General features: G+C 50.3%; 5 protein-coding genes across 9 annotated transcripts in view; 2 read left to right on the top strand and 3 right to left on the bottom strand.

Annotated features, from left to right (window-relative positions):
* The first annotated feature begins 3,376 nt into the window (after positions 1-3,376).
* Positions 3,377-39,330, top strand: Prrx2 (paired related homeobox 2). The gene is made up of 4 exons (NM_001415156.1): positions 3,377-3,711; positions 36,417-36,604; positions 37,486-37,664; positions 38,868-39,330. Exons 1-4 carry the CDS (start codon positions 3,468-3,470, stop codon positions 39,001-39,003), a joined length of 747 nt encoding a protein of 248 aa, NP_001402085.1. The 5' UTR covers positions 3,377-3,467; the 3' UTR covers positions 39,004-39,330.
* Positions 39,331-48,688: 9,358 nt separating this feature from the next.
* Ptges (prostaglandin E synthase) lies at positions 48,689-60,033 on the bottom strand. The gene is given in 3 exon segments (NM_021583.3): positions 48,689-49,690; positions 57,508-57,590; positions 59,865-60,033. Coding segments are annotated over 3 exon segments (462 nt in total). The 5' UTR covers positions 59,994-60,033; the 3' UTR covers positions 48,689-49,440.
* Positions 60,034-113,974: 53,941 nt separating this feature from the next.
* Tor1b (torsin family 1, member B) lies at positions 113,975-120,069 on the top strand. 3 transcript variants are annotated; one of them, NM_001039197.1, is given in 5 exon segments: positions 114,044-114,256; positions 114,755-115,020; positions 116,944-117,119; positions 117,566-117,693; positions 117,930-120,069. In NM_001039197.1, coding segments are annotated over 5 exon segments (1,011 nt in total). In that variant the 5' UTR covers positions 114,044-114,057; the 3' UTR covers positions 118,172-120,069.
* A 1,397-nt stretch (positions 120,070-121,466) lies between these two features.
* Tor1a (torsin family 1, member A) lies at positions 121,467-128,499 on the bottom strand. 2 transcript variants are annotated; one of them, NM_153303.2, is made up of 5 exons: positions 128,245-128,463; positions 127,627-127,892; positions 124,624-124,799; positions 124,408-124,535; positions 121,467-122,053 (listed from the first exon to the last, which is right to left on the bottom strand). In NM_153303.2, the coding sequence occupies exons 1-5, from the start codon at positions 128,423-128,425 to the stop codon at positions 121,803-121,805; spliced, it is 1,002 nt and encodes a 333-aa protein (NP_695215.2). In that variant the 5' UTR covers positions 128,426-128,463; the 3' UTR covers positions 121,467-121,802. The 2 variants fall into 2 exon arrangements, with proteins under 2 accessions (NP_695215.2, XP_038960324.1); XM_039104396.2 differs by having other exon boundaries at positions 122,038-122,053; positions 124,408-124,527; positions 128,245-128,499.
* Positions 128,500-135,056: 6,557 nt separating this feature from the next.
* The window catches only part of C3h9orf78 (similar to human chromosome 9 open reading frame 78), an 8,272-nt gene continuing 2,208 nt past the window's right edge, over positions 135,057-141,120 (bottom strand). The window contains exons 5-9 of one of the 2 annotated variants that reach the window (NM_001399581.1): positions 140,016-140,093; positions 138,171-138,368; positions 136,034-136,170; positions 135,850-135,948; positions 135,057-135,525 (exon numbers count right to left, since the gene is read on the bottom strand). In NM_001399581.1, coding sequence (NP_001386510.1) covers positions 135,434-135,525; positions 135,850-135,948; positions 136,034-136,170; positions 138,171-138,368; positions 140,016-140,093 — 604 coding nt within the window. In that variant the 3' untranslated portion in view covers positions 135,057-135,433. Of the gene's footprint in view, positions 135,949-136,033; positions 136,171-138,170; positions 138,369-140,015; positions 140,094-141,120 lie in introns of both variants that reach the window. The other variant, XM_063283961.1, reaches the window with a different exon arrangement.

Raw genomic sequence — 141,120 nt, forward strand, 5'->3', positions numbered from 1 at the left:
CTCTTAATTTTACTTCAACTTTAAAACCCTCAGTAATGGGGCTAGTGAGACGGCCCAGCAGGTACAAGCACTTGCTGCCAAGTCTGAGGACATGAGCACCGTTCCTGTAATCCACACGTTGGAAGCAGAGAACCACACCCAGAATAAGTAATATAAGAACAATCAAATAAATAAAATGATTTAATTTTTATTAAAATGATAAAATCAAATCTCACCAACTTGGGGTCTCTCCTGAAGAGAGAAAAGACACATCTCTCCCTTGACATGGGAGCTTCTGGATGGGAGCCGAGCAGTGTTGTGCCTCAGGGTGAAATCCACAGCCCGGGTGCCAACAGAGCCATAGCTACCCACAGAACCCAATCTCCCAGTCCCACCCTCCAATCCCTGTGCAGCAGGACTCTCTGGCCCATTCTCTGTCCTCCCCAGTCCCAAGCATCCCGTGGTCCAGTGGACAGGTTGAGATCCTATTGTTTATTCACTGTGGACTCTGGGCTTAGCATCTAGGATTTCCTCAAATCACTCTAGGAACTCTTTTAGCCCATCCCTCTGGGAGGCAAGTCCCTGAGTTCTGCATTTCTTAGGTTAGGGTGTCCCTTTGTCTGTATTTCCAGGCAGAATCAAATCTGACTTCCTCCAGGACTGAGCTCTGGCTCAGCGGCTGACACTTCTTGTCCCTCTCTGCTACTTTGTACTTACTTCCCAGCCCTCATCCCGAGATTGGCAAGAATCTGACTATTTGGCTCCATCTGCTTCTTCATCAATTTTGCTGATGCTGGAGTGGGGACTACAGGAGGAGAAAAGAATGACTTAAGGCCATAGAACTGTGCAACAGCGCTGAGCTCAGCCAAACCCGAGCCTCCAAGCTCCAGGGTCCAAGATAACAAGATAACACCACCAGCTTGCCTGACTGCTCTGAGTAAGATGTTCCAAAAATAGCAATTGCCCGGCCAGTGAATCAGCTCAGAGGGGTCCCAGTTGCCTGCCACTTGCAAGTCCCGGAGTTCCATCCCAGAACTGCATGAAACACAGCAAAACAACAAAACCACCTTGGTTGTGGTGGCTCATGACTTGAAGGTTTGCATCCAGGAGGCAGAAGCGGGTGGGTCTCTGAGAGTTCGAGCCCACCCTGGTCTACAGAGCTAGTTCCAGGACAGCCAGGGCTACACAGAGAAGCCCTGTCTTGGACTCTTAGTGTAAATACTGTTAACCCTTACTAGGTGCCAGGTGTCATGCTTTTACTAACTTATTGTTTATTTGATTATCTAGCTATCTATTTATTTATAAACTATTTAACCTTACATGTGTGTGTGTGTGTGTGTGTGTGTGTGTGTGCGTGTGTACGCGCGCACATGCGTGCATGCCTGAGTCCCTGGAACTAGAGCTATAGATTATTATGAACTGCTGAGTGGGTGTGGGGAATTGAACCCAAGTCTTCTGCACTTTCTGCTCTTAACTGCTGAGCCATCTCTCCAGCTCCGTGAACTTAGTTCTAGAACTGATCTTCACGTGTGTATGTCACGTGTGTGCATCTGTGTGTGTGCATGCGCATGCTGGCACGTGTAGATCGGAGGAAAACCGTGGTGATTCTTTGCCTTCGACCTTATTTGAGGCAGGCAGGGTCTCTCTGCAGGAGTGTCCAACAGGCCAGCTGGCCCAAGAGCTTCTGATAGTTTCCTTCTCTGCTTTCCATTTTTAATTTTTAAAATCTTTTTAAAAATAAGAGTTAGAGGGTTGGGGATTTAGCTCAGTGGTAGAGCGCTTGCCTAGCAAGTGCAAGGCCCTGGGTTCGGTCCCCAGCTCCGGAAAAAAAAAAAAGAAAAAAGAAAAAAAAAAAGAGTTAGGTCATGTTTAAATACTCCCCGCCCCCACCTCTCTCTCATGCATTTGAGTGCTGGGGCCTGCAATCTGCCTGCAACTGGAATTACAAGTAGTTGTAAACTGCCCAGCATGGTTGTTGGGAACCACTCTGGTCCTCTGTAAGGGCAGCAAGCACTCTAACCATGGGGCCATCCTTCTCTCCTTCTCTGCCTCTTCTCTTGCCATAGGAGCCCTGGGATACAGGTTCCACTGCCATAGGCCTTGACTTGGGTTTTGAATCATGATGTTCGCCCAGCGAGCATTTCTGCTAACTGAGCCATCATCTGCCCAGCCCTTGTCTCTACTTCTTTACTCATCTCAATAATTTATTTGGCAATCAAGGAAACTAGGGCCTAAGATACTTGCTCAGGGTCCAAGCATGGTCTTGATTTGAACACGGGAGTCCACGTGGCCACAGCGTCCCCCAGACCCTACTGCGATGCATGTAGGCTCTGGACCTCACTTTGTGCAGCAAAAAACAGCTAGGACAGGGCCATGTCAGTGACTCCCCTGGCACTAAAAGGAGTTTTTAGCTTTTCCTGGAATGTCCTACAGTGGAACGGAAGCTAGACCATCTCCCAGCTGTCCTTGGGATGAGACCCAGGGTGTCACAGGGGTGGGTCAGAGTCTCCATGGAGTCCTTCAGGGTGGGTCTCAGAAGGGTTTCCTGCTGTCCGCCCCTGAGAACATGACGACCTCCTGGTGGAGTTCTTTTTGGTGCTATGACTTCATGCCTCTCTGGCAGTAGCAAGGGGACAGAAGGAAGGTTTGGGGTAAGACTTGGGGTATGGGTATTTGGAGTACTGAAGAGTCTCCATTCTTCTCACTCTGTACTTTTCCTCTGGGCTTCCTTGAAAAAGTTACATAAAAGATAGACCTCGTTTGTCTTTCCCTCCGCTGTTACTCATCTGTCACCCTTGCCGAACACCCCAGGAATCCGGAGACAAGCTCGCCCTTCCCAACTTGGTTTTCCTTAGGAGGACCGCTTCTGGAGACAGGCGCCTAAGTGTCTCCCACCACCATATGATAGAAAAGGCCCAGCGTCCATCCCAGAACCTTCCTTTCAGCATGGAGGGAACAGGGTGGTCCTCGAAAACGTCTGTTTCTTTCCAGCAGGGTGGGAACAATGAGGGAGAAGCTGGGAAGCGTTCAAGGCCGTTCTTGGCTCCGTAGCAAATTCGAGGCTAATCTTCAATATGTGAGACCCTGTCTAAGGAGGAGTGGACTGGGGGGGACAGAATCCGTCAACTTTTTTAGAGTGCCTTACTCCCGATATGCAACCTACAGAGGCGGATTCCCCACTCATCACCTACAGGGACTCTGGTTGGGGGATTTAAAGGCTCCCCCGCGGGATTTGGGCACCCCTAAACTGCATCTGGGAGTCCGAGGACCCCGTCGTGGCCCCGCCTCCTGCCGGACGGCGCAGGACGCGGGGAGGGGAGCCGGGGGCGAGGTCCGCCCCGACAAGGGGCGTGTGGCCTGGGCCGCTGGCTAGCGAGCGGCCCGCCCGTTGGGGAGGGCAGAAAGTTCGGGTCCCCGACCGACTGACTTGAGAGCCGGCGCGGCGAACAGCGGGAGGCGGCGGCGGCCGGCAGAGGCGCGCCCGGGGCATGGACAGCGCGGCCGCCGCCTTCGCCTTGGACCCGCCAGCGCCCGGCCCGGGGCCCCCGCCCGCACCCGGTGACTGCGCCCAGGCGCGCAAGAACTTCTCGGTGAGCCACCTCCTGGACCTGGAGGAGGTGGCGGCTGCCGGGCGCAGGGCTGCGGGGCCGGTGCCGGGGCCCGAGGCGCGGGAGGGAGCGGCGCGCGAACCGTCCGGGGGCAGCAGCGGCAGCGAGGCGGCGCCGCAGGACGGTGAGTGCGCGGCGTGGGAACCGGGCAGGGGCGGCGGGACTCCGGCTGCGGGACTCGGAGTTGAGAAATCCCTTCCTTAAGGAACTCGGACTGTGGGGTTCACTGGCTGCGGGATCGCTGGCTCTGGAACTCTTGGTGGAGTATTCGGCTTGTGAGACTGTGACTGTGGGACCTGTGGATACTGGGAACCCCACCAACACACACACACACACACACACACACACACACACACACACACACACACACACACACACACACACAGATGCAAGATCCCAGCTACAGAGACCCTCTGGATCCAGGCTGTGGGATCCCTGGACTGTGGGGTGGGACACAGAGTTTGTAAAACTGTGGCTGTGGACCTCAGCTACAGGAACCCCCTAACTGCAGGATCCCAGCTATGGGCACTGGAAGACTGGCTCGTTCACAGCCGGAGACACAATGCAAGAGACCACAGCCGGGGGTGAGCTGCTGTTGTTTCGAAAGCCCCTCCTACGGAGGAGACTCTACTTGAACCAGATCCACTTATAGGATGTGTGACTTGGGGAAAAGCTGGCTTCCCTTGCACTCCATACCCACCTACCCTCAGAAGCTGATGCCGTCACTGGTGGGGGAAGCTGAGGCTGTGGAGGGGCCAAGCCACTAAGCCGAACTTAGCTTAGGACTTTAGGTCTTCAGGGTTTGTGGAGGTGGAGGTGTCTGCACAACCACACCCTTCAGTCTGGGGCGGTGGGGCTCTCAGAGGACCTCAGCCAGGCCTGTTTCCCCTGCAGAGGTTAAAGGTCATCTGAAAGGGGCTTTAAACACAACCAATCCACCCAAATACATACCACCACCACCACCCACCCTCACAAGCATACACACACAGACAGACACACATACACACACACTACATACACACAGACACACAGACACAGACACACACAGACAGACACAGACACACACACAGGCACACAGACACAGACACACAGACACACATATACACATACCACACACACACAGAGAGAAACACACACACAGAGACACACATACACATACACATACATACACACACCATACACACACACCACACACAGACACACACAAACACAAACACACACAGACACACACACCACACACAGAGACACATACACACGTACACACACACACACACACAAACACACACAGGATTACAGAGTCCTCAGCTCAACTTTTCAAAGAGGGAGTTGGTGGGAAATAAGGATGTAGAGGTGGATCTAGGGGAGAAAAAGTCCCAGTTTGGAGAGTTTTGGTGAAGAGTGGGAGGGCCAGAGTTGCCAAAGATCACCCAGGTGCCTGGGAGGGGTGTCTGGGGCAAACACTTCAGTCCTTGCTCTGAGACTATACTGCCCTGCTGGCTATGCTGAGACACCTGACTGTCTATCTCCAAATAGTGTGTGAGAACTGACAGAACAGGGGTATTTCACCCATCTTCCCCCACCCTAAGGACTCCACTTTCTGTGGGGGTCAGGGTTAGAGGGTTGTTCAAGCAATCTGGGAGCTTGAAACGAAAGGGGATCCTGAGGAGCCAGAGATGACAGTGGCACTGTCTCGAAGCCAAGCTGTGAGCACATGTGTCCTGGGCCATCCACAGAGAACCTTCTGATAACCCCCATCTGCTGCCAGGCAGGCATTGTCCTCAGCCCCGTGGAGGCCCCTGCCTTCTGTGCTGGTGACCACTTCCCACCATTTGCAGGGGCCTGGCTGCTCTCTTCCCTCGGGTGTCGGGTGATGGATGATGACTGAGCTGACAGCCCTGGGAGTCAGCTTTTAGATCCTTGATGGAAAAGGAGAGGGAAGGGGGCCAGTTCCGGTCAGAGGTAGAGTGAGGTGCCATAGAGCTCCAAGTTCTCTGGTTTCACCTTGATGACTGAGGGTTGTGGGCAGGACAGAGGGAGGAATAAAATGGAGGTGACGGGAGAGAAGGAAGGGGTAGACCAAGGGAGCCAATGGAGAGATCGCTGGATTGATGGTGAGGGAGCAGACAGCACAAGTCTGACCTCTTTGTCATGTAGCTGGTCCCCAAATGGAACCCTCTCACCCCTCCCCCAGTAATCCTAGACAGCAAGTGTTAGTAGGGCAGTTAGTATCCAGATGGTGCCATTGACAGCCACTAGGAAGCTGGGTGGGTACTGGTGCCCCCTGGAGCCCCAGGATCTGGCTCCAGTCCCCGAAAGCCCATGAGAACTGCCAGGACTTTCCTGGGGTGCAGCTTCTTGTACCCCAGGGTGTTTGAGGACAGAAGGTTTGCTGGAAGTAGAGTCAAGTGGGAAATTCAAGGGCAGCTTGGAGAAATCCCTCACCCCCTTGCCCCTTGGCTTGGAAACTACATCCAGAGTTGCCCCTGGGGTAGGGTGGTTCAGTGGCACCACGCCAAGCTTCTCCCTAGATTGGAGTCTACAGGAGGAGGCTGAGGCAGCTTCCTGTTGATGCCTGTTGCCCCTTCTTACCGCCATGGATTGGTGGTTTCACAGTCTGGAGGAATTCCAAAGCAGGGGAGGAGGGACCTGTCTTTTCTACATCCTGGTGAGCCCAGAGCAAACTGCTGGAAAGAGGTACCCGCTGGGGGATGAGCTTAGAGGTCCACTGTGTACAAGGTCCTGGTTCTGTCCCCAACATAGGAAGGTGGGAGGAAGGGAGGGAGAATAGGAGGGAGGGAAGGAGGGAGAGAGGGAGGGAGGGAGGGAGGGAGGGAGGGAGGGAGGGAGGGAGGAAGGAAGGAAGGAAGGAAGGAAGGAAGGCAGGCAGGCAGGCAGGCAGGCAGGCAGGCAGGCAGGCAGGCAGGCAGACTATACCGTCAGCTCCCTAATCCTGAGCCCTCAGCACTTCCAGGGCACAGACGCTCTTGAAAACCAATCTTCCTGTGGCTTCTGCAGAGTTTTTTCCCCCCTAATAGATTATTACCCCCTAATAGAAAAATACTGGTTCCTGAGGAGACAAATGAATAAGAACTTTTGTTTTCATCCTGCTAATTAAAACAACAACACCACCAAAAGTCCAAGACCAATAGAACAACCATCACTACCACCACCAACAAACTAAATTTCTTTTGTTTGTGAAAGCCACCCATAGATCCAGCCCATGTCTGCCAATGACTTTCCAAGGCTTGGCTCCCCCTCCCTGCCCCAAGAACTGACTTTTTAAGCTGTGGCTTTGCTAGTGACTCAGAACAAACCAGGGTCTCGGGTTCCTTCTGAATCAAATGCTGAGCTATGCCAAGCACGTTAGGAAAATAAACCCTTGTTCGCTGCCTTTGCAATGGCATACAACAAAAGAAACCACATTAATAACCTCGAGTTTCTTTAAACCATTCCCTCCTGTGGGCAGGGCGGAAACCAGGCCAGGGACATGCTGGGAAAATAAACATGGTCCCAGGAGCTAGGCAAAGAGGCCTGAGTCAGGACAGGCTGGGCCCTGCTCAGAGTTGGTACCTGTTTGGAGAGCCACAGAAAGCTGGCTTCCCATGGAGACTAAGTGGATCTCAAGAGGATCCCTGTGTAGATTTTGGGTGCTGGGACACCTGGTATCCAAGGTCCCAGGGGAGCTAAGGCCCTTGCGAGCTGAGTGGCAGTTGGTGATTGTCGTGAGCCTAGGTTAGGTGGGAGGATCTGTCCTTTCCCTTTGCTAAACAGGACCGTAGGGCCACCTGGACATGCTGGGAAATCACTGGGTTTCAGAGCTTCAACCCATCTACCGTGTGGTCCTTCTGTATCTGGCTTATGTTCAGAAAGCATCTACGCTCATCCGTGTCTCATGCGTCCAAACGTTCCACTGGATGGATGCACCATATTTTGTCATTTCTTTCAGGAGCAGACATGGGTTATGGGTAGTGCTTCTGTGAACGTGGGTACAGGTTCCAAGGCTTTGAATTCTCTGAGGTTTGTTTTTCTGCGTGGAATTATTAGGTCGTGTGGCGTCAGGGGGAAGACCCAAGGGCAGGTTGGAGAAATCACTCACTCCTTGCCTCTTGCTTTGGAAATGACATCCAGGTTTGTTCCTGGGCTAGGGTGATTCAGTTGCACCAGGCCGAGCTACTCTTTAGATTGGAGTCTAAAGGAGGCTGAGGCAGCTTCCTGTTGGTCCCTTTGTTTGGTTGTCTCTTCCCATCTCCATGAATTGGTGGTTTTGCAGTCCCAAGGATCCCAAGGTAAGGGAGGAGGGACCTGTCTTTTCCACATCCTGGTGAGCCCAGCCCACATTGTTCCTTTCACTGTGGGTTCTAGAGACCAATATGGACATCAAACTGATCTGAACATCGAACTAAGGTTGTCAGGTTTACAAGTGAGCACTTTTACACGGTGAGCCATCTTGCCCACCTATCACCTGTAGAATGGGACCAAGGATCGTTCCTTATGGAGATGGGGCAAGTCCTAAACAGTTATGTGACACATAGTAGGTGCTCAATATAGAGTTTCCGGACAGCTCTGTGACATACTTAGGAGCTTATGGTTCTCATAATCTGAAGGCCCAGAGAGGTGGAGCAACTGCCCAAGATCTCACAGCTGGGAACGCCAGGTTGGCTTTGGGACTCCAAGGCCAGGCCTCTCTCCAGCACAGTATGTGGGTGAGACAAGCTAAGAGTAGGAGCTCCCTGGATGCTGGGGAGATGTTAGGGGGTGATGTTAGGGAGGACTTCTCCTGAGGAAGAGATACTGGGGGACTGGGGATGTAACTTAGTGGGTAGAGTGCTTGCTTAGCATGCACAAAACCCAGAATTAATTGCCACCCCCTCCCCGTGCATAGTCTGGAGTGGGGTGTACACCTCTAATCCTAGCACAGAGGAAGGAGATTCAAGCAGATGGAGACTTTAAGGTTGTTTTCAGCTACGTCTTGAGTTCAAAGTCAGCCTGGGCTGCATGAGACCCTGTATCCAAAAGGAGGCAGACTGTTGTTGCTGCTCTGTTGGGAGTAGGGCAGGCAGGATTGTGTGGAGATGGGGCTGAAGGCAGTGTGAGGCATGTAGGGAGAGTGGCTAGGAACCCAGAGGTACCTCAGCCGAGTGCTGTGTCTTCTCTCCAACCCTGTGACTGTGACCATGGGTCCTTTGACTATAACCCACTTTGTAGAGAGGGAAACTGACAAGGTAGCTCATACTAGTCCCACATGGGATTTCAACGTAGGTATGTCTTGTCCCAAGGCCCAAATGCTCTGTCCCAAGTCATCGGTGGAGCCTTGGAAATATGGAAGTGGCCTGATCAGGGCCGCCTCATACCCTCTGACAGGTGTGGCTGCACTCAGGGAGGGACCATGAGGTGGTCAGGAAAGGGACAGAGAACAGAAGGTATCCAGCCTTGTGCCACAGGCCTGGAGGAGAGTGGGGGGCACCCTGGGGGGGAGTTAGGGAGGAGAGTGTGAAGGTCCCCTGTCTCTGTCCTTCCCAAGACCTACCTCCAGCCACAGAAGTTATGTGACAGGGCCCCTCCCCCAGCTCCCACTTCCTATCCATCTAGTTGTCTGTCTGCCCACAACTCTAGTCCTTCAGTCTCCTGCCGACCTGCCCTGCTAACCCCTGTCAGGAGCTGGCATAGAGCAGATAGAGTATAGTTTGCCAACAATAGACAAGCTGCCTGTGGCTGTCCTCCCAAAGAGCCACCTTTCCATCTAGGAATGAGCCCTTTTCCTCACAGTAGAGAAGGTTTCCCAGCTAACAAAACCTCTCCGTTTTCCTCTCTGTCATGGTTTTGGGGTGAGAACGTTGTCACCTGCTAGCATTTGGGGACCACATGATGGGCTGGCTGTCCCGGATTCACAGTCAGAAAATGACACACAGATTTTGTGCACCTGGTGTGTACACCTGGCGTGTGCACGCTTACACACCCACTGTGGGGCTCCAGCGAGTTTAAATAGTCCTACCAGACTTTGGGAGGCTGGCTCAGGCCCCCAGACAGTGGCAGAGCAGACATACTTGACTCTATGAGCCAAGGGTTAAGTGCTCTTAGGAGGTGTTGAATAGGAGAGAGGCTTCCTGTTCAGAACGAGCTTGGGGGGAGGGCATGTCTCCATATGGTCTTGTGATGGTCAGGGGCACAGACTGGGTATCCTCAGCACACACTGAGCCATCAGGGAGGGGCAGGGCTTGTCAGGCTGAGAGGAGCTGAGCTATCTGCTGTCAAGTAAGAAGCCATAACCTCCATGGCTTACGGGTCTACCAAGCACAGCAGAGAAACCTGGAGGCCAAGAACATGGCTTCTCTAGTCATCCTGGAGATCAGAACGTTGATGTCCTGCTGGCCCTAAGCTTAGGTCCCTTCCACATCTGTTTGTTCCCTGACCGACTCTCAGGGGGCGGAGGGCTGGTGATGACAGGACACCATCCGCATGAAGCCCTTTATGGGTAATGATATTTTTTATTGTGCCCCTAAAAATAAAGCATGCTCTGGAAGAGATTAGCTTGGGGCTTTAAGATGGATTCTGCTTGCCTGTGTGTGGGATGGGCAGCCAGGACATGGCAGTCTTTGCTGGTAGGGCTGTGGGAGGGTCTAGGAGAGGGGGACCTGAAAGACTGAGCAGTGGCGGGGCCTGAACTGAAGTCTAGGAGGCTATCTTCAAAGCCTGGTGTAAGATAGCAGAGAACCATTAGGCAGGGACTAGGTGGCCTGGAAGCTTCCACAGAGGGACCCTGTTCCCTTCAGCCCTAGAGCAGAATAAACTCCTCAGTAGCTCCAGATGTGGCAGGTGTGAACATCCCATCTCTGTGGCATTGCTGCCCAAGAAGATGCTGCAGGAGATGTTTCTATTCAGGGTCAGAGCATCTGAGTTCCCGCTTGCGCTAACCCACCTGAAGCCCGCCCAGCCTCTGAGCCCAGGCTCTGCACCCTGAGGGTGGACTCACATGGCTGGACCACCTGTCTCTGGACATAGTCAATGAGATCCCAGGGCTCATCTGTGAAGCTGATAGAAATGTATTCCCAGACTCTGGGAAACCGGACTTCCTGATCCAGACCTGGGTACCTGGATATAAAAGTCCCCTCTCTGCAAGTTTTTGTGCTTGTTTAGTTTGATTTAGTTTTTAGAGCCAGGGATCTTGTGTAGCTCAGGCTGGACTGGAACTCATTATAAAACCAGGAATGACTTTGTCCTTACACACATCCTCCTGCATCCACAGCTGAAGTGCTAGGATTACAGAACTGCTGGGCAATGAGCTGGGGGACCCTGTGCAAAGCTCTAGGCAAAGCACTCACCAACTGAGCGACAGCCTCAGCCCCCAGGAGGATTTTATACCCTGCTAATGATCTTGCAGAGCCAATTGCACCCACTGCTGCCCCCTTTTACTCACTGAGAAACAGCCCTCTAGGTTACAGAGCAGTTCCGTAAGGTGCCATGGAAAGACAGAGTTAAAGGATCTGGAAGGTGTGACTGCTCCGCCAAGAGGGCCCCAAGGTCTAGACGGATAGCTACTTTCCTCTACCCACTGTGTTTAGCAATGTCCAAGCACCTGCCCTGGACCAGCCCAAGGCTGGTTGGGATGAACAGAGTCCTGCCTGAATCCTCTGTGTCCTGATCCCGCCCCTCCCCCTCCAGGTGTGGCGGCCAGGGTTCCCCTGGGGCTAGGAGCCTCATTACGGAGCTGGGTTCTTTCACCCTGGTTCCTATCATCCCAAGTCCCTCTTCTCTGCTACCCTTTCTTTTCCATCACACCTCCTGTGGCTCCCTTCAAGGGTGACTCCCCCTGGGCATGAGATCCACAGTCCCCAACGGGGTCGTCATTTCTTTCCAGATTCCGTTCATCAGTCCCACCTCCTTCCTGTCTCCCTGGCTTCCCCACCACCGACCCCCTCCTCCAGGACAGCCTCCCTTCTTGCCTTGGGTGAAGCCGTTTACATGCCAGGGATGGCGTTATTAAAAATGACATTTAACCAGGACTGGAATTACCGCGCGGATGGCTGCAAACCTCGGAATCAAAGCAGAGCCGCGGGGCGGGCGCGCCTGGCAGGGGCCTCGCAGCCTCCCCGCCGCCAGAGCTCTGAGAGAAGCCTTCCCACATAAAACCCCCACAGACCATCAAGGTCTTGAAAGCCAGCGCACCTCCTTTCATTAGACTAACAAATAACGAGTAACAGAAAACATCTGTTCACAGCAGCCCTAATGCTCTCAAGATGGGCTCCGGGTAGCTGGTCTAGCCAGTGGGCACCCAGTGTGTGCCCAGTGTCCAGGGTGCAGGTTAGGGCTGCTCCCTCCCCAGGCTGGCCTGCAGGCCTCATCGTACACCCCTGAGGCTAAGAGCTGCTTTTTTCTGTGTCTTTCAGGCTTGGCCATTCACTTTCCCTTCTCGCTGATAAGGATTTATAATCTGAGGGTCTGTATGCAAGGAGGTGGGGTTACTGGATGGCGGGCACCATAAACCCAACATTTAGGAGTGATAAGACTAGCAGTCAGAAACCCAGTTTTGAGTCTTGGCCAGGTCCTGGGTCAGCCGTGTGATAAGACTGTATTCCTCAGAAGGTTTCTTGCTATTCCCTACACACACACACACACACACACACACACACACACACACACACACGCACGCACACACACACGGTGAGTTTAGTCTTCAGAGTTAGAGGGACGGTGGCTCTCCTGCCCTTATAGAAGCTAGATGCCCTGTATAAACCCCTTTACTACAAATCCTGGTCTCCAGAAGCTGATGAGATCCATTGCCACACACATTATTGAAGGTTGGGGGCCAGAAGAAGAGTGAGTCTGAGCCCCACAGCTCAAATGTAGAGTATGGAAGGCCTGTTTCCTGCACCCAGGGGAGAGCTCAGGGCATCTCAGCGCTGACTTCATCCAGGCATCTCGCTTTACTTCCCTTCATGACCAAATCACACAAAGGATGCCAATGGTGGGAGACTAATTTCTTCCTCTCCTCAACAGCATCAGCTCTGCCTCCTCACTTAAGGAAGTTAGGTGGAACCACCTTATTTGGTCATTATTCATTAGGTACACAGGCACCTTGCTGGGATAGACCAGACTTTGTCCCTGAGGGCTTGGAGCCCAGCAGGAGAGCAGCATAGCCTTCTTGCTTCTCCTTTGCCTGCTGCACTCTACCCATGGCTAGGTTTGTCCCGACAACCCATGGTGAGGTGGAGCAGTGTCCCGTGTCCCAGCTCAGAAAGCCAGAGTGACTTCTACATGGTTGCCTGGGGAATGTTGCTGGGACTGCTGCAGCCTTGTTACTGGGCATAGCTGCAGATGGCCAGGTTGCTACCGAGTCCTCTTTCTGTAGGCTGCCCAGGTTGGATTTCTTTCTGCCTGCCCCTTCCCACCAAGAATCTGTTGTGAGAGACTCGCTAGGCCCCTGGCTGGGCCTGTCCCAGGCTGGGGTTGTGCCGTGCTGGAGGAGGGAAGCCCAGTAGCAGGTTTCTTAAAGACATCCTATTTCAATTGGTAGGGCCAGCCTCTCCTGCTGAGCTGTTTCTCAGGGTACCACAACTCAGGGAGGGGAGTGTCAGGACTCTCAGTGGGGAAATGACTGGAGACAAGAAGTAAAAACTGCTACTCTTGTTTCATCCGGAAGGAGAAAGAAAAGATCCAGATCTAATAGCAGCCGAAAGCAGGTTCAGTATTTAAAGAAAACTGTTGCTGGGGCTGCAGATTTGGATCTTGCAGGGGTAGGCGGTGGGGATCTTGAGGGCTCTAGTTTCTATTTCAAGGCATGGGAAGTGAGGGTGGGGTTCCTGTTAACCCTTCCCTTGCTCCTTGCTGGCCTGTTGAGGGTATCACACATGCCAAGCCCGGGCTGGGCTCTGGGGGTGGGGGGCTGCCTGGCTCCTCCCAGAGGGACAACTGAGGAGGGAGGAGGCAGAATCTCAGAAGGGACCTAAAGCTGGAGTGAGGTAGCTAGGGGTTGGGGTACTGGGGGCGCTGGGGAAGAAGAGAGAGAGAGAGAGAGAGAGAGAGAGAGAGAGAGAGAGAGAGAGAGAGAGAGAGATACAGAGGCTTCCAGTAGGAAAGGAAGCCTGTCTGTACCACAAGCAGGAGTGAGAGGCAGGAGATGGCCCAAGAGTGTTCTCTTCAAGATTACCATTACAGTTACCATTGTTGCTGGGCAGGGCGGTGCTCACCTCCAATCCCAACCCTCGAGAGGCAGAGGCAGGCAAATCTCCGAGTTTCGAAGCCAGCCTGGTCTACTGAGCAAGTTTCAGGACTGCCGGAGCCACTACACAGAGAAACCCTATCTCAAGAACAACAAAGACTGGATTAGCCATGATTAGAGCCATGCCTGGTGGCCCAGGCCTGTAGCGAAAGCTACTCAGGAGGCTGAGGCAAGAAGGTTTTGAGTTCAAGGTCTGTGTGGGCCATTTTATGAGAGCTTGTATCAAAAGAAAAATGCAGAAAAAGGGTTGGGGATATAGCTCAGTGGTAGAGCCCTTCCTAACACGAGGGAGGCTGAGGCCCCAAGTTCTACCTTCAGCCCTAAGAGACAGAAGAGATCTCCCATTTTTGTGTGTGTGCACAGGGGCTAATTCCCCACATTTGTGGGTATCTGGAGTGTGAGATGAACAGCTCCCCATCCATGGAGGTGGGGTTCTCACAATCACGGAAAGTCTGTGAGAATTGCTGCTGTCTCAGTTGCCCTGAGCCTTCTGGGCTACTCAGTCTCCAGAGGAGCTGCTCACCCTGCCCAGCCCTGGCTTCTGCTCTAAGATCGGAGCATGGCTGTCCCCACATTAGGAACGTTCCAGAGGAGCTCAGGAGACCTCTCGGTGGGGGCATGGGTGAGTCTGCAGGCGTGCAGAAACACACCAGCTTACAGTTTGGTTCCCCCTCTCTGACACTCTGAGGAGGGGCAGACACAGTGTAGTCTGATGGGGGTGGGGTTGAGCAAGGAAAGGTTTCCACGCCCCATGATCTGCCTGCTGGTACCTAACTACCCAGACCAGTGCTTCCCAACCCACGGGACAGTCCTTGGATCCCTGCCCAACGTGCCCTGTGGCCCAGATCCCCTCAGAAGGGACAGCACCATTGTGTTGAGACCCCTTGCTTCTCTGTGTGGCCCTTCTGGTTGCTCCCATGCAGACGGAGGCATGTTGCTTTCTTCTCTGTGGCATCCATGTAACCGTAGCTAATTTCATGACAAATCCCATCCCTAAAATACAGCGCAACTATTTTTATAATGTGGTGTTTGGGGTTAGAAATTCAAATTGGAGATTGATTGCTATTTCCAGATCTGTGGATAAGATGGCTTTGGATCGATGTATGTCCCTGGAGCTGCATGAGGTCCCCATCACGCGTAGAACATGCATGCCCCATACTTGGAACATGCATGCCCCACACTTAGAACATGCATGCCCCTACTTGGCCAGGCCTTGGCTGCTGGCAAATTGGTTGGATGTGGTATTTGCATTCATTCTGGCATTGATCGAAACTCTTACTGTCTTCTCTGCCCAGGGCCCAAAGGCCTAAGTGGTGACCAGAGCGGGCTCCCCTCTCCAGTGACATAGTAGCTCTAGAGTCTGGGGAGCAGGTGACAGGAGGAAGGAAATACATAGAATGGGAGCATCAAAGAAGGAAGGCTAAGGGCTGGGCGAGCCTCCTCTGCCCAGTGCTTTTACTCCCTTGTCTGCCTTCTTCCCAGCAGCCTCCAAATCAGAGCTGGATGTACGTCAGGCCCTGAGGGCAGGAAGGATGGTCGAGGTGGGAACTCTGCCTGGGAAGGAGGCACGCCAGGCCAGCCCTGTTCCCAAGACAGTGGATATGGAAAAGAAGGGTCTCCCTTTGTCACATTGGGGTTATCTCAGAGTCTCCCCACAAGGCTTCTGGGCTCTGAGAGCTCAGTGATAGCTCTCAGGTTTGGGGGCTACCCTGGGGACTGGAAGTGTTCCTCCCTCCACAGTCCCAATATCTAAAGATGGATGTGATATGAAGTCAGGTAACCAGATCTTTCCTGAGGGCTTGTTGCCATGGCGATTTCTGTATGAGTCTAAGCCCCCAGAGGAGGTCCAGGAAGGCCACCAAACCAGGCTGGTGTCACTTGGTTCCTTGGGGCAAGAGGCTTCCCTCTGTGGAACTCAGTGGCTTCACTGGGTAGGCAAGGCACTGGCAACAGCTACCAAAGAGGAGGGTTGTGAGGCAGGAAGCGATCATACCTGCCATTATTATTACTACTACTACTACTACTACTATCGTTATTAATTTCATTACTATTATTGGCAGCTCCCACATTGGAAAGAGAGAACTATTTGAGCATTGCAGACATTCCCCTGGCAGCTGCTAGTCCCAAAGGACCCTCATCTCCCCAGCCTAGGCCTGAGGGAGTGTCCCAATCCAAACTAACTCCATATTAAGGCAGGAAAAAAACCCTGTCCCTCCACCCCCAGCCCCCCCTGGCGCAGGACAGGAAGAGTAAGGTCTGGTTAGCTGGTGTTTTGCTGGCAGGTTGGGTGTCAAGATGGTGGTGTACAGTGCAGCTGTGACGCCACCCTCCCAGGAGAGCTCTGCCAGTTCCAGGGGACAGTTCCAGAGCCTCCAGCCCTGCCTTCAACCTTTGGTGCAGCAGACTGACTGGAAGCCTGGGCAGACAGCGTGGGCAGGGCTCCATCCTAGGGCTCCTGCTGCAGGTGCAGACAGACCTCAGGCCACTAGCTTTACGGTCCCCCTAACAGCCCCTGTGACTGCCAGTCTTCTCTGGGTGAAATCTGGGTCAGCAGGGAGTCTCATTGGCACCCTGCTTTGTGACAGTAGTTAATAGTCGCTGTCTCATGGGCCCCTGCTACCCATTAACACACTGTGCAGGCCTCCCTTTCTTTCTGGGAGGCTGTTTCGGCCTTGCTTCTCCAGCTTCTCCTGAGTGCAGCCAGGCATCCAATCGGCTTCTGCATAGCTATCCCCAGGCAGAGTGGAGATTCAGCTAGCATTCCCCCCCCCCCCCCAGCTGAGGCTGACTGGAGCTCAGGATAGGCTGTGAAGATCGGTGTCCCCTACATGTACCAGAGGGACTCACCAACTGTAGCACGTGGCAGGGACAGGACCGAGAGCCCCAGAGAAAGCATTCTCAATGTGGGTGCATCCGGCGTGGTTCTCCGTAGACTCAAGGTACAGAAGGTGTCCCAGTGGTGAGGGAATACTGTCCTCACTCTGCCAGGGTGGGGACAAGAGCCTAGGTATGATGGAGCTCTGGTGGTGTCATCTACAGGTGATAGAAATCTGTCTCAAGCTTTCAGAGCATGCAGAGGCCCTGGGCTCCACCCCAGCACCGCGTAAGCCAAATGTGTTGGTGCACAACTGTAAAGCCAGTACTTGGGAGGTGGGGGCAGGAGAATGACAAGCTCAGGGACACACTGGGGCGTGTGTGACCCATCTCTGTAGGAAAAGGCAGAGCCAGAGACAGGAAAAGCCCACGTCAGAAGTGTGGATCTAGCTGTGCCTAACACCCCACCCACATTTCCTAGTGACTTGCTCTGGTTTAGCCTAAGCTAGCCTGCTCAGATCTCCTCTTTCTCTTTCTGGCTGCAAACTTGCTATCCAACCGAGGCACGGCTCCAGATCAAGGAGAGGAGGAGGAGGAAGATACCCAGGTCCATGCTAGGAGGCTCATGGCTTGCTTTGGGGCTGTGCTAGGTCAACCTTAGGTCAACTGTGGCAGCCGGGCACTCTGTGGGAACCATGCCGTGCCAGGGCCTGCTGGGCAGAGTTCCTGCTCATCCAGAGTCTCAGAACCCCAGTGGCACCCAGCAGTCCCTACTCTATTTGGTTCCAGTCCCTTCCTCTCTGGGAAGATCCCAACATTGATTGTTGAAGAAGGGAGTCTGGGGGTTTCTTACGGAAAGAGGAGCTGGAATTATTAGAGGGTTCAGTTTAGGGGTCAGGCCCCTGAGAGGGCACATCGTGCAAATAAGCTTGATTGGGGACAGGCCCCAGACATTCCTCACATCCACACACACAGCAGCAGAGGGTTTGCTGGAAGGGGCTGAGATTTACCAGGGTTGCACATAGTCTAACCCCCACAGCTCCCCCTCCTAGGTGGGTGAGGGGCGCTGGCAGCCCTATGCAGGGCATTAGATGGCGGGGATTTGACACAGTGGAGGTTTCCCTAGGCTTTGGCTCCAAGTTCCCCTTTATGACATCAACTTGGGACCTGTCATGGTGGGAGACTTGGGGCTCCAGCAATTGAGCAATTCCTTCTAACTTAGTGTCCTTGCTTCTGGGAGATTTGTGTTTTCTTTTCTTTTTTGAATTTAATTTTATTTTTTTACTTATTCACTTCACACCCCACTCACTGACCCCCCACCCCCGTCACCACTATCCTTCCCCCATTCCCCCTCCTCTTTCCCTCCGGATATCTCTCCACCCTGGCACTTCAGATCTCTGTGAAGCTAGGTGCTTCCTCTCCCACTGAGGCCAGACAAGGCAGCCCAGCTAGAAGAACATATCCCACAGACAGGCAACAGCTTTTGGGATAGCCTGTGCTCCAGTTGTTCAGGACCCACATGAAGATTAGCTGTAATCTGGTACATATGAGCCGGGAGGCCTAGGTCCAGCCCATGCACGCTCTTCAGTTGGTGTTTCAGACCCTGAGAGCACCTGGGGTCCAGGTTAGTTGGTCTTCCTGTGGAGTTCCTATCCTCTTCCGGGCCTGCAATCCTTCCTCCTGTTCTTGTATAAGAGTCCCCAGGCTTCATCCACTGCTTGACTGTGGGTGTCTGCATCTGTGTGACCCAGCTGCTGGGTGGAGCCTCTCAGAGGACGACTTGCTGGTGTGGGCAAGCATAGAGTATCACTAATAGCGTCAGGGATTGGCGATTGCCCATGGGAATGGTCTCAAGTTGGGTGGATTTTTGGTTGGTCACTCCCTCAACCTCTGCTCCATCCCCTGGGCCTACATTTCTTGCAGGCAGGGTAAATTTGGGGTTGAAAGTTTTATGAATGGAATTTTGTTTGAAAAAGAAATTCTCTTTTCCCCTGCTGTACTGGTGCTGGGGTTAGAACCCAGGGCCTCATGCATGCTGGGTAAGTGTTCTACCACTGAGCTTCACTGCCAGACAGAGACCTCTTTTCCTCCCCCTTTTAAATGGATCCCCTCCCCCCTTTCCACTTGGAGACAGAGTCTGGGATTACTAGCCTGTACCACCATGTCTGCTAAGCAGACTTTTTGTTTTTCTAAAGTAGATTTCCCACACCCCTCCTGCCTCCTCCCACACCTTCCCTACCTCAATGGACCCCGTCAGGTGACCTCCACAGGACACACCACCACCAGGTGTCCGAAGTCAGGTGGGACCACCCTGGTGTGGGGCTTTGGTGGGTTGGACAGATGTGTGATGGATGTCTACCACTGTGATGCCACTGTCCTGAAATCCTCTGTGCTTAGGCTCCTCCCACTCCCTTCTCTTTCTCCGGAACCTCCGACCTGTTATAATGCACAGTTTTACATTACGTCACTGGAAAATTGGATGGGGAAGAGATGGCTCCCTTCTCTTCCCGGCACGTGTGTAAGGCTTCGTCTCCATGTCATTGCCATCCTCCTCCTACTTCTCTTCATAAGATTTATTGATTTTATTTATGTGCATGTGCGTTTGTTTGCCTTGCCTGTGTGCATGAGCTCTTGGGAGCCAGGGCTGTTGGACCCGCTGAAGCAGGAATTACAGGCCTTGGGAGTCGGTTGCCTCAATGGCTGATGGGAACTGAACTCAGGTCCTCTGCAAGAGCAGTGAGAGCTCTTCACGGCTGAGCCGTCTCTCCAGCCTGAGTCATCTTCTTTTTTGAGACAGGTCTTGCTGTGCAACCCTGGCCGACCTCAAACTTGTGGTGACCCCCACCCCCGCCTCCAGCTCCTGCATGCTCTGATTATAAGCATTCATCACCATGACTGGCTTTTGAATTTTTAAAATATTATTATTGTGTGTGTGTGTGCCTCCAGCAAGAGTATGAAGGCCAGAAGACACGTCTGTGGAGTTGGTTCTTGCCCTCTTCCACCTTTGAGGCTAGCCTAAGCTAGCCTAGAATGCACTGTCTAGCCCAGGATGACCATTGACCTCTGACCCTTTCTTTGCCTTAGCGCAGGGGTTGTGGGTGCACCCCACAACGCTGGGAGAAACAGCACCCCCTTTCAGTGTGAGTGACAGCCCTGCATCACGGGTTGTCCAAAGACTTATCAAAGGACGTCTCAGTGGCCCCTCACTCGTGACACTGTGAATACGAGTGCTGTGGGTGTGCAGGCGCTGGCACTCACAGATAATTCAACTGGGAGTCCATCTTGCCTAGGGTGATGGCTGAATTTGGCAGCATAGAGTTCAGAGAGAAACTTGCAGGCTGGGAGTTCTGCTGCTGCCCCACCCCCTCCACACTCTTGTAGTTCTTTTACAGTCTGCCTGATAAATTTGTCTTTTGTAGGCTGAAGGAAGGTGGGGGGGGGCAAGGACAGGCAAACATGGAAATGCAGGTTGTGATTTCAGCACTTGGAAGTCTGAGGCAGGAGGATTCTTGGGAGTTGGGCGCTGGCCTGTCTGCATAGTGAGTATCAAGGCAACTGGGCAAAGCCCTGTCTCAAAATAGACAAAAAGAGGAGAGGGAGGGGGAGGGGAGGAGAGACAAGGGGAGGGAGGGGAGGGGAGGGGAGGGGAGGGGAGGGGAGAGGAAGGGAGGGGAGGGGAGGGGAGAGGAAGGGAGACAAAGGCCTGGATGTAGCAGGCTCTGTTGGTATCGGGAAGGGAGTCCTGGGTTCATCCCAGCAACCATGGGTTGGGTGAGGTGGGGCTTACCTGTAAGTAACCTCAGCACTCAAGTGGCAAAGGCAGGAGGACTAGAAGTTCAAGGTCATCTTCAGCTACATGGGGGAGTTTGAGGCTAGCCTGGGCTACTTGAGACCCCCTTCCCCCCTTCTCCAAAAAAAAGAAGTGAGGGGCATGGAGGAAGAAGGAAGGAAGAACCAAGGCGTACTGGGCCAGGCTCTTTGCTAAAGCGGGACACCGTTTCACCTCCCAGCAGCAGTGACTAGGCTGCCGCCACCCTCTGCTTGCCTGCACTTGGTGATCTCAAGTTCTGTGTTTGGTCCTTTGTGGCTGGTGTATCCCGGCCTCCTGGTTTTCTGTGCTTCGTTTAAGCATCCGAGAGTCCGTCCTTTCTTCCTTCCTTCCTTCCTTCCTTCCTTCCTTCCTTCCTTTCTTCCTGCTTACCGCGCATCTTACATCTTCCTTCATGAGGTGTCTGCAGGCCTCCCCCATCCCCCTTGTTTCTCAATCAAATTGTTTAAAAATTGTCTATGTTGGCCTTAGGACATAATCCCAGCACTGGGTGGGGCAGGTGTGTGTGTGTGTGTGTGTGTGTGTGTGTGTGTGTGTGTGTGTGTGTGAGAGAGAGAGAGAGAGAGAGAGAGAGAGAGAGAGAGAGAGAGAGAGACTCTGTCTTGGAAAACAAAACAAAAAAAATGTTTATTACATATGTGAATGTGGACACACGCATGCTCAGCAGACAGTGGAGGTCAGAGGAGAACTGTCAGTAGTCCATCCCCTCCTTCAACTGGGGAGGGTTTGTCTTGTCTTCACAGCACCCAGGCTGGCTGGTCCATGAGGGTCCCAATGACTCTGCCCTCCATCTGGGTGACAGACATGCGCTAGTGCCTGTGGGGTTTTGTTTTGTGTTTTTGTTTTCGTTTTTGTTTTTTTTTAATGTGAATTCTAAGGATCGAACTGATGTGATCACACTGGTGCAGCAAACAGTCTTACCTGTAAAAACATCTCCCTGAGCCCGATTATCGTTTAATTTTGTAAAAAAAAAAATTTAAATTTAAAAATTATTGCTATTATTGTCTGTGGGGGGTGGGGTGGGGGTGATAGGAGCATACCCAGGCTAGCTCAGAGAGGTCTAAGGTAGGGCCACAGCACCCACAGTGAAACTTTTGGGGTGACCCTGCATCCCACGGAGATGCTCAACACTCCAGCAGGAGGTCAGGCCCAACTCAGGCCAGAACTCACCAGCACCCAAAGTTTCTCTGTGAGTCTCAAGGGGTGGTCTCAGCCCTTCAGTTGAGAAAGGACGCTAGCCATAGGCACACCCTTCACATCTAAGAGGCATGGCGTGGAAGCCTGGCAAAGCCACTGGGTTCAGTTCAGTGGTCAGAATCCGCCACAGGCCCTCTACAGTGCAGAAGGTTAAATGTTCGCCGCATAAGCTTGACCACTTGAGTTCAGTCCCCAGAAACCACATAAAGTGACCTTTCTGGAGAGCCAGGAGGAGGAGGTGACAGATAAGTTGATGAATGGTCCTGGCTGTAAATTCCCTGATGGCCAGCTGCCCCAGCCTGTCACACACACACACACACACACACACACACACACACACACTCACTCACACACAGTCACACACACACACAGTCACACACACTCACACTCTCACACACACATACACACACACACTCATACACGCACAGTCACACACACAGTCACACACAGTCACACACAGTTACACACAGTCACACACAGTCACAGTCTCACACACACACACACACACACACACACACACACACACACACAAACCCCCCTTCCACACCCCCTCCCAGCCCACATAGCTCATCACCTGCAGGAGAAAGTAAAAAAGGTCTCTGTGCATACTGGTCTCAAGACAGGGGATTAAGCCACCATTGGTGAGTACCTTACCTGCTCAGAAGTCTGCAAATTGGTTTTACCCTACAACCCAGACTTTCTCATCCCTGGGTGAACGAGCACTCCAAGTGGATTTGGGGTGAATGAATGGGACCGGGTTCTTCTGTTCTGCCAGTATGCAGCTCAGAAAAAGGTGAGTGCTGGCTTTGATGTGGCCCTACGTCCTCATAAAGCCCCTCTGCAGAAAGATTGCAGGACCCAGAGCCAAGAAACCGTCTGCAAACACATATGTGCAGCTGTGTGGAGTCAGAGGCGCCAGGACTGCCACTTAGTAGCCCACAAGCTCACTGCAATCTATCACCAGATACTGGAGTGCGAGGGACTGCCCCTTAAAACCACAGTCTCCTCTACAGACCAACAAGGCTCTTTCTTGGACGGCCAGAAAGGCCTTTGTAGGGCAGGGCAGCTCTCAGGAACACCAATGAACCTGGTTGTGCTCTGGAGCCCTGCTGGAGAATGGATGGCGTTTGGTCACCCATGATCCTGGAGCATCCCACGAAATCTGACATCATCTAGGCACAGAGGCTAAGAGTCCCGGAGTAGGGGCTTCATGGCTGCTCCTTTAGGGTGACTGTGTGTTTCACAGCCGAGGATGGGGTCTATTCCAGTGCCTTCTCTCCTGTGCCTTTTCTCCATATGGTCTCTCTCCCAGCCTCAGTTTCCCTTCCCGGGCCGTGGTGGGGGGTGGGGATGGTGACCGTAGTACCCAAGATGCGACAGGGCGTGGCGCGCCAGGCTGTTAACGGTGTCTGGGCCGCGGGGCTGCGGCGAGGCCGGCGCCAGGGCCGCGCCTGGAACCAGATGTGGCGGCGCCGCCCTGGCCGCCCCGGCGGCTCGCACGCTCGGCCTGGCGCGCACATGGCAGGCGTCTGGGGGCGCGGTCCCCGGGGTACTGCGACCCCAGGCCAGAGTGGCGATGACTGGACCCGGGACCTGCTGAGGGAAGGGGCGACCCAAATGCCAGGCTACAACCGGTCCTGCTACTCGCGCGCTGGGGACCCTCCCGCCCCCAGAGTTTGTTTGCTTAAGTCCTACATAAGCTGTTTCAAAGTTGAGTCATCTTAGGGGTTGCCAGTTGAGAAGGGGAGGAGAGAAGGGGGTGCGGCTTTGAAACCCCGATTCTGCCATGAGCTTGTCTGTCATCCACCAGACCAGAACAAGGGGTCTCATTGAAACCTGGCCCAGTGACACATCTGTGGCCCTAATCAGACTCTAATGTCCCCATACCACCTTTGGGATGGTGGTCTCTGGGCTCCCAGGGCTCCCAAGTGTGACCTGCTGGGATACTATGTCCTAGGTTGGTAAAGAAGAGAAGAAAACTTAATGTGGGTAAAACTCATCTCCGGGGAGGCCAGGCCAGTCCAATTTGGCTACGGTGGTTTGCATCCCTTTCCAGTGAGTGGTCAGGAAAGAATGGTCCAGTCCTGAGCAGACTTCAGGCTCCCTGGTTTTGATGTGAGAGGGGAAGGAGAAGTGCCAGCCTCAACCTAATAAGCCAATTACTTTTTGATGCTGGTGCGTGGGGACACCCCAGGCATTTGCAGGGACCAAGCATCCAGGGCTGGGGAGAGTCTGAATTCCAGGAACTCCAGCAACCCCTATACCTCTTCCAAAACTTTAGAGGGCTTATAGGCCTGCTTCTCAGAGAAACTGGGGCCAAAGAGCTGAGGTGGTAGAAGCAGAGAAGGAACAATGATTAGAGATGGAATCCAGTTTGTGTCCGGAGGCTCTGGGGACTTCAGGAAATCAGTTAAGCTGGTGGACTCAATCTGTGTATGTGCATGTGTGTGTATGTATGTGCAAGTATGTTTGTGAGAATGCACATGTATGCATGCATGTGTGTATGTGTACATCATGTGTGTCCGTGTGCCCCTGTGTGTATGTGAGTGTGCACATGTATGCACGTGTGTCTATGTGTCTATGTGTGCATGTATGTGTATATATGTATGTGTATGTAAGCATCACATACATGCATGCATACACATACATGCATGTATGTGCCTGTGTGTATGTGAGCATGCACATGTAAGCATGTGTGTGTGTGTGCGTGCGTATGAGTGTATGTTCCTGCACTTCCACTCCTTTGGCCATGAAGTGTCATGGGAAGGAGAGAGCTGATCTCTGAGATCTAAGAGTCACCTAGGAGTGAGACCTCTGTGCTCCTGGCCCCTTTCCTCCACAAATTCCAAGTTAGAAACAGTCATTTAGAGAGAGCAGTTAAAGTAACATACCTAAAGTTTGCACAGGCATGGCGAGTGCGGGTGTTTCCGGAATTTCTTCCCTGGGGAGATGTAAGCAACACCCATCCCTTCCTCAAAAGAGTGTCAAACCAAAGTTCACTATGGGGAGTCAGTGCGTGTACTGGGTTCACTTACAGAGCATTGCGAGAGGTTGCTTATGGGAGTGCAGGGGACCCCAAAACAGCCACACTGGAAAGTCTTCACTCAGCAAGGGTGATGGCTTCCCATAGCTCCATAGATGAGGACACGCACACTTAGCCTCCTTCAACCTATGTGCTCTCTGACCTTTTGGAGCCCCCCTGCCCCAGGGCCATGTGCTGTTACTGTAAAATTGCATACAAATGGCTGGGACAAAAGGCTGGACCACTCAGGTGAGGGTCCAGTGACCTTCTTCCTCCTGTGAGGCACTGTCAACAGCCAAGAGACCCAGCCTCCCTCCCCCCCTTGTAAGATGGTGGCTGTTTAACTTGGAGGAACATTTGAGTGGTTCACAACATCTTCAGATAAATAAATGTGCTGACCAGAGACTTCCGTGTCCTGGGCACTGTTTTAAAAACAGTGAGTATATTAATTCATCCCCTTGCATGGGGGGTGGGGGTGGCGGATGGAGGGATTCCGGCCATCCTCTTTGCTAGGCTGAAGCTTAGAACACTCACTCCTGGTCTCCTGGCAGTGGGATTTGAACCCTACAGCTTAGCCCAAGAATCTAGCATTCTTCTCCAGTGAGCTTGGTGAGTCCTCCTCAGACTTCTGTGGGCTAGGTCGCTCTGAACAGCTGGCCATAAGAAAATGCTGGAGGTAGGGATGTGGATGGAAGGCCTCCAATCAGCTGGTCTTGACCAGCCAGCGGAAGAGAGAAGGGATGGAATGCTTCTCATTGTACACGAGAGAAAAATCTGGAAGCAGCCTGAGTGTCCGTGGAGAGGGAATGAGCTGTTTAAGCAAATATGGCGTCTCCACTGGGAGTGATGCCATTGTTCAGGGGTTGCAAAGAGGCAGCTGTGGGGTGGGGTTGAGTGTCAGACACCTGGGTGGGCTTAGATCCATGTCGCTTGCTTTGAGAAGCCTGATGTCCCTCTTGTCACCTTGAATCAGCTCCATAAGATGTTAAGATAAAAATCGACGGAATAAGACCTATGCTACTCCAGCACTCCAAAGCCAGGACTTGAAGGCAGCCATTGAACTTGGCATGTGGTACCCACCGCATGGCTCCAGGGTAAGCCTATGGGAACGACAGTCCTGGAGTCGTGCAGCTCACAGTCTGAGCGTCTTGTCTCCCTGGTAGTCTGCTCTAAGTCCTGACCTGATAACCAAAGTGGGGGGGTTTCTGATATATGTGGTAAGGAGATTGGTGATATCTGTGTAGCAAGGGACACAAGACAGCAAGCATACAAAACAATAACAAATATTTACTGTGGCCAGGGAGGCACTGCTATGGTCCACTGTTTCTTTTCCTTACAAAGAGCATCTGGTCTCTAGAGCTCTTCTCTTTGGAAACTTCTTTCTCTATCCTGCACAAACCTAGGCACAGGTGGCTGCTAAGGCCCTGAGACATGGTCTGTTTGGAAGCAGAGGAATGAGGTTTGCAGTCTTTGTTTTTTGTTTTTTGGGTTTTTTTGGTTCTTTTTTTCGGAGCTGGGGACCGAACCCAGGGCCTTGCGCTTCCTAGGCAAGCGCTCTACCACTAAGCTAAATCCCCAACCCGCAGTCTTTGTTTTTAATTAATAATTAACCCGTTGAAATGTATCAGGCTTATTCGTTTTAAATGTGAGTATTTTGCCTGTGTGTATGTACGTCCATGTTCATGCTTGAGGACCAGAAGGTGGCACTGGATCTCCTAGAAACTGGAAAATGGTTGAGATGCCATGTAGGTGCTGGGACTTGAACCCAGGTTCTCTGCAAGCAAGAGTAACAAGTGCTCTTAACTGCTGAGCCATCCCTCTCACCCAGACCGGGAGAGGGCATGGGATCCCTGGGCCTGTGAATTGCCAGTGGTTGCTAGGAACCAAATTCTGGTTCTCTGGAAGAACTGTGAACACCGGTAGTAGACAAGCCATAGTTTGTTTTGTCTTGAGATAGTTCTTCATATAGCCCAGGTTGGCCCCCAAACCCCTATGTCACTGAGGACAACCTCGAACTCCTAATTCTCCTGCCTCCACCTCCTGAGTTCTGAGATCACAGGCATGTACAGACACACCTGGCTTTCATCCTTCTCTTGAATCCGTTAGAATTCATCCTCCAAGCCCCAAGATCCTCCTGTCTCTGCCCTGTACAGCCTGGGGTGACCGCCATGAGAGACCACTTGCAGCTTTCTACCTGGGGTACTGTGATCTGAACTTAAGTTCTCATGCTTGGCACAGCGATCGTTTTCCCCACTGAGCTGTCTCTCCAGCACCAGTGGTTGCTGCTGCTGCTTTCTCCTCTTCCTCTTCCTCTTCCTCCTCCTCCCTCTCCTTCTTCCTCCTCCTCCTCCTTTTTGTTTTGTTTTTGGTCTTTAAGGTATTGTCTCTCTGTGTAGCCTTGGCTGTCCTGGAACTCACGCTATAGATCAGGCTGGCCTCGAACTCATAACTCATAGAAATCTGCCTGCCTCTGCCTCCTGAGTGCGGGACTAAAGGCGTACACCACCACACTCTGCTGAAGGGTTTTTTGTTTTTGTTCTTTTTTTTTTTTTCCTTTTCTTTTTTTCGGAGCTGGGGACTGAACCCAGGGCCTTGCGCTTGCTAGGCAAGCGCTCTGTTTTTGTTCTTTTGACAAGGAAAACAGCACTGGTAGAACCCAATGCTGTGGGTGCCCCTTGGAAGAATCTGAAAGACTTAATATGAGCCCTGCTGAGGAAGGCCTGGGTCACAGCTGGGAAAGGGGCTTTAAGAGTAGACAGAGTCAGACCTGGGATATAGCTCAGTTGGGAGAGTGCTAGCTGGACACTCACAAAGCCCTAATCCATCTGCATCTCCACATTAACGCAATTCTAGCACAGGGGAGGTGCAGACAGGAGTGCCAGAAGTTCCAGGTCATCTGCTGCAGAGCGTCCTGGGCCACATGAGACCCTGTCTCTAAAAGGAAGAGTGGATCCAGTGTGGAGGTGCACTCCTTTAATCCCAGCACTCAAGAGGCAGAGGCAGGCAGATCTCTGTGAGTTCAAGGCCAGCCTGGTCTACATAGTGAGTTCTAGGACAGCCAGGGCTACATAATGAGATTGAGTTTCAAAGGGTGAACAAGATTTTCTTGGGAAGCAGAGTGCTCTGCTCCTGTGCCTCGAATCATAAACCCAGTATTCCTAGGAGGTCCCACGAGGCAATGGATCAGGGGGGACATTCCCTTGAGTGAGGGGTGGCTGTCTTGTGAGGCTGTGACTGGGAACAAGTTAGAGATGTTGGTGCAGACTCCGTGCGTCCTCCATGCAGGTGCCTGGGTCCTGGATCAGACAAGTACCCCGCCCTGCTGGCACCGAGCAGGGAGCAGGCATTGCTTGGCCTTCTGGGTTGATAAATGGTGGAACTGCCTGTGAGCAACAGAAATCACACTGTGCCTGCCCACCTGGGTGTGCTGGGGTCCGTGTGTGTGCTACTTGCTGGCTTCATGCAGGAGAGAATGGCCAGCAGAGTGGCATTCTCTCCCTCAATCTAGGAAGGGTGAACTTCTTCAGGGACATAAGTCCTTTGGTCACTAGCCACTCCATGTACAGAAACACTGAATAAGATCCCAGTGCTGTGTGGCCTGGGTTCATTATGTTACCTCTCTGACCCTCGCTGTCCCATACTGCAAACTGGATTTTAGAGTGAGGTCTTCCACATTTTAGAAAAAGCTCATAACGCAGCCTCAAGAGTGCAATGAGACTGGAGGAGGTGAGAGCTGAGAAAACAGGACTGGGGAAAAGTCCAATCCTGACCACAGGCCCCCTGCTGTGGAAGCAGGGGCACAGAGTCTTGCTGGAGACAGCCCTTGGAGCCTCGCCTAGCAGGGCTGGGCCGAGCTTGCAAAGCAAATTTTCCGCCTTGCAGGGACTCACAACTGGGTCATGGAAACCTCCAGCCTTGCTTTGGGGCTTGGCCTCGAGAGGGCAGGGCTGTCCAGCGGTCAGAGTCACAGCAGGTCCCACCAGTCAGGGATGGGAGGACAGAGCTGGGTGGGCATGCCATAGCTGGGGCAGGACCAGAAGGATGGGGTCCTGGGGCCAGAACCTGGGTGTGGGGATTGGGTCCTGGGAGGATCTGGATGGGATCTTCCTAGGGAAAAGGAAGTGGGGGAGGGGATCTTGGCTGTATCCCTACATTCAGCAAGCTTCCTGGGTGCCTGAGAAGAAGGTGGGGACACTGCTTGTCCCAGAGGACAGGAAGAATACAGGACCTTCAAAGGGTATTCTCTCCGCCCAGGGCACTCAATGGCCAATTTTTCTCCTTCTTGGATGCCCTGGAAGGGAGCAACATTTATTATCTTGGTGGCTGCCGGGCCCTGGCCCAGTTGCCTGGCCATAACCCTGCAACCCACCCAGGAATCCCTGGCATAGAGATTGGGGATGGTATAGTTTTGTGTCCTTGAGTGTCCAGAAAAACATAGTTTGGGACCCCACTCTCTTAGGGAAAATTCTTGGTCAAGCCATGCTTCAGTTTCCCCATCTGCAGATAAGGGGCTTTGCTGCTGACCTCTAAGACCCCTTTGGACTCAGAGTCCTTTAGAAGATGAATTGTGGAATAGGGGCCCCAGAGCTGGCTTGGGATTTGCCCAAACCAAGCCTAGCCAGGTATATGGCTTGTGCCTGTAATCCCTGAGTGAGGCAGGAGGATTGCCACGAGTTTGAGGTCAGTCTGAGCTATAGAGAGAGACTGTTCTCAAAAGAAAAGAAAAGCAAACCACTGGGCTGGAGAGATGGCCTAGCGGTTAGTGCTCACTGCTCTCCCAGAGGACCTGAGTTCGGTCCCAGCAATCACACTCATTGGCTCACAACATCCTGGAATTCCAGCTCCAAGGATTCAGAAACCTTAATCTGGTCTCTTCAGGCACACACGCACACGCACACACACACACACACACACACACACACACACAGACACACACACACACCCCTTTAAAGGTAAAATAGATACTAACAAAACAACTGAAGCTGGACATAGGAGGTGCACATTTTCATGTTTTTAATCCTAGCCCTTGCAAGGCAGATTTTTGAGTTCAAGGCCAGCCTGGTCTACAGGTTGAGTTCCAGGGCAGCCAGGGCTACACCATGAGATCCTCTCTCAAAAACAGACGGACAAACTGAAAAGGCTGGATGTGGTGGCTCACAGGTTTGTAATTCCAGCCCTCATTGCAAACTGAGTTTGAGGCCATCCCGGACTACCGGAGACCCTGCCCCAAACAGGCAAACTGAGAAAAACAACAAAAGCCAACATGAAATTAGATAGCCCTGGTGTCTGGTCCAGCTCCCAGCTCACCCTCCTGCTGTCTGTAATCTGGAGAGGCTCCAGGCCTCATGGGGAAAGGGAAGCCCCCAGGGCCCCCTCGGGCCTCTGTCCTGATCTGGAGGCAGTTAGCAGGCAATGCCAGCCCTTGTTAAAATGTAGGTCCTTTGCTAACTTGGCACCTGGCCATCAGCCTTAGAGTAAAACCAGACCGAAGCCATGAGCTCCTTCTCAGACTGGATTTGGAGCTGGGGCAGCCCCACCCCCCTACCCCCCACTCCGACGCAGCCTCAGTTCCCCATGTACTTCAGCTGCTGCCCGGTGCCTCACCTTCCACGGCTTAGGATTGGGGGCAGGGTCACAGAAATGGAGACTAAGTTGCCCATCTGTGTGACAGGAACACTTGGCTCTGGTGTGCTAAGGTCTGAGAAACCATAGGCCTAGGGGACCAGAGGGACTGTCGCCACTGGTGCCTCGCAGGAAGCCCCGAACCTGCTCTTTTTTTTTTTTTTTTGCTAGAGAATAGCTCGCACATGTTCTCTGCCAAGGGCTGCATCCCTGTCCCCTCAGGCCTCACAACCTTATCTCTCAGAAGCTTTGGCCTTGATTTTGACCTATTGCTTAACCCACCATGCCTCGGTTTCCCCACACGTAACAGTGCACCATGAGCCACCAATGAAGGGCAGCTGTGGGGTTTAAAGAAGTTGACCTGTTGTCCCCACTCTGTAGCTGCTACTCCTGGGGCAGGGAGTGGTTGAAAGGCATGCATGGCCAAACCACAGGCTAGTGATGGGCCGGAGACCTAGCCCAGGAGTCCCCTTCCTCCTTGGCCAACAGTCCTTTCTTCTCTCATTATTATGACATTTGAGTTTTTTGAGATGAAGAGTCACTCGATCCAGGCTGGCCCCAAACTAACTCTGTAGCCCAGGATGACTTTGAATTTCTGACCCTCAAACCTCTCCTTTCCTGATGCCGGGATGGCCCGAGTGTGCAACCACACTGGGTTTTAATGGTAGTGGGGGCGGACCCCATGGCTTCACCTGTGCTTTTTAACAGGGCTTTGAGCCACGCCCAGCTCGCTAGCCCTCCCCCTGCTAACGGAGCATTCTCCCTTTCTGCTCAATTCGTAGCACCCAGGGCGAAGCATGTGGCTTTCTTCTTTAGGGGCCTTTCAAAGGAACCCTGGTCTCTACCAACAACTCCTGAAGCCTCAACCAAGTCCCACACTCTCTGGCACCCTCAGACCCTGCTTGCTGTATTCATACCTACTACTAACTATTCCTGTAGCCCCCACCCCCTCCTCTGAGAAAGGCCTCGTGCTAATTTGTTAAATCCGAGTCAAGGTCCCAGGGACCTGTGGTTTATTTTTCTGATCATGTTGGCAGAGATCACCGGGGATGGAGCCTTTTTGGTTAGAACAAATGCTAATTAATAAAAGTTATTTATTTGAGTTGGAGCTCGCCACAGCCCAGGGGTCAGGCACAAATGACTGTTTGCAGTGTCCACGGCTCTTGAGAAAGGATGGATGGACGGGCTGAGTTTATTTGTCTTCTGAAGAATTCTCAGCTAATTCCCTCCAGGCTGTTTAGACCTTTAAATTACACGGAATAAGAAAAGCCATGGGCATGCAAAGGGGAGAGGGACACTTGAATGTTTGGCAGCGAGAATGGCTTTTAAATGCCTTTGGGTCTTAGTTGGCCAAATAAATGCCATGTGCGCCCATCACTGTGTCATTGGGATGTCATTGGGAACAGTGTCACTTCAGTTATAAGAGACCGAAGCCCCCAGCAAGCCTCCCATCTCAAGGTTCCGACCCAGTCCCACAGAGCAGCAGAGCAATGGTGCTGATGGGAGCTGTTGGGGCTTTGTAGATTTTCTGTTTGCACACTCCTTTGCTTTTATCTCATTGTCTGCTCTTAGGGGTGAAACCAGGCCCTGTTCCAGCATGCAGTCCAACAGAGCCTCATCCTAAACCCCTTACGTCTCCTTTAGAGTCGGCTTCTCACCAACTTGCCCAGGCTGATCTTGAACTCCCTCTGTAGCCGAGGCCGGCTTTGAATTTGTGGTCTTTAGTAATGATCTTTAAACGCGTCGATCACATGGGATAACAGGCCCAGCCATTGCCTGTTGCCAGGGGGCGCAGAGAGTGGTCTGGGAACCAAAGGAGACTGCACAGAGCTCCCCTGGGATGGAGGTCACCCAGTGTGCACCAGCACGGAGAGGGCACCGGGGTGAGGCACGACCTGCGCACAAATGACCTGCGGCTCGGAGAACATTTATTCTCCAAATACTTGAAGCCAAGCTTGGAGCCCAGAGGGAATCTCTGTTCTCAGGAGGCAGAGCAGGAACCTGTAACAAGCAGGAGAAGCAACAGCCCTCACTGGGCCAGAGCTGTGGGTTCAGGGCTGTGACCTCTGGGGGCTGCTGTCTGGGCTTTGCAGTGACTGAGTCCCAGGTCCCTCCACCACTGTACTAGAGAGGACCAGAGGACCAGGCTGTCACACAGAGCAAGAGGGCTCTTTTTTTGAGCAATGGCTGCTTATGCTCTTGCACTGAGGACTTGTGTCCTCACGTCAACTTGTGTCCTAAAGCAAGCCACTGTCCCCAAGCTCCCACTACGAAGACTTCCTTTAGCAAGGCACTGCTCAAGTCTGTCCTGGAGGCTCTGAGAGCTGGACCAGACAGTGTCACTAAGCCCAGGAGTGAGACTGCTATAGGAGTGGGCCCCAGAAGGATGGACACACAGCCTTGAGAGAGCCTAGAGCCTCAGTTTCCCCATGTATGAAGTGGTTCACACCTCACAGCCATACTGGGCTTCCGTGAGAGGTTCTAGGATCATTTCTGGCTTAGGCCAGTTTTTCGGAGTGTTCTGCATCCAACTATCCTGCTGTTGTGACACTGGGGACAATCGCTCACTCCTTGGAGAACCCCTACTGGCATCCAGGAAGAGCTGGGGCCTTGAGAGTCTTTGTTGCAGGTCACTGCCAGCCTATCTGGCCCTGAGAGCTGCTGTTTCTTCCCACAGCCGCTCAGTGAGGCGAAACCTGCAAAAAATGGTTTTCATTTAAACACCCCCAGTTTCCAATGGCTCAGAAACTTCCCGAAAAAACTCTCCTTTTTTGGCTGAAATGCCTCCTGCGTTGGGTGTGTGCCCAAGTGGTGTTGCCTGAAAGAGGGTGGGAGTCAGCTCCAGGGATGGCTCGTGTTCCAGAGGATTCCATCCCTACTTTCGGGTTCTTTTTCACCACCTGACTTTCAGCACCCGATCTCAGTTGTTTTGGTTTGGGTTTTCTTTCCCGGCATGGGGCGGAGTGGGGGAGGGGAGGGGTGAGGGGAGGAGTGGGGATGGGGACATTCCCAGGCACCAGGCACACTCATCCATCTTATCCTTTTCTCCTAAGACCAGACGGGTGTGGAGTGACAAGGGAGCAGGAGGAGGGGACAGGTGACAAGGCCAGCTTGCACCAGCCATACTGCGGATCCCAGATGCTGCCTCTCCCCTTGCATTTGGCTCCCATTTGCAAATCATTCCCAATGGGGGAAACTCTGAATGTAACTCCTGGGGTCCCTCAGCCTAGCTGCTGCTGCCATTTTAAAACAGAAATGCCAGGACACGGGACACGGGGATGGAGGGGCAGGCTGGCGGGTATGCTAGAGCACACTGTCCCTAACTCTTAGTGTTAGTCCAAGTCCCAGCAGTGGGGGGTGGGGGGAGTCTGCAGGGCTGGGCAGTACCTCAGTGGTCAGCAGTAGCTCGAGGCCTTGGTTTCATCCCCAGGACTGAAAATAAATAAATCGAAAGTGGGATCTGGGGTCAGGAGTAGGGGTGTGCTTTGGCACCTGTCTTTAATCCCAACACTCAGGTGGATCTCTGTGAGTTCAAAGTCAGCCTGGTCTACAGAGTGAGTTCCAGGACAGCCAGGACTACACAGAGAAACCTGCCCTCTATCTATGTCTATGTCTATGTCTGTGTGTTTGTGTCTGTGTCTATGTCTGTGTGTCTATGTCTGTGTGTCTATGTCTGTGTGTCTATGTCTGTGTGTCTGTGTCTATGTCTGTGTCTGTCTGTCTGTCTGTCTCTGTCTGTCTCTCTCTCTCTCTCTCTATATATATATATATATATATATATACATATATATATATAGTGAGGGGTGGGGGCAGGCGGGTTCACAGTGAGTCTGGTGGAGGTCAGAGGGCATCTATCAGGGAGGCAGCTCTCTCCTTCCACCATGTGGTTCTGGGGATTGAACTCAGGGTTGTCTGCAGGTCCCCTTAGCCACCGAGCTATCTTGCTGACCCCTCTTTCTTCATTTCCTTCTCCCCCAACTAACGCCCTCTCTTCTGTGGTGTTAGGGACAAAACCCAGGGTCTTCTCTATGCTAGGCATGTGCTCTGCCCCTAAATCACAGGGTTTTGGAAGCAACACGAGGTATGGATTAGAATTCCAAAGATGGCCTGATGACAGGCTCTGACGGCCGAGGAGCAGACACGCAGCAGCGGCCTCTGGAGCAGCAGTGGAGGGGCCACATCTCACACTCATTGGCCAGAACTCCCAGCTCTAGGAATCCCAGCAAACGTGCTCAGCAAAAAACCGGAAGCTCCTGTTTACAATGGGCCAATTTATCGGATATTCTTTTAGCTTCCAAAGACTCAAAACACACCAAGTGTCTACCAGGAGGGCCCTTTAACAGTCTGCAGCACAGTTGTGTAGGGACTGAGTGGTAGGTCCCGTTCGCCAACAAATAAATGAGCCCTGGAAGGCTTGTTACACGGGGAGAAACATGGATAGCACAAACGACGCCCTTAGATGAGAGAGAAAATACTACGCACATTATATTATACTTGAAAAAACAACACTGGGGGGCTAGAGCAAAAATGAATTTGAAAACTGGTTTTTGCAGATAGAGGGAGGGTCAGGAGGGAAGGCAGAGTTAAGTGTGCAGACCGGAGATGGAAGGCTCCAGAATGTTAATAAGTAAAACAGACCAGACCACGCAGAGCCACATCGCACGGGGCATGACTGCATGCTTGCAGTCTGTCCCTGCAGACAGGGGACTGCAAGGGACCACGGGGCATGGGACAGGGGAAGCTGGGGCCTTTGCTCTGTTTCATACTTTCCCGTGTCTCCTGGACATGGCACCATGGCAGTGATGTGTCTCGGCTATTAAAGCACACACTTTAGAAGCGGGGAATTGGCTCAGTGGGTACAGTCCCTGCTGTGCAAGCACCTGAGTTCAGACCCACACCAACCATGTGAAAAGCCAGGTACCTGTAACTGTAGCACGGGTCTGGGTAGAGACGGGCAGATCCTAGGGATTTGGGGGCCACAAAGTCTGTCTAGCTCTAGTTCAGAGAAAGGAAGACACTGACTCAAATGAATGAATAGTGGATTAATGGATGGATGGCTGGCTGGCTGGATGGACAGATGGATGGATGGGTGGACAGATGGATGGATGGATGGATGGACAGATGGATGGACATATGGATGGACAGATGGATGGATGGACAGATGGATGGACGGACGGATGGATGGATGGACGGATGGATGGACAGATGGATGGACAGATGGATGGATGGACAGATGGATGGATGGACGGACGGACGGATGGACGGATGGATGGACAGATGGATGGATGGATGGATGGACAGATGGATGGATGGACGGACGGACAGGTGGATGGATGGACGGACAGATGAATGGATATATGGATGGACAGATGGATGGATGGACAGATGGATGGATGGACAGATGGATGGATGGATGGACAGATGGATGGATGGACAGATGGACAGACAGATGGACAGAGAGATAGCTGGACAGATGGATGGGCGGATGGGTGGGCGGATGGGTGAGTGGATGGGTGGATGGACAGACAGACGGATGGATGGATGGATGGACAGACGGGTGGGTGGATGGATGAATGGATGGATGGATGGTCGGGTGGGTGGTTGGGTGGGTGGATGGATGGATGGGTGGGTGGACAGATGGGTGGATATGTGGATGGGTGGGTGGATGATTGATGAATTGATGGATATATGGACAGTTAGGTGGTTGGATGGATGGATGGATTGATGGGTGGGTGGGTGGATGGATGGGTGGATGTGTGGGTGAATGGGTGGGTGGACAGATGGGTGGATATATGGATGGGTGGCTGGGTGGATTGATGAATTGATGGATATATGGAAAGGTAGGTGGATGGATAGATGGATGGATGGATGATATATGGTGGATGGATACTTGGATGGGTGGACAGATGAGCAGGTGGGTGAGAAGATGGATAGACATAGGCCAAAGATAGCAGGAGAGCTAAGAGGACATGTTCCAATGCGTAGGTCCTGCAGAAAGAGACTCAAGAAAGCCAGTATAAGAGTAGCCGACAGCTGATGTCCCTAGACAGGGCCACAGGGATCCCATGTGGCACAGGGCACCTTGTATTCACAGAGTAGCCACGTTACTGACTCTCCATCTTTCCTCAGGTGACTGTCCCAGCCCCGGCCATGGCAGTGCCACCAAACGGAAGAAGAAGCAGCGTCGGAATCGAACCACATTCAACAGCAGCCAGCTGCAGGCGCTGGAGCGTGTATTTGAGCGCACACACTACCCTGACGCCTTTGTGCGTGAAGAGCTAGCCCGCCGTGTCAACCTCAGTGAGGCACGTGTCCAAGTAAGTGGGGTCCATCCAGACTCCCCGGGGATCCCACATCTAGACTGGTGGCCACCGTTGACCCAGGGACAGGCCCTTGCCAGTGGAGATGGTTAGCTCAGAGCACCTGGAGCCAAGAGAAGGAAGTTCAGATGGAAACCTGACGAAGCTAGGGTCTAACCCTGAAATGAGTAGATGCGTCTGCGTCTACACGCAGGCAATGCTATGATTCAGGGAGCTAACACTTAGGCAAAAGTGTAGAAGAGGGGTGGGAAGACGGCCCAGTGGTAAGTGCTTGCCACAGAGGGAGGACCTAAGTTCAGATCCCCAGCACCCATGTAAGAGGCAGAGGGAGGCACTGTGCACCCACAGTGCTGGGGAAGTGCAGACAAGAGGATCCTGGGAGATCCTTGGCAGCCAGTCTAGAACGGGCAGTCTCCAGGCTCAGTGAGGCTCTTCCTCAATAAACAAACAAAGCAAAGCAAACAAGTAAATAGAAAGAAAAAGACAATTGGGGTGCAAAATAAAGATGCACATGAATACGTGTGCATGTACACACCACAAACACACACAGCTAGCACCTTAGAGCAGGGCTGCGTGGAAAGCTTTTGGGAGAGCCCTGCCCTGGGTGCCCCCTCCCCTTGTAACCACAGGACTGGAGGGCTCACCTGTCCATTAGGTTGTTTGTTTGTTTGTTTGTTTGTTTGTTTTCCTCGCATATCGCACTTCCCAGGACGTAACGCAGGCAGTGTTGGTCATCCCCATTCTAAAGAGTCAAGAGAGGGTCAGAAAATGAAGCCACCAGCTCAGGTCTGGGGTACCACAAGCGTGTACCCAGATCTACAAGGATGTAGGTCCCCTCAAAGTCTTCCAAACCCTGCTTGCCACGTTCTTCCTCCCAGGTCTGGTTCCAGAACCGCCGTGCCAAGTTTCGCCGGAACGAACGTGCCATGCTGGCTACCCGCTCTGCCTCGCTGCTCAAGTCTTACGGCCAGGAGGCAGCCATTGAGCAGCCTGTGGCCCCCCGACCTACCACACTGAGCCCAGATTATCTATCCTGGCCAGCATCGTCCCCCTACAGGTGAGAGTGGGGGCCTCCTTTCTATTAACAGGTGCAGCTAGTCACCCATGGGATCGTTAAGGCCACCTCTCTGGGGAACTGAAGAGAGCTGGATGGTGTGTGGGTGTGTGTGTGTGTACATGACAGTGTGTGTGTGTGGGGGGGGGTTAGGAGCCTGCATGTGAGCGCTCACATATGCATGGGATCATAAGTGTGTGTGTGTCCATATAAGCATTGATATGCTTGTCTGTAGGCACACACATGTAGAGATGGGGGGAAGCCAGGCCTGCCATGGAGTGAGCTCCACACTGAGATAACTAGAAGGCTGCAGGAAGAGTTTCAAGCTGGACCCAGCTCTCTGTTCATCCTACATACGGGAAACAAAGTCTGGGAGTCCTGAGGACAAGTCTTTCTGTCCTGCGCCCTGGCAAGGTTCAGAGCCATGAAGAGTGGCATTGTTGAGACAGACAGACAGACAGACAGGTGATAGATGGGTGGGTGGATGGATAGATAGATAGATAGATAGATAGAATAAAAAGTTCCTTCCTTGGGCTGGAGAGATGGCTCAGCAGTTAAGAGCACTGACTGCTCTTGCAGAGGATCCATGTTCCATTCCCAGAAACCACATAGCTGTTCAAAATTGTCCAGAGGATCTGACACTCTCCATAAGGACCAGGCACTCACGTGGTGGTATACTGACATACATGTAGGCAGACAATCATACGCATAAATAAAACATAAGATAAATCTTTAAAAAGATTTCCTGGCTTCCTCCAAGATGGCCAGGAGGGAAGGAGGGAATGCTAGTTGGGCCACCATGTCTTACAGCTCCAGGACTTCCATGTCCTCCCATGAGACTCTGGGAGCAGGTACTGTAAGGCCCCTAGGTCTCCAACTTCCTTCCCTGACCTATCCTCACCCAGAAGCGTTTGGGCACAGAGCAGTACTAGGGGACAGGGCACATGTCCCACTCTCAGGAGGGTCACAATCCACAGAGGAATGCCAATAAATAAAAGGTGAACATCTTACAGTGTAGCTTAGGCCGTCCTCCTGCCTCAGCACCCGAGGTGTTGGGATTATAGTGGTGTGGGCTGGGGAGGCTATCTCTGGATGCTTGTCTCCTCCCTCAACCCTGAAACCCTGGTCAGGGCTACCCTGAGCTCATCAGGGGAAGTAGGACTAGCCAGATTCACCAATGGAGTCCTGTGTTTCCTGTCTCCACAGCTCGGTGCCTCCCTACAGCCCCGGAGGTTCAAGTCCTGCAACTCCTGGAGTCAATATGGCCAACAGCATCGCTAGCCTTCGCCTCAAGGCCAAAGAGTTCAGCTTACACCACAGCCAGGTGCCCACAGTGAACTGACAATGTGCACTGGGCCCAGCCTCCTTCCTGGCCCAATGGCAGACCGCAGTAAAGGAAGTAGCCTTGTCCGTCCCTGTCCTCAGACAAACTGGGCAGCCTCTCCTGTGCCTTTTTCTCCATCGCAGCTCTCTGAGTCCCAGAGGCCTGTTGGGTACTGGAAGCAACAGTTAAACAGGTCACTGCTATGGTGGCTGAGATTGTGGCCTAAGGCCCCTGGGGTGGCCTGGCCAGAAGGCGGAGCTGGAGTCCGCCAAGGAACTCACTTACTTATGTATTAAAACCAAAAAGCTTTTCTCTTTAAGGAATAAAAACATTTTTCTTAAGCTCCACGAGACTTCAGAAGGGCAAGACGGGTGCTCCCAGAGGGTGCCAGGACCTGGGTGGCCTGAATTATAGCTGTCTTGCTAGGTAGACATCTAAGGGCAACACCTGGCCTGGGCTGGCTCATGTGGCAGCCTCAGTGGGGCTCACTGCCTGCACACCTGTACAGAGCTTTAAGTGTGGTCCTCAGATGGGAGGAGGGGCAGGAGGCAGAACCATTCTGAGCCCCACTGGGACACCTAGAGGAGTGTTGCTGGATGGTGGCCAGGGCACATCTCTTTCACTCCATGGGGATGTAGAGGAGGGATGACCATTCCTAGAAGGTGGAGAGGGGCTCAGGGATTATATTGTTGCTGCTGAGCATGTGGAAGTGTGGCGTCCGTGGGAGGTACCCTAATTTCTTTTCAGTTGCGGGGACAAAATACGCTGGCAAAAAGCAACTAAGGGGAGAAAGGATTTATATTAGCTTATAACACCAGGAGACAGCCAGCACTGTGAAGAAGTCAAGGTGCCAAGATCTTAAAGCAGCTGGTTATTTCTGTAGTTAAGAGCAGAGAGACTGAACCCTGCCCCTCTCCAAGCGTAGGGAATGGTGCCGCCCACAATGGTGGGTCTTCTCACATCATTTAATGTAATCAAGACGGTTTGCCACAGTCTGCCATAGCCGACTTGATCCGGACAACCCCTCATGAGACTTTTCCTTCTAGATGATTCCATATTATATCAGGTTGATAATTTAAACTAAACACCACATGGCTGGAAGGATGGCTCTGTAGTTAGGAGCACTTGCTGTTCTTCCAGAGAAGCTGAGTTCAAATACCAGCACACATGGTGAGCCGCTCACAAACTTCCATGACCTCCAGGAGGCCCAATGCCCTCTTCACCCTTCTGTGGGTACCTGTATTCATTTGGCAAATGCAAAGAGATACATAGTCTTTTAAAATTATTTTATTTACATTCTAGTCATTGATGCCCTCCCTGTCCCCCCTCCCACAGTTCCTCATCCCATTTCTCCTCCCCCTTGCCTCCAAGAGGGTGCTCCCCATCCAGGCCTCCCCCTTTCCTGGGGCCTCAAGTCTCTGGAGGATCAAGCCCATCTTCTCCCACTGAGGCAAGGCCAGGCAGTCCTCTGCTACATATGCACCGGGCCTTGGACCAGCCCCTGTATGCTCCTGGGTGATGGCTAGTCTCTGGAAGCTCCCTGGGGTCTGTGTTAGTTGAAACTGTTGATTTTCCTATGGGGTCACTTTCCCCTTCAGCTTCTTCAATTCTCCCCCTAATTCAATCATAGGGGACCCCGACTTCAGTCCAATGGTTGGGTGTAAGTATCTGCCTCTGTCTCAGTCAGCTGCTGTTAGTGCTTCTCAGAGAAAAGCCATGCCAGGCTCCAGTCTGGCAAAACATGGCCTCAGTAGTAGTATCAGGCCGTGGTGCCCCCTCATAGGATGGATCCCAGGTTGGGCCAGTCATTGGACTGCCTTTCCTTCAGTCTCTTCTCCATTTTTGTCCCTGAAGTTCTTTTAGAAAGGAACAATTCTGGGTTAGTAACACTGTTCCTCCACTTGAGGCCTTATCTATCTACTTGAGGTGGGCTCTTCGAGTCGCCTCTCCCCAGTTTAGGCATTTTTGGCTAAGGTCACCCCCATTGAGTCCTGAGTGTCTCTTACCTCCCTGGTCTCTGGTACTTTCTAGAGAGTCTTCCCACCTCCCCTCCCTAGGCTGCTTTTTTCCATTCATTGTCTTAACCCTCTGGGCTTCTCTCCTATTGCACCCCCCATACCTGATCCTGTTTCCCCTTTACCCTCCTCCTTCCCTCTTCTACCCAGGCCCCTCCCTCCCTCTGCCTCCTGTGATTATTTTCTTCCCCCTTCTAAGTGGGACTGAAGTCTCCTCACGTGGGCCTTTCTGCTTGTTACACTTCTTACGGTCCGTAGGTTGTATTCTGTACTTTTTGGCTAATATCCGTTTATCAGTGAGTACATACCATGCATGTCCTTTTGGGCCTGAGTCACCTCACTCAGGATGACATTTTCTAGTTCCATCCATTTGCCTACAAAATTCATAATATCCTCGTTTTTAATAGCTCTTTAAATGAACCACATTCTGTTTTTGTTTTTTTTTTTAAGATTTATTCATTTATATATAAGTACACTGTAGCTGTCTTCAGACACACAGAAGAGGGCATCGGATCCCATTACAGATGGTTGTGAGCCACCATGTGGTTGCTGGGAATTGAACTCAGGACCTCTGGAAGAGAAGTCAGTGCTCTTAACCGCTGAGCCATCTCTCCAGCCCGAACCACATTCTCTGTATCCATTCTTCAGTTGAGGGAGATCTAGGTTGTTTCCAGCTTCTGGCTATCACAAATAAGGCTGCAATGAACAAGGAGCACGTGTCCTTGTGGTACACTGGGACATCTTTTGGATATATGTCCAAAAGTGGTATAGCTAGGTCTTTAGTTAGAACCATTTCCAATTTTCTGAGGAACCACCAGATTGATCTCCAGAGTGGCTGTACCAGTTTGCAATCCCACCAGCAATGGAGGAGTGGTTCTCTCTCTCTCTCTCTCTCTCTCTCTCTCTCTCTCTCTCTCTCTCTCTCTGTATACACGTGTGGCCACATGTGAGTGTAGTGCCCAAAGAGGCCAGAAGAGGGCGACCCCAAGGCATTGGAGTTATATGCAGTGAGCTGCCTGATTCTGTGCAGGGAACCAAACTCACATCCTCTGAAAGAGCAGCACGCACTCGACCACTGAGGCACCTCCTCATCCCCTGGCGTCAGTGTCTCTTCAGAAGGTATTGGAAGGTTGGGGTGTAGCTCTGTTGGTAGATTGCTTGCCCAGCGCACACATCACCCTACATCACCTAAAAGTAGACACGGTAGTGGACCCTCCATCTTTCTATTTCATTTTTTTTCCAAATCTATTTTTATTTATATGCATTGTATGTTGCCTGCTTGTCTGTGTGTGCACGGTGGAGCTGCAGGTGTCTGTGGAGGCCAGAAGAGGGCGTCATTCCCCCCTGAAACTGGAGCTCTAGGCAGATGCGTGCTACTTGATGCGGGGGCTGGGAACCTGAGTTCTCTGCAAGAGCAGCAAACGACTTTAACTGCTGAGCCATCTCTCCGCCACACCCTACTCCCAAGCCTGCCAACTTTCTACTTTGTAGTCCCCAGAGACAAAATACCACAAAAAAAAAAAAAAAATCCCTGAAGGTTGGCTCGTCTGCCCTAGACATGGGGTCCCACTTAGTGGGGGCCCGCAAGGAGGGCCCCAGATATGCCAGCTTTGGAAAATGCTGGAGGCCCTGTTCCCACAGATGACCAGGAGGACGTCAATGTCACTTCCACTCTGGCACTCTAGAAAAAATAAACTGACTTAATAGTTTGCACATGCTGCTTTGGGAAGCTGAGGGAGGGGCCTGCCGCCCTCTCTGCAAAGCCGAAACTATTTAAACACTGCTGTCCCCGCTGTGCCTGGCTGCAGATCTGTGTGGGCAGCTTCCTGGGCACCCGTCCCGGGCTATCGTCTTTCTATAAAGTCAAGGTACCTGAGGCCCCAGCCCAGCCCAGGAGGACTTGGACTCCATTCTTCCCTGGCTTTGCCTATTTTACCAAGGAAAGAGGACATTGTGTCTGCTTTTATTTCTTATAGTAGACAAAGGAGGGAGGGAAGGAGGGAGGGACGAACAGAGAGACAGAGAAGCAGAGTGTGAGAGAGAAGCAGAGTGAGAGAGAGAAAGATTCTAGAAGAAGAAAGAAGAGGAGAAGGGGGAGAGAGAGAGAGAGAGAGAGAGAGAGAGAGAGAGAGAGAGAGAGACTAGTAAAAGACCAGAGAGAGAGAGACTAGTAAAAGACCACAGCGTGTTGCTCAGTTTTGCTCAGGGCCTTGGGTAGGGCACTTCATGCCCCATCATACCTGGCCTAAGTGATCCTAGGGCTTTGTGCATGCTGGCTAGACAAGCTCTCTACCAATTGAGCTGCACATCCAGCAGCTGTTACTGTGGCGGAGCACAGGGTGAGAGGTAGACACTGAGGAAGTCAAAATCCTCCCTCCGTGGGGATGCAGAGACAGTGTGGCAGTTAAGAGTGTGTGTGGCTCTTACACAGGTCCCCGTTCAGTTCCAGTACCCAACTCCAGCTCCAGGGGAGCCACTGCTCTCAAACACTGTGCATGCAGAGAGAGAGAGAGAGAGAGAGAGAGAGAGAGAGAGAGAGAGAGAGAGAGAGAGAGAGAGGAGAGTGATTTTGAGACAGGGTTTCTCTGTGTAGCTCTGGCTGTCTGGGAACTTGTTCTGTAGACCAGTCTGGCCTCAACTCAGAGATCCACCTGCCTCTGCTTCCCCAGTTAAAAGGGGATGCGTCAACACTCCCGGCCAGGTGTATATTTAACACTGCCTTTTCTTCCTGAGGACCTGGATTCAGTTCCCAGCACCCACATGGCAGCTCCTATCTGTGACTCTTGTCCAGGGCCACAAGGAGAGAGAGCTCATTCTGTTGTTCTCTTCTGGCCTCTGTGGGCCGTGCACACACATGGCACACAGACACATATGCAGGTGAGCGTGCATAAGTAAAATAAAATAAAATAAGCCTCAAAAAATATTCCCTCCCACCAGGCAGGGGAGCCTTTAATTCCAGCACTTGAAAGACAGAGGCAGGCAGATCTCTGGTCTACATAATGAATTTCAAGTCAACCAGACTATAGAGCGTTCCTGTCTCAAAGGGAGGCTGGCTAGATACTGTGAGTGGGCAAGGAAATGAGCCCTCCCTGTTCAGAGAGTGCTGCTCACCACATCTGGTTTGGAGGTGGTGGACATTTTTATGAAGAGGAAGAAGAGGAGGAGGAGGAGGAAGAAGCAGAAGAGAAGGAGGAAGAGGAGGTAGAAGAGGAGGAGGAAGAGGGGGTAGAAGAGAAGGAGGAGGAGGAAAAGGAGGAGGGAGAGGAGAAGGAAGAGGAGGAGGGAGAGGAGGAGGAGGGAGAGGAGGAGGAAGAGAAGGAGGAAGAAGAAAGGGGGAAGAGGAAAGGGGGAAGAGGAAGGGGAAAGAAGAAAAGAGTGGGAAGGTGGAGGTGCGTCTGGGAAGAGTTAGGTGACGTAGTAGGAGATTGAATATGATCCAAACACATTCGAATTTTTAAATTCTTAATAAACTAGTGTGTCCAAACAAACGAACAGTCAAGTTCTAGACTGCCAACATATTGAACAAAAATAGAAGACAGAACGATTCTGAACTCTAAGTTTCTGTCTGGTGAACAGGAAGAGAAACTGCCCTGTTTTGCTTTCTCCTCTGTGATAAACATGGTGATGGGGAGAAAAGGGTTTGCCTCATCTCCCAGCCTACAGTCTACCGGGACGGGAAGTTGGGGCAGGAACTGAAGGCAGGAACCTGGAGGCAGGAGCTGATGCAGACACCGTTGGCTGGCTCCCCGTGGCCGGCTCAGCCTGCTTTAACATATGGCCCAGGACAACCTGCCCACCTGCAGTGGGCTAGACGACCCCCCCCATGCCCATCAGAAGTCAAGAAAATTGCAGACAAGAACCGCAGCCTGCCTGCAGGCAATTTTTTCCTACTGAGATTCCATCTTCTCAGATGGCCCTCACTTTTAGTCAAGTTGACAAAAATAACCCACATAACCCACAGACTCCCTAATTTCCTCATTCAGACTTGCAAAGTGAAGTAGGTCAGACCTGTAGCTGGTGCAGGCGCATCCCACATCCCACCAGCACTGCATGCCCTGCACGCAGCTGTCTCCTGGGAGAAAAGAAAGCCTGCCAAAGGGAGCCTGCGCTTTAAGGAGAGTAGATCGGACCCCAAGCCTATGCCACTGTGACATCGGACCCCAACCCTATGCCACTGTGTCACACAGCATATGTCTGTTATATTGCTGCCTCCTGAGTGCTGGGATTAAAGGTATGTGCCACCATGTCTGGCTGTTTGATTTTCGAGACAGTCTTAAGTAGTTCACAGACCCCTCAAAATCTACATAACTGGAGTTAACATTGAAACCTCTAATCCTCCTGTCTCCTCTGAGCCCTGGGATTACAGGTATGAAACTAAAAATAATGGCTGTGAGCCCAGTGAGATCCAGCACTAGAGAGGCTGAAGCAGGAGCATTGCTTTGAATTTGAGGCAGCCTGGCCTATATCGAGTTCCAGGCCTGCCTATGCAACATGGTGAGTTTCAGGCTACCCTGGGCTACAAGATGGACTACATGTGAGCTGGTGTGGTGGCCTGTAATTCCAGTAGGGATTGATACGTGACTATGCCTGGCTAAGCACAGGCCATGCATCCTGGGAAATTAATTACCCAACAACTTGACTGAATAAATGTCCGGGTCCAGGAATGGTTAGGCAATTCTCAACTTAATGCCATTGGCCCGTGTCTGCCATCTCAGCTCTCAGGATGGCTGTGATTGCTTTGCCAGAGTGCGGTCCACAGATTATACTGGCCAGGAAGATAACTCAGCAGGTAAAGGCACTCGCTCCCATGCCTAAGGATCTCGGTTCAGTCTCTCAGCTCATGAGATGGAAGGACAGAACTGACCCGTCTCTCCAGCGTTCTCTGACCTCCACATATCTACCATGATATTATGCATGTACCCACATGTGCGCACACACACACACACACACACACACACACACACACACACACACACACCCCCTACATGCAGACAGACAGCCTGACTACTGGCCCTTGGGTTCGTACGGACACCAACTCACTCAGAGGTTGGGACATGTCCCCAAGACACTGGGCACTAAGTAGGGACAGCTGTGGCTTCCCAGGTTCTTGGAGGCCCATCCTCGCCCAGCTCCTATGTCTGGGACTCTAGGACTTCAGGCTGTTGCTCAATCCACTCCACCCTGGGGCCCCATGAGCCCAGCCACACCAGTGTCTGATCCTAGGGTTGGGGTAGGATTATTGCTGTGAGCAGACACCATAACCACAACAACTCTTATTAGGACAGCATTTAACTGGGGCTGGCCTACAGGTTCAGAGGTTCAGTCCATTGTTGTCATGGCAGGAAGCACGGCGGCATGAAGGCAGACGTGGAGACGGAGCTGAGAGTTCTGCATCTCGTTCCGAAGGCTGCAGGAAACTGCCCTGCCAGGCATATGAGACCCCAAAGCCCACTTCCACAGTGACACACTTCCTCCAACCAGGCCACACCTCTTAACGGTGCACTGTCTACAGGCTAAGCATTCAAACCCATGAGTCTATTGGGGGCCTCTACAGGCTAAGCATTCAAACCCATGAGTCTGTTGGGGGCCATTCCTAGTCAAACCACCACAGATGGCTTCAGACCAGGCAAGAAAAAAAGGAAGCAAGGGATGCTGGTGTGGAACCAGCGCTTGAGGGCTGCGGGTGCTGTGTGGCAGCTTCTGGCAGGATCGGCAGGAGGGACCAGCCAAGCTGCCTCCCCGGACACTGCTGTGCCCTGTGCTGTAGGCTGGAGCCACTGCCTCGAGCCCAGATTTGCAGCCAGGAGATCACTCCCTGAATTCCCTACCATGAGGGCTAGGCCAGAACAGGTCACTGGGTCCTGCCTCTGTTCCTGCCAGCTGCCCCGTGACACCCAGCTGAAGCCACCGTCCCCACCTCTCGCCCACTTTGAACATAGCAAGGGTACCCCTGACCACCTTAATGGTCCTCTTACCCCAGTTTCCCACCCCATCCAATGCACTTCATACCATAGCACACCGGTGCTGACTTCTTTGTTTTTGAGACAAGGGCTCACTGCGTAGACCAGGCTGGCTTCCAACTCAGACATCCACCTTTCTGTCGCCTCCCGTGTGCTAGATTAAAGGCGTGTACACTTGAATCTCTTTACACTTCCTGGGCTGCATCAGCGGGATTCCCTCCCCATTGGACAGCCCAGCAGGGATCAGAGGACCGAGACTTCTTACCCCACGTGAGGCTGTCAGTCCCTTGTTTGCTGCCTTTCCCACTGCAGTGCTAGGGGATGGGCAAGAACAGACACATGAGTAGACCCTCCGAGGGGCCCTTGGCCTCCATCTCACAGGCCTCGCAGCACACAGACATCGTGAGTGAGGCGTCTTCTGAAGCAGGCAACTAGCAGGTTCTTACTAGAACACCTAGCCCTAACAATCCTACCTTCTTGAGAGGAAAACACTGAAATAAATATTTATCTGCCTTGCATAGAGAGGAAAACACTGAATTAAATATTTATCTGCCCTGCACGAACTCCTCCAGCCCCTATCTCTCCTGGACCCCACCTTGCAGACTTCTCTCCTGTCCTAGCCCAGGAATTCAGGACAAGTCTTCTTGGACCCTTGAATCCCTCATCTAAAACACTAAAATGGATCTGGAGAGGTGGCTCAGTGGTTAAGAGCACTGGCTGCTCTTCAAAGGATCCTGGGTCAATTCCCAGCACCCACACGATGGCTCACAACTGTAACTTCAGATCCAACATCCTCTTCTGGCCTCCATGGGCACCAGGTACACATATAATACAGACATAAATTCATACAAAACACCCATCTACATAAAATTAAAATGCAGAAGTCTTTTGCCCAAATGCACCTGATCATATCTAAAATGCAGAAATGCCTCCTTTAAATTATTTTTAAGTATTAATTGAGGCGGTGGGGGGGAGGAGCAGTGACAGACGAAGGTCACATCCAGCCTAGTGTTCGGGACAGCTGGTACCTATCTACAGTTGTTTTCTCAGCTGAGCAAAGGCTTCATCTCACCACCAGAGGGCAGTGCTGTTCCCTCTAGAACACTGTAGCTGTTTGAGGCTGAAACGGAGGCTAGCTTTCCAGTAACAATCTCTCTCCCAACCCCATTAGAGCAGGTCTGGGGCACAGGGCTTGTCCCGCTAGGAGGAGAGGTAGTATAACTAGGCAGCAGCCTTGGGTGGGAAGCCCGAATGTCCCAGGTTCTGGAGCAGACCCTACCCCTTCAGGTGGTCACTTCTGTCTCCATCTGTAGAGCAGAAAACCAGCATGCTACTAGGTTGGCACAGCTACAGGAAGAGTCCCCACTTGGCAGGCAGGATTTAGACATCTCTGGATCCCAAGGCAAACACCATCTTGTCAGGGAGCTCCTTGCTGAAGAAGGACTTCCCTGGAGCAGCCTGGTGGAGTGATTTCTACCCAGACGTCGCCTGCGTCTGCGCTGGCTTGACACGTGGTGTTGCAGGCCTGTAATCCCAGCACTTAGGAGGTACAGGTAGGCTGTTAGCTCAAGGTTGTCCTGGCTGCACAGTAAGTTTGAGGCCAAACCTGGGCTAAGTGAGACCTTGCCTCACAAAAGTAAAACATAGGCACCTGAACAGAACCTGAAAATTCCCAGTAGGCACTGGGCCATCTGGGACAGCACGAGGCTTAGACACGGAACGTTCACAGGTCACACTCTGCTGTTTAATGGCTAAGCCTGAACCGGTCTCAGGAGGACTCTGGAGGGACACTGCACACACATAGGTGAGATTTTTCACAGGAGTAGATGTTTGGCATCTTCAAACCTCACAGGTGCGGTTTTTAGCGGTTGGTCAAAGCCCATCCTTGACTTTCAGTCTTTGGAGGAGCCAAGGCCGCGCAGGAGCAGGCTGAGCTGGGAACATTTGCTTCACCCTGAGCCTGTGCTAGCTAAGGCAGGACAGAGAGGTATCAACAGGGGACAGGGAAGCTCTGACCTGCCCTCCTCTGAAAACTTGGCACCCTACTTCCACTGGGAGCCGGCCACTGCTGGGCCTCTTGTGAGGACGCCCTGAGACACACACCAGTCACGTGTCTCTCCTCTGGCTGTGCCAGAATTACAGGTAGGTCTGAGAAGCCCTCATCCTTAGCCCTATATGGCATGATGGCTCTGTTGGACAATCTTCTGTCCTTTGCTTTATGGGTAAGAGGAAGTTTAAGGCATTTGTGAGGTGAAGGATGTTCTGTCAATCTGTAAGCGGTTCTAATCGGACACATCACCCAGGGTCCCAAAAGGCTAAGACACACATTTGCACATTAGGCTCAGAGATCCACACACCTAGCTTAGCCAGGAACCCTGGACCTGAGCCCATCCCTGTTCTAGAAGGGGCACCAAGTCCTCTGGTTCAGCCTTCATGGCTCCGTCCCCCATTGTGGTATCTGAGGAGGCTTCAGCTGCTGGTCACAGATGGTGGGCCACTTCCCAGAGGATCTGTAGGGCCATGGAGAAACAGGCGAACTGGGCCAGAACATAGGCCCCGGAGCGAATGCGTGGGTTCATTTTGCCCAGGTAGGCCACGGTGTGTACCACACGGCCTGTGAGGACCACGAGGAAATGTATCCAGGCGATGAGAGGGTTGGGTCCCAGGAATGAGTAGACGAAACCAAGGAAGAGGAAGGGGTAGATCGTCTCCATGTCGTTGCGGTGGGCTCTGGGGAGCAGAGGGTGACAGCAGGCTTAGTGCTGGGCCTAGTTTTTCCCATACCCCCCCACAGTCCCTTCTGTCCCTTAGACACCAGGCAGAAAAAGGCGGACTCAGAGAACTGGGGTCAGAGGCGAGTGACAGACACTCTCTGAAGGCAGGTTTTGAGCCGTGTCTCCTGCTGGTCTCCGTCTCTTTCCACCCCTAAAGCTGACCAAGCAACATCTTTGCAGAGATAACTGTAGGATTCTTCCACTTATCAACCCAGCCAAGCACAGGACTCTGGCGAACCTTCCCTTCCTTCTCGCATGGTGTCTGACTCTTTTGGGAACAGGCGCGGCAGGAGGCCTATGTACAACCCTACCATAAAAAAACAGCCCACGGAGAGAGCCCCAACAGCCACCATTCAGTTTCCAGGTTCCCCTTTGGACTGTCACCTCTCTCTAGGGTGAAACAGGCAGTCAAACCACCCTCATCGGGAGAAGCGAATGCCCAGAGCCACCGATGAACGATAAGATAAACATGAACCCAGTGACTGAGCCATGACCTTTCCCAGGACCGGCCCCAGTTCAGTAAGCAGCCAGTTCCAGCTGCAGTGCATCCAACCAGCAGCGCTGGCCAAACCCAACCTGGCCCCAGCCCTCTTGTGGTGACCCATTTCAGTGGCCTCTGCTTGTTTCCTTTTGGAAAAATGAATCTTAGCAAGGAGCCACCAACTTCTTACTGAGTGCGAAGAAGTAGGCAGAACCAAGTAGGGGCCTGGAGCACCCAGCACCCCAATGCTGCAGGGGGACTGGGGCAGTAGTCAGGGGGTGGAGATGTGTCCCAGACTAAATGATGCTAAACCAGCCAGGAAGGGGAAGGATCTTCTTGGGATGTACCCAGCACGTGCAAAGGTCCTGTGGTAGGAACAGCACAGAATTCAAAGTTGACCTGTTTGCCCCAGTAAAGCACACAAGAGGGAAGTGGGTGGGGGTGAGGTACCAGGCAACACGTGAGGAAAATGAAATTCATCCAAGGGCATACGAAATCCTCAGGTGGGGATGTGCTCCTCCCGAGCTCTACTTGACAGGGTGTGCTGGAAAATGACTACAAGCAAGAGTTCAAAGTCAGGGCCTGGAGAGAAGCTTGATAATGAGGAGCATTTGTTGCTCTCATGGAGGACCCAGGTTCAGAACCCAGCACCCCTATGGTGAGTCACAACCATCTGTAATTCCAGTTCCAAGGGATCTGACGCCCTCCTCTGGTCTCTGAAGGTACCAGGCACACACGCAGTACACACGTTCAAACATGCAAGCAAACACATAAAATAAGAATGTAACTAAATCTTGAGTCATACTCTGCTGCATAGTAAGTCGAGGCAGGCCTGGGCTATATAGAAGACTTTCTTTCTTTAAAAAAATGAAATAAAAAAGGCTCAGTGGGTAAAGGGATTACTGCACAATCGTGAGGACCAGAGTTCAAATCTCCACTAATCATATTTTAAAACAAGACAAATGCAGGTTGTAACTACAAGCACTTATAACCCTAGCAGGAAAGAGGATGGAGATGGGGTATTGCTCCCCATTCAGTGAGAGACCTTGCCTTCAGGAGTCTGATCTCTACACACCATGCCTCCCTCTCAGTCTCTCACACAACACAAACACACACACACACACACACACACACACACACTACAGAAACACTGACACATACATACATACACAGACACACCATACATACACACCACACACATATATACAGACAAAAACCACACCACAGACACACACATCAAGACACACTGACACATGCATACACAAACACACCACACTCACACAGACACAGGCACACAGACAGACAGACAGACAGACAGACACAGACACAGACACAGACACAGACATACACACACACACACACACACACACACACACACACACACACACACACACTCCCACACTTCCGGCAGGGCCTGGAACTTTCCCAGGTATTGCATTCAGCCTCCATCTTCCTGAGACACGTCCATGTGACTCTTCCTTCTCCTTTCCCCCTGGATCATGACCTTGTGACACAGACACAGGGCAAACCTGGTTAGGGCAGTGCTCAGCTGTTGTGGGGTATACCACAGTGGCCCATGACACAGGGTGACGGGTCTGGATGGACTCTAGGGATCTGACCACAGGGAAAGGCGGGAGACCTAAGAGCTGAGGCCGTTATGACTCCCCACACAAGCCAGTCTGGGAACACTCTTGAAAACCCGTCCCAGAAAACTAACCTGTCTCAGATGAGCTCTGCCCGCCACAGGGAGCTATGAGTAGACGATCATGTGAAAGTTTTGGGGAAAGCACGGTGAGGGGGAGGGGCTCAGTTGCCAGACAATCTCCTCCTTAATCTAAGGGGTCTGAGGGCTGGAGAGACGCTACCCTCTGTAAAGTGTCCAGTGAAGAAATGAGTTTAAACCCATGTGCTCTTGGGTCTACCTGTAATCCCAGATCACAGGAAATGAGACAGGAAGCTCCCTTAGATGCATAGGCTGGCCAGCCTAGCCTAGCTCCAAGTTAGGAAGTCCTGTCTCGGAACACAGTGGAACAGCACAAGAGAAACAGCAGCCCAGGCTGGCCCCTGGGCTCACACGGATGTTCAAGCACACCTCTACCAAGGGGGGTTAAAAGTGAGAGTCCGGAGCCAGGTGTGCTAGCTCACACCTGTACTCTAGGCCCTTGGAAGGCTTAGAGGTTCAAAGCCAGCCTTGACTACACAGCAGCTCTGTGGTTAGCCTGGGCTACGTGAGACTCTAACTCAGAAACCAATTGAGAACAAATGTGAGCAGAAAATCCGTAGACCATAGATTGGGTCGGGAAGTTTGGGATGCGGGTAGGAGGAGGGGGTCCCCTAGTCTGTACAGCAGGCCCCCGTTGGGGACAAGGACCTCGCAGAGAAAACACACTTCCCTGGTTCCTCTCCAGGCAGCAGAGGGGTGAGCCTGAGGGAGAGGTGGCTGGGAATGGGTAGAGCTCTGCCCTAGCACCTCCCTCCCTCTCTGTCTAAAACCACAACGGAGCCCCCACAAAGCCACAGTGGTGCAGGGAGCAGGGAGGAATGGGGAAACCAGGATGTTGAAAAAACAAAAAGTTCACCTGCCACAGGATCCAAACAAAGGCATGGAGGGAGTCACGTACAGAGAAACGGAGCCGTGTGTCTCGCCAATAACCACTATTTGGAGTGAGGAAAAAGTCGCCCAAAGCCAGTTCCCACCAGAGGAGACTTGCGCAGTCCCTCACCTCCATCCCCCACCCCAGCCCCGTGGCATCAGGCCTGCCCCTCACCCTCAGCAGGCATTGGGAACAGGGCTGCTTGACTGCAGCAGCAAGTGTCAGCACAGGGGAGAGCCCTCTAGCGACCCCAGGCCAGGGCGATGGCAGCAGCTGGTTACAGTGCTCAGCAACATGTCTCTGCCAGCTCGCCTCGAGCCGCACGCACGTGAACGTGAGCTCAGGGTTCAAGGAGGGTGGGGCTTGGTGCCAAAAGGGGAGGTTCAGGAAGGGACTTGGCAAAGGGTAGGGCTGAGGCAATGGGGTGCGGTTGAGGCGTGGGGTGCTGAGGTTTAGCCCTCCTGCAAGACCGGGTTACAGCTCCAGGGTCAGACCTTGGCAAGCCACTTTCATTCCTACAGATAACATCACTCTCCTCAATGCTGGGGTGCTGTGTGTGTTGGTACCCAAAGAATATAGAAAAGTAGAATGCAAGGCCCTGTCACTGCCCCCTCCCATCATGGCTACTTCCAAATCAGCAATTCCAGATATTGCTAGACCAGTGGTTGCTCCTCCATAGTTTGCTCCTTCTCCTCCAGCTGATAACCTGCCACAGGCCCTCACCCACCCTAGTGAGAAATGGGGGTTCCACCAGGGGCCACCAGCTCTGACTGTCAACAGGAGCCCTGAGGCCACGGGCAGGTGTCTGTTCCTCTCTGAGCCTGTGTCCATTGCTGATAAATAGACAGACATACTGTCCTTTGAGGAGCAGAGGCGGCCCAATTTCCTGGCAAACTGCTTTCCTCAGACTAAAAGCCCCAACAGTGAGAAACAGGAGGAACAGGGTCAGGTGTTCCCCCTGGGGAAACAGCCCTGTGTTAGAATTTCCACACAGCTGCAGGAGAAAACATCCCCATCTGTAAATGCAGACAAGTCCTGGGAGGAAAAGGTGGCAGGTACACGTCCTGGAAGGCTGGGACTTGCTCTGACTGGGAGAGAGAAAGAATGACTGACAGAACAGACCTGCTTACAGGAAAGCTGGGGTTGGTGGGCCGTGCTCTCCTTCAGGAGTTTATTGTGTACAGAACAGGGGGTGGTGGGTTCAGGAGGTCTTTGTAGGAGAGCAGGTCTCCAACTGGAAGCAGGTCAGGCTTCAGTTTCTAGTTTTTACCCAGCCTGCCACTTTGGGACCTGGGGAAGGCTTTGCCGCCCCCGTGGATCTGAAGCTTTTAGTCTTTGGCATGGCTGTTCATATGTCAACGATACACACTCAGGACTTCACTGCTCCTTACACATCCACACAAGGCCTCGTCGTTCCCCACAGCTGCCTCATGGAGTGGTCCGTGCAAGCCTTTGCTGCCACACTGTGCGGCTAAGGCTGGCTTTGAACTCCTGCTGCTGATATTCCCTCAGGCCAGAATTCCAGGTGCAGCGAGGGAGGACCACTCCAGGCGGTCTCTGCTCCATCCGTCTTTTTAATCTTAAAACAATTTTAAGCCAGCTTGCACCTTCGATTCTAGCACAAGGGAGGCAAAGACAGGCAGATCTCTGTGAACTGGAAGGCAGCTAGGGCTACACAGAAAAGCCCTGTCTCGAAAAACAAAAAAACAACAGAATTAAATTATTCTATTTTATTACCTGTGTGAGTATTCTGCTGCGTGTACGTATGTGTACCACATGTGTACCTAGTGCCTGAGGAGGTCAGAAAAGGGCACCATGTGGGTGCTGGGAATCGAACCTGAGTCCTCAACAAAAGCAACGAGTGCTCTTAGCCACTGTACCCTGTCCTGCCACTCCGGTTCCATTCTCTAAACCTGGCCCCCGATTGCCCCCAGAGCCAGGCTGGTTTGTCTTCCAGCATGCTACTCTGCCAAGCACATTTATAATCCAAAATCCAGCCTTTGTGCTTCCTGTGCTCACAGCAGGGTGGGCCACGGGCCCTGCCCTGGTTCTAATTGTTTAACTGTCCCCACCCCACCTCCTCTCCATCCAGTGCCCAGTGGTGGGGAGCAGGCGTGATTCTCAGTTCTGCGCTTCGGCTAATACACTTTCTTCTTAGAGTCGGGGCCTCGCTGCACAGTTCTGGTTGGTTTGGGACTCACTGTGTAGATAAGGCTGGACCCAAATTCAGAGAGATCCTCCTGCCTCTGCTTCCCAAGTAGTGGGATTAAAAAAATTGCTACCACTGCCTTCCTTCCTCCCTTCCTTCCTTTCAGAAGATAGGGTCTCATATAGCCCAGGCTAGCCTCCAACTCTATTTTATACACACGCTCTACCAACCAGAACTTCATCTCCAACCCGCAACTTCCTGTGATGTGTGTGGAGTCAGCAGGGTTCCTGAGCTACCCAGGTGCCCAGTCCCCCAGCCCAAGTACCTAGTAAGTCCTAAAAGAAGCTTCACTGAGGGGTTGCGGATTTAGCTCAGTGGTAGAGAGCTTGCCTAGCAAGCACAAGGCCCTGGGTTCGGTCCCCAGCTCCGAAAAATAGAAAAAAGAAGAAGAAGAAGAAGCTTCACCAAGTGGATCTCTACAGCTCTACAGCATCCTTGGGGTAGGGAACGTTCAGAAAATGCTAGACTAATGTCAGCCATCTAAGCTGCAGTCCTAGAGAGGATATGAAATAAAATTCTGGCTAGAGAGATGGCTTGGGGATTAAGAGCACTTATTCCTCTTGAGGAAGATCACTGAGATCAATTCCTGGACCCATATGGAGGCTTACAGCCATCTGTAACCACAGTTCCAAGGGGTCCAACAGGCACATGTGTCATACACACACACACACACACACACACACACACACACACACACACACACACGTTGTTGATTGGCTGGGATCACTGTCTGGATTCCTTTTCTCAGTGGCTCAGAATTGCCCAGACAATCAAGTAAGGTCATGATTGGGCAAGGCCGTTTATTCATGAAACCAGCCAGTGCCTAGTACCAGTGTCTGCCGCATAGTAGGTGCTCACTAAACGACGCATGGACAGCGCCAGATGGAACACGTACAGATTAGCCAATCTCTCTGCTGGAAAGCCTGGAGTTTCACTTCCTATGACACGTTGCTGTCATTTTTTTTTTTTTGAAAACCACAAGTGTGTACATTGCTGTCAATGGCTAAGAAAACATAAGGAAAGCCTCCGGGAGTTTGTTTTCAGAGGGGAATTCTGTTAGGGAAGCAACAGCATTCCACCCATGTCTGCCTGTGAGGCAGGGGTTATGCTGGGAGCTGTGTGTGCTGGTCTGTTTCGCATCTCACCGGGTCCAGCTGCCCATCATCCTTGCCTACATCACCCCAGTAGCCCCTCTTCACTCTGGATTACCAACAAGATTACAGCAAAGAAATGTTCCCAAACCCCAATACTGAGCCAGCTGCTAAAAATCGGCATTTAGTCTCTAGGGGAAGTTTACACAGCTTTGCTTTATGAGGCTGCGCTTTAACCTCTAACTTATGCCAGCCTGGAACTCAGGGCAATTCTCCCGCCTCAGCCTCCAAAACGTTGCCGTCATGGGTGTGTGTCACAATACCTAGGCTTAAGACTAACTTTAAAAATGATTTTTACATCTAGACACTCTCAGTGCTCAGGAGGGAGAAGCAGGCAGATCTCTGAGTTCGAGGTCAGCCTGGTCTACGTGAGCTCAAGGACAGCCAGGGCTACGCAGAGAAACCCTGTCTCTAAAACAAAACAAAACAAAACCAAAATACAAAAACCAAAAACAAACAAATATTTGGGAATGTCGGTGCATGCCTTTAAACCCATCACTTGGAAGGCAGAGGCCAGTCTAGCCTACAAAGTGAGTTCCAGGAGAACCAAGCCTGTTACACATAGAAACCTGTCTTAAAAGACCAAAATAATAATAGCAACTACTATTAATTATTATTATTACATTTAGAAATAGAGAGATAGAGAAAGAAGATATGTGTGTGTGTGTGTGTGTGTGTGCGCGCACACAAGTTGGAGACCCACCTGTGGAAGTTGGTTCTCTACTTGTAGCAGAGGTTGGTCTTAATTCCTGATCTTTCTGCCTGAACCTCCCAAATTCTGGGATCCCAGGTGCAAGCCACAGCATCTCACTTGTATTTCTTTTTCTGTTTGTTTGCTTGGTCTCACTCTGCAGGGTGCTGGAGAGGTGGCTCAGTGGTTAAGAACACTGACTGCTCTTCCAGAGGTCCTGAGTTCAATTCCCAGCACCCACACGGTGGCTCACAACCATCTGTAATGGGATCTGATGCCCTCTGCTGGTGTGTGTGAAGACAGCTACAGTGTACTCAGTACATAAAATAAATAAATACATCTTTTTTAAAAAATGGTTTCATTCTGTAGTTGGCCTAGAACCCGGATCGAGAGTCCTCCTTCCACTTCCCAAACGTTGGGCTTTCAGACACGCATCACCAACCTTGAACTTTGTAATTCCAGATCCTGAGAACTTGCTTGCTCCAAGACAAACATAATGAGTAAACTGTAGTAGTCTGAGAGGAGAAATCAGGCCCAAAGACACCCTTAGACACTCAGAGGACTCTCATGTCCCTGGTTGCGAAACTCTGCAAGGACAGGTGCCAGCTGGGTTTGTGGCCAAGTCCTAGACACTGATAGGTACTCACCTGAGGCAGCGCTCCACATCTGGGTCACTCCTGCAGTACTGGAGACCTCCACGTTTCAACGCGTCCTCGGGGTTGGCAAAAGCCTGAAACACAGTAGCTGAGGATCACCACCCTGAGGAGGTTCCCGCCTCAGGACAGGGCTTAGGGGACAGCCACAGGGTCTATCAACTGTTCACCCTGCTCCCCCCAAACCTCTTCTCTGTGCCACAGAACGGAAGCTCATGGTAAGGAAGCTCAAGGGTGCCTCTTGCCCATGTCTTGGGCTCAGAGGTTATGAGAGACCATCCGCCTGGAGCTCAGTGTGACTAGTTAGTCTAGAATATACACAGGAGGGACACAGGTTCTGTGTTTGCCTAGCATGAGAAAGTCCCTCCCTAGGTTCGATTACCAGAACCTCAAAAAGTAAATTAAAACAAGATAAATAGTAGGGCAGAGTGGCTCTTGCCTTTAATCCCAGCCCTCTAGAGGCAGAAGTAAGTGGATCTCTGTGAGTTCGAGGGCAGCCTGGCCCACGTAGTGAGACCCCATTTGGAAAGATGAAAACAAACAGCTAGGTAGGAACCCTTAGGGCACTCAGGAGCCTGGTCAAAAGCTAGGCCCCTCACTGCCCACCAGGCTCTGAAGCTCTCTGCTCTCCAACAGCCTTGTCTACAGACTCAGGACGACATGGAGCACCTGGGCATCACTGGGAAAGCAGGGGCAGCCAAAGGAGGGCCTAGTATCTCTCTATGGAAAAGAGAGCAGAGGCCTGAGGTCATACCCGTCTTTGAGGGTCTCTGTTCACGACTGACTTGCAGCTATCCGGCAAAGGTCCCCCATCAACTCCGGTGATATCTGAATCAACCTGTCTAACTGTGAGGAGAAAGAAGCCCACAGAGCTTCACTTGGGACTGTCCCGGGAGCCCCAGCTAGTAGATGAGCCTGCTCCAGCCCTGCCTGAGAAAAATGTAAAACGGCACAGAGAGGCCAGGATCTCCCACCCTGAATTCCTCCCTCCTGGCTCCGAAGCCCCCAACTCTGAGGACCCAGCTTTGCCACCAATGGAGTTCCTGTAATCAGGTGTCAGGCTGCCACCTCTAGTCACCAAGGGTCACTCAGCATGCACTTCCAGGAAGGGCCTGCGGCGGCTGCTATGCACAGCAGATTCCAGTAGGAACCAGTCTTAAGGACCAGCATGGGTGGTGTGTTCGACATTCCAGTCTCCAGGTTCGCTGAGAGGGACACCGAGCTTTCTCTCAACTGCCTACGCCTCCAGGCTGTTGGGGAGAGGATCCGGAATGGGCTCCCATCCTCTCTACAGAGAGGGTAACCCTGGTCCCTCTTGGCAGCCACAGAAGGGCCCCAGGGCCCAAAGCAGAGGAGACATCCCTCCACCCCTGCATCATTGGTCATGGGAGAGGAGCCCAGGAGGAAGTCAGGCTCTGGAGTCAGAAAGTTAACTTCCAAGGGGATGGAAGGAGCCCACAGTAGGCAGGCATTTCCTAAGCCCAAGCTTCTCAACCAAGGTGAACCAACTCTCACTGCCTTTCCTGGTGGTAACTTAGTGCTCAACCTTGGGGGCCCTACAGAGGGGACAAGAACAGAATGTAGTTATCTCTCCCTGGCATCTGTTGTCCCAGGACTAACCAAAACAGAAGAGCCAGAGACAATATGTGGCAGCTCTGCAGTTATTCCTGTCAGTACCTGCCCCAGGGCTGAACCTGGCTGGAAGGCAAGAGGCCCAACCTGCTCCCACCCCGTCCTCCATGACCCTCGCCTTTGGGCTGGACAAATGTTGGTTTAGGGAAAAGTGCACGTAAAGAACAGATGCCTTAGGTGGTTCTGTTTTCTAGCAACTTCCAATGGACCCCTGGAAGGGGTCCGGGAGTCCTGGCCACTCCCACCAGCTCTGTGTAGGTTCGGGACTGGGACCAGAGAATGTCACCTATAGTCCTTCGAGGCTAGAGAGTGCCACGAGTGTATGCGGCGTCCATGGGGAGTGGGAATTTCCACGGAAAGCCTTCTTAGGCTCCTGCTTTGCCGGTTCCCACCCAGATATGAAATCTCCTTGCCTGCCGGGGAAACTGCCATGTCCGGAGACCTCTCGCTGTCAGAGTTCTTGTGCTCCACTCGCGAGGGAAACCCCCCCACTCCTCCACCCCGCCACCCGGAGTGCTCTCATACCAAAAAGGTTCAGGAGCTGAAGGCCAAGCCAGCTTCCAGAAGGGCTGCGGTGGCAGCAGCCTTGAAACTGCTCCCACTGTACGCTGAGATAACATCTCTGTCACGTTTTTCAGTCCCCAGACTTTCTTGCATGGAAAAGCCAGGAGAGTGCTGATCTCCTTCTCCTCCCTCCCCACTCCTACCAGCGCACGCACCTTCTTCCGCAGCCTGACTTGGCCTGTGATGACAGCCACCGCGTACATCTTGATGACCAGCAGTGTGCTGCAGAGCAGAAAGGCGGGGAGCACCTGGCTGTTCTCCATCACCAAACCCAGGGAAGTCATCTCAGCTAGCCAGCCTGGACTCCGGGACACCGGGACTGAGAGTGAGACTGTCCCACAAGGCGGTTTATGGAAAGGAGGAGGCGGGGCAAGCCCTGAGTAGGCGGTCGCCCCCGCCTACTCCCCGCCCACCCTGATCACCGCCGCAGGCCCCCTGCTCAAGTCAAGAAGGAAACCAGAGACTTCTGCTTCGAGTGCCGGGGGAAGCAGAGGAATGGAGGTGTCCCATGCCGTCCTTGGCTCAGGACCCTTGTTCTTTTGCAAAGACTCAGACTACATAGTCTGTTTTCTCACTTAACATCATCAGGTCGCCGACCCCAGTCTGCAATATCACTGACCCATGCCCACCTTCCGAAAGAGCAGGGCAGGTAGAGGGCGTGAGAACCAGGCCATTTATGCTAATATGCTGCCTCAGTGATGCTAGAAACACAGCCATGGAAGCGGGTTGTCTGTGCAAGTTGGAAGGTGAGGAGACCCATCCTTCTGCCATCCTCTAGCAGGACACAGACCCCAATTACCAATTTGTGCGTTCGTGCGTGCGTGCATGCGCGCGTGCGTGTGTGTGTGTGTGTGTGTGTGTGTGTGTGTGTATGTGTGTGTGTGTTATTCATTTGAATGTGTACATTTGTATATGGGTGGGGATAATCACATGTATGCACCTTTGTGTGGAAGCCAGTAGCTGCTGTCACATGACTTTCTCAATTGCCTGGCTTATCTTTTTAGTTTCCTTTAAAACCACATTAATTTATTTATTTATGTATTGTACGCTATAGTACCTGTATGAAAGTCAGAGAACAACTTGCTAGAGCTGGTTTTGTTTTGCCATGTGAGTCACAGGGATAGGATTCAGGTCTCACTGGTCCAAGCACCTTACTTTTTTTTTAAGAGAGAGAGAGAGAGAGAGAGAGAGAGAGAGAGAGAGAGAGAGAGAAAGAGAGAGAGAGAGATATCTCACAGAAAGTTACCTGCATCTGTCTCCTGAGTGCTGGAATTAAAGGCATGTGCTACCACCCCTAACCCCAAATTCCTTGGGTTTTTTGTTTGTTTGTTTGTTTGTTGTTTTTGAGAAAGGGTTTCTCTGAATAGCTCTGGCTGTCCTGAAACTTGCTCTGGAGACCAAGCTGAATCCAGAAACCCCCCTGCCTTCCCCTCAAGTGCTGGGATTAAGAGTGTGTACCACCACATCCTGATCCTTCCCTGATCCCAGAGTTCATTGCTCTGCTGGCCTGAAAGGCCCATGAGCTCCGGGCATCCACTTGCCTCTGCTACCACGAATTACAAATACACATCTTCCTGTCTGGATTTGTAAGTGGGTTCTGAGGATCAATGGGGGGTGTTTTCCTCTTCTTTTCCCCTCCCCCCACCCTTCTTCATTATTCTTTCCTGACACTGTCCAACAAGCTGGCTCAAACTCACTACTTAGTCAAGTGTGACACATCCTCCTGCTTCTGCCTCTGCAGCCCTGAGGTGACTGGCTTGCACCGCCACCAGGCTCTGCTCTCCAACGTCAGCCTCGAAGCCCCTGGGTTTTTTGTTTCACATCACTAACTGTGTGAAGTCACTTCGGCAGCAGTGGGAAGTGGGTGTATTTGTTCCGATGTCTTCCTTGGATCCCCTTGCCTGTTGTGTCTCACCCTTGGCTCCTGTTCATTTCACTGGCTCTTGGGAGCATGGTCTGAAGAAAGGTAATCTTCCTGCTCCCTCCACTCCTCAGTCAACTAGATCATAAAAGGACAGCAATCTGGCCGAAGGGACATACATCAGCATCAGCCTGGCCATGCTTCAAAGCAACGCAGATCTAGGGGCAACTGGCCTGAACCCCACTCAGGTGGTAAACTTAGCCAGTCCTTAGAACACTGATGAGGCTGGAGATGCTTTCCCCGCCGACCCAATTTCCCTAGCTATAAAATTAAGCTGACTATCTCGTCAGCCCTCCCAGCCCATGGCAGTTGCTGGACTGAAAAGATCTTGGCTGGAGATGTATGTCCTGTATTCCAGTGACCCCAGCACTCTAGGTGTGGAGACCAGACCAGGAGTTCAAGGCCACCTTTGGCTACATAATAAATTTGAGGCCAGCCTGGAATGTATTAAACTCTGTCTCAAAAGTAAGGACTGAAACGTTCTGTACAAAATATTTTATTTTGTAATTTTTTGTTGGTTATTTTATTTATTTACATTTCAAATGTCCCCCTTCCCAGTCTCCTCTCGAAAAATCCCCATCCCATCCCCACTCCCATTTGCTTCTAAGAGGACTGTCCACCCACCCACTCATGCCTCACTGCTCTAGCATCCCCCTATGCTGGGACATGAAACCTCCACAGGACCAAGGGCCTCTCCTTCCACTGATGACAGATAAGGCCACCCTCTGTTACATCTGCGGCTGATGTCGTGGGATCCCTCCATGTGTACTCTTTGGTTGGTAGTTTAGTCCCTGAGAGCTCTGGAGGATCTGGTTAGCTGGTATTCTTGTTCTTCCTTATGGGGTTACGATCCTCTTCAGCTCCTTCAGTCCTTCCCCTAAACTCCTCCAATGGAGTTCCTGTGCTCAGTCTGATGGTTGGCTCTAATGACCTGCATCTGTATTGGTCAGGTTCTGGCAGAGCCTCCTGGGGGACCACTATACCAGGCTCTGGTCGGCAATCACTTCTTGGAATCAGCAAAGGTGTCAGTATTTGGTGTCTGCAGATCATCGGATGGATCCCTGGGTGGGGTGGTCTCTGGATGGCTCTTCCTTCAGTCTCTGATCGACCTTTTGTCCCTGCATTAAAAATCCTGAGATGGGTGGGTGGCCCTGTCCCTCAAATGGGGGCTGTGGCCCCATCTGCTGGAGGTGGTCTCTAGGTTCTATCTCCCCTTTGTTGGTATTTCACCTAATTTCATCCTCTTGGGTACTGGGAAATTCTCACTTCCCTGTCGTCTGGGACTTTCTATTGGCCAACCCTAGTTCCCCTCCTCCCACTGCTGCGTATTTCTATTCATTTTCCTGATCCTCTGGACTTCTCTCCTGTCTCTTCCCACACCTCATGCTGGACTCCCTTTTCCCTTTCCTCTCCTCTCTCCCTCCTAGGAAAAGAAATATTTTTTTTAAAAAAATTAAAAAAAAAGAAATATTTTTTTAAAAAAATTTTAAAAAAAAAAAGAAATATTTTTTAAAAAAAGAAATATTTTTTTAAAAAATTGGAAAAAAATGGTTTTCCAATCTAAAAAAAAAAAAAGTAAGGTCTGATGAGGTGACTCAGTGGGGGAAGAGGTTCACTCCACCAGCTTGAAGACATGAGATTCATTTCCAGATCTCCATGGTGGAGACCCAAGCAGGCTGTCCTCTGATGGCCAGTATACACACGAATACTAAAAGTCAGTAAAAAATTCACGTCTACAAACGCAGTTCCAGAGCACCCACTATGCAGTAGCCCCCCCTTTCGAAAGGCACTAGAGCCTCAGTTTCCCCCTCCTCAGAAGAGGACTAATGGTTCCTACCTAGCTGGATTGACAGGAGGGAGTCCTTGCTGCTAGCTAGGGACAGTGGGTGGCTTATTGCTGATTTACAATCTAAAGTTATGCTTGGCAAGATGTTTGTGTTTCCAAAGCACAGGGTCGCCACACAAGGCTTAGCCGTACTAGATAAGAGATAAGTATCCCCCAGAGAACTGGCCATGGAAAGGCCCGGTTGTTCTAAAGCAGGTTTTATCTGTGGCTACAGGATGGGGAGCTGGGCAAGAGGCCAGCTTTTCTGCTCTGCCTGCCAGGGATTCGCTTCAGGTAGCTCTCCTGTCAAAAGCTCGGTGATGAGCTGGCTCCTCTGGCCTCCATACCTACGCCATGGTCCTTGAATGCACACATGCACGAATGCATGTGTGTTTGCACTTGCACACACACACACACACACACACACACACACACACACACACACTCCAGATAGCACTCTAGAGGTAGACGCAGGAGGATCAGATGTTCAAGGACAACCTTGGCTACACACCGAATTTTAGACCACCCTGGACTACACCAGACTCTGTGGTAAAAGTTCTTGCTAAGTTTCCTGAGAGCCCAAGTTCAAATCCTCTGCTCCCAAGTAAGAACCAGTAAGTAACCCCAGTATGTGCCTCATAGAGGCATAAGGATCATGGGCCCTGACAGTCTAGCTCCAGGTCTGGTGAGAGACCCCATCCCAAGGGAGTAAAACGGAAAGCAGGCTACCTGATGTCCTCCTCTGGCCTCTACTCATGCAGACACAGACATGTGCACAGGCTACACACTTACATTATACACACTCTCACACACACATTCACCAACGAACAAAAGCAATACGGCCCTCAGTCAAAGGCCAGGGCCGTGGCTCACCAGCAGAGCGGTTGCCCAGGGTTTCTGAGACTCTGGCCCATTCCCAAGCACCAGAAAACGGTCGCTACACACAAATCACAGTTGTGAGGTTGTCGTCTGTGGGCTCTGCACTCTAACCAGATCATAAACCAGATCCAGCCACAGGAGCCTTTAGTGTGCAGCCCTCCAGGGGCTGGAGGGTGCAGGGAGACAACTGCGCCTTGCTTGGCCCTCTCTGAGACGAGATCCAAGTTCCAAGCTGATAAAGTCTCGTCCCAGCAATGAACACACAGTTCTAAGAAGCTACCTCTGCCTGTGAGGGAAAACTGGACAGAGACTGTGTCTGCAGAGACTGACCGCGGATTAGGAATTCAGGGCTGGTTGGGGATTTAGCTCAGTGGTAGAGTGCTTGCCTAGCAAGCGCAAGGCCCTGGGTTCGGTCCCCAGCTCCGGAAAAAAAGAAGAAGAAGAAAAAAAAAAAAAGGAATTCAGGGCTGTGAAGAGGTTGGAATGCTGCAGGTCCAGAGGCGAATTCCCTTATCTCCACATCGGAACTGACATCTCGTGACAAGAGATTAAAATCCTTTTAGGAAGTACTGAACTAGCTTCTACCTAGCCAAAAGCCATGGTGCCCTCGGAGAGCATCGTAGGCCTGTGGAATAGCCCCCTGCCATCTCCTGTACCCACCTCTCTGATGTACCAACCAATGCATTTCATTTTAAACTCGCCTTTTAACTCGTGACTGTCTCTCTTCTGTAAAACCATACGAACTCCACGAAACTGCTTCCACATTGGAACATGGGGTAACCTAAGTCTGTGTTCCAGGGTCACTCACGGTCCCTCAAAATGTCTCCAGAACTTATTCCGAGCTGGATAACGAAGGTCCCCCTTTGACAGATACCTTTCTGGTCTGCTTTCAGTGAATGTGTTTTGGTGCAGGTGACTGATTTGTTTAGTTCCTTCAAAAGCGTTTTAGTCTGGGCTGTTTGGCCTGCTTGCTGGCCTTTGGAAATCCAGAGGTGTTTTAGATTCTGGCTGGTTAGTTTATCTTTAGAATTTTCTTTGCTTTTGCTTGAAGGCATTTTCAGATTTTTTTGTTTTGTCTAGGTTTCCGTTGTCTTTGGAATATTTTAATTATTTCATATTTTAATATCTAAATATCGTAACTATTCTGCTTGTCTCCTGACTCCCTCCTCAGATGCACGATTTTCTTTCTGCGGCTTCTCCTGTGACCTTGCCAAGACTTCAGCTTAGGAATTTTATGAATGCCTGGTGACAGAGACAGCAAAACTAGAGGCATTTTGTTCCAGGAGGAACGTCCAGGACCTGCAGGCTTTGGCGAAAACAGACCAACACACCCCATTCCTGGGTCAGAATGGCTTGCATTGGAAGACATATCTGAGGATGGGTCACCCAGTGTCTGGGCCTGAGACCCATTGGGAGATGATATCTTAGGCTGAGAAAGTCAGTCCCAAAACAGCACGGAAAGCTGACCTGAAATACCTTCCGTAGCTGGCACCGAGGCAGCTTTTCAGGAGAAAAGAAAGATATACATGCAGGACAAGGTTTCAGAGAAGGAAGAGATGTTTCGAGCGCTACTGATCAGGTACTCCCTAGCTGCCTCTGGCGTGATGGCTATGAACTTGAATGCATTTGCAAAGATGAAAAGCCCTGGGGCTGGGGATTTAGCTCAGTGGTAGAGCGCTTGCCTAGGAAGCACAAGGCCCTGGGTTCGGTCCCCAGCTCCCGAAAAAAAAGAACAAAAAAAAAAAAAAAAAAAGATGAAAAGCCCTAAAATTGCTTTATCTTGCCTGAATCACGAAGTCCTAGGCAATCAATTTGCTTTTTTTTTTAAGCAATCGAGCAAACAAACAAACAAACATCACAGGCAGCCTGGTTTAATTAAAATGTAAAATGTCTGTTAACTACAACAGGCTGATGACATTGGCAATAAAAGGGAGCTATTCAGCAGGAATATCCCACAGTTTCTGGGAATGCCTCAAGCCCTGATTGGATCACTCATTGTCAGGAGTCCCAGGACTTTCCCTCTTTTATTTGACTGGTTGGTTTTGCTAAACATGGGCTCCGTGTTCTTTTGCTGATAACATCAAAGGCAGGCACTTTCATAGACCTGTCCCACTCTGCTCCTGGGTCGTATAACACTTATCTTTCTGGGCACCATCTTCACAAATCTGACCTGCCTTTAGCCAGTCTGACAGATACAAGGATTGGAACGAGACACTTGCGCCTCAGTCTGGCTAGGATACTGTTGAAAGATGGACCCCAAGGACAGTGGGACTTCCCTGGGATCTCACGTAGGAGAAGATGGGCGTGAGCCAGAGCGGAAACTGGCTTTCTCACACCGCAAGGAGGAGTCAGCGGCAGACCGCTTGGCTGTGCACATCTTTGCTCTCTATTCGACATTTTCTTACTTCAGGACCCTGAAGATAGACGTGGGGGTCTACTGGCTCTCTGCCCCCACCTCCCAATGAGACCAAATAAATCTTCCTTTCTGCTTTCTACTTTTTTAAAAAAATTGTATTAATTTTTATTTATATGAGTACCCTGTAGCTGTCTTCAGACACAGCAGAAGAGGGCATCAGATCCCATTACAGATGGTTGTGAGCCACCATGTGGTTGCTGGAATTTGAACTCAGGACCTCTGGAAGAGCAGTCAGTGCTCTTAATCACTGAGCCATCTCTACTTCTAATTTGGTCCTTTTTATTAACTTGTTGTGGAAGGGTGGCCAGACCCGACTTGTCAAAAGTTGTGACCACCAAGAAAGCAGCCTGGAAAACACACACACACAAATACACACAAATACACGTACATATATACATACACACATACATATACACACATCTACAGACATACACACATATATGCACATACATGCATACGTATATACACACAAATACACACATGTACATATACACATACATGCATACACACACACACACACACACACACACACACACACCTGTCCCATTTTACTGCCATCCTAGGCAATCTCCTCCATCTTCCAGAATCTACCTATAGACTCCCACCACAACCTTTGATGTCCTCAAGTTTGTGCACAAGACTCCCCCATCCCCCTGTCTCATCACTCCAATAGCAAAGTCCAGATGGAGGCAGTGACAGGCAGGATGACCAAGAAAAGCCATGGCTGACAGCCAGAGGGCAGGGACCCACCCGTGACCTCAGCAGGAAGAGCAGGTCTTGGTGGCACATGGCTGTGATCCCAGCAGTGGGGAGGTTGAGGCAGATGGTAGAGGCTGCCTGGGTTAGAGACCACGACAGTGTCTCAAAATGACAACTAGTGACCCATAACAATGGAGAAAAACATAGTGGTAGGCATTTGTCTATCCCACACCCTGGGCTCAGTTCTCAGCACTGCAACACATACACACACACACACACACACACACACACACACACACACACCACACAGAATTACAGAATTCTAGGAACTTTATGAACTGGATGTCCTGTTCTACACCTGTAATCCCAGGATTCGAGGCTTGGAGGTAGAGACTGGAAGATTAGGAGTTCAAGGTCAGCCTGCCTTACCTGAGATTCTAACTCAAAAAACCCAAACCAAGCCAAACATAAAACCCAACAACACTCAGGAGGCAAAGGCAGGTGGAACTCTGAGTTCGAGGCCAGCCTGGTCTACAGAGCGAGTTTCCTGAGGCTGTTTAGAAAGATGGACAAATACAGAGAAGAATCTGCCTCCAAAATGGCAGGGATAAAAACGAGGTTCAAGGCAGGATCTCAGTCACCCTAGGAACACCAACAACATCACAAAGAGATTTCCCATGGCCTGTTGTTCTCCTCTGACACCCTAGCCACTCACACTGACTAAGGCAGCGGAGTTCGTGATGATCGTTTTTTTTTTGTGCAGCTCGGAGAAGCCTGCAGTGAGAGTGTCCCACTGTGACTCCCAGAGACTCTGGTGCCCTCTGTGCATTTCTCTCCTTCCCCAGTCAGCCAGGGACACAGCCAAGCTGTCTGGGGGAGAAAACCAGCAGCGTTACCCCCAGCAGTCCAGGGGGAGGAGAACACAGGTGGTATCTAAGGCCTAGTTGCCTAAGGCCTGCCAGCTACTGCCCATTGCAGATGCCCCCAGGGAAAATGAGGCACCATCGGCAAAGAGGGGGGCGGAAGCGCAGGCAGAAGCCATCTCCTCTAGCGGGCTCCGTCCGTCCGTACCAGCCCAAGGCTGTCAGGAAGATCACAGGCTTACAGCCAAGTCCCAGCCAAGAGACATGAGCACAGCCAATATTCCTGACCCCGTCTCAGGCGGTGTTAAAGTTAATTGTGACTGATCAGAAAGGGCTTGCTTTTAGTTCTCTGTGTGTGTGTGTGTGTGTGTGTGTGTGTGTGTGTGTGTGTGTGTGTGTGTGTGTGTGTGTTTTAAAGCTCTCTCCTCTTTTGGTAGGGGTAGTGGCTACAGTTTTCTGTATAGTTCTGAAAGAAAAATTGGTGACAGAAACCTGATTCTGAAAGACTGGATTTGGGGTTTTTGACAGTTGGTATACAAAGCCACTGTGCAAAGAGGGGAAAATGTCAGCTGAGCCGGGGTGCACCACCACACCTGACATACTTCTGTTTTGTTTTTGTTTTTGTTTTTGTTTTGTTTGTTTGTTTGGCTTTTTGAGAAGGGTTTTTCTGTGTAGCCCTGGCTGTCCTGGAACTTGCTCTGTAGACCAGGCTGGGCTCGAACTCAGAGACCCACCTGCCTCTGACTCAGTGCTTTAATCCAGGCCTGAGCTAACATAGCTGGCCCTAACATTATCCTATATTTGATGTCTCCAACATAATAAAAGGTGAATGTTTGTTTGTTTGTTTTGGTTCTTTTTTTCGGAGCTGGGGACCGAACCCAGGGCCTTGCGCTTCCTAGGTAAGCGCTCTACCACTGAGCTAAATTCCCAGCCCCGAATGTTTTTTTTTCTAACAAACAATTTCAAGGTACCTCTTATAATAACTTAAATCTCTAATAAATAATGTAATCTTGTTAACCAAGCAAGAACTATTAAGGTAGTTTACCTAAGTTTATAGCTGCTGGATAACTAAAGTGCCATATTTTGTGTGTATGTTTTAAATACAGCCTCCTGAGTGGATTTTTACTTAAAATTATCTCATTAAAATTATCTTCTAAATTTTGTAGCCACAACAATAATGTTAAGATGAAAGTATGTTGTAAGTGGTATTTAAAAATAAATATAGAAGGGTTGGGGATTTGGCTCAGTGGTAGAGCGCTTGCCTAGCAAGCACAAGGCCCTGGGTTCGGTCCCCAGCTCCGAAAAAAAAAAAAAAAAAAAAACAAAAGAAAAAATAAATATAGAAAAAAATATAGTTGTGCCAGGCACATGGACAGATATAGATGGATCTGTGTGTTTGAGGCAAGCCTGGTCTACAGAGTAAGTTCCAGGACAGCCAGGGAGGGCCACATAGTGAGACCCTGTTTCATACATACATACATGCATTCATACATATATACATGCGTACATGCATACATAGAATTACATTACTCATTTCACAATACTTAGTCATCTTCTCCAGAACTGATGAGTGCTGGGATTGAAGATGTGACCTCTCTGGCTGAGTATGGCTGCTGCTGCTGATAATGATGATGATGATAATGATGATGATGATGATGATGATTCCCTTCCTTCTCTTCCTCCTCCCTCCTCCTCCTCCTTCTTTTTCAGATCTAATTTTGTGTGTGTGTGTGTGTGTGTGTGTGTGTGTGTGTGTGTCTATGTCACATGTACACAGTGTCCTTAGAGGCCAGAAGAGGATGCTAGTCCCCCAGAACTGGAGTTACAAATCCTCGTGAGCTGTCATTCGGGTGCCTGGAGTAAAACCCAGGTCCTCTGCAAGAGCAGCCATAGCTCATGCGGACTGAGCTAACTCTCCAGCCCAGGGTATGGGCCCCTCATGGGGGAGGCCCTCAATACTGGCTGGGAGTCATGTGCAGGGACAGGAGTAGAGAGAAGCCTTTGGCTTGTTTTTTCCTCTCTCTCTCTTTTTTTTTTTTTTTGGAGCTGAGGACCGAACCCAGGCCCTTGAGCTTGCTAGGCAAGCGCTCTACCACTGAGCTAAATCCCCAACCCCTGTTTTTTCCTCTCTTGACCTAGTAATCAGGACTCTGTGCAAGAGGGGCTGTCCAGGAGCAGCCTGGAGTTTACCACAGCTCTTTCCTTGTCATTTCCTGGGGATCACTGAAGCAGCTCCTGGACCTGGCCAACTCTGAGGATCCGTGTGGGACTTTGGAAGAGCCCGGAAGTGACTCCACCCGACTGCCGGCTCCTGACCCCCGGAGTACACAGCCAACGATGGGGAAATAAACCCTCAGGGGTGGAAAAAATAAAATAAGATAAAACTGAGTGGCCTTTGAAGTCAGGCTTGTACTGTGGTCCTCACTCTGCCTGATGCTGTGCAGGGAGGTCAGAGGTCAGCTCCCAGAAGTCTGTTCTCCTCCACCTGTTGAGACAGACTCTCTTGTATCTTTTCGTTTGTATCATTTCTGCTAGCGGGCAGGCAAGCTGACTCCTGAGCGCCAGGGTGGTTCTCCTGATCTGCATTTGAATCTCATTGTAGGAGTTTGTTAATTACAAACAAAAACAGTGGTTGTAGGTTCCTGGGATAAAACTAGAGTCACAAGGCTTAGGCGGCTGGTGCTCTACCCACTGAGCTACCTACCAACTCTGGCCAAAACAATTCCCAGCACTGCATGAACCAGGCTTGACTGTAATCACAGAACATGTGTTTGCCTTGAGACCCAGAACAAACAATAAAGTTCCTGACATCCAACCAGAGGGGTTGGTCCAAGCAGGGCCAATTGGAGACCTTCCCTGAGAGCTTCTTTGCTGACAGGAAAACCTTTCTGGGCTCTCAAGTGAGTTGATGAGACATGTCCTGAGGTAGTAAAGCAGGCAGCCTTGTCCCCTCCTCCAAGCTGTCTGTACCCAGAGGAAGAAAGAAACCAACCACTGACTCATTTGTGTTTGAAAATCTAGAAGTTTCCATCTTTGCTCAAATGAAAACACCCTTCTCTTGCTGGGAACCCTGCAGTTGCTTCCAGCTCAGGGGAAGGTTGAACTGTCCCTGTGGCCCTTCCCAGTCACACCCTCTCCCTCATGGCCCGTGCCTTCCCTCTGGCTGGTCCTTCTGCCTGGAATCCTCCTTGGAGACACCGTGGCTGACACCTTACCTCGTTCCAAGGCTATGCTGGCATCTAGGATCTGAGGTTTCTCAGGGAGGTGTGCCCTGAGCGTATCAGTCACTGCCGGCCCCACTTGGCCTCTTACAGCCTAGACCCTGTCTCTGTCTCCACAGTATTTCCTAGTGTTTCTCTAGGACGGCATGCCACATAGTTACATGACCCGACTACAGGGAGGGAAGCAGGAGAGAGAAGAGAAAGTGAGTGAGTCTTGCTTGGGTCACTGGCTTGGCTTTTCGTTACATGTACTTATTGTGTATGTATATGTGAGGACATATGTACCACAGCACACATGTGGAGGTCAAAGGACAACCCCTATGCAGGACCTGGAGGTTGAAGTCAGGTTGTCGGTCTTGGCAGCAAGCACCTTTGCCCACTGAGCCATCTTGCCAGCCCTGGGTCACTTGCTGGTTTCCAGCGTTACCCTACACTGCACAGATGGGGTAAGCGCAATTTGGTCAACTGGAGTTGAATAAAACTGAGTTCATTTTGCCCCTCGTAAGATGGACTCCAGACTGAGATGGGTGGTGCTCCTCTTCCGGGCTCTGGTTCTGTCAACCTCCTGGAACACCTCGGGGTGCCTGCCTGCCCGCTCTTGGAGTCTGGGCGAGACAGGCTGCCAGACAGGCTGGGACAAAACCAGACAACAGGAGCTGCTTCTGGGCACCTATTCTGGTGACCACTGAGATAGAAATGAGAAAGATGGAGTGCTACCCCTCCTTTATGTGTAAAGAGAAGGTCTTGCATTGTGGCCAAGGCTAACCTGAAACTCTCTGGGTAGCTGCAATCCGCTGTTTGCCTCAGCTTCCTGAGCATTGAGGTGACAGGTGAGCTCTGCTTGAAATGGCAGCGACTGAACTTGTTAAACTTTGTGTGTTGAGGGACCACACCTCAGCCAGCAGTGCGGAAGAGCTGAAGCTGACAGAGACTGAGCTGCACAAATGGTTTGGGCTGGTAGCTGTCTTCGGTGAACTGCTGACTTGGGGTTTTATGCAAGGCTTCTAGCATTCCCAAGGCTTCTCCAGCCCAGGACAGGCCCCTGACAGCCAGGTAGCCATCAGGGCTAATACCTTTCTGTTTATGGACAGGTGACAGCACAGTGTCCCTGGACATTGTCCCCCACCATCATTAGCACAGAGCCTAGGGGGTGTCAACGAGGTTCGTGTGGTAGACCCATGTTAGAGTTGGGGAGCCCAAGACTGGCGGGTGATCACCAGATCCTGCACTAGCCTTTGGTGGAGGTGACTATTTCTGTCTCAGAAGCCCCTGTGAAGTTGTAGGGCTGTGGACCCAAGCCCAGGGCATCAGGTACGTAGCGTGTAAGAGAGGAGTCTTAGTTGGTACACTGGTACAGACAAATGCAAGGCCTATCTGGGGTACAGAGAACTCAAGGCCAGTCTGGGGCAACTTATTGAGACCCTGTCTTAAAGTTCAAAAAAAAAAAAAAAGATCAGATATCATAAACCAGGAGATACCCAGGACCCTCACTGTGGAGAGAGAGAACGGATTCTCCCAAGTTATCCTCAGATCTCCACACTAACATTACAGTGCAAACCCCAGAAAGGGGCACCAGATCCCATTTCAGATGGTTGCGAGCCACCATGTAGTTACTGGGAATTGAACTCAGGACCTCTGGAAGAGCAGTCAGTGCTCTTAACCACTGAGCCATCTTCCCAGCCACTGTAATATTGTTTTAAAAGGTGGGAATGCTGCTCAGTTTACCCAGCATGCTCAAGGCCCTGCCAGCTTTCCTCCCTCCCCCTCCCTCTTTTCCTCTCCCACCATGGGACTGAACACAGGGTTTATGCCCTCTACCACCTAGCTGACTTCCCAGTCCTTCTTGTTATTCTTATTTTAAGACAGAGGACCTCACTGAGTTTCCCAGACTGACCTTGGACTTACTGTGTAGCCAAAACAGCCATTGAACTCAAAGACTGTTGAACTAAAACTCTTCTGCCTGAAGCTTCCTTTGGCCGGAGCTGGGATTGCAAGCCTGCACCACCAGTCTTAGGTAGAATGATGTGTGTGTGTGTGTGTGTGTGTGTGTGTGTGTGTGTGGTTTGTTTGTGGTTTTGTCCAGTGCAAATGCCAGGCAAACCCTGTACCCTGAGCCACAGCCCCCCCCCCTCCCCCGGCTCCTTTCTGCCCTCTAACCTCATGATATCCTGAGCTGCTCATCTGAAAGGAAAGTCTGGCTCTTTGCTTGATACAATGTTACCCAGGCATCAGGAGGAAGGCTGTTCCAGTTTTGCTACAATGCCCACAAGCCCCCAAAAGGTTCTGTTAGGGGAAGAAGCCAGCCACAAAAGGTCACTTGCTGAGACAGCTCCAAGGCTCCAAGGTCACTTGAATGTACACCCAACAGCCCAAGCTCCCTCCAAAGAATCCGCTTGGTGGAAAAGGTAACCAAGTCCAGAGAGTTCTGTGACAGAACGGGTGCCTGCCGCTCTCCGACAAACAGATGTAATGAAGAAAAGGGAAATACCCAGCCTTACCCAGCATGTGGGGGCTCTTCCGTCCATCTCCGGTACAGAAAAGGAAAAAGAAAGAGAAAACAAGTACCCTGGAGGCTTCTCCAAGGAGGCAGCCGGTCACCAGCGACCAGAGCTTCTTTGGGTACATGGTGACACGCTGTAGTGAGGGTGAGAGCACAGCACTGTCCCTGAGTGACACAACTGTTTGCTCCCTGCTCTTTTGACTTAGTCTTCCGTGCCGGGGCTAGAGCCAGGCACTCGGGGCTGGAGAGGTGGCTCAGCAGTTAAGAGCACTGGCTGCTCTTGCAGAGGTCTGAGTTCAGTTCCCAGCACCCACATAGCAGCTCACAGCCGTCTGTGAGTCTAGTCCAGGAGAGCCAGCACCCCCTTCTGGCCTCCATTGGCTGGCATACTCCTGATGCATAGACACACATGCCGATAAATATTTATAAAATAAAAATAAATAAAATTTTTAAGAGGGAAAAAAAAGCCCAGGTAGCCTACTGATGACATGCCCCACCCAATTGTGCTTTCTTCTCTTGATTGATTGGTCGGTTGGTTGGTTAGTTTTGAGCTTTTGTTGTTTTAGTTATCATTATGTTTGGGGTCGAATATGGGGTTCTGACTGTTACTAAAGAATCCCTCTACCACTTAGCCACATCCCCTACCATTGAGCCACATCCCCTACCATTGAGCCACATCCCTTATTACTGAGTCACATCCACAATCACTAAGTCATATCCCCAACCACTGAGCCACACCCCCTACCACTGAGCCACATCCCCTACCACTGAGCCACATCCACAATCACTAAATCACATCCCCAACCACTGAGCCACATCCCCTACCACTGAGCCACACCCCCTACCACTGAGCCACACCCCCTACCACTGAGCCACACCCCCTACCACTGAGCCACACTCCCACCACTGTTATGACATTTTTTGAAGCTGGATCTCACTATGTAGCCCAAGCTGGACTTCAACTCTCCAGCAGTCCATGATGCCTCAGCCTTTTCGTGAGATTTTCTTTTTTTTCTAGCAAAGGTGGCCAGCTCACCAAAGGCCTTGGGAGTCCATAAATCTCCCCCATCTTGTAAACCTTGTATGAAAATGTTTTAAAACACCCGTACCTCATAACGTGTGTTTGCACAAAGGCCTCTAAGCCAAAGTCATCAGGTTTAGTAGAATAAGACCTAAGTGAGTTTCTTGCCACTAGCCTGCTTTGGGTTCTGGTGTACCCTTTTTTACAAGAAGAAATTGTCTATCTTTCCAAGTTACTTTTTCTTCGTATCTTTCTTTTGTGTCACAAAGAATACTTGTTTCCAAAGCCTAGTGAAGCCCCTAAGTGTGGGTCACCATGCGGGGCTTTGTGTGCTATTTCTTTTTTTTTCTTTTTTTTTTTTGTTCTTTTTTTCGGAGTTGGGGACTGAACCCAGGGCCTTGCGCTTCCTAGGCAAGCGCTCTACCACTGAGCTAAATCCCCAACCCCTGTGTGCTATTTCTTATTGTGTGTGTACATGACATGTATTTGGGATTGATTGTGCATGGGCACACCCCACACGTGTGTGCATGATGTGTATGGGGGGATTAAGTGTATGTGCACACACTCCACGATACATAGAGGTCAGAGTAGAGCTTTGTGGAGTCGAAGCTCTCTTTCCACCGGGTCACCAGGTTTGCATGGAAAGTGTCTTTACCCCTGAATCACCTCAAAACCTTAATCCTGCCTCAAAAGCTGCAGTAGAGGGTGATCCAAGAAGACGCCTGCCAGTGACCTCTGGCCCCCATACACACATGCCCACACCCGCATGAACATATCGGGCAGAGAGGAGATAGGGTGGGGAAGGCAGGGGGCGGGGGTGGAGAGGTAGGGAGGGAGCTATGGAGCACTCAGCCCTGTGTTTGTGGTGGCTTCCCTTCAGTGGCTAACACTGTGTGGTAGGAAAGCTGAGTGGTTATTCCTCTTGCTGACTCAGGCTGACTGCTGCTCCCAGGACTTGGATCCCATCCCTGGTGCACAGGGCTTTAGGGTAGTAGGAAACATTTCCTAGAACGAAGTGACTGAGAAACCACTTGGAGAAACCACTGCCAAGATATTTCCAGGCAACCTGCTGGTTTCTGAGTGAAGCCACAGGTAGCGTCTTCAGAGTCAGGAATCCACTGGGGCAGCTCACACTCACCCATAAACACTGCTTCCCCAGAGGTCATAGAGCAGATGGGCCATGGTGTTCAGTACTCTGGCCACTTCAAGGGTCTCGTGGGGACACTTCGAATTCTTCAGGGGTTTGGCCAGTGGTGGTTGTGCTTTCAAAGGCTGGACTGATAAGAATCCCTCCCAACCCTCTGACTCACACAGCGGCCTCCAGGAACCCTAACCACTCTCTGTTCTCTGCAAACGGCATCATCTCCTTTCCCCCCAGGCAGTGTCACGAAACAGTACTTCATGCCTGCTTTGTTCGAGTGTTCCAAATGCTGACGTCTTCCAGGCAGCCAAGTGCCTGCTTCCTCCTTCTCCCTTGATGTCAAGTCACCTCTGCTCTGTAGGGGCTGAAGGCCTGACGCAACCTCAGCTATGTGCTGTCGTGACAAATGGCAGAGGTAGGCATCATTCATCAGCCCCGTTCCTGGAGCCCTCCGGATGCTCGGCAGAAAGGGGTCTGTTTCATCTTCAGCATTCTTTTAGGGGGCTCAAAGTACAAATCAGGATACAAGCCTCTGGGGGGGGGGGGAATGGAAGCAGCGTCACCTCCTGCCAGAGGTCAAGAGACTCCAAGGGAGGGGCACTGCTGGAATCAGCTAGGACATCTCTCTTTGCACCGCTTTCCGAAACCCTGTTCATTCTGAGAGCCAAGCCTGGTCAGACCTTTCGAACTGTTAGGACTCTGTAGGAAGCACCCCCTCCCCTCCCTCACTGTCCTCCAGAATTAGACCAGGCCTCCAGACCAAACCCTCGATGGTTCTCCAGCCTGCATACCAGATCTATCTAGTGTGTGTAAGTCCCTCAGTGAAGGCCCTGCCCCTCATTCCAGCAGCCCAGCTCAGGAAATCTCTTTCTAGGAGACCCATCACTGCCAAGAGCACCGGAAGAACTGAGGCTCCAAGCAGGTCTGGCCATGTCCTTTCTGCAGCCAGAAGCAAACTGAAATTGCAAAGTCCTTTATTCAAAGGTTAAGAATGTTAAAGGGGTTGGGTGTAGTTCAGTGGCAGAGCATGCTCAGGGAACGTTCTAGGCCTTGTGCTCTGGCCCCAGTGCTGCGTGCATGCATGCATGTATGCATGCGTGGGTGCTTGTGAGTGTGTGTGTGTGTGTGTGTGAGTGTGTGTGTGTATGAGTGTGTGTATGAGTGTGTGTGTTTGTGTGTGAGTGTGTGAGTGTGTATGTGTGTATGAGTGTGTGTGAGTGTGTGTGAGTATGTGTGTATGAGTGTGTGTATGAGTGTGTGAGTGTGTATGTGTGTATGAGTGTATGTGTGTATGAGTGTGTGTGTATTTGTGTGTGAGTGTGTGTGTGAGTATGTGTGTATGAGTGTGTGTGTGTGTGTTTCAGGGCAGGGACAGTAAGGCCAGGCATGGCAATATATCTGTAATCTCAGCACTTGAGACAGAGCCAGGGGGATCAGTAGTTTATCCCTTGCCGAATAAAGAGCCAAGGCCACCTTAATCTCCTTGAAACCCTGTCTCAAATACAAAGCAGACAACTTATGCATAGTGGCAAAGGTCTGTAGTCCCAGCTCTGGAGGCAGAGGCAGGTGGGTTTCTGTGAGTTCAAGGACAGCCTGGTCTACAGAGTAAGCTTTGAGCCAACCAGGACTACACAGTACAGCCCTGTTTGTATTATTTCTTTCTTTTCTTTTCTTCTTCTTCTTTTTTTTTTTTTTTTTTTTTTTTTTTTTGAGGCGGGTCTCACTGTATAGCTTGGCTGTTCTGGAACTCAGAGATCTCCCTACCTGTGCCCCAGGGGTACTAGGATCAAAGGCTTGCACCACCAAAGCCCATCCAGCTAGAGACTTTGTTTTAAACAAACAAACAAAGTGGAGAAAAAAGACCAGGAGGGGCTGGCAAGGCACTCAGTGGTTAAAAGCACTGACTGCTCTTCCAGAGGTCCTCAGTTCAAATCCCACAACCACATGGTGGCTCACAGCCATCTGTAATGGAATCTGATGCCCTCTTCTGGTGTATGTGAAGACAGCTACAGTGTACTTATATATAATAATTTAAAAAAAAAAAAAAAAAAAAAAGCACTGACTGCTCTTCCAGAGGTCCTGAGTTCAATTCCCAGCAACCACATGGTGGCTCACAACCATCTGTAATGGGATCCAATGCCCACTTCTGGTGTCTGAAGACAGTGACAGTGTACTCACATACATAAATAAAATCTTTTTTTTTAAAAAAAATGAAGGGACAATAAAAGCATGAGGCCCATCAGGACACAAAGGTCAGTTGTTGGAATGCTCACGTCAAATACAAGAAGAGCCTAGACCCTGCATGGTGAGACACACTTGTAATCTCACAGTTCAAGAGATGGCAGCAGGAGGGTCAGAAGCTCAAGACTGGACTCATATCCAGTTCCTCGAAAGCCTGGACTATGTGAGACCCTGTCCCCCCAAAAAATTAGCCAAATGAACGATCAATAGCCATTAAAAACACAAAGTCCTCTCTAAGTATGACTGGCTGGGTGTGCCCACATGAAGCTGGTCCTGAATGAGTCAACCCAGGCTCAGTAGGCAAGGTTGTCGTAACCAAAGCCAACCCCAGGCTGCCGTCACCACCTCACCTACCTCTGTCTAATCTTCAGGATCGGGATCTCGGGTGGGCAGTGTTTTATCTTGAAAGACGCCATGAGCCATAGTAGAGTCATGAGCCAACCTTCTTGCAGCTTTTTATGGCACTTATATAATGCTCACCACGCTCCAGGCTTCGCTTATCTAATCTTCATATTAACCAGATGAGGTGGGCCTCGTATGCTTACTACTGTATGACCATGAGGGATTTCCCTGCCTGGATGTATATACGTGTCTCCTGTGTGCGGAATGAATGACCTCTGAAATCAGTTGGATCCCCTGGAGCTGGAGTCACAGATGTAGATGTGGATGCTGGGAACCAAACCAGCGTCCTCTGAAAGAGCCATGAGCCACCTCTTTAGGCCCTCATATAGTATGTGTGTGTGTGTGTGTGTGTGTGTGTGTGTGTGTGTGTGTGTGTGTGTGTGTGTATTAGAGAGAGAGCTGGGAGAGAAAGAGAGGGGGAGGAAGGGAGGGAGGGAGGGAAGGGGAGAGAGAGAGAGAGAGAGAGAGTAGAGCACAGAGCAATCACTCACATATTACCTACTGCTCACGTGACTTCTCAGGACCTTCTGGAGTAAGCTACATTAATGCCAAGGCATTTTGAGAGAGGTTTTCTGAGGCGTGGGGTGCATGCAGCCATAATGCAGTGATCTCAGGTAGAGGAGTCCAAGCCAGAACCACCAAGCCCTGAGCCCACACTCTGAGCTCTTTGCAGTCCAATTCTCACCAAAGCCCCAGGCTGCGGCAAATGGAAAATATCACCGCCACCACCAAACCCCATTACCATCCCCTTCCTTGTGGTGAAGGGGAAAAAATCCACATCCCAGCTCCTGCACCCGTGGGTGGGAAATCATTTGGAGCACCAGCCTCCAGTGAGACAGCCCATAAGACTTGTGTGTGTGTGTGTGTGTGTGTGTGTGTGTGTGTGTGTGAGTGTGTGTGTGTGTAGTGTCAGGTGTATAATGAGACTTCTGTGTGTGTGTGTGTACGTGTGTGTGTGTGTGTATTGTCAGGTGTATAATGAGACTTGTATGTGTGTGAGTGTGTGTGTGTGTAGTGTCAGGTGTATAATGAGACTTGTGTGTGTGTGTGTGTGTGTGTGTGTACGCACATGTGCGTGCGTGCTGTGTCTGTTCCTGGGTATAGGAGCAGGTGTGCACATACCAGGTATCTGGAAATCAAGGACAGCCTGAGTTGTCAGCCCTTGCCTTCTATCTGATTTGAGGCACCAAAGCCTCCAGGCTATCAGGCTCTCAAGTTGCTGCGAATTCCCCTGTCTCCACTCCCATTAGGGATGCTGGGGTTACAGAAACACATTGCTGTGCCTGTCTTTATGTGGATGCTTGGGCTCCTCACGCTTGCTCGGTGAGCGCTCCCCAGCCAGAGGGATTACATGTGCGTAGTTGATGTAAACCTGTGTGGTGATATGGAAAGCCTGCAAACTGCACGGAGGCTCACACCTTTAATCCTAGCACTGGGCAGGCTGAGCAGGCAGATCTCCACCATGCCAACCCTGTCTACACAGTGAGACACTGTCTCAATCGATCGATGGATCGATCAACCATCAGTCAATCGTTCCTCCTACCCATTCTCCATGAGCTACAGCCCCAGGGAGGTCAACAGTATACAGTTCGGTCCAAGGTCAGAGGCAAATGGTGGAGGCTGGAGAGAGGGTTTAACTGTTTAGAGTACTTGCTGCTCTTTCAGAGAACCCAAGTTCAGTTCCCAGCACCCACACCAGGCTGCTCAAAACTGCCCGTAACTCTAGATCAGGAGCTCTGTCACCTTCTTCTGTCCTCACAGAGACGTACACAAATCATCAAAAATAAACCTAAAAGGGCTGGAGAGATTGCTCAGTGGTTAAGAGCACTGACTGCTCTTCCAGAGGTCCTGAGTTCAGTTCCCAGCAACCACATGGTGGCTCACAACCATCTGTAATGGGATCTGATGTCCTCTTCTGGTGTGTCTGAAGACAGCGACAGTGTTTTCACATACATAAAATAAATCTTTAAAAAAAAATCAAAGTAAAAAGAAGAAGAGGGGTTGGGGATTTAGCTCAGTGGTAGAGCGCTTGCCTAGCAAGCGGAAGGCCCTGGGTTCGGTCCCCAGCTCCAAAAAAAAAGGAAAAAAAAAAGAAGAAGAAGAAAGAAAAGGCTGGTGGTATAAACCCCCATCTGAAGATAGAAGGCGGGAGATGTCACAGTTCATGTCTAGCTTCCAGGATCCAGGAAGAGACCCTCTTCTTCCTTCTGTCCTGTTCCAGCCTGAGTAAGTTGGTTGGGTCGAGTGGTGAGGGCCCTCTGTGTGCTCATGAGTTCCACATTTAACCTCACTTGGAAACACTTGAAGACGCACCCACAACTAATGTATTACTCTGGGCGTGTGGTGGCTGGCGAGGTTGGCTCAGAACACTAAACCACCACAAATCCGCTCCTAGTAGGTTTGGAATCCCGACACACCTTCTAAACCACCCTTAATCTTCTCACAATGGTAGGAGAAATTGGAACCCCGTCAGGCACGGTCTGTCTGTCCAGCTCAGCCCCAAACACCCTGATCCTTTTTCAAAAGAACAAAGTTAGGAGTCTCTCGTCTCCTGAACTTCCCACACTGCGGGGTGAAATCGGAGTCCTTCAGTGTCTCAGCCCCACACAGCGTTCAGATCACGTGATCAGCATGCCCAGTTCAAGGCCGCGTTCTCCCTCCCTCGCCCTCTCTCTCTTTCCTTCCTTTCTTCTTTCCTCTTTCTTTCTTTTCTTTCTTTCTTTCTTTCTTCATTTGTTGTTGTTTTTCCTTACTATTTATTCATAATCATAAACTTAACTCTGCCATCCGGCTAGACCCGGAGAGGTATGGGAAAATACAGAACCCAAAGAACTTCAGTGAGAGCAGAGACTACAGGGTGTTGCGAGCAGACGGGGTGGGGCCCTCTCCAGAGCTACAGAAGGAATGGTCTGGTGGGCCGGACGCCCGCAAGTAAAAAGAATTACATCTTCCTGCTGCTCTTCCCATTCCTGGACCCAAAAATGCTCCATGGCTTCTACGGTGCTCGCCTCTTCTGTCCGGTTCCAGAGACCACGTGCGTGCCATCCTGCCAAGATGGAGATCTTGGCAGTGCAGGGAAAACGCTGGGAGTCATTTATGTCTGGTCCAGCATTTGCCATGGACAAGATGGCAGGACCTATACTCTTCAGGATGAAGCTCTCATCCTCAAATTTCTCCCCAGAGGTGGACCTGTGGCCCGTGCCATCACGGTGTGTGAAGTCTCCGCGGTGGCACACGAATCCTGGAACAATTCTGTGAGAGAAGGAAGCTTCATATCCAAATCCTTTCTCTCCAGCGCTCGATGTCTAAGTACCTGATGGAATTGATGATGGCTGCAGCGGGCAGCGACAGGGGATGGCGGCGTCAAGTCTGCTTGGTTGATTTTTGACATAGAGTCTCACAATGTAGGCTGGCTGACCTAGAACCTGCTATGTGGGTCATGCTGTCCTTAAACTTACAGAGATCATCCACCTGCCTCTGCCTAGAGTGTCAGGACTCAAGGTGTGTCAAGCCTAGCTTAATAGCTGATTTTTTTTAATTTATTCATTTATTATATATAAGTACACTGTAGCTGTCTTCAGACACACCAGAAGAGGGCATCGGTCTCTTTACAGATGGTTGTGAGCCACCATGTGGTTGCTGGGAATTGAACTCAGGACCTCTGGAAGAGCAGTCGGGTGCTCTTAATTGCTGAGCCATCTCTCCAGCCCAAAATGTGTAGCCCAGGCTGGCCTCGAACTCGTGATACTCCTGCCTCTGCTTCCTTCAGCAAATCCTACCAGTGTGCGCCACCACAACCTGCCTGATTTTTAAAAAAAAAAAAATACATTTTTAAATGGGCACTGATGGCAGTGCCTTTAATCCCAGTGCTCAGGAGGCAGAAGCAGGTAGATCTCTGTGAGTTCAAGGCCAGCCTGATCTACAGAGTGAGTTCCAGGACAGCCAGGGTAACACAGAGAAACCCTGTCTTGGGAAAAAAAATACACACACACACACACACACACACACACACACACACACACACACATATTACTGACTAGTTAGTTTAGTGAGTCAGCTTGACACAAGCTGGAGTTATCACAGAAAAGGAGCCTCAGTTGTGTAAATGCCTCCATGAGACCCAGCTGTAAGGCATTTTCTCAATTAGTGATCAAGGGGGAAGGACCCAGCCTACTATGGGTGGTGCCATCCCTGGTCTGGTGGTCCTGGGTTCTATAAGAGAGCAAGCTGAGCAAGGCAAGGGGGAAGCAAGCCAGTAAGCAACACCCCTCCATGGCCTCTGCATCAGCTCCTGCTTCCTGTCCTGCTTGAGTTCCAGTCCTGACTTCCTTTGGGGATGAACAGCAGTGTGGAAGTGTAAGCTGAATAAACCCTTTCCTCCCCGACTTGCTTCTTGGTCATGATGTTTGTGCAGGAATAGAAACCCTGACTAAGACACACACTCACGTACACGCACGCACATACACGCACGCACACGCACACATATGTGCGTGTGTGTATATTTATGTGTGTGTATGTGTGTGAACGCTACAGTGTGTCGATGGAAGGCAGAAGACACCTTGCAGACCTGTCTAGCTGATGTTTGTAACTGTCTTCCCTGTGCCCTGTGCCCTCATAAGGCATCTCAGCTGATGTTGGTCCTTGACCCGACTATTTGTGGCTGAGTGCCCTGGGTATTGACAGAGTGGTAATTTTCTATCATCTTAACTTACGCTTGTTTTATTGTTACTGCGTGCGTGCATGTGTGTGGTCACGCCACAGCACAGGAGTGGAGGTCAGAGGACCACTTTGTGGCTTTCTGTTCTCTCCTTCCTCCTTTCTGTGAGTTCTAGGAGCTGGCTTCAGGCTGGCCAGGCAGGCGCTGAGCCATCTCGCCAGCCCTTCCATGGTCTTTAGTCACAGGATGTAGAAACACCAAGAGCTCCTCCAAGTGGGGCTCCTGTACCAGATGCCTCCATTGAGAAACAGGGTCAGCTTTCCCCATCCTGGAGAGGCCAGAGTGCTCTGCTGCTCTGAGTAGTCACCCTAGCTGGTGCCATGATTCCCCTTGTCTCCTGCTGACTCAGAAGTGTGTTAGCGTCCAGTTCCATGAAGTCACTGTCATACACCCCTGCTCCGGAGCTAACTTCAAGGAGTTCAGAAAGAACAGCAGGGCAAGCGTTTTGCCAGTAAGTAGGTCACTGGGTTGCAGAAAGCAGTCCTCCACCCAGGTCCAGCCCTTTACCCCGCACTGGTTGTACATGTCAGGCTCTCTAGGGGAACAGACCTGCAGAGTAACGCATATGACCAAGGGGATTGATTGAATTGGCTTACTTAACATGGACTGGGTTGTCCAACTGGGACTGAAGAATCTCCATCTGTGAGGCTGGTGCTGAAGGCCTGGAGGTTTCTGGGAAGCAGTTCATGTGGGAAGGTAGACTCACCCAGGTTCCGATGTTAGCCAGGGAAAGTAGTGACAAAACGCATTCCCTTAGCGGCAAGCAGAGCGTCCTGTGGAAGGAGGGTAGCTTTCTTCCCAGACCCCTTTATATCAGCGCCAAACTGAAACAATCCTTCTAGAACATGCTCTCACAGACCCACACAGAGGTGTGACTGTCGCTCAGACCCAGATCCAGTCGACAGAGATGAACGGCAACCATGGTCAGCTCCTGCTCTTGCCCTCGACATTGACTCAGAGCAGAACCTAGTGAGGGAGCCTTGTCTCCGTCCTGCTGGCGGGAGCTGCCACTGAGTCTTCAAGGTGGTCTTCCTGTTTCAGTGCTGTCCATGAGTGGGGCCTTCTGGCTTCACTTCTCTTACTATAAAGTGGCCTGGAGCTTGTAGCAATCCTCCTGCCTCAGCCTCCTGGGTTCTGACATTCTTGGCTTTTTTTTTTTTTTTTTTAATGTAAAGTCCGGAAACCCAGCATTAAGTTTCGTGCTTGCACATCTCCGCTGGCTTCCTGGACTGGCCGTATTTTGGGTACTCAGTGACCATGTCTGACTTGTGATGGCCATCATGGGCAGTGCAGGGACCCGTAGTGACAAACAGAGGCTCCAAAATGTCCATCAGTAATAACTGTGTCATCTAGAAGGTGTTTCAGTGTGAGGTTATTTTTCTCTGACTACAACATGCATTAAGTCTACATTTTTATTTACTTTATGGGGGGCGGGGTGCGTGCCACAGCTGGAGGGTGGAGGGTGGAGGACAACTTACAGGAGTCAGTTCTGTCCTTCCACCATGTGGGTCTGGGATCAAACTCAAGCTGTTGGGTTTGAATTGACTGAGAAGCAAGAAGGAGCCCACGTCAGAGCCAGCGTTTCTAGTTCCTGTTTTACACGTGTGCCTCTGAGTCTCAGCTTCTGTCTATAGTCTATAAAACATGCATGAAAATAGCTGGCCTCTTGCTCTCTTGGGATGCTCCAGACTGCAGGAGTTGTGTGAACTAAGGGTTAGCTATTCTTGCTGCTGCTGCTGCTGCTGCTGCTGCTGTTGTTGTTGTGTGTGTGCACATGCATGTATGCACACACGCACACACACACACACACACACACAAACATGCGTGGTACGCATATGCATGCAGAGGCCAGGGGCTGAAGTTGGGTGTCTTCCTCTCTTGGTCTCCACTTTGTTTTTTCTCTTAAATTTTATATGCCCGTATCTGGCTGAGGGTGTACTGTGTTTGCTGGGGGCATACGGTCCCCTGGAGCTGGAGTTACAGATGGTTGTAAGCCCTCTGTGCCAAACCCAGTTCTTGTGGAACAGCAGCAAAAGCTCTCACCCACCAGCCACACTCCAGCCCTTCCCCATTATTTTTTGAGACAGGGACTCTCACTGAACCTGGAGTGATTTGAGGTGGCTGGCTGCCTTGAGCTCCTGGGATCCCCAGGAATCTGTCTGTCTCCCCCTCTTAGTGCTGGGATTCCAGCCCTGCACCACCACACTGGTTTTTCTTTTTTTTTTTTTTTTTTCGGAGCTGGGGACCGAACCCAGGGCCTTGCGCTTCCTAGGTAAGCGCTCTACCACTGAGCTAAATCCCCAGCCCCACCACACTGGTTTTTCATAGAGACACCCGGGATCTAATTCGGCTCCTCGTGTCTGTGTGGTGAGCCCTTTACTCCAGACTCCGCTGTTGCTATTTTAAGAACTGAGATTCAACTAGACCAGGTTCCTTCCTGAGGCTAAGCTCTTACTCAAAGGATGAGCTTGTATTCAATCTAGCCAGCTACAGGGGGCCGGAAATGAGTCCCCAACATTTACTTAGCACTAATAAACACTCAGCCACTTAGACACTCAGGAAGTTGGCTCATTTGTGAATGTCCCTACGTTTCAAATCTTCAGCAGCAAGCCAGAGGAGGGAAATTTGGGGGGGGGGGAGTTACACAACACCTCACTCCCCTAGCTGGGTGAGGCTGGCGCCCTTCTCACAGGGTCATCTGGCAAACACACAGGATCAGAACTGACAGAGACCAAGGGGCTGGGAATGCATGTGTGGTTCTCATGATCACACACAATGCAGCACTAGGGAAGCAAAAGACAGAGAAGACTTCAGGGGTCTCCCAGAACTTGGCTAGCTGGCAGGCAGCCAAACCATATACTGGGGAAAGCCCAGAACACAGGCCTCATCCACATTTCTTTTAAACGTCACTTCTTTCATATACAAAGATGGACACATGTCCCCCCAGACCAGCAGCCATGAACAATTACTCCTTTAAGGACTCATGTTCCCCCCATCTTGGCGCAGCTGATGGCAGAGAGCGCCTGATCACAGGTTGCCAGTGGATACCGATGGCAGCACCCAGTGGGCCTCTGGAGAACTGATAGGAAGGTAGGCAGGAGGGGTCCAAACAGACCAAGAGGAAATAGAGCCGTGAGCAGCTGGTACACGAACGTTTCTCTCAGGCCTAGAGACATGGCTCAGCGGTTAAGAGCACTGGCTTATTTGTAGAGGGATGTAGGTTCAGTTCCCAGAGCCCATATGATGGCTCAAACACCTGTTAACTCCAGCCCCAGGGGAATCTGATGCCCTCTTCTGGTCTCTGTGTGCACATACATACACACACACACACACACACAGAGAGAGAGAGAGAGAGAGAGAGAGAGAGAGAGAGAGAGAGAGAGAGAGAGATATTTTAAACTGGGCATGACAAAAGACTCTGGAAATCTGCTTTTAATGCTGACTGGCTCCTCCCCTGCCTGCCGTGCTGTGAATGCCCATTAGAAGCATTCTTATCCTAGTGTCTTCATGGCATCTCTGACCCCAGCCACAGCAGAGCAACTGTTAACTGTCACAAACCAGAGGGGACTCACAGACTCTTTCCAACCCCAGGCTTGGAGACCATACTTTCTCTGGCTACCTTAGGGTTTTAAGACATTCTATGTACACAGCTCCCCATCCCCTAACTACAGTCCGCTCTGTCTCAAGACCCCGTCCCTTCCCAGCACAGAGGTCTCAGTGATGACCGGATGAGCCCCTGGCTACCTCTGATTGTACTTGGAATCAGGCTCTTCCCCAAACATGGTCCTGATCACAAGAGCCACCACTGGCAATGGGTGTCACATTCTAAGCCTGTTGGTAGCAGCAGCAGAGAAAAGAGACCACTTTCTAGTCCAGAGAGGGGACCAGGCTGAGGGGCTGAGCAGGCATAAGGGATTCCTGGCCAAGTAGAACACCTGGCGGGAGATGGGGCTTTGCATTTGGAACACATAAATGACTGAACTGCTGCACTGGGCACCCTGAGAGAGCAGCCAACACGAGGTAATGACTGTCGCGTACACGCACTGGTACGAGCAGACCAAAGCCTAGCTTTAGCCAACGGATATCCTGCCCAGCGCTGAGTGTGTTCACTCAGTTCTTGTATCCAACCTGCTCTTATCCATGCTTTAATGGGGGTGAGGTGGGGGTGGGCTTTTATTATTGTTTGTATGTTTTTTTTGATACAGGGTCTCACTATGTAGCCCTGGCCTGGAACTGGCTACGTAGATGAGGCTGGCCTTGAACTCACAGACATCTGCCTGCCTCTACCTCCTCAGTGCTTGGATGAAAGGTGCTCACCACCAGGCTGGCTTTACTTTAAGGCTTTATTAGTTTGTTTTTGTTTTGTTTTTTCAGATGGAGCTCCCCAGCCACCCCTTGAACTTGCTGTGAAGCCAAGAATGACCTTGAACCCCTGCCTCCTATCTCGCCCTCCTGAGTACTGGGATTTCAATCCTGTGACACTTTATGAGATGCTGGGGTGGAACTCTGGGCCACACGTATGCTAGGCCAGTGCTCTATCCACCGAGCTATGCCCTAGCCCTACCCAAGCCAATATCTTTTGTCATCCACACTGCCACCCAAAGTACAATGGACAGCTGGGGACCCAGACACAAATGCTGGACAGCATCAAAGTTTGCCTCAATCTCATCCTCAGGGACTTGGGGAAGGGGGCCCTTGCATTTCTGAACTTCTTTTTATTCCAGAAGAAAAGTCTCTTCCTCCTTCTGGCTGAAGGTGGTAGTGGTAGTGGGCCATTAGCACTCCCCAGCTCCACCCACATGTACACTTGAGAAGTAAAGACAGCAGGCACCAACTGGAAAGCTGGGCAGGTCCTTGAAGGGAACCAAAGAAATGAGAACCCCTGAGGAGCAATCACTGAAAGGCTGAGCTTCCAACAGGGGGAGCGCAGGGCCTCTCCAAGACCGAACCTACACACAGCCCTTGCTGGCCTCTAACCAGGTCCCCAGGTCTCTGCTGAGCTCATCCGTGATGACGTCACTCACGTCACACTGGAGGCCTTAGCAGTGTGGTATCCAAGGGGCTTCAGGCTTCTCACTGTCTCCTTCCTTTCAGTATGACTCAGGCCGGGAGACACAGGCTGGGGCAAGGCTGTCCATTCTTGCACAATCACTGTCCTCATTCGAACTGCAGCTCTGTGGGGGGCCTCCTCAGGCTCCCAGTCACCTGAGGGTCAGGTTTCAGACCTGGGCCCAGAGACATATGTCTGCCTGGCTCAGGAGGGCACGCTCCTCAGATGCCATGTGGTTTGCACACCTATGCTCCCTCAGGGGCTGCTCTGTCCACATGTCCTGCTCCCCTGTCTCTCCACCACCACCACCAACCCCCACCCCCATCTCCTCCTCCTAGTTTCTCTTCTCTAAACACAAAACTTGCCTTATAACCAAATTTGCCCAGGCAGTGATGGGTCATATGAATTTTCCAGGGAATGGCCATGTTTCAGAAAAAGAAAGCCTGAAACATATCACCTATCCATTCATGCGTCCATCAATCCATTCACGTACCCACCCATCTATACCTACCTTACCCACCCATGCATACACCTACTCACACAACCATCCACCCAACAAAACAACATCCTCCTCTATCCATCCATCCATCCACCCACCTACCCATCCATCCATCCACCCACCCACCTACCCATCCATCTACCCACCCACCTACCCATCCATCCATCCACTCATCCTCCATCCATTCATCTATCTATCCATCCATCCACCCATCCATCCACCCATCCTTCCATCCATCCATCCATCCACTCATCCATCCACCCATCCTTCCATCCATCCATCCATCCATCCATCCATCCATCCATCCATCCATCCATCCATCCATCGGTAGTAGAGCAGTTTAAAAGCATGTATTCAGACAGACCTGGCAGCACAAACCCATAACCTTAGCACCTCAGAGGTGAAAGCAGAGGACCAAGGGTTTGAGTCTAAGAGCCTGGCAAGTGGCCGGTGATTAAGAGCACTAAGGGACCAGAGTTTAAAAACCCAGCATCACATGGTAACTCACAGATATTCCAGCTCTGAGCTGCGCCCCCTCCTGGCCACTGAGAGCACTGCATTCACATGGCACACAGCAAAACACATTTATAAAAAGAAATAAATCTTTGCTGGAGAGACAGCTCAGAGGTTAAGAGCACAGGATGCTCTTCCAAAGGTCCTGAGCTCAATTCCCAGCAACCACTTGGTGGCTCACAACCATTTATAATGAGATCTGATGCACTCTTCTGGTGTGTCTGAAGACAGCTACAATGTACTTACATATAATAAATAAATAAATCTTAAAAAAAAAAAAAAGACAAGCAAGCAGACAACATAGTGAGACTCTGACAATGACCTAATCACAACTTCAGAGGTAGAACAAGATGTGTGGATCCCAGCTCTATGGAGTCACTTTTGCCACTGTGAACCAGTGACATCCCATCAACACACCTCCACCCTCACACCTCCACTGAGCCAGTGTGAGACTGCAGCCACAGTGCTCCCTGTCAGAACCCAGCCCAGGGCAGTTGGGGGTGAGGACAGACTCCACAGAGAGGGAACTTTCCTCAGGGCTCCAGGGAGCTTTTGGGGGACCCTCAGCCTGGGGCAGTGACAGGCTCAGGTGTCTGCCTAGCAATGGCCTAGAACATCCTTCAATCCTCTTTCCCAGATCCTCCCTGGATAGAAACTCCCTGGTTTCTTTAATCAGAGTTCAAATTCAAAACTTTAGACGCTGATATTTAGCAAAGAGCTGGGGAGGTGGCTCAGTTAGTAAGGTGCTTGCACGTAAGCATGAGGATCCAAGTTCTAATCCCAACACCCCCATGAAAAGCTGTCCAATGATGGCATACCCATATAATCCCCATGCTGGGGAAATGAAGACAGGAGGGTCCCTAGGGCTCGCTGGCCAGACAGTCTAGTGGAATAAATGAGCTTCCTGCTCAGTGAGAAACCCAACCTCAAAAAATTAGGTGGAGAAGTGGCTAGGGAAGCTCCCATTAAAGACCTCCAGTCTCCATATGCACACACACACATACACACACACATATACACATATACACACACACACATACACACATACATACATACATACATACACACACATACACATACACACATACACACTCATACACATACACACACACATACACACATATACACATACATACACGTATACACACTCATACACACATATACACATACACATACACACATACACACATACATACACACACATACACACATACATACATACACACATACACACACATACATACACACATACACATACATACATACACACACATACATACACATACACACACATACACACATACACACTCATACACATACATACACACATACACACTCATACGCACACATATACACATACACATACACACACAGACACACATACATACTCATACACACACACATGCACACATACTCATATACATACACACACAGACACACATACATACTCATACACTACATACACATGCACAAACACGCACACACTCATACATATACACACAGACACACACAAACACACACCACAGCCTTTTAAAGGCTGACATTTAATAACCTGGTACAAGGCCCAGGGCTCTAACCCCAGCACCATACATCATAAACTATGTAAATATATGCACTATACATAACATGTACAACATATGTCTTAGGAATACTTTATCCACATCAGTGTCTGTCCCTTCCCCAAGCCCTAGGCCTGGTACTGTGAAGTGACAAGAGGTCACAGCCCATGACAAAGTCTGCCAGCAACTTTGGCTGATGGCTGGCCTGTAGCTCAGGCCTTATCTGTATGCAGTGATGAGGAGAGATGGCCACAGCACACCGTTTCATGTCTTCAAACAATAGCTATGTGTCCGTCTCTTTTCTTTTTATTGTTTGCAAAAAAATCAAACAGGAAGACAGCCTGCTAGTAAAGGACTTAACCCCACCAAGACTGCTGGCCAGAGTTCCGTCCCTGGACTCACACACGGGAGGGAAAGAAGCAACTCTTGACAAGCTGTGCTCTAACCTCCACATGCCTATGGATGGATACACAGACGCCAAGGAACCCCTGTGTCCTTCCTGTAAGTGGAGTTACAGGGGGTTTGATCTGCATGGTGTGAGCACTGAGAATCGATCCTGAGTCCCCTGCAGGAGCAGCCGGCCAGTTCTCCCGTCCCCTTCTACTTTAAAACGATTATTTACTAATGTGGGGGTGGGGGAGTGGGGGAATTCTTCACCTTGGTTAGAGACAGGCTCTCTTGTTTCTTCTCTATTGTGCAGCAGTGTGAACCTGTCTCACCTTCCATCTCCCCTGGGGTGCTGGGACTGCACGGGGACCACATCTGCACGCACTACATGGGTTCCAGGGACAGAACTTGAGTTGTCAGACTTCTGTGACCCATGACTTTACCTGCTGGCTCATCTCCTGAGCCTTTTTGTCTTTCCTTTTCTGTTTAAAACTTTTACGTATTATTTGTTTAAAGGTTTGTTTGTTTGTTTTATGTATGTGAGCATACTGTCGCTGTCTTCAGACACACCAGAAGAGGGCATCAGATCCCATTACAGATGGTTGTGAGCCACCATGTGGTTGCTGGGATTTGAACTCAGGACCTCTGGAAGAGCAGTCAGTGCTGTTAATCACTCCAGCCCCAAGGGGCGTTTCTTAGAATTTTACTGCTGTGAAGAGACACCATGACAACTCTTATAATGGACATTTAATCGGGGCCGGCTCGCAGTTTCAGAGGTTCAGTCCACTATCACCATAGTGGGAGGCACGGCAGCATCCAGGCAGGCAGATGGTGCTGGAGGAGCCTAGAGTTCTACATCTTGATCCCCACACAGCAAAAGGGGAGGAGTGTGTCACACTGGTTGGCGGTGGCATCTTCCAAATATATGACCTCAAAACCCCGCCTCCACAGTGACACGCTCCCTCCAATAACGCCACACCTTTTTTTTTTTTTTTTTTTTTTTTTGGTTTTTTTCGGAGCTGGGGACCGAACCCAGGGCCTTGCGCTTCCTAGGTAAGCGCTCTACCACTGAGCTAAATCCCCAGCCCCAAGGCCACACCTCTTAATAGTACCACCCCTTATGGCAAAGCATTTAAACACATGAGCCTATGGGGACCAAAACTATTCAAACCACCACAGAGACACAGGTTGACCAACGCCCTGGAGCCGCCAGAGTCCACTCTGGAGGATGGGACTTTCCCTAGACCAAACATGAGTCACAGTGATGGTTCTCAGTCATTCTGAGGTTCTTGAAGTCCCACAGCCAGAAACAACACGTGGCCTGTGTAGAAGACTCACATGTATAAGCCGGCTGTGAAGGGTGGCTGGGGGCTTGATGGGGGCAGGCTTAGTAAGGCTCTGTTTGATTTGGATGCTCTGGTTCACCAAGCTCTGAGCCACCATGCTCATTCTATACTAGACGAGAATGCTCTGCGCTGGAAAAAGTGAAGTCATTGTTTACAAAACCACATGTTTTGTTACAGAAATGATGATCGCAGTAGTCTCCTTACGTGACCTCTGCTGAGGACAACGACACCTCCGACGGAAGCTCAGCTCCTCGTGCTCATGTACTCTGGCCCCAGGACACTGGAAAACTGAGCCCAGATGCCACCTGTGGGCACAGACACACCTGTTACAGGCTTGAAGGCCACAAGGCTGGTGCTGTGCTGAGATACTGGGCTGGGAATGACGCAGCAGAGCAGGGACGGAATGTTTCTGTTTGTGTTTTGTTTTTTGTTTCCCCTGTTACTTCGTGTATGTGAGTACATTGTCACAGTCCTCAGGGCGTCAGATCCCATTACAGATGCTTGTGAGCTACCTGGGGGTTGCTGGGAATTGAACTCAGGACCTCTGGAAGAGCAGTTAATGCTCTTAACCACCGAGCCATCTCTCCAGTCCCCCCTGTTACTTTGCATTTTTTGCCTTTTTCTTTTTTTAAAGGTTTTGGAGACAAGATTCTTACTAGGTAAATTAAATAGATCTCAAGCATACATTACTATGCCTGGTTTGCTGACTCTGTGTGTGTGTGTGTGTGTGTGTGTGTGTGTGTGTGTGTGTGTGTGTAGATAGAAATTGGTTGTCTTCCTCAGTTACTTCCCCCATTATTAGTAGTAGTGTTAGTATTTTTTGAGACGGGGTTTCCCTGTTTAACCCTGACTGTCCTGGAAGTCTCTCTGTAGACCAGGCTGGCCTGGAGCACATAGAGCTGCCTGCCTCAGCCTCCCAAGTGCTGGAATCAAAGGTGTGCACCTGGCTGGGCTCACTGCTTGTTTTGAGACAAGGACACTCATTGAACCTGGAGCTCAGATCACTGAGTCAACTAAGCTATCTGGTTCAATAGTCCCAGGGAGGAGGCTGGAGAGATGGCTCGGTGGTTAAGAGCACCGACTGCTCTTCCAGAGGTCCTGAGTTCGATTCCCAGCAACCACATGGTGGCTCCCAACCATCTATAATGGGATCTGATGTCCTCTTCTGGTGTGTCTGAAGACAGCTATAGTGTACATAAGTGTAATACATAATAAATATAATATATTGATATAATAAATATTTTAATAATATTATAATAAATATAATATATAAATTAATTAATCCTAAAAAAAAATAGTCCCCGGAGATCCTCCTTTCTCCACCTTCCATGCTGGAAATAGAGGTACGTTGGATGTATTATTAAAAAGCAATCCACACTATAGACAGCTATTCTCTGGCCCCAGCGGTCTCCCCACCTCCAGGGTAACCCCATGTGGCATGCGCCCAACTCCTTGCAGCAGACCCGCTCACATTCCCAGTCATCTGCCACCTGCAGCAAGCTGTCCCAAATCCTCGTAACCCTGTAAATCAAAACTCTAGAGGCTTGTAATTTATCAGTCTGATTTATATCAGTAAATTCTCAACTCCCGAAACGCCCACACAATGAACTCAGAGCCAATATATGTGGATACAAGCTGCCCACCTAGATTGGACAAATTGCCCTATATTGTTCTATGGTCTTCTATGCTATCCATAGCTACCTGTGGCTATTTAAAGCCACGTGGATCGGTTTGTCCTCGTCTTCCTCCATCTTCTCTGTCCTTCTGTCCTCTGTTCCCCCGTCTTCTGTCTCTGACCCTCTCAGCCCCGGCTTCCTTTTTCTTTTTTTTTTTTTGGAAACAGACACGGTGCTCTTTATTTGCATTGTTCAGAATACTGTACAAAGGGAGTAAAAATCCTATTCACACTTTGCTTAGAAAGACCAGAAGGTGAAAGTTCCCTATGATACATGGGGTTCAGAAGGAGGGTCATGGGGGAAACAGGTGAGTGACCTCCCTCTGGCCCCCGGGAGAGGGCTTGGGCACCGGCTTCCTTTTTCATTGTCCAATTACCAACTGTAGTCTTTTATTACACCACCCTCACCTGAGTATCGACAGCCAACCACAGAGGTGCACACACTGTCTCTTGCTTCGTGTGCCAGCACCTGGGATCTGAACTTAGGTCTTCATACTTGTATGGCAAGGACTTTACTGAAGAAGCCATCTCCCTGGGCCCTGTAGATTGACTTTTTTTTAAACACCACAAACCATTGTTTGATGGGGCTGAGAGGTGGCACAGCCATGAAGCGTGTGTTCTGCCTTGAATGTGCAGGGCCCTGGTTCTCAAAAACCAAGAAGGAATATACACGGGATGCCATGATGTGTCACTATGGGGTTTCTAGCTGGTTCTGTTATGCCTAGTCTACAGATGAGAAAATGGAGGTTCAGAGAGGTTTAAACAGTTGCCTGGAGTTGCACAGCTGATAGGGACAGAGCTAGGATTAACTAGAACCTTTGTACACAAACCCAGGCACGCCAGCAAATATCTCATAAGAGTCCCCAGCAGTCAGAGCCCTAGCAAGTCAGCGCACCTCTGGGTCATTCAGGGAGCAGGACTGGAATGCTAGCAGACGTCAGGATAGGAACTGGGGTTTCCTTGAGTCCCTTGTTGACATCTCTTTTGCTGCATAACAGCTGTGTTTGGGGGTGATTTCTAAAGACTCAGGGGAGGTAGTTAACACCCATGAATGGTGGTTCTGCTTCAGTTGGGGGTTCTTGGCTGTTGTCTTTTCTCAGGCAGGACCTGTCACTAACGCTCACCAGTTCTCAGCCTTTCCAGCTTTGGGTAGAAATCTACAATGAACCAACATTCCACCCTGCAGAACACTAGTTTGTTTTTGTTTTGTTTTTTTAGCTACTATATTCTGCCTGTGTGTATACTTTACTTGCAGGCCAGAAGAGAGCACTAGATCCCAAGGTTGTGAGCCACCATGTGGTTGCTGGACATTGAACTCAGGACCTCTGGAAGAGCATCCAGTGCTCTTAACCTCTGAGCCATCTCTCCAGCCCGAGTCCTATTCTTAACTGTGCCTGCTCTGCCATCTAGTGGTTAGGCCTGGGAAGTACATCACCGCTTCTGCCTGAGTGTGGAAGGGGACGCTTTGAGACCATTTCCTGAACCATGAAAATATGAATAGAGACACTCCGGCCAGATTCGCCAGACGTTAGCTCTTTTGGGGTTGTATTTTTGTGGGAGTTTTGTGGAGTTTGACAGGGTCTCAGAACAAAACAAAGCAAGCAAAAAACCAAATCCAATCAATCCACAAAAAAACAAAAACAAAAACAAAAAACAACAAAGCTCTCTTCAGAAGCTGCAGCAGAAAGGACTGGACACTCCAGACATCAGTGCACACGAAGCTGCAGCAGAAAGGACTGGACACTCCAGACATCAGTGCACACATACACACACGCACGCACACATACACACTTTCCGATGGAATCTGAAGGAATCACCCTCTGGACCAGGCTGGTGATCTGGTTTAAAGCTGGAGAAGGCCTTTGGGGCTTGCACCCTAGGGACCTCAGCTTTTCAGGGGAATAAAAAATGCAGGGGGAAAAAAAAACAGCAGGAAGGATATGAGTCCTGGGGCTCAGGGGAGGCCTCGAAACTGGAGGCTGGGGCTGGAAAAGCCCGAGAAGGCAGGGTTCGGGAATGGCTTGGCCAAGCTCCTGACTCTGGTTCCTCTGCACAGCAGCAACATTCGGACAGCAGGAAATGGAGCGAGAGCCTTGCATTCAAATGCTAACCCAGACAACCAGAGAAAGGTCCTGTCTCTCTCCACTCTTTCCACACAGTGCTGCCTTGCGGAGTCCCTGTAGCATCATCAGAGTGCCTTTCTGCTCCTGCGTGGTCCTGGGTCACCACAGTTAGCCAAAGTCGGCCACATCCCCTGGGCCAGGCCAGAATAAGAAGGCCACAGGCTTTTGCATGTTAGAATCCACTGTTAAAAACTGTTCTGGGCGGTGGGCAGTGCTACTCACGGTCGTCATGGACCATCGAAGTTACTAGTCAAGATGACTACAACTTGGCTGGAGAGGTGGCTTGGTGGCTAAAGTGTCCTTGGCTACACAGGGAGTTGGGAGCTTGTCTGGGCTACACTAGACTTTGCCTCAAAAAAAAAAATGCATACGCCAAATGAATAAATAAATAAATAAATAAATGGAAAATTGAGCAAGGTGTGGTGAATTCTTCCACTCAGGCATGAGACGGGAGAATTTCTGAGAATTCAAGGTCAGCCCAAGCTACCTAGTAAGATGCTATTCTCAAAAAAGTATGTGTGTGTGTGTGTGTGTGTGTGTGTGTGTGTGTGTGAGAGAGAGAGAGAGAGAGAGAGAGAGAGAGAGAGAGAGAGAGAGATGGAATGGCTCAGTAGGTAAAATGATTGCTTCATAGCATAGAAATCTGGATGTGACAGGACCAGCCTCTGACAAGCAAGTAAAAGCCAAACAGAGAAGCCCACAGACCAGTCTGATGGAGGCCCTCCCTCTCCTGAGGTTTGCTCCTCCAGATGACTTCAGTTTGTGTCAAGTTAACTCTCGCTAACCAGCGTGGTCATTGGTTCATTCTGGAATCTCTCCCTCTAGAAAACCTCGAGGATACGGTGGCAAGTGCCAAGCACACAAAGCAATAGGGACAGAGAACAGAGCACCTGCTGACAGGGACAGAGAGGGGACAGATGGAGGAGGGACGGCATGGCAGAAGGAAGCCACTAGAGGGTGGTCATAGCCATTGTCTTGTGTGTAGAAATTCTGTCAGGGGATGGGGGTGGGGCCAGGGTGGGTAGCACTTACCACTCTGTACACATCAATTGAGTGCAGTCCTTGGCGGGGTTATAGATCAACAAAGCAGTTAGAAGGCCCATCTACGGGGCTGGGGATTTAGCTCAGTGGTAGAGCGCTTACCTAGGAAGCGCAAGGCCCTGGGTTCGGTCCCCAGCTCTGGAAAAAAAGAACCAAAAAAAGAAAAAAAAAAAAAAAGAAAAGAAAAGAAGGCCCATCTACAACCATTAAGCCTTTAGAGGCATAGGTGTGGTACATATCCACAATCCCGGCGTTAGGGAGGTGGAAACAGAAGGATCAGAAATCTAAGGTCATTCATCCTCAGCTACACAGTGAGTTCAAGGCTGGGTTACCTGAGATGTGTCAAACAAACAAACAGAAAAGATACTTTAGAAACAAATCTGGGCAGGGAGAGCCACTTGCCTCTAAAGTGACAATTTGATCCCCAGAGCCCACACGAAGGAAAAATGGCTTAGTATAAAGAGGATTTGTTAGAGAACGCCTTCAGGCTGTTATCTGACTAGCCCGTAAAATGAATTATTTTAATATAAATGTAATCAGCGATTTAATCTGGTGGCTGTATACCTTTATCCTCGCTGGTTCCCAGTAACTAAGTAGAGAGACCGAGATTTATTTTAAAGCCTTACTTCAATATCTGGTCAGTCCTAATGATTTATATAAACCCCTAAGCTAATCTGGGCACCTCCCAGCCAGATTTCCGTGATCTTTTATTATTTTATTATAATAAAATTTTATTATGCTATTATTTTATTTTTATTGGCCTGGCTCTTTGGGATTCCGGCGTTTCCATGGTCTTTCTCCAGACCTCTCCCTTCAACCCCTCAACCCGGCTGGCGGAAGCCCCGCCCACCCTAGTCTCTCTCTGCCAAGCCATTGGACGATCAGCATTAATTGACAAGGCAGAAAGTAAGGTTAAGAATTGTTTACACAAACTTGAGACAGGAGATTGTTGGTATAAGCAGCACGATGCTGTGTCAGGATTGAAACAAGATGTGAGAACAGACAATCAGCGTTTGAATAGCAGAAGGGTAAACTTTACACAGTGCAAAAGCGTCATGCTTACACTAGTCTAACAGTGGCTGTCTACTATTGCAAAGCCCAAGAATCCAGCAGTTGTTCCGTCCGTGGGGCTGGATGTCCCAGCTGGTCTTCAGTGCATGCTGGAATCCTGGAGAAGTCGGCTCCGATGCCTGTGAAGGAATGAAAGTGGACTTGGCAGTGAAAGGGAGGGCAAACAGGCAAGGAGCAAATGCTTCTTCCTTTCATGTCCTTTGAATAGGCTGCCAGCAGAAGGTGTGGCCCAGATTTAAGGTGGTTCTCCCCACCTCAAATTATCCAGTCAAGGAAAGTCCCTGACAGGTATACACAGCAGCCAGGGTTCTAGTTAACTCCACATGTAGTCATCTTGATGACCAAGAGCGGCCATCATGAAAGAGAAAACGGACTCCCAAAAGCTGTCCTCTAACCTCCACACTGGCGCTATGACACACATACCCATACACATACACAGTAAAATAAATAAATGTAATTTTTTTTTGTTTGTCTATAGCTCTGGTTGTCTGGAACTCATTATGTAGACCAGCCTGGTGTCGAACTCACAGAGATTCTTCTACTTCTACACGTGCCACCACATTCGGCCGAATGTAATTAAAAGAAGAAAAAAATGGAGGGGCTGGGGATTTAGCTCAGTGATAGAGCGCTTACCTAGGAAGCGCAAGGCCCTGGGTTCGGTCCCCAGCTCCGAAAAAAAAGAACCAAAAAAAAAAAAAAAAAAAAAAAAGAAGAAAAAAATGGGAGCTGGAGAGATGGCTCAGCAGTTCAGAGCACTTGTTTTTTGGCAAAATGTTCCGGCGCACTGTGTAATGTTACCCCAGGTGTTATTTCAAATGCTGATTTCGCTAACCCACTACCTGGTTTAGATCTGGACACGGGTTTTGTTATGTTTAGTCTTAGACACCCCCACACACACACACACCCCACACATACCCGTATAACATTGCTCCTCATTCATTCTCCGCCTTGCCAATAAAAGTCAACGAGCCAATACAGAGCTTTAGAGAGAATAAGGTGGGACTTCCGATTCTAGGAAGGGTGGAGAAAAAGATAGGAAGTGAAGGAAAGAGAGCCCTGAGAACAGGTCCAGGAAGTTTCAGGAGAAGAGAGCAGGAACAAGAAAGGGGGGAAAACTGCAAGTAAGATGGGATTGTTGTCTGAGAGAAAGCCTGACCAGCTTGGAGGTTTAGAATGGAGTAATCATTGCCCAGTATTTGGCTTACGGCAATTACAATGTTTTTAAATTTAAAATTAAAAAAAATTTAAAAATTTAAAAATTTTTAAAATAAAATTAAAATAAATATAATAATCATTCAACACTTGTGGCTTTGTTCTGTTTCCAGCACCCACATGGCGGCTCACAACCACCTATAACTCCAGATTTAGAAAACCTGATTGTTAAAGCCTGGACAGCTGTTACCTATCTAGCCTGCCATTTTGTGCTGTTACCAATGGTATAAGGAAGCTTTCTCGTGTGCTGTTACTAGGAAGCTTTCTCATGCCTGAGTGGATTGCAGATTCTGTTACGTGCTGTGCTTTGGTGTTCTTGGAAACCAATTACAATAGAGGTCAGCTGGAACTGCTGTATATGGTTACCCACAATAAGCTTGGACCTGATCCAACCACCCAGCAACACTTCCTGCACCTGTGTTTGAGCTTTTATGGTTTTGCCTTCAGAAGCTGCCCCTGGGATGGACCCCAACATAAGAGAAACACCTGCACCTATATAAGAAGCCGTTTCAAGTAAGACTTCCATTTCCAGTAGGGTTCCAGTAACGTTTTAAGTACCTGAGACTTCCCTGGAAATTGACCTCCTACTTGGCAGAAAGAGTCACGTACATGGGTGACTGACTCCCTGGTTGGCAAGTTAAGGCATGAACGTTAGGCAAGGCAAGTCCTCTGTCACAGTTGAATACGCCAACCAACGAGGACAGGATCCATGTACAACAGAGACATGTTCCTAAGGAAGTCCCTACCCCTAAGTCCTGACTGGTGAAATAACTTGGCACAGATGTTCGTGGATCTCAGGCTTAAAAGCTCTGGGGGGGGGGGGCTGGAGAGATTGCTCAGTGGTTAAGAGCACAGACTGTTCTTCCAGAGGTCCTGAGTTCAATTCCCAGCAACCACATGGTGGCTCACAACCATCTGTAGTTAGATCCGATGCCCTCTTCTGGTGTGTCTGAAGACAGCTACAGTGTACTTGTATATGATAAATAAATAAATCTTTTTTTTTTTAAAATATAAAAGCTCTGTAGGGTTCTGGCTCCGGGTTGCAGTCAGCTCCCAAGTCTGGTCTGCAACCCTGATCCATCAGCCCTGGAGTAAATGCTCATAAATTATCTGTCTGACTGAGACCGGTGTTCGTGTGGTTTGTAAGGCAACTCCTGGACCCCAACACTGACCCTCATGTCTGATCTCTGTGGGCTCCTGCATACATGTGATGTATACACTCACAGTCACACACACACACTTATACAAACATATAAAAATACATTAAAAATTATTCTATTTCTATAACTCGTGTGTACGGTGCATATGAGTGCAGGGACCTACAGAGGCCGGGGTGTTAGAAACCCTGGAGCTGCAGGTGGGTATGAGACACCCACTGCACTGTGACTGAGGGTTAAATTTTAAAACAAACAAACAAGCAAAACCCTGTGTATCACTAGCACATGGAGCTCAGAGATGTTGCACCTGCCTAGCAGGTATATGACCTGGGTCCCATGCCCAGCATCACAGCAGAAGCAATCAAGGTTCAAGGTAGTACAAATGCCACACACACACACCCATGAGTCCCTAAATTAACATTAAGAGCTTAATGGGAAACAGCTGGCATTTTTTAAATCTGAAAAATAGAGATAAATACATTTGGGGCTGGAGAGATGGCTCAGTGGTTAAGAGCACTGACTGCTCTTCCAGAGGTCCTGAGTTCAATTTCCGGCAACCACATGGTGGCTCACAACCATCTGTAATGGGATCTGATGCCCTCTTCTGCTGTGTCTGAAGACAGCTATGTGAGTAAATAAGTAAATCTTTTTTTTCTTTTTTAAATCAAGTTGGGAGGCCAGAAAGATGATTTGGTGGGTAAAGGCATTGTCATGCAAGCCTGACTTGTTTGACTTCCTGGAGTCCATGGGTATTAGCTAGCTTTTTGTTGTGACAACTCCACAACCAATACAAGTTAGAGAAGGAAGGGTTTTCTTCCTTTTAACTCTAGACAGCTGTGGTCTATAATAGCCAGGACGACACTGGAGAAGGTAGCTAGACCTGGAAGCTGAGAACCTACTGGGAGAGTCTACTGGCTTTTGAAACCTCAAAGTCTGTCCCAGTAACATGCTTCCTTCAGACAAAACAAGCCCCCTAAACCTACCCAAACAGGGTCACCAAATGGGGACTATGCTTCAAACATCCGAGCCTATGGAGGGGAGAGGGGACGGGGAGCATCTCGTTCAAGTCATCGCAACGTTTAAAGGCAGAAGGAGAGAACCAACTCCAAGACCTCCGACAGGTACACCCCAGCATGGATGTCCACCCACACATCATTCACATTTACATACACAATAACAGTCATTTGGGACTTGATTTTTTTTTTCCTGCTAAACCACTGTTTATATTTCTGCACCTGCCGGAGTCCAGCTTCAATGGAGTTCTAGGATGTAGGACGGAGGTGCAGCATCTGGGAGAATGAAGACATTGACCACCAGTTGACCTTCAAGAAAGCGGCCCAGAATAGCTCGAGCCGTCTTCATACAAGTTCCAAAATATTCGAGCACGAGCAGTTTCAATTCATTTCTTTCATCATTTTCCAAAAATCATTAACATTTGTTGGGATTGGTCTTGAGCAAGCGCTCTCTGTATTCAGATGCTGAGTTCTGTGCCCCAAGATCAGGTTACAGTCTGGACATGGGCTTCGTATTAACCAATGTACTGCCAAGAATGCTTCCCGATGATCTCTGATTGGGCAACAAAAGGCTAGCGCCTGACTGTAACTGGGCAGAAGAGAGAGAAAGGCGGGACTGAGACTGAGTAGTGGGTCTCAGGTAGGGACCACACTGAGAAGGAAAAAGGTAGCGGGAGAAGGAGGTTGTCTGGGGGCCGGGATAGAACTTGAACACGTGACCGAGAGAAGCTCGCCCTGAGGAACACATGGAACAGAGCAAGCCGGGCAAGACTCAAACTGCAAATAACACGGGGCCTATGACTGAGTTACAGGTTTACACTAGCTCAGAACCTGCCCAGCACAGTGCCAGCAGTTTGTGATAAAATACCAGGTTTCTGTGTCTTTTATTCAGGGGCTAAATGAAACCCCCCTCCCATAAAATTGCATTAATAAACATGTACACATTTTAGTTTCTTTCCCTCTTCCCCACTCCCTCGTCGTCGTCATTAATTGACCTTTACTCTGTATCTAAGCATCATTAGCCTTTAGCTCGAATCTAAACATGAATTTTATACTGTGAGTCAAACGATCTTATCTAACCAAGCACACACCCTGTTCGAACTGTTCCCAGGCGGGCGGCAGACACGTGGTCACAAAACGAAAGACACTCATGCCCCGTAGTTAGTCTTTCACAGCATTTTTGACGTCAGCAGAGGGGATGTTAGGATACCTAAAATAATCCAGGTGTAAATCCAATAATTTCTTTCTTTTTTTTTTTTTTTTTTTTTTGGTTCTTTTTTTTTTCCGGAGCTGGGGACCGAACCCAGGGCCTTGCGCTTCCTAGGCAGGCGCTCTACCACTGAGCTAAATCCCCAACCCCAATCCAATAATTTCTAAATAGTCTCCATATGACTGTTATGTAAGCGGTGGTTTTAGCTATGGTCCTGTGTGTGTTTGCTTATACATTTCCAGAATGGTAAGATTGATACCTGATTTAACTGCTGGGACCAAGTTTCTATTCTTCCTGGCAGTTTCTCTACTTTCACCTCCAAAGGGACTAGGAGGTTAAGATTCCTTTGTCAAGTTTTTGGCCTTGGATGGATGTCTGACCTTTTATGCCCTGATATGTTCCATATGTTCTCAAAGTCATCTCCTAAGTTCGTGGTATGCAATTCTCTTTAAAAAACAAATAAACAGACAGAAAACAAAACAAAACAAAAAACGAAAACAAAAACAAAAACAAAAGAACCCAGTTAAGTAAGGATCATTAACCTTAGTACTTCCTCCTGCTTTCCCCAGATGACTACAGAGGCAGCCAGGAGAACCGGTTTCTGTGTTCCAAGAAAAAACTCCAGCTCCGCCGTAAACTCAGCAATCATGACTAACAAAGCGAAACTAAAATTACCATAAGAGTGAATACAGTGAGAGCCAGGAGGGCTCAAGTGGACAGGGATTTCCAAGGGCCTTGCCATACAGCCACACTCCCACACCCTGTGCATCTCCAGTGTGAACGGGACTTGAGAGCTTCTATGAGGCCGCAGACCTGCAGCTCGCTGCCCCCACCTAGTGCCCGTTTGGTAGAAGTACATGGATCTTCCCAACAGCCTCACATCCCCTGCTCTCCTGGCAAACAGGTAAGGACCACGGAGCGCTGTCTCTGGTCCTGAAAATTCTCAGCTAGCGTCCAAACCAAATTTAGAGTCCTGTCCAAAGCAGAGTCGTCTCCCAGGCCTTCGTTATTGTTGTTCCTTTTAATTTATGAAGGCCCCCAGAGGTCCCTCGGGATGTTGCTGGAGTAGGCGGTACTTCAAGAGAGCCATGGTAGGAAGTGAAACAAAGAGAGCCAAGGAAGATGAGAAAGAAACTTGCCGTCCTCCATGGGCTTGGGAAACTCATGGCAACCAAACATACTGCCTGTAAATGGGCTGGGGAAGATGTAGCAGTAGGTACGGAGCATAACATACAAGCATGACAATATGAGTTGTTTCAGCATCCGCATGAAAAGCAGCGGATCGCCTGGTATTGTTGGTACACACCTTTGATCCCAGCACTCCCGAGGCAGAGGCAGGCGGGTTTCTGTGAGTTCGAGGCCAGCCTGGTGCACAGAGAGAGTTCCAGGGCAGCCAGGGCTACACAGAGGAAAAAAACCCTGTCTTAAACAAATAAAACAGTCAAAAGCAGTGTAAAGCCAGGCACGGTGGCACACGCCTTTAAGTATGTGGGAATGTGAAACAGGTGGATCTCTGTGAATCCTCAGTTATCCATAGCCACATAGTGGGACCCTGTCTAAAAGTAGAGCATGGTAGCACATGTATCCCCAGTTCTGGGGAGGTGGAGGCAGGGGGATCCTGGGGCACCAGCCTATCCTAACCCTCGAGTTCCAGGCCAGTGAGAGTCCCTAGCTCAGATAATAAGGGAGGGACTGGGAAGATGTTCTGTTACCCATGTAAAAGCCAGAGACAGTAGCCTGTGTCTGTAATCTCAGCACTGAGAGCTAGAGGAAGAGACAGGCAGATCCCTGATGTCCGCTGACCAACCAGTCTAGAGCATCCCAGATTATAAAGTGGAGAGGGATCCAGGAAGAGCTACGATGTCCATCTCCGGCTCACGTAGCAATGCTCATGCTCAAACACACATGTACACACATACATACACATGCATACACACACATGCAAACACACGATGAAGACTGTGTCTCAGATTATAAAGTGGAGAGAAATCAAGGAGGAGGTATGATGTCCATCTCTGGCTCACATAGCAATGCTCACATGCAAACACACATGTATACACACACACACACACACACACACACACACACACACACATGGATACACACATGGAAACAAAAACAAAACTATGAGAGTTGGATGACTCCCAAAGAAGGACATACAGCGTTGATTTCTGGCCTCTACATGCTTGTGCACATATGTCTGTCCACATGAACATTCACACACACAAAGCACAGTTCCTTGAGAAGCAGAAGTGAGAGAATTATAAAGTTCAGGGCAAGCCTGGGCTAGAGTCATACAGATCGTAGATTCCTTTTTTTTCCAGGCAAACTGAGTTCCACCCCAAGCCCAAATTTCGGATTCATTAGCCTTAAGCTCATTGTGTAGTCAAGAATGATTCTCCTGTCTCAACCTCCAAAGTACTCAGATTACAGACATGTGTCACTGCACTGGCTGGTTTTGTGTGTCAACTTGACACAAGCTGAAGTTATCACAGAGAAAGGAGGTTCCCGTAAGGAAATGCCTCCATGAGACTCAGCTGTAAGGCATTTTCTCAATTAGTGATCAAGGGGGGAGGGCCCCTTGTGGGTGGTGCCATCCCGGGGCTGGTAGTCCTGGGTTCTGGCTGAGCAAGCCAGTAAGTAACATCCTTCCATGGCTTCTGCATCAGCTCCTGCTTCCTGCTCTGTGTGAATTCTAGTCCTGACTTCTCTTGTGATGAACAGCAAGGTGGAAGTGTAAGCTGAATAAACCCTTTCCTGCCCAACTTGCAGTCACCAGGTCCAATTTTATGTGGTGCTGGCGATTGAACCCAGGGCTTATTGGATGCTAAGAAAGCATTCTACCAACTGAGCTATCTCCTCAGAACCGACAGATTGACAGGCTGCAGAGACTTGTGTTTTCATTAGATTTGCGTGCGTGTGTGTGTGTGTGTGTGTGTGTGTGTGTGTGTGTGTCTGTGTGTGTGTGTGTGTTAGACAGAGCCTGACACGTGGGCACATGGAAGTGAAAGAACAACTCATGGGCATTGGCCTTTTGCTTCCACCATGTGGCCTAGTGGATAAATTCAGATGTTGAGGCTTGGTGTCAAGCGCCTCCACCTGTTGTTGTAAAAATATAAAAATAAAAAAAGTATGGTTGTCTTTTACCCCGCTAGGTCCGCACCGCAGTGCCCCAAGATATCTGCTAGATATCTTGGTGGAAATACATCCCAACTCCGAGGCGGCCCAGTGTCTCCTGCCACTGCACACTTTCTTACACTTACAACGTCACATAAAATAGCACACAACACAATAACCTTTGACCCAATTGGTAAGATATAATTGCTCACTTAAACATACAAAGCCCGGTACCATCCATCCCTTGAGAACATTAATAACAACCTGTAAATACACAGAGCAGAATCTTAACGTCACCTGCCATATTGTCCTGCCAAGGCTTCTTTCCCTCTCCCTCCTGTCTCTACCTTTCTGTTCTAGTCTCCTCCTCTTTCTTCAAACTTCTCTCCCGCCCATCCTTCCTTCTCATCCAATGACAGGCCTCCTTCTATCTTGTGCCTGCCTCACTTGTGACATCATTCTACATCCACCCACTAAGCCATCTTGCCTGATGAGTTTGTTTGTTGAGTCAGAGTCTCACTATGCAGCCCTGGAACTCGATAAGCCCTGGAAACTGATATGTAGACCAGGATGGCCTAGAACTCCCTGAGAGCTTATCTATCTCTGCTTCTCTCGGTGCTGGGAAAAAGGATCCATTGCAATGCCTGGCTGGATTTTTATTTATTTATTTATTTATTTATTTATTTATTTATTTATTTATTTTCTTTTTTTTCCGGAGCTGGGGACTGAACCCAGGGCCTTGCACTTGCTAGGCAAGCGCTCTACCACTGAGCTAAATCCCCAACCCCTGGATTTTATTTTTAAAGACAGGGCCTGTTTGTAACCCAGATGAATTGGGCACGCTGGTGCACGCCTTTAATTCCAGCACTCCAGAGGCAGAAGCAGACAGATCTCTGTGAGTTCCAAGCCAGCCTGGTCTACATAGTGAGTTCCAGGACAGCAAGGGCTGCATAGTGGGACACTGTCACAAAACAAACAAACACCTCCAATCCAGGATGTCCTGGCACTTAGCATGTAGTTCAGGCTGGCCTTGAACTTTTGGTCATCCTCCTACCTCAGCTTCCTACACCGTAGGATCACAGGCACACTCTAAAACTTATGATGTACTTTTTTTCTGGTGACCACAGAGCAATCAGTGTTTAAATGTATTTTGGGAATTATTTTTAGCATCCAATTGCCCACAAACAACAGTAACACAGTATAAATGTTAAATTAGTCATTCTCAGTAGTCAAATGGTTAGATTTTTATTTTTATATTTATTCATTTTTATTTTTATATTTATTCATTTATTATGTATACAATATTCTGCCTGCATGTATACCTACAGATCAGAAGAGGGCACCAAATCTCATTACAGGTTGTGAGCCACCCTGTGGTTGCTGGGAATTGAACTCAGGACCTCTGGAATAGCACTCAGTGCTCTTAACCACTGAGCCATCTCTCCAGCTGGAGCTACAGGTGGCTGTGGGCAGCTGCTGATGTGGGTGCTGGGAACCAAATGTGTCCTCTGCAAAAGCAGCATATTCCTTTAGCTGCTGAGCCATCTCTTTGCCATAAATATCTCCCGCGTGCTCTCTCCCAAATAGTGTTTAGCCTGGAACTCATACGTCGTAGACTAGGATATCCTTTTTTTTTTTTTTAAGATTTATTTTATGTGAGCACACTGTCACTGTCTCAGACACCAGAAGAGGAAATCAGATCTCATGACAGATGGTTGTGAGCTACCATGTGGTTGCTGGGATTTGAACTCAGGACCTCTGGAAGAGCAGTCAGTGCTCTTAACCACTGAGCCATCTCTCCAGCCCAGACTAGGATATCCTTATACCCACCAGATAGCCTGTCCTCTCTTCCTGGAATCAAAGGCTTGAGCTACTGCACTCACCCTTGGCATGTATCTCAGTGAGACGGGTGGGTGATGCTCTCACTTCCTATTCCAGTCACATTGTATGTCCATGGAGAAAGTGTCCATTCGACAGTTCCTCTTTCTGTAGAGCCAGAAGCCACTGGGAAATAGGAAGACGTTGAGTTTCTCTGGAACCAAGATTCTCAGCTTGGTTCATTCATGCTGCTCTTGAGAAGTCTTCTATCTCGGAACTTCAGACAACTGGCTTAAATCAAGAAAAGGCTCACCGAAAGACTTCCTTCCACACTCCCACTGCTCCCCAACCCCTACTGTCTCCCCATCCCTGAGGTAGCATCTTGGTTCCAGGGCCACCTGACTGCAGGTGGAAGGTTCCTAACAACCATCTGTTCCAAGCTGGTGCAGGGACAGAGAGTAGGCATGCAGCTGGGGAAGCCTAGCGTGTCCCTTGGAGTGCAGTCCTGGGAGATTGTGATGGTTTGTATATGCTTGGCCCAGGGAGTGACACTATTAGAATGAGTCTCCCTATTGAAGTACGTGTGTCACTATTAGGAGGTGTGGCTTTGTTGGAGTCTGCATGGCACTGTAGGTGTGGGCTTTAAGAGCCTCACCCTAGTTGCCTGGAAGCCAGTATTGTGCTAGCAGCCTTCAGATGAAGATGTAGAACTCTCAGCTCCTCCTGCACCATGCCTGCCTGGATGCTGCCATGTTCCTGCCTTGATGATTATGGACTGAACCTCTGAACCTGTAAGCCAGCCCCAATTAAATGTTGTCCTTATGGAAATTGCCTTGGTCATGGTGTCTGTTCGCAGCAGTAAAACTCTAAGACAGAGGTGAAGGAGTAGCCCAGAGCCTGTGTCCTCTGCCCTGATTCCTCTCTTCCTATCTAAGGGGCTCTGGACATGTGATATCACCGTCCTGTGCCTCCGTTTCCCTCTCTGTGCATGACTAGTGCATTCAGAGGAAGCAGCACATGCGGCCACCAGCTCCGATCTTTTCACAAGTTCTGAGAGCACGTTCAGTCCACGCCTGTTTGAAAGAGAAGGTTCGCTGCTGGTTCTCTGGGTTGCCAGAATTTCTGGAAGGATTTGCAGTTGTATTCTGGAGTCAGGAAAGCTTGGCCACTGGTATTTATGACTGGTGAAACCATGAAGCACACGGAGTCCTGTAGGCATAATGTGCACTGTGTAAAGTTTACCTTTCTGCTATTCAAACACTGATTATCTGTCCTCACATCCTGTTTCAATGCCAGCATGGCATTGTGCTGCCTGTACCAAGTTTGTTGTGTAAACAGTTCTTATCATTTATTCTCTGCCTCGTCAATAAATGCTGATCACCCAATGGCTGGGCACAATAGAGATTAGGGCAGAACATCTGCCAGAGAGGAGGAGGAGGGGAAGGAGGGGGAGGGGGAGGAGGAGGAGGAGGAAGAGGAGGAGAGGAGAGGAGAAGAGAGGAGAGGAGAGGAGAGGAGAGGAGAGGAGAGGAGAGGAGAGGAGAGGAGAGGAGGGAGATCAGGAAGGAAGATGGAGGATTTGAAGCTATGAGAAACAAGTCCATGGAAGCACACCTGAAGAACTAGATCCAAGTATTCAAGTAACATCCAAGTATCATAGAATGGGGCTGGGAGGTGGTCAGATTAGCATAGGAGGTTAAATAAATCTTGGTTTTTCTATGTAGTTATTGGGAACTAGGATAAGGTAAAGAAATATAGCCACTGGGTTAATTCCTTGCTAATATTTATATTAAAGATAATTCATTTAAGGTGGATTGCTGCTGTGGTTCGAAAGCTGCTCTCCCACTGCTCCTCTGCAGAAGTGTTAAGACTATGGAGGCTGGGGGATGGCTCCAGTGGAAAGGACTTGAGTTCAGATCCTCAGTACCTACATAAAAATGCAAGGCACTGGTGCATGCCTGCCTCTGTAACCCCAGCGATGGGGGATAGAGGGATGGAGACAGGTGGATCCCTGGAGCTCACTGGCCAGCTTGTCCAGCCAAACTGATGAGCTTCAGAGTCTGAGAGAGCTCTTGTCTCAAAATAGAAGATAAAGGACAGAAAAGGTGGAGCACCCCCCTCACCCCCCAAATAGAGAAGGCAGAAGGCCAGAAGTGACATCCTTTAGTCTCAGTACTGGGGAGAAAGAGGCAAGTAGATCTCAGATCTCTGAGTTCTCAAAACCAGCCTGGGCTACATAGTTAATTCCAGAGCAGCCAGGGATATGTACTGAGATGCTGCCTTGAAAAAATGTTGAGAGGGACTTGACAAAGACACCAACTATTGACTTGTACACAAATACTTAGATACATGTATGCACAGAGAGGGGTGGGAGGGAGAGGGAGAGGGAGAGGGAGAGGGAGAGGGAGAGGGAGAGGGAGAGGGAGAGGGAGAGGGAGAGGGAGAGGGAGAGGAAGTGGGATGGCTGGGATGGCTAGTTCCACAGCTGTCACTGTCACACATGGGCTTAACACTGGGGAGTCTCCTCTTTGTCCTTTCAAACCTTCTGCATGGAGAGCACAGCAGGAAGGTGCCATCTTGGAAGCAAGCGTCCTCACCTGATGCTGAATCTGTGGCTCTCAGGTCTTGGTTACTCTAGCTACCAGAACCACCAAAACAGACAAGGCCATGGGACCTGAACACCTCACCCACCTGCCTTCCACCCATCTCCATGGTGTTTTGGCCCCTCAGGAAACTCACCCCTCAGGAAACTCACCCCTCAGGAATCTCACCCCGGCCTGGCCTGGCTCCACATCTGGGCACTCTCAAGTCTCTTTCTTTGCCTTCCATTGCTTTCGAGCAGCAGGTCACTGGCTGCTTCCTCTGGGACATTGTTTCAGCCATTGAACTAGTCCCTTTCTTTCTATGGGCTTGACCTTTGCTAGCTCAGTGTAGGTCCAAAATGATCAGGTACTGTCTCCTTGCTTAGAGGCAGTTCCATGAAGTAGCTAAAGGCATGGTGAAACCTGACAATTCTGCCTCCATTGCTTCTCCTCTCTTGTCTCCTCCCTCCCTCCCTCCTTCCCTCCTTCTCTCCCTTCCTTCCTTCGTGTGTGTGTGTGTGTGTGTGTGTGTGTGTGTGTGTGTTTGTGTTTGTGTATGTGCATGCATACCTGTGCACATGGAGACAGGATCTTATGTAGCCCACACTGGCCTCCAATTCACTGTGTAGCCAAGAATGGCCTTTAACCTCCATCTTGTAGCCTGTCTCTCAGTTGCTGAGATTACAGGTAGCTACACTGTTTTGGTTGGCCTGTTTTTCAAGACAAGGCTTCTCTGCATAGCCGTGGCTGTCCTGGAACTCACTTTGTAGATCAGGCTACCCTATCCGTCCATCTTTGCCTGCTGAGTGCTGGGATTAAAGGCACGTGCTTTCTGTCGGTTTTCAGTGTCCTATTTCAGACTGCCAAAACCCTTCAGTCCCCTTGGATTCCTGAAGCAGGACTGATCAATCAATTACATCATGACAAGGGACCTACAGCAACCCCAAGCATGGGCGAGCAAACATGCCATCCTGTGAGTGTGGCTTTCTCTGATGGGGCAGCTGGAACAATCTTCTGAGAACTGATTTTCTCTTCAATCAGTATGGACTCCTGTGAGCCATCATCCAAAACTCGAACAGAGATAATGATCAACCAGACCACCCTTTGACCGACTGCTTACCTAGGCAGGCCTCTTGTCCCTTGTCCCAATTCTTCCTCTATATAAACCTGAAGCTCATGTCAGTGTCCAGAAGATGGACTTGGGGTCACCTGCCCCCACCCCCATCTGCTCCTACTCCCAATGTGACACCTTTATGGAAACTTTTATCTGCTTTTCACTCAAAAGCATTGCTTTGCTTAGTGCGCTGGGACAGGGGACTGAGATTAGCCTGCTGGGGGTCTGGGAACCTTAACTTTTTGCCCTCATCCCCCAGAAATAAGGGCAGTCACGGTCATCGGCTCTGTTGTGAGGTCGGGAACCACACCTGCCCTGTCCCTGGCTCTAAGCCTGGTATATGTGCTGTATGTGGTGCTGGGTCTCATGCACAGCCAGAGTCCATGAGTTATTTGCTGCAGAATGGTTGCGGGAGGAACTCAACCAAGTCTGGCAAAGCCTGGACCAAGTATATATGGACCACTGGGACAATCTATTTCCTTGGGGGATGATCTCTAAGTTGGCTACGTTGTTCCTGTTAAAAGCTTGTGGCTCCAAACTCTATAGCAAGTTCTTATAATAGCTGTGTGTGGAGGAGGGATCCCAACATCCCAGACTGGCCTGTTACAAACTCTACTCTCTACATACTACGCACCACTGCTTGTTTTTTGCTTGGCCAACTCCTTAGGTTTTTGATTGAATAATACCACTAATCTCCAGCTTAGGCAAAGGTCCCTGGACATTGATGACTCAATATTAGTCCTTATCCCCTTGCTTGCCTCCCCCCCCGCCCCCCACAGCGTGTATGTCCTGAAAGGCAGATCAACTCTGTCTGCTCCACTGCTGTCTTCCCAGCCAGCAGCCTGGGGCCTGCCTTGCGTCGTGCACATGAACTAATGTCTGAATTACTCATGAACTCCCCAGGAAGTGTCTCCATGTGCTCAGCCCTGAGCCTAGCATCCAGAGGACTCAGTAGCGGTTCAGGAAGGCTGCCAGTGAGCAGATCTGAGGAGTGCTCACCACAGTCCAGGTGAAATGAGGAAAGGCAAGTTTGGGGTTCAGAGGCTCTTGAAAAGGCCCTAAGAGTTGTGGGTGTGGTTTAGTGGTGGAGTTGTTGCTGAAGAAGAACGGGAAAGGAAATAAAAGGAAGGTCTGTAGAGATGGCTGTGCTGGGTGAGAGCCCTTGCTGTACAGGCATGGGGACCAGAGGTGCAGTCCCCAGCATCCATAGGAAACTGTAGGTAGGATAGCCAAGTGTAACACCCACTCCTCCAGATAGGGACCACAACCCTAGCTCCACGTTTTATGTACACACACATACATGTGCACACATGTTCTCTCTCGCCACAAACACACGTTCTTATTGTTGCGATTGTGATTTTATTTATGTGTTATTTTATATGTATGTGTCTGCCTGAGTTATAGGCACTGTATATGTAGAGGCGCCCACAAAACCGGAAGAGGATGTCTGGAGGTACAACCTGGCTTTTGATTTTTATGTGTGTGTATTTTTCCAATAATTTTATTATTTTGTGTGTATGATTGTTTTGCCCGCATGTATGTCTGTGCACCATGTGTGTGCAGTGCTTCCAGAGGTCAGAAGTGGGTGGCAGAGCCCCTGGAACTGGCTAGAGACCATTACGAAACAGGGAAACAGGAATGTGGGTGCTGGGAATTGAACCCAGGTCCTCAGGAAGAGCAAATCAGTGCTCCTAACAATTGATCCATCTCTGCAATCTCTCTCTCCTCTCTTCTCCCCCCCGCCGTCTCATATATACATATATGTGTGTTTGTATAACAAACAGACAGACAGACAAACAAGACCTCTAAAAGATAGGAGTGAAAGTCCTTTAATGGTCTCTAGAGGGTTTCCTGACACTCACAAGGTTGGCGCCTATAGTCTCCCCGCCCCTTTCCAACAAGGCGGTTTTCTGGCTAAGCGGAAGTGACGCACCATACCGGAAGTGGGGTCCGCTGCTCCGCTGCGACTAAATCCCGCGCTCCGAGCGCAGTGGCAGTGGACTTCGTTGAGTGCGATGAGACGAGTCGGGGCGTTTGGGGGCTCCACGGCCCTGTGGGTGCTCCTGGCCGCCCACGTGGCGGCGGCGTTCGAGCCCGTGAGCGTGGGCATCGCCATCGGGGCTGTGTCAGCGCTCACCGGCTACCTGTCCTATAGCGACTTTTACTGCCGCTTCACCGAGTGCTGCCATGAGGAACGGCCCCTCAACACGTCGGGTATGTGCCCGCGGGCCGGTCGGGGCGGGCGGGAGGGCGCCGGGAGCTCGGCTCTCTCTCCAGCTGGATGCGGCGCCGCGGGAAACAGACACCGCTAGGACCTCGCCACACCTTCGCAGTCCTTCAGATGGCCGCCTTGAGAACTGAACGCAGAGGGGAGAGCTGGTGTGCCCCGTCAGTGGGTGTCAGGCTTGCAGCTCCATCCAGAAAGCCCGGCTTGGCTCTTGCTTTTTCCGTGCCATCAGGGGTGGTGGGAAAGCTAGTCCGGAGCACAGCCACGAGATGGTTCTTCCCTGGATGAATGAATCTGTGTAGCTTGTTTGACACTTAGATATAAGGAGAACTGCCACTTAAGGGTCTGACTGTAGATCCTTACGGTTCTGGCTCTGACGCTTGGCCGAGACTCCCTGCTGGATCGGTCGCTAACTGTGCCTCTGACCAGTTTCAGGTACTTGTTTTAACGCGTGTTTTTCTCTCTTCCTGGGCGGGCCTCCGCAGCCCTCAAGCTGGACTTGGAAGAGAAGCTGTTCGGACAGCACCTTGCCACCGAAGTGATTCTCAAGGCATTGACTGGCTTCAGGAACAACAAAAATCCCAAGAAACCACTGACTCTATCCTTGCACGGCTGGGCTGGCACGGGCAAGAATTTTGTCAGCCAGATTGTGGCTGAAAACCTTTATCCAAAAGGCCTGAAGAGTAACTTTGTCCACCTGTTCGTCTCTACTCTGCACTTCCCTCATGAGCAGAAGATAAAACTGTACCAGGCAAGGAAACCTACTGCTCTCTGATCGGATGCCTGGGGCACCTGCTCGGTAGCTCTGATCTCTCTGCTTTGTTTTGCTTTCTGCTATGTGTTTGTTGACTGAGTTTTACGGTGTAGGTCTGGCAGGCCTGGAACTCACAGAAATCCACCTGCATCTGCCTTCTGGGGCTGGGATTCAATGCCTAGCCTTTCTTTATGCTTTTCCACGGCTTTTTTTTTTTTTTTTTAAAGATTTATTTTATTTATTATATATATAAGTACACTGTAGCTGTCTTCAGATACACCAGAAGGGGGCATCAGATCCCATTACAGATGGTTGTGAGCCACCATGTGGTTGCTGGGAATTGAACTCATGACCTCTGGAAGAGCAGTCGGGTGCTCTTAACCGCTGAGCCATCTCTCCAGCTCTTTATGCTTTTCGAGTCGAGAACTTATTGTGTAGCCCAGGCTGGCTTTGGTGTTAGGGATCCAACTTTCTGAGGGCTGAGATTAGCAGGCATCTATCTACCAATCTGCCCATCTTATGGTATGTGGGGGAGAGAGTGGTCTTAGGGTCTAATGCAGTCCCAGTTGGCATCAAATTCACTAAATAGCAGAGGCTAGCCTCGAACTTCTGATCCTCTCACCTTCACCTTCCAAGTGCTGGGATCCAGTGAGGTAGGGGATATTATAAGCATTTAAAGATGGAGTCTAGCAGCGGGCGGTGGGGGTCGGGGGAGGGTTCAGGGGAGGGAACTGGAATGAGAGAAAGTGGGCAAGAGAGGCAAGGTGACTCATCCCTTACAGCCCGACCTCCTCATCTCTTGTCTCCAGGCCTCTGTCTTAGGCACCCATAAAGGGATTTACATTCCCAGCAGCAGGGCACAGGGTGTCAGGTAGGGTAGTCTTAAATAGTTTGCTTGGGCATGGCCTTGTCTAAAACTTGCTATCTCTGCGGCAGCCACGGCTTTGCCCATGTCTCACAGAAGCGTCTCACAGAAGCGAAGTTCCAGACTGTTTCTCCCTCTTAGATCTCTGCACATTTCATCTGCCCGTTCTGACTTAAATGACTGTCTTGCTTGTTGGTACTCGGCCTCCTGGTGGACGGAGCTAGCAAACAGAAACCCAGTTGAAGAAGGAAATGAAACTGAGTGTCTGTTGTAAGGCAGGGAGGAGTGCCAGAAGGAAGGACGGGCTCATTTGATGGTGCCGAGGCAGGGCTGTGCCAAGCTACAGTGCCCACCACGAAGTAATGTCCATGTTTTCCAGATTTTAGTACAGATGTCTTGAAATACAGTATTTGCAGTGAGTGGTCTGTAACCGAGGCCTTTCCCATGTAGGGGATGAGAGGTTGTTGCTTGAGTGTTTCTATTGAACAAGGGGCCTGGGGATGTAGCTCAGGCTTTCCATGCCAGCCGGGGCAGCATCTTTATCTACCGCGTCAGTCCAGAGCCTTGGTCCCCTGCATTGTGCAGATCTGAATTCAGTTGTCATTTCTGTGTGCCTGGTGTCTGGGTTTCTTTTCCTGTTGCTGTGATACCTTTACAGAGGCTACTCAGGGGCTCTCCTTCTGCCTTGTTTGGGGCTTCGGTACTGCATGCTGTGGGTGAGTTGGCCCACCAGCACCTGGGCAGTCCCCTGCTTCCCATTGTGCTGCAGGAAGGCTAAGGTTGCAGAGGCATGCACAGGCCATGCTATGGGCACGTATGCGGAGACCAGCGGGTGGCTTTTGGAAGTAGGTTCTCTCCTTTGGCCATTTGGGTCCTAGGGAGTGAACTCAAATGGCCAGGCTTCAATGGCTAGTGCCATTCCACTTGTGATAAAGTTTGGGAAAGTGTCCGTCTGCTGTGTATGCAGTATGGTGGCTTCCCCAGGCCCAGGCAGCTTCTCCCCTTCATCCTCTGGAACGTCTTCTGAGCCTCGTCTCTCTTTGAGGTTGGTCTAGGACCAGCTCCAGAAGTGGATCCGAGGCAACGTGAGCGCGTGCGGCAGCTCCGTTTTCATCTTTGACGAGATGGATAAGTTGCATCCTGGAATCATTGATGCAATCAAGCCCTTCCTGGACTATTATGAGCAGGTGGATGGGATTTCCTACCGCAAAGCCATCTTCATCTTCCTCAGGTCAGCCAACAAGGCTTCTCAGGGACCTCCAAGTGCTAGAACAAGGTTCTCCTGGCCATCGGGGACTGAAGTGCCAGCTTGGCAAGCCATAGGCCCACTTGTCATTTATTACCTCCCAGTGTCATAGAAAGGGAGTTGGGAATGATCCTCTGGCCCGGAGCTCGGTGCCCCTGCCAGCCACTCTGAGTTCTAAACATTGCATTTCCATTCCTTGCAGGCAGACAAACCTTTTGTCTTTGCCTGGTAACACACTGCATCAGTCCTGACTTAAAGCTTTGGAGCACTAGCAGTGTAGCATACCTGGGAGGTACCTGGAGGCTGAGGTGGCACCTGCTTACCAGGCCCTGACCCCAGGGTCAGGAATAAAGCTGTGGGCGGGTGCATCTGGCAAGGAGACGGGCATAACCCGCATGTGACATTGGTCTTTGCATCTCTGGCCGACTCAGCAATGCAGGAGGGGACCTGATAACCAAGACGACCCTGGACTTCTGGCGGGCAGGAAGAAAAAGGGAGGAGATCCAGCTGAAGGACCTGGAGCCTGTGCTGTCTGTGGGTGTCTTCAACAACAAGCACAGTGAGTCCACTACTGAGCAGGGGACCCGGTGCTCTGCTGGCGTTGAGCAGATCCTCAGCAGTGGGTCCTCTGAAGCCAGCCACACCATTGCTTGTGGCTTTGGTGCCATAGGGAAATCCCTTAGGGTATTATGAGGGCACATGTCACTTTACAGAGAGTCTCTGGAAGGGTGAAGGCATGAAGGATGGGATTGGCTAGGTGGCAGTGACAGGAGACCACTGTGTCTTGTTCTCCAGGTGGCCTGTGGCACAGTGGGCTAATAGACAAGAACCTCATCGACTACTTCATCCCCTTCCTGCCCTTGGAGTATAAACACGTGAAAATGTGTGTGCGGGCAGAGATGAGGGCCCGAGGGGCTGCTGTGGATGAAGACATTGTCACCAGTGTGGCAGATGAAATGACCTTTTTCCCCAAGGATGAGAAGATCTACTCGGACAAGGGCTGCAAGACAGTGCAGTCACGGCTGGATTTCCACTGAGCTCTTCCCTCAGTGAGGTGGGATGACCAGGGCCTTGCCATGGAGAAGCACTTTGAAAGCTCCCCACTTGGGGCTTTGCACATTTGCACCTGTGGACTTGGGACGTTGTCCATGTATTGTCTGAAGATGAACTTTTAGAACATTCACTCTTACTGTGAATCAAGTGCCTAAAAAACGTCTGAACGCAGGCCAAGGTCCTGTGTGGCCAACAATGCCCATGCCTCAGATACCACTAAGAGCCTGCAGCGCCTGCTGCAGTCTTGGGGAAGCAGGGTTTCCTGACAGGGGCGCCCACTGTGCTGTTTTCTTTTTCGCCTTGAGCTGGAACTCAGTAGCTGGTGGTACTGACAGATGCTCGCTGTTGGAGGGGAGCATGTGGGCCTGACCTTGGCTGAAGTGTCAGCGTGAGCAGTGGGGGCTCCCTCTGAGGCCCCTGGAGCACTGGGACACTACCTTGCTCACTGCTGCTCACAGCCCTGGCTGTGGAATTCTCTCCTGTTTCCTACTGTGTGTGCCTTGTACTTTCCCTATCATCTGTTAGATTCACCCCAGCCTCATGCCTGCTCCAATCAGGATGAGCTGTCATTTTAAAGGGAGGTCTTTGGTTCTGTTTGCCTGTTACACCTGCTCTGAAGGTCAAGCGCTGCTGTGCAGAACCAGTAACCACATAGGAAGAGCTCTAGGCCGGAGCTGCCCTGGCCAAACCCCATCGGAAGGAGTGTCTGCCGCACACCAGAGATGCTGGTTTTTTAAAAGGACATGCACATATTTAAAAGTTATGTCTTTACCTCTAAAGCTTAGGTAATATAAGATGCCATGCATTTTAAAACCTAGGAAGTGCCATGAGTGCAACCTTTAATCCCAGCACTCAGGAGACAGAGGCGGGTGCATCTCTGAGTTCAAGGCCAGCCTGGTCTACACAGTGAGTTCCAGGGCAGCCAAGGCAACACAGAGTAACCTTTTTTTTTTTTTTTTGAAAAAAAAAAAAAAAAAACCAAAAAACCTAGGAGGGACATAAAGTAGAATAAGGCCAATTCTCAGGTTTTTATTGTGGCTGGGTCCAGGGGCACAATGCCCATGATCCCACAGGAAGGTCAGGGTTCAGGGCTCCTCAGCTATCTTGGGATGAGAACAACCTGAGCTACACACAACTCTCAAAAGAAAGGCTTTATTGCTAAATGTGTAGAGTGTAGAACTATATGGGCGCAACTGTAGCTCCCACAAAGTCCTCCGTTTGTGAGTTCTGTGTACAACCTCAGGATGACGCCTTGAGCTGCTCTGACTGTAGGGAACCGAGCCTGCAGTCACTCTGCCCTGCAGTAGCAGACAGGGAAACACTGCCATGTATGTATAGAACGTGGGGGAATGACTTTTTATAACATGGAAATGCCTCATAGAGAACCACATCTAGTCTTTTGAAAATGTCAAGGTGAGCTGGGCGTGGTGGTGCTCACCTTTAGTCCCCCTACCTGGGAGGCCATGGCACGACTGTCCCAAGTTTGAAGCCAGCCTGGACCAGACAAGCGGACACTAGGCGGTGGTGTGCATGCCTGTAATGCCAGCCCTTAGGAAGAAGAGCTTAAAGTTAACTATGCCCAGAGACCCTCTCTCAAAGCAGGAAGCACACAAAACTCACCAAGGTGAGGCTGACTCCTATGCCATATTCTTGGACCTGAGCCAAGTTACTATTTCTAACCTGTTGGGCTCCTGGTCAAGAAACAAGCTTTTCTGTTTACAGTGATGTAATACTCGGACACGTGTTGGCCACCTTTGGACTGCTGTTACTGATCTCCAACTTTGAAAGGCCTGGTGTGAACTGCCCCAGCCTCCCCAGCCTGCCCATGAGAAGTCATGAACAGAGCTGGACACAAAACAATAAAAGTGGTGCACTGGTGAGACGTCACTAAGTTTCCCCTCGTCTGTGTGGGAGCAAACAGCTCAGAATCAAGGCTCTGGAGTGGTCTACATATTGCCTTCCATACCTGCCAGGCTGACCCCATCACACAAAAATCAATGTTTGCTTTAAATGCTGTTACCCACAAACATAGGTCAAGGCTGTATCAGGTGCTGGATAGCTTCATCAGGCAGGTAAGGGCTTTTTCTGTGTGGTATGTTTACATACAATTACATGCATACATATGCCAACTTGGCACCTTCCTTAGTTTCTACCTTCCTAACAACCTCTGGGGCTGAGAACCAGTGAGACAGGCCTTTCTACCACATAGCATCCTAGTGGTGAGCTGTCCACAACTGCTGGGTCCGGATCAGAAACCCAATTCAGGCTCCGTAGCCTACACTTAGTGCCTTGAATCTTTTTTCTCTCTTTTTTTTCTTTCTGGAGCTGGGGACCGAACCCAGGGCCTTGCGCTTGCTAGGCAAGTGCTCTACTGCTGAGCTAAATCCCCAACCCCTTGTGCCTTGGTGTTCTGGATGCTGCGGTGAGCTGCACCTTGATACCAGAGATGCCTTTTTATCAGGGTCTGATATCTGGCCACAGCGGAGAGACCAACGTGCTGGGCCTTCCTGCCTGGAAGTGACAGACAACCTGGTTCTAGTTGTTTGTTGGCTTAACTATGCTAACCTCGATTCTCAGCAGTACTGAGACATGGCTGTCATAGGACAGAACAGTCTGGAAGGGTGAGCCTCTGCACCAACATACTGCTGCTCCCTTCATTTTCGTTGGTGTCCTAGGAGCCTGACAGCGCACCCACCCTGTCTCATGCTGCCACATCTACAAAGACGACTCAGCCAGACAGGAATCCGTGCTCCTCAGGGCTTGGTGCTTGGGCTCCATCTTCAGGTGAGTGGTCAGACCTGACATGACTCCTGGGGACGAGGAACCATTGCTGGAAGCCCTGGGCCACTTGAAAAGGGGCCTTGAACAGGCTGTTAGCAGAGGCAGAGTGTGGTCCTGCCAGCAGTTGGCCTAGCTTTGACATTAGGTTCTTTTTTCTCTGCTAAACCCAGCCCTGTGAGGGCTGTGAGTGACAACCACAGCTACAGAAGTCCAGCCCAGCTCTGGCAGGTGCCCATGAATTGCATAAAACACACCTATCCAGAGCCCTGTTGTGCATGGCATCTGGAGTGGCCCTGACCGTCACGCAGGACCATTAAGCTCACTTGTCTTATTCCTAAGGAGTCCAGGCACATCTGTGGTGCAGTCTCATCTAACCACTCATGGCCCCTCAGGGCCCTTCAGCCCCCTGGTTCCTGAGATACCTACCATTCCATGCCACAGATGTCCGTGCTTGGTGATGTTACCCAACAGTTTGAAAAGACACACACAGCCAACAGCTGAAAGGCTTCTCATAGTATTAAAAACCATTTTAAATAAAGTTATCACATTTGCAGTAAAACTCACTTGTCCTGCCTCAAAACAGAAACACTTGAAATTAAAACATAATTTTAAAAAAATCATGAGCCCAGAATGGGCAGGCTGGAAGCTGGTTTCGTCCTTTGGAGGCTCCAGGAGCTTTAGGTCCATGTTGCATCTGTGGTCCCTACATCATGGCCACCTGCAGGCTCCAAAGAGCAGAAACCGCCCCTGATGGGATCCCCGCTAGCCTCAGCAGGAAGTGTCCAAGCCTCTTGTGGGGAGAGGAGCGGACTACAGAGCACCTGGCAGCAGGGCTCAGTCATCCAGGTAGTAGTCCAGCTTGGTGAACACAGTCTTGCAGCCCTTGTCAGAGAAGACCTTCTCCTCCTTGGGGAAGAACGTCATCTCTTCAGCTACCTTATTGATTATGTCCTCATCTTCTTCATAGCCACGGGACTGCATCTCAACTCTGATGCACATTTTCAGGTGCTTGTACTCCAGGGGCAGGAAGGGGACAAAATAGTCTATGAGGTTCCGGTCAATGAGGCTGCTGTGCCAGAAGCCACCTGTGAAAGACAGACAGACGCCATGTCATACTGAGTAGTAACGGAGTGATTACTACATGTTCATGGGGCCTGTTTGAGCCAGAGCGAGGAGACCATGCTCCACACAGTGAGGGAGGGAGACAGGAGTGGACAACTGCCTATGAACACTGCCTTGGGCTGCAGCTGTGACAGCAAGGGCAGGGGGACAGAAAGGGACCTCTGGGGTTCACTAAGAACCTCTTTAACAGTGCACACCTTTAATCCCAGAACTCCAGAGGCAGAGGCAGGTGGATCTCTGGAGTTTGAGGCCTGCCTGGTTTATAGAATGAGTTCCAGGACAGCCAGGGGCTACATAGAGAAACCCTGTCACACAAATACAAAATAACACCAACACTTATTGCTTGTTGCAGAGGACCTGAGTTGGGTCCCAGTATTCCTCAGGCTGCTCACAACCACACACTCATACACACACACACACACACACACACACACAATAATGAAAAACACAAAAAAGCTTTCAAACGGGTGCTCTAGGCTTAGAAAGGCCTCTCTAGTGTGCCTTAGAGATGGGAGGCAGACCAGAGGGCCACATGTACCATACTGTGTGCTGGGACCCAGGCAGTGTGGTGGGAAGCTGATGGACAGGTTGGAAGAGGTTCCAAAGAAGAGATAAGGGAGGGCTATCATAGACTTCACCAGTCAGTCTCCAGCTAGAGCTTCCACAGCTGAGCCTGCATGAAGGCATCGGCAGCTGCTGCCTGCCAGTGCCTAAACCATGCAGAGCATTCTGGAAGCAACACCTAGACTCCTGGGGAGTAAGGTGCGCCAACAAGGCTGTGCACCACACAAGTCTGGGCTCTGACATCTTCCCTACAAAAGCCGGGCCCTGCCTGGCTCAGCCTCCCACCTCCCAGTCCTGGAACACTCGACCCAGCACCCACAGGACGCCCCAGAGCACCCAGGTCACGTCTTGATGTCCTGCTTAGCCTATTGATCTCTGTGCTCTGGCTCCCGTGAAAGCTGTGCAGAGAGCCCGGGGTCTGTGTTCTCCCAATGGTGCTCCACACATACAGTACTTGGGGGAGGACCTGTGGCCACAACAAAGAACAAACCAACTGTGGAGCAGTCACCAGTGTAACTTCTGCGTTGAAGGCCTACTCTGTGCCAGATGCCAAGACCTGAGGATATGGCTGGTGGCATCTGCCTGGCTGGGGAGGTGACCCCGTGCACAACCCCAATGACAGGAATCCAACCACAGGACCCACCAATCGCTCAGCAGAAGCAGTGACTTCAGTTGGTCACATGGCCTTAAAAACACCAGCTAGGCTGGTGGCAGGGCACTTAGCTGGCATGTGCATGGCCCTGGGTTTGAGTGTGAACCAAACCCATATACCTTGAACTGAAATGTGTGTCCTCAGTAAATGTCTCCTTCCAGGGTGGCCCAACACATGTGCCCTCCTCCCAAGACTGCTCTTCTCATTGTCAACCCCAGCACTACTGTCCACCAGCCATGACAGTTCCCAACTGCCTCTGATCCCTGCCATAGTCCCGAGAGAGGTCCTCCTGTCTTGGATATACAAACACGCCACACACACACACACACACACACACACACACACACACACACACACACACGCGCGCGCGCACGCACACACGCACGCAACAGTGTTCTGATGGACTGCTGGCCTGTATTTCCTGTTTTGTGCGGTCATCCTTTGTAGCATCAAGAGAGACTTTTCAACATTTAGCAAAATGTTTGTCTTTTCTCAGTAGTACTCCATCTGCACAGAATACACTGCACTAGTCTCCTAACTTGAATGCAGATTTCTTGGTGGGCATGTTTCCGGTAGTCGTCACCTTAGCTACCAGTGAGATAACCAGTGAGTCACCCTCAGGGCCATCTGCTGCCTAGGGTTCAAGGTCAAAGATCTGCATGACAGTAGCTGAAGAAGCAGCTGAGCGCCAGTTAAAAACTGAGTACAGTCTGCCCGGTGCTGGGCGAGCTCCTCCCCTGAGCCTGTGTGCTCGTAACAGACAATAGGCAGCTATCTACCCCACAAGGTAACAAACAGAGTCACAAGGCAGGTCAAGTGTCTGCTCCAGAGGGAAGGCCCACGGGCAGAGCTCTAGGACACTGCAAAGGGGGAGAGAGGCCATACCAGTTACCACCCTCCCTGCAGCCATCTACGGTGGCCTTCTGCTTCAACTGCCTGCCCTTCCTCTCCAAGGGACGTAGAGCAAACCCTGTCTCAACCAACTCATCTCTAAAGCCCCCTGCAGCTCCTTAACAGACGTTACTCAGGGACTCTGCTGGGTCCCGGGAGCTCATGGATGCGCAGTTAGGGGTTGGAAGGACGAAGGACGGCCACACTTACTGTTCTTGTTATTGAAGACCGACACGGCCAGGGCGTGCTCCATGTCTCTGAGCTTGATCTCCTCTCTCTGCTTCCCACTTCTCCAGAAATCCAGAGCCACGTCTGTGATCCTTTCTGCCCCTGCATTGCTGCCGAAATAGCGGCAGTGAGGAGGGACCGCTCTTCCCAAAGCCCCCGGCTCCAGGGTCTCCCACCATGTCCCGGCCACAGCCTCACCTGAGGAAGATGAAGATGGCCTTCTGATAGGAGACCTCATCTACCACGTCGTAATAGTCTAGGAAAGGCTTGATGGCGTCGATGAGGCCGGCGTGCATCTTGTCCATCTCGTCAAAGATGAAGATGGACCGAGCACAGGCGCTCACGTTGCCTCGAATCCACATCTGTAATTGGTCCTGAAGGACAAGGGGGCCTATTCAGTGTAGCCACGGGCTTTGCCACCCACGCCCAAGTTCTCTGAAATAATGACCCTGAGACTCAAGTATAGAGGGGTACCCAGGCCCAGGGCCTCAGCTCTGTTCCCCAACTAGCTCATGTCTCAATGATTCCGCTTTACTCTATGAGTGCCATGCGGCAAGACCTCTCCTTCAGTTTCATGTGTCTCCCTCCAGCTGAGGTCTGGGGCGAATTCCCTGTGCTCCCAACTCAGTTTCTCCGTCCCACCTCCTTAATCCTGCCTCAGCTCATTGGCCTGTCAGCTTTTTATTGACAGGTGATGCTTCCACACACTGCACAAAAGATTCCCTCTACATTACAGAGATCTCAGTGGGGACAATTCTACCAGCTTTGGGTTTCTCTGTTTTTGTGCAGTTTCCCCAGAGCCTCGCTGGTGTTAAGCAAGCCCAGACCCTCAGAACAACTTTACCCCCTCAGGACAATGGCTGGGCTTCTGGAGCACTGTGCTGTGAACATTACAAACATACGCCTTTGGCCTCACAAGCACTTCCGGTATGGACAGCATCATACCCATGCCACAGGGAGGACCCTGAGGCACAGAGCACTTCAGCAGCTTGCCTGAGACAAGAGAATTGGGCCAGGCAGGGTGGGATCTCAGTCTAGCTCTGCCCTATGCCAGAGCTCCAGGTTTGTGACTTTACACTAAAACACACTGAGGCTGTGCCAGTCAGGCCCCAGCTATCCTCACGTATATCGTGGGCATGACAGCCTCTTGGTGAGAGGCAGAAACCCACAAACCCACCATCGCCTCAGCCCTTCCTCTGCAGTCCAGCCTGGGGAAGCACCAATTCAGTCACAGCGCTACACAAGGCTTCCTTAGGGAGTCTGAGCTCGAGTGCTCAGCATTCTGGGAGCGGTGTGGCGAGGCTTTCCTGACGCATTTGGAGACAGATCCCAAGGAACATCACCAGAGACAGACCTATGGCCTCCATCAACACACAGGCTCAGAAGCACACCAAACACAAAATTAAAAAAAAACAAACCAAATGAAAATGATGGTGATGACAGAGTTCAGGGCTGCCCAGGCTACAACCGTGAGCACAGGCAGCTGCCTCAAGAACAAAGCAAACAAACAAACCCACCTTATTGGTATACGGTTGTTTGGTGGGCAGATGCTAAAGAATGCAATCAGGGCCTCAGTGACCCAAAGCCAGCCCTTAGCAAACCCCAGCCAGGTTCTTACAAGATCATCAAGGGGAGACACATAGACCTCTTTAAGCATCTTCCTCAGAAAACTGAGCCCCAATTCTACCTAACATGTGGGTATTTCCACCCACCCTCCTCCTCCTCAAGTGAGCCGGGAGAGCAGGCAGCTATGTATCTTCCTAAAGGACACACGGGAAGCTGTATTGTACATCAGCTTGGGGTTTTCTATCGGCTCCATAACCAGCTTACAGGTTTCCATTTGTATCTAATGTAAGCAGCCACTCGGCAAGCATGGACCACCTCCCTCCTCCAGTAGCTGTTCTCAACCTGCCGGTGGGCCGAGACCCTGGGAGGCTCACTTATCAGCTACCCGCATATCAGATGTTTACATTAAGGTTCATAACAGCAAAATTACAGTTATGAAGTAACACTGAAATCCTTCTATGAGGAACTGAATTAAAGGGTCACAGCATTGGGAAGGTTGAGAAACCTCCGTCCGTAGAGGAACCTTCAGAGACCTCGAGTGGCTGGCTAACACCATGTGGTCAGGGAACATTTCCATAAACTCACTCAGTTGTTAGAATCCAACAGAGAAGGTTTGCCCAGTCTCCTGTCCCAATCTACCAGAGTAACAGACTTCGTGCCAGCGCCCACTACAGCGAGACACTCTTCCAAGCATTGCTCCTTGAACATTTAGAATCTCCTCCCCAAAGCCACTGAGGAAATGATGCCGGGCCCCTACTTTCCTTGCTTCCTCCACCTGCTGCCCTCTCCATTTCTGTCTTCAAAGGGAGGCTTACTATGCAGCCCAGACTAACCTCAAACATGTGATCCTCCTGCCTCAGCCTGCTGGGAATACAGGTGTGTAGGAAAACACCCAGCTGACCTCAGGCACCGAGATTAAACGACCCGCACAAAGCCACACAGATTCAACAACGACGCTCAACAGAAAGGGGAGTGCGCGAACACAGGTGAGGGTGAAACACCATTTTTAAACAGAGTGTCCCTTCATAGGTTATGTGACAGCCCCAACTGCGCAGCTGTAGGAAAGGGCAGGACCTGAATTCAGGTGTGAGCCCGTCAAAGTTAAACTCCAATAGCAGGTTGCAACAGCTGAGTCAAAACAAACTTAGGTCTCCTTTTCACAATGAGGGGAGGGCGGCGACTCCTAAAGACCATGGAGTTGATTGTGACCCCACTTCCACAGCCAAGTGTTACCTTACTGAGCGTTGGTGGTTGGCGGTCACTCGTCTAATTGCTCTGTGTATATCAAACCCTTTGTAACTTACATATCCATCCCCACCGCAGCGGGCCGGGCAGGGTGGGGGTGGGATGGGGTGGAGATATTTAATCCAAAACTTCACACACTCTGGGCAAGTGTTCTACCCTGAGCTACCCCCAGCCCTTGATAGTTCCCTTTGAAACACAGGCTATCCTATCAGCTGCCATTCCTCCCACGGATATGACCACGGCCAGTTCTGTGCACACCTTTTAAAGAGGAATTGACATACTGAGCCATATCGAGGCTCACTCACTGACGTGGAATTCCCACATCCCAGCCCACAACAGAGAAACCCCAATCCCGGGTCATCTACGAAGGCGGCCAATTAATGCTCTTGCCTTATACAGGGTGATGTTAGAGGCGTGGGGGAAGTGTAGCGTGGCCACAAACAGGTGTACATAGTCACTGTTCAGTCCACCCTCGTAAATATTCTCTGCGATGATCTTGCTAGCGAAGTTTTTGCCGGTGCCTGTCCACCCGTGCAGGGAGAGGGTGAGGGGCTTCTTGGGCTTCGGGTTGCTTAGGAAACCAGACACGGCGTTTAAGATGACTCTTTTGGCAAGGTGTTGTCCAAAGAGCTTGTTATCCAGATCCTTCTGCAGCGCTGGGAAAAGAAAGATCACTCTGGTCAGGAGGGAAACAAGCTGGCAAAATGCAGCCCCATTTCCAGGCTGTCAAGGCCCGCGGAGCCTGATCTGGAGAGCGCGGAAGGACCCTGGTACTGCGAACTCTGCCCTTTCCTAGGGGTTGGCCTTGAGATGTCTCGGGCTACTGCCAGGCTGCGCCCCAAAGCTAAGCGGAAGAGGCGCCGTGAGGCCGCCCCGGTGAGCTCTGCGCAGGGCTGACATCCTGTCCCTGGCCCCGACCATTCACCTCCCTGGCCTCTGACCAAAGTCTGTCCTGGCCGCGGCGTCATCCTCCTGCCGCAGCATCCCCGCTGCCTGATGCCCACCTACCCTCACGGCTGAGGCTCCGCTTCTGGCCGCAGCACTCGGCGAAGAGGCAGTAGAGGCGAGGATAGGAGATATAGCCGGTGAGTACGCCGGCTAGGGCCAGACCCAGGCTGATGGGCTCCACCGCACGAACCACGCACGGCACCAGCAGCAGCAGGGCCAGAGTGGCCCGGCCCAGCTTCATGCCCGGACCCGCGCACCTTGCGCGTCTCAGCGCCCACCGTTCCCCGCGCACCGCCCAGACTGGTGTTTCCGGTTCCTGTTGGCGGGGCCGCCCTCTTTGTCCCGGGCAGACCGTCTCCCAACGCTAGTGGCTACCATCTTTGTTAAGGGCAAAGTCCTTTCTGCTTCTGAACCTCGACGTTATAGGAATAATATTGACGTTGTAGGAATGAGGTGATGATGACTGTTTGCCCATCCCCATCAAATAAGCGTGTTTTAGAACCATTTTCTTTAATGGTACAGGCATCTACATGCATGTGGCGCTCATAAACTTGTAGGCATACACACATGCATAAATTAAAACGTAAATGAATAATTTTTTTTCTTTTTTCTTTTTTTTCGGAGCTGGGGACCGAACCCAGGGCCTTGAGCTTGCTAGGCAAGCGCTCTACCACTGAGCTAAATCCCCAACCCCAATAATTTTTAAAATGTGAGTATAATATAGTGGGTCCCCAACTTGTTTCCCTATTATTAAAATCTGACATTTGGTCCAGGTGTGGTGGGTGGTGTGCACCTTCCAACACTCTGGGAGGTAGAGGCAGCAGGATGTCTTCGATGTCTGAATTGGAGGCCACCCTGTGGAATTCTAGGAGCAGCTGGGACTCAACAGTGAGACTGAATCTCAAAAAAAAAAAAAAAAAAGGCGTCTGTATATTATCTGTATATTATACTTGTTAAAAATCCACGACTAGGGCTGGAGAGACGGTTCAACAGTTAAAAGCACTGACTACTCTTCCAGCAGTCCTGAGTTCAATTCCCAGCAACCATGTGGTGGCTCACAACCATCTGTAATGGGATCCGATGCCCTCTTCTGGTATGTATGATGGCTACAGTGTCCTCATACATAAAATAAATAAATCTTTTTTTTTTTTTTTGGTTCTTTTTTTCGGAGCTGGGAAAATAAATAAATCTTTAAAAAAAAGAATCCATGACCAGAATTATTAAATAAAGCCCATAGTTCACCCAGTTTCTTGCTTAGGAAACTGTAGCTGAGTTTCCTCACTACTATGGTGGTACTGAGCAGTGTGTAAGGATGATCCTTGTAGGGGTTGGGGATTTAGCTCAGTGGTAGAGCGCTTGCCTAGGAAGCGCAAGGCCCTGGGTTCGGTCCCCAGCTCCGAAAAAAAGAACCAAAACAAAAACAAACAAACAAAAAAAAAGGATGATCCTTGTATTATTCAAATGCTGACTACGGTGCCCGGTGCCCTCGGACCTGGTTGCAATCCTTATTTTGAGAATCTCCTGTCATCAATGTTGTGTAAACATCGCTCCCCAATTATTCCATGATTGGTCAATAAAGGGCTGATCAGCCAATGACAGAGCAGGAGAAAGGGAGGAAGTGAGAATTTAGCTATGAGGTGGGGGAGTCCAGGCAACATCATAATCATAAAAGAACAGCTAGAGCAGAGAAAGCAATAAAATTCAAGTATCTCAGGGCTATCAAGTAGTTAGATTAGTTTAGAGGATTAAAATAAATGAATACTGCTCAGTTATTGTACTTTAAAGCTGTTAAATAATTCTGTCTCAATTATTTGGGAGCTAGTTGGGTTAAGAGAAAGCTGCAACATTTGTAAATTACCACTAAAAGGGAACACGTTAAGCTCTCCACAGTGCTAACTCCTCAGCTTCTCTTGGGTGCTTTTTAAAATGACTTTGAGAGTTTTGAGAAGTACTAGACACTTGGGGAAGGGGAGTTCTGAGAATGAAACCCAGGGCCTCATGCATTGTAGGCAAATGCTCCATGGAGATATGCCTCAGACCTTCTGTTTCTTGTTTGACTTCATTTTAAGATTTCTTTGGGATGGGGGTGGGGGGATGGGAGCTAGGCTCTAGGTCATGTTCAAGAACTGTACTCTCAACCTGCTAGCCATCTCTGCAACCTCTTTGTTTTAAGCTAAAATCTTCAAGACTTTTTCAACTTGCTACATAGTACAGGCTGGTTACGAACTTTTGATCCTCCTGCCTCAATCTCCCTAGTTCTGGGACATAGGCCTGGCCTTTTGTTGTTGCCATTCCTGGGGATTGAACCTTGGGCCCTTTGCGTGTAGCTGTACCATTGAGCTATATATACCCTTGTCCTGAAAATCTTCGCAGGTGTCCTTCTATGGGAATTTGACATTTCTCACCGTTAGACTAGGGTTCTGGAAAGGGGTTGCCAATGTGAAGTGCTATTTCCATCATAGCCTACCCACGGCCACACTGTCGGCGTGGTTTGATTGCTGATTCTAAACTTTGCCTGCTGAGATGGTCCTAATTTGCTTCCAGTTACAGTGATAAACCCTATGAGCAAAAGCCCCTTATGGGAGGAAAGGGTTTATTTATCTCATGGGATACAGTTCATCATTATGGGTAGTCAAGGCAGACAGGCTCGACATAGAAGCCTGGGGGCCCAGCCTGAAGAAGAGCCCATGGAAGAATGCGGTTCACTGACTGGTTCAGCCACTTTTCTGAGCAGTGGTGTTTTGTGTACATTCGTGTCTGTGTGAGGGAGTCAGATCTACATCTGTACTTACAAACAGGTGTGAGCCACCATGTGGGTGCTGGGAACCGAACCCAGGTCCTCTGGAAGAGCAGTCAGTGCTCCCAACCACTAAGCCATCTCTCCAGTCCCTCAGCTTCCTTTCTTCCTGTCGACGTGCCTAGAGTGGCACTGCCCACAGCAGAATGGACCCGCCCACATCAATCAATAATTAAGAAAAAGCCCCACAGGCTAATCTGATGCAGGGAATTTTCTCAGTTGAGCTTTCCTCTTCCCAGGTATGTCTGTTTGTGTCAAGTTGACAAAAACGGATCGGCACAAGAAATCTACATGTTCCCTTGCTGTGATGTTCCCTCTGGATCCTCTCTCATCTTACCGGAGTCTTTGGAAAGTCAGTGTGCAAGGCCCACACTTAGGCGGGGGGAGTTACACACTACCTTGCTGAGCACAATGTATCTACAGAAATCACCAGTGCCAGGCATCAAGTCACTTGACTGTAATCCCAGCACTCAAGGCAAATGTAGGATCAGAAGTTCAAGGACACACTCAGCTAGACCACTTAAGCCCAAAAAGGAGGAAAAAAAAAAAAAAAAGAATACTTACTGGAATTCTGAATGCTAGATTTACCTCTCCTTGCCTTCCCCACACCCCACAATAGGGCTTCTCTGTAGAGCCCCGCCCACCCTGGAACTAGCTCTGTAGACCAGGCTGGCCTCTAACTCGTGCAGATCCACCTGAACTTGCCTCTGGTGGACTAGGATTAAATGTGTAGGACACCATGCCAGGCCCTTTTTATTTTTTAAACCCTGTTTGTTCTCTGTGGTGATGGGAGCTGAACCTAGGATGGACAGGCAAGCAAGCACCCTGCTCAGGGAGCCACACATCCAGGCCCCACGTGCTCCTCTGACACAGTGAACTGTGGGATCGGAAAATCCTGCCTGCTAGCGGAAGTGTAGCAGACCACCCCCCAAGCGCACACACACACACACACACACACACACACACACACACACACACACGCACACACACGCCTTAGCGCAAGTGACTCCATGATGAAGTGTGTGGGATGATGTCACAGGGGAGGCAGGAACAGGACAGAAGGAGGCCTGTCATTGGACGAGAAGGAAGGATGGGCGGGAGAAGACTTTGAAGGAAGAGGAGGAGACTGGAACAGAAAGGAAGAAGAGACAGAGGGGACAGGGAGAGAGGCCGGGGCAGGACAATATGGCGGGTGACTTAAGATTCCACGCTGCACCTTTACAGGTCGTTACAAATGTTCCTAAGGGATGGATGGTACTGGGCTTTGTATGTTTAGGTGGGCAATTATATCTTACCAATTGGGCCAAAGTTATTGTGTAGTGTGTTCTTTCATGTGTAGATTTAAGTGTAATTGAGTGTGGGGCATTGTGGTGCTGAACCAAGTGAGATAAAAGACAGCTTTTTTATTTTTTACATTTTACAACAACATAAGTACCATTCAGGATACAAAACTCAGCACCACTCACCAAAATGAAAACAAAGACCTAATCCATCCAAACCTGCAGTTCTAGGAGTCTCTACTGTTTTAACCTTGCTTTTGCCTTTTGTAGCCCCACTTCTGGTTAACTGTTCGTGTTAATTTAAGTGTGAACCCAGAACATGGTTTTTGTGCTTATAAGTTCACACTGAGAAAGGCTCAGGCCTGTACTTAGGTCCTGAACACTCAGTGTAGCTGCTGGCCAGCTGAGAAAGACTATCTATTGGCTTAACCATCTATAGCTGAAGGAAACACACGGCTAGCAGGAAAGCTTGGGAAGACCATGCTACCAGCCCCACCCAGGTTCCCCCAGATCTGAGGATAAAAGACACACATAGACACACACACACACACACAGACACACATACACACCACACACACCATACACATTCACACACACACAAAGACACAGACACACACACACACAGATACACTCACACTAGCTTATTTTTTATATGCTTAGCTCAATGGCCGGGCCTTCCTTAGCTATAGAGCCCTTCTTTTCACTCCCAGCTCAGCACTCTAAATCTGCCCTCAGCTTAGTTGCCTTTCTAATCTCCCGCCTGCCTCCCCAGGACCAGTAGCCACTCCACCCTAGATCTCACATGGCTGGTGGCTCTTTTTCCCTCTGAAACAGGGTGAATCTTTTTCTTCACTCCTGCATCTGCTAGCCTGCCTTGGGGGATGGGGGGGGTGGGGGAAGGGGACGGACCTGGAAGTCCCGCCTCTTCCATCCAGCCATTGGCCGCTAGCATCTTTATTGATCAATCAAGAACCAATTGAGGAACAGAACCTTTTTGTTGTTGTTGTTGTTGTTGTTGTTGTTGTTGTTGTTGTTGTTGTTGTTTTCCCCCGTAGCTGGGGACCGAACCCAGGGCCTTGCGCTTGCTAGGCAAGCGCTCTACCACTGAGCTAAATCCCCAACCCGAGGAACAGAACCTTTAGCGTTCACTCCTGATCAGAGTATCAGAACCACCCCCTACATCTTGTCCTTTCTGTCCAATAAAAAACAAAAAATTCTTCTCAGACATAAATTGAACAAAACCATAATAATCATGTAAATTACAAAGTATGATATATAGTTAACATCAAGTCTATCATATTTGTCAATTAGGTAAAGTATTCTACCATCATTTTTAACTTAAGAGTTATAATTCTATCCCTAAATTATGTTTACATTTTAGCCTGTAACACCATCTGGAAAACCATGTCTCCCGCTCTACGGTTCCGATAGCCGCTTCTGCGACTGGGCCTGGGTAGCAGGCAAGAGACTAAGAACACAGCAAAGCCAAGGGCATTAGGGTGCTGAGCTAGACTAAGGTAACTGAGCAAATAATGCTGAGGGCAGAGTTAGGATGCTGCACTGTGAGTAAAAAGAAGGGCGCAATAGCATTGAGCTAAAACATATCAAAAGTAAGCCTGTGTGCATGTGCACGCGTGCGCGCACATATGCATTCACATGAGTGCCTGTGTCTTTCAGCCTTGGATCTGGGAGAACCTGGATGGGGCTTGTAGTGCAGTCCACCAGGAGCTTAAAGCCGGTGGCAGGAACTACACGCTCCAGCTTGGCCCCATCTGTAGTTACTAGTTAAGTTCTCCTGACCCACCTGACTCCTGAGGCAGGCTCGCACTATGTAGCCCTAGACTGTCTGGATCTCACAGGTCTTCCACCTCTGCTTTCTGTGTGCTGGGATTAACACCACCCTAAGCTGTTCCTTTTGATTTTTCAATACAGGGTTTCTCTGTGCAGCCCTGGTTGTCCTGGAATTTGCTCTGTAGATTAGGCTGGCCCCAAACTCAGATCCGCCTGCCTTTGCTCTTCCTACTTCATCAAAAGAACTTCACAGTTCTATAAAAGTCAGGGAATGACAGTGTCTCCAACCCACCCTCCATTTTTCTGCTGTGAAATGTACTCTCTAAACAGGTCAGATGTGTTTTGTCTTGTCTTGTCCTTCCTCCCTTCCCTTTTCCTTCCTTCCTTCCTTCCTTCCTCCCTCCCTCCCTTTCTTTTTTTTTTTTTTGGTTCTTTTTTTCGGAGCTGGGGACCAAACCCAGGGCCTTGCGCTTCCTAGGCAAGCGCTCTACCACTGAGCTAAATCCCCAACCCATCTCCCTTCCTTTTGATACAGGGTCTTTCCTGGCTATCCTGGTACTTTCTCTGTAGATCAGGCTGACCTCAAACTCAGAGATCTGCCTCTGCCTCCCAAGTGTTGTGATTAAAGATGTGAGTCCCCACACCCAGCAAGGACGGATATATTTTTCAACTCCATTTTAAATAAGCTATGACTATGTATATAATCCTAAAATACAACACAAACAGGCTGGATGGCTCAGCCATTAGGAGCACAGGCAGCTGCTCTCTCAGAGGACCTGGCACACACATGGGGTCTATAATTTCAGTTCCAAGATAGCTAACACCCTCTTCTGGCCTCTATGGGCACTGCATGCATACATGCTATAGACATACATGAAGGTGATATACCCATATACATAAAATAATGAGTCTTAACACTCTCCCCACCCCTACATTAACAGTATTGATCCACAGTGAACATAGCTAGTTCTTCCTGCGCCTGGACAGACATTAGGACAAAGGCAACATATTTACAAATTATTTAATAATATTCTTAAGGATAGTTTGCTCCAGGTAGGAAACAATATAGACATAGACACATTGTTTTCTTTCAAAAGTTACAAAGTTAGTGCTTAAAATGCCAGCCAGGAGTGTGGGGCCTCTAAAACCCCAGTAGGAGGGAGGAGGGAGTTCAAGGCCTAGGATACATGGGAGCCACAGTCTCCGACCAAAACCAAAACGGAAATCCAGCAGCTGAGCAGAAGCACTGTCTGATGGGCAACTTCAAGAGCTAATAAGCAGGTTCTATGCAAGAGAACGTGTGTGTGTGTGTGTGTGTGTGTGTGTGTGTGTGTGTGTGTACACGTGTACGTGAATTGTTAATCCAGCCCCTACCGCTGCCTTAGTAGCGCCTGTTCATCTTCTTGAACTTCTCATAGTGGTAGTCGTCTGTGGCCTTCTCATTAGCAGGACGCTTGCGGTTGGGAGGGGACCCTGAGGAGAATAGAAGTTGCCTGTCATGGTGGAACTAGCAGATATTACTGTTCAAGAGAGAACTTGGCTGGAGTCACCTTTACCAAAACTTTCAAACTCAGTCTCTACCAGCTTCCAGCTTCGGGGCCTCAGAGCAACCAACCAGCTGCCTCTACACTTTTAATTTTATCAAGGAGGAACCACAGTTTGGAAACGGAAATGTCCTTAGCAGGGTTCTAGGTCGGATGCCTTGGTTGCCAGGGCCTGAGCCCTGCCTTGCCCTGCCCTGCCCTGCATGATTCTGCCTCCCAGGGCCACCTGAGTACTGTCCAGAGCTGTACTCACGCTCGGGCTCTGGCTTCTCTGTGTCACCCACTCGTAAGGGCCGGGCTTTGGGTTCTTCTTTGTTTCTTCGGATGGGTGCATTAAGCTCCTCATGATAAACTGAACAGAGGAAGAACATGGACTGTGTGTGAGGCAGGAGTCAGGGCTCCTGGGGGCTCCTGGGAAGGACAGATAGGGCACTCACAGCGGTTGTGCTGCACATAGTTCACAGCCATGTTGGTGGGCACAAAAGATGTCTCGCTGTCCTTCTTCTTGTTCTGCTGCTCTGCCAGCAGCCGGGCCTTGGCATCCTCCGTGGAAATGATGTTTTTTATTTTAGCGCTATGTGAAGAGAGAGAGCCACACCTCATACAAGGCCATCACATCTCTGGAACTGACTGGTGAGGCTGGCCAGTCCCAGTGCACCAGGAGAAGCTTGTCCCAAGCACAGCACTCTACAGTGTACCAGCCTACTTCATGCCTTTCCTCCTTTCCTTTTGGTTTTCTCAGACAGGGTTTTTCTGTGTAGCCCTGGCTAAACTGACTCTGTAGACCAGGCTGGCCTCTACTCAGAGATCCTCCTGCCTCCTCCTCCCTAGTGCAGGGATTTAAGGTGTGTGCCATCATAGCCAGACTCTTTTTTTTAAAAATTATTTTGTTATTTATTTATGTATGTATGAGTGCTCTGCATACATACATATCTGCATGCCAGAAGAGGGCATCAGATCCCATTACAGATTGTCATAAGCCACCATGAGGGTCCTGGGAATTGAACTCAGGACCTCTGGAAGAGGAGAGTGCTCTTAACCACTGAGCCATCTCTCCAGCCTTCCACTTTGTTTTTCAGGATCTTTTTTTTTTTTTTTTTTTTTTCCCCGGAGCTGGGGACTGAACCCAGGGCCTTGCGCTTGCTAGGCAAGCGCTCTACCATTGAGCTAAATCCCCAGCCCACTTTGTTTTTAAGCCAAGGTTTCTCCTCAGTCCCTGTTGGTCTGGAATGCAAATGCCACTCTCCCTTACCTTGGCCTCCCAGGGTCAGCTAGCACTGTGTGAGACACCCTGCCTGTCCTGATCCTGTGATCATCACTGTGGAGCACTCATGGACAAGTGTGTTCTCATGATAAAGAGGAAACACTGGTGCCCGGCAACACACGCCTTCAATCCCTGCACTAAGGAGGAGGAGGCAGGTGGATCTCTGAGTAGAGGCCAGCCTGGTCTACAGAGTGAGTTCCAGTACAGCCAGGGTACACACAGAGAAACCCAGTCTTGAAAAGCAAAAACAAACCAAAACTAAGAAGGAAATCTATAGTTGGGCATGCAGCTCAGTAGCAGAGCAACTTACCTAGCCTGTGAGAGGCCCTGGTTCAAATCCCCAGAAATGCACACATACAAGAAACCATGCCTCATGTGGTTGGAGAGGTTAGGTAGTGAGATAGCCCAACGGTTAAGAGCACTGACTGCTTTTCCAGAGGATCAAGCTTCAATTCCCAGCAACCACATGGCAGCTCACAACTGTCTGTAACTCTAAGATGATACCCTCATACAGGCACCAATGCACATAAATAAATAAAAGTAAATTAGAAAGAGAGAGAGAGAGAGAGAGAGAGAGAGAGAGAGAGAGAGATCATTCCCCCATGAAAACGAAGCAGGCTGCTTAAGTGCAAAGGTTCTTGCCAGGCTGGAAAGAGACCAGAACCCACAAGACTCCTAACACTTCCCTTTCAGCAAGGCTGCTGCTGGTCTCTCTCTGTTTCCCTCTAGGCCTCAGAGAGGAGGGTGGGCCAGCCTCTTACACAGGGGAGCAGGAGATCTCATTAGAAATGAGAGGCTGTGGAGGCTAAGGAGACACTTATGCCCTTAAGTCTCTTCAGCCACAGGGACCACAAGTGACAAGAAAACCCTGGAGACAACTTGTCTGAGAGGGCATATCTATAGGTTTCCATGGATACCAAGCAGGATTTCCATAACTTTTGTGAGCATGTGTGTGCTTCTGCGTGCACGTGCAGGCCAGAGGACAACCTCAGTGTAGTTCCTCAGGAGCCACACGGCGGATTTCTTCGAGGCTCACTAATCGGCTAGGCTGGCTGAACAACGAGCCCAGAGGCTCTCTGATCTCCAGCTGCCCACGTGCCCTGATACACCTGCCATTTCTGGCACGGGTGCTGGGGGTCAAACTGAAGTCCTCGTGCTTGCATGACAAGCATTTTGCTGAGCCATGTCCCATAACCCAGGGTGTGAGGAATGCTAGGGCAAGAGCTCTGTGCCTTGTCTGTGTAACCACGAACTGGAAAAGCGTCAGCCCTTCCCAGGCATGGGGGCACAGCCAGGGTTGGGAGACTTACTCTATGCCCAGGTCCACCTCAGGGATGCCACTCAGCATCTGGTTGGACAGCATCTCCTCAGTTTTCTTGGCAGAGGAGACTCGGATATTCTCTGGCAGCTCATAGAGGCAGTCCTCAGCATTCTTGGGCTTGGCCTTCTGTTCCTCTTGCTCCACAATCCCCTTCCTCTTCTTCAGCTCCGTCTCAATGTACTTCATCCTGTGAGGGGGTATACAGGCTTAAGGGGCCAGCATGGCCATAACAAGGCAACTGCTAATCAGCATTTTTAATGAAAACGTTTTACACTTAATTTTATGTCATCTATGAATATGTGAGAACATGTGTACCGCAACACATGTGAAGTCAGAGGAGTTGCTTCTATCCCTCTACTGTGTGAGTCCTGGAGGCTGGCAAAAGACATCTTTACCCACTGACCCATTTCACCAATCGATGTGTGTTATCTTGTGCACCTGCCTCACCCCTTTAAAGGATGCCCAGTTGCCGGTCAACTGTCCCTTTAAGAATTCCTTTTTTTTAAAGACTGAATTTATTTTAAGTATGTGAGTACACTGTCACTGTAGCTGTCAGACACACCAGAAGAGGGCATCAGATCCTATTACAGATGGTTGTGAGCCACCATGTGGTTGCTGGGAATTGAACTCAGGATCTCGGGAAGAGCAGCCAGTGCTCTTAACCACTGAGCCATCTCTTTAGCCCCCTTTAAGAATTCTTAGGTGTTAGAACTGCTAGACCCTATGACCTTCAGTGTTGGCTCCCTCTTGGATTTCTGGGAACAAAACAAGATATAAAAAGGCTGGCTGGGGATGGGGCTGGCAAGTGAGAAGAGAAGGCAGCTGGTGAAGAAGATATTCTGAGGAGACAGTTGAGATAGAAGCTGAGCTGAGTTAGGAAAACTGGGGAAGGGACTGTTTAAGCGACTGAGAACTGAGGGAAGAACGGTTGGGAGAACCATTTGAAGGGGCTGGGCCAGAAACTAGGAGGAGGGCTGGCAGGAGTTAAGAGAACTGGTCATTGTTCTAAAATGCTAGCCATTTTACAAATGTGGGGGAAATTCAGAGATAGCTTCTCCTCATGTAGACCAGGCTTGTCTCAAACTCACAGACAACTGCCAGTGGCTATCAAGTGTTGAGATTAAATATGCGTGTCAACAACCTGCCTTCAGTGAAAATATTATCAGTTCATGGAAAAACTAAGAATAAAAATATCTGGGAGTTCTTGAGACAGTCTCACAATTGTCTCACCTAGTTGATCACAAATGTGAGATCTTCCTAACTTAGTCTCCTTAGTGTAGAACTACAGGCATTTGAGTTCTGAAAATTTCAACTCGAAACACCAATGTACATTGGAGATTATGATACTAGATCTCCTGGAGTGACCATATCAAAGGTTCTTTGAATATGGAAAAATGGCATTATGTTTTTCTCCCTCTCCCCTCACCCCCTTCTCAAAGTGAACTCAGATTTACCAAGACAAAGGAAAAGTGAGGAAGAATTCCTAGTTGGGAAAGGTTCAAGAAAGGGATACTCTGGTAAGGATACTCTGGTACCATGTTTTAAAGGCCTTGATGAAAAAGATTGATAAATCCATGATACTAATCCTTGTGTTTTAAGGAAATATCACTAATCAAGAAAGGCAAGGGCTGAGGATATAAGTAGGAGAGAGGGCAGGAATTATCAATGCAAACAGAAAACCACCTTTGAAACCTTTTACAGATCCCAAACCTGAAAAGTAGGGAGGACACAGCCAAGAAAACATGAGAGAGGCCACCTGTGACCAGACATGTCTGAATGTCTGGCTGGGGCTGAGTTACAGTACTTACAGACAACTGGACTCACGGGTACCTACATGTCTGCATCCTCATCCCTCCGGTTGGTCTCTGCAGAAAAAGATGTCCCCAGGTGCAGATCCTCCTCTTCACTGACCCTGAGAGTAGGGAGCAGGTCATGGTCATTGACGCCAAGTTACAACTCAGGACCTCTGGAAGAGCAGTCAGTGCTCTTAACTGCTGAGCCATCTCTCCAGACCAAATGCATGCTTTCTTTTGCAAACTTTTATAGTAGTTAAGTTCCTGGGTGTGCAAAGGTTGTGTCAGGGTGCCCTCCTTTCTAGAGTCTCCCCATTGTCTCTTTTTTTTTTTTTTTTTTTTTTGGTTCTTTTTTTTTTTCGGAGCTGGGGACCGAACCCAGGGCCTTGCGCTTCCTAGGTAAGCGCTCTACCACTGAGCTAAATCCCCAACCTTCTCCCCATTGTCTCTTGAGATGTCTCTTAGTAACCCAGAGTTCATTATTCTGGCTAGATGTCTAGGCCACCAAGTCCTCAGGATTCACTGCCATCCGATTCACATTCATCTGATGCTGCAGTTACAGACACATGCTGCCACTCTTGGCTTTTATGTGAGAATGAGGGATCTCACCTCGGGTCCCCTGCTTTACTCACTATGCCCTAGTTTCTTAAGTACACTTATAATGTTTATTTTATTCAGAGAGGGTCTAGTAAAGCCCAGGCTGACCTTGAACATCTAATCCTTCTGTTTCCATCTCTGGGGTACTGGGTTTTCAGTGTATTATTTTCTAACTATGTTCTCCCCATGTTTGAAATAATGAACACACATGAAAACATACGACCTGGGATGGTATATAAAGAGAAAAACTGCTACACACATATGTGATCAAGAAGGCAACATTGGCTGAGACTTTGGGGGATGAGTGCATGCTTTTAAAGAAAAGATCGATCTATCTATCTATCTATCTATCTATCTATCTATCTATCTATCTATCAATCATATGTGAGTACATACAGTAAAGGCCCTTTTACAAAAGAACTCTTCTCCCTTGGCTCTGAGCCCCTTGTGGGGGTTGTTTGTACCCTTGGCATGCTTGTGCTAAGCTCTGTGCAAGGTGTCCCTCCCAGTCCCTGCGCATTCAGGCCCAGGAGATGGCGTCTGTACCCT

This window comes from Rattus norvegicus, chromosome 3, assembly GCF_036323735.1.
Source record: "Rattus norvegicus strain BN/NHsdMcwi chromosome 3, GRCr8, whole genome shotgun sequence".
Taxonomy (NCBI): Eukaryota; Metazoa; Chordata; class Mammalia; order Rodentia; family Muridae; genus Rattus; species Rattus norvegicus.

What these genes read in the sequence shown, in the direction of transcription:
- Prrx2 (NM_001415156.1), top strand. Translation starts at nt 3,468, where the DNA reads ATGGACAGCGCGGCCGCCGCCTTCGCCTTGGACCCGCCAGCGCCCGGC. An exon ending in CGAGGCGGCGCCGCAGGACG is followed by an intron (nt 3,712 to 36,416) that starts GTGAGTGCGCGG and finishes ATCTTTCCTCAG; the next exon opens with GTGACTGTCCCAGCCCCGGC. An exon ending in TCAGTGAGGCACGTGTCCAA is followed by an intron (nt 36,605 to 37,485) that starts GTAAGTGGGGTC and finishes TCTTCCTCCCAG; the next exon opens with GTCTGGTTCCAGAACCGCCG.
- Tor1b (XM_063283960.1), top strand. Translation starts at nt 114,058, where the DNA reads ATGAGACGAGTCGGGGCGTTTGGGGGCTCCACGGCCCTGTGGGTGCTC. An exon ending in ACGGCCCCTCAACACGTCGG is followed by an intron (nt 114,257 to 114,754) that starts GTATGTGCCCGC and finishes GGGCCTCCGCAG; the next exon opens with CCCTCAAGCTGGACTTGGAA.
- Tor1a (NM_153303.2), bottom strand. Translation starts at nt 128,425, where the DNA reads ATGAAGCTGGGCCGGGCCACTCTGGCCCTGCTGCTGCTGGTGCCGTGC. An exon ending in CTAACATCACCCTGTATAAG is followed by an intron (nt 124,800 to 127,626) that starts GCAAGAGCATTA and finishes CTTGTCCTTCAG; the next exon opens with GACCAATTACAGATGTGGAT. An exon ending in GCCATCTTCATCTTCCTCAG is followed by an intron (nt 124,536 to 124,623) that starts GTGAGGCTGTGG and finishes CTATTTCGGCAG; the next exon opens with CAATGCAGGGGCAGAAAGGA.